This window comes from Dendrobates tinctorius, unplaced genomic scaffold (assembly GCF_039654945.1).
Source record: "Dendrobates tinctorius isolate UK_male_01 unplaced genomic scaffold, ASM3965494v1 ptg000156l, whole genome shotgun sequence".
In the NCBI taxonomy this organism is placed as follows: domain Eukaryota; kingdom Metazoa; phylum Chordata; class Amphibia; order Anura; family Dendrobatidae; genus Dendrobates; species Dendrobates tinctorius.
Genome location: NW_027361823.1, coordinates 3,206,588 through 3,350,766, shown reverse-complemented (window position 1 = coordinate 3,350,766; position 144,179 = coordinate 3,206,588). Strand labels below are relative to the sequence as shown.

General features: G+C 44.5%; 1 protein-coding gene across 1 annotated transcript; it reads right to left on the bottom strand.

Annotated features, from left to right (window-relative positions):
* Positions 1-54,692: 54,692 nt before the first annotated feature.
* Positions 54,693-88,135, bottom strand: SIRT1 (sirtuin 1). The gene is made up of 9 exons (XM_073548134.1): positions 87,558-88,135; positions 80,310-80,423; positions 79,008-79,249; positions 78,177-78,329; positions 76,344-76,491; positions 69,665-69,744; positions 68,987-69,173; positions 58,063-58,605; positions 54,693-56,098 (listed from the first exon to the last, which is right to left on the bottom strand). Exons 1-9 carry the CDS (start codon positions 87,874-87,876, stop codon positions 55,794-55,796), a joined length of 2,091 nt encoding a protein of 696 aa, XP_073404235.1. The 5' UTR covers positions 87,877-88,135; the 3' UTR covers positions 54,693-55,793.
* Positions 88,136-144,179: the final 56,044 nt, after the last annotated feature.

The window sequence follows — 144,179 nt, the reverse complement described above, 5'->3', positions numbered from 1 at the left end:
ACAATCTACAAGTGTCCAGTGTCCAAAAGTGTACGCAGAGATTCAAAATCTCCATTATCCTCTCGTCACTTTGGTCACAGGCAGCTGTGCCATCGAGCGTGTCACATAGCGCTCAGATATCAGTGGGCCTCACACAATCCAAAAGTGTCCACTGTCCACAAGTGTGTGCAGAAATTCTAAATCTCCCCTGTCCTATAGACACCTTTTACCTTGTTTTACATTACTATATAGTTTGTTGGATTTTGTCTACATTTCTACCAAAAATGAGGAAGGCTGGTGGAAGAGGCCGTGGAATTGGGCGTGGGTTGGCAGCTGGTAATGATGGTGTTGGTGGTGGATCTGATGGTAGTGGCAAGAGCAAAATAGGACCGAATGCAGGAGGTGCTGACCCTGCGTCATCGTCTGGCTACATAAGGCCTCGAACGCTTAGTTTTCTAGGAGTTGGCAAAACGCTTTTAAAGGCAGAGCATCAGGAAAAAGTTTTGTCTTACATTGCTGACTCAGCCTCCAGCTCTATCGCCTCCTCTTCTTCAGTTGTAAAAAGTAAAAGCACTGAGTCGTCATTGGAGGCTCATGTTCATGAACCACACCTTTCCTTGTGTCCTTCACCCCAACCAAGATTGAAGGATGACGCAGGCCATACTACTGATTACTCCATGGAGCTGTTTTCACATACCATGCCTGGATTATCAAGTCAAATGGTGAATTACCCAGGCCAAGATGAATCTGACATGGAGTGCACTGATGCACAGCCGCTGATGGATGATTCTGCTGGTACATTCACTCAGAGCACTACATTGTCCTCGCAGTGTACAGAGCCAGATTTTGACCCTGATGAGACTCAGGTGCCCCTTCCCGCACACTGTACCACCATACACGGTGACACAGAGGAAGGTGCACATGACATAGAAGAGGAGGTGATGGATGACCCAGTTGTTGACCCAGATTGGCATCCATTGGGGGAAGAGGGTGCTGCTTCCAATAGCTCAGATGAGGAGCATCCACAGCAGACATCGACATCGCAACAGCTGTTATCTGGCAGGCCCGGAGCACTCCAAAGACAGGTTCCAAACATCAAAAGAGTTGCTGGACAGCTTGTCCAGAGGGTCAAAAGATCACAGCGTGCTAGGCCGCAAAATGTCTGCCAAAGTAGGAAGAGTGCAGTGTGGCACTTTTTTGAACAAAATCCTCATGATCAGGCCAAGGTTATCTGTAAGAAGTGCGCAAAGACCTTTAGCCGAGGGAAAAATCTGAAAAATTTGAATACCAGTTGCATGCTTAGACATTTAACCAGCATGCACTTGCAAGCGTGGACACAACACCAAACCTCAAGTGCCACATGTGCAACTGATCACAACGAAGGTAGTCAGCAACGCTACATTGTTTCCCCCACTGTAAGCCCACCGGTTAGCACAGCAGCAAATGTTGAGGTGTCGTTGCAAGGCCACAGCAGTCAGGGAATCCCACTGTTATATCAACGAAAGACTGATTCTAGGCCATCAGAAAGAACACCAACTTCATCACCATCATCAACCCTCTCTCAGTCCGCCCTGTCCACCGCTACTTCCACCATATGCAGCTCACCCTCCCAGACACTATGAGTAGGTCAAGAAAGTACTCAGTCTCTCATCCGCGTACACTGGGTTTGAACGCCCACATTGCCAAACTAATCTCGTTTGAGATGATGCCCTTTCGGTTGGTGGAAAGCACAGCTTTCCGCGAACTCATGGCCTATGCAGTACCACGCTATGACCTACCCAGTCGCCACTTCTTCTCTCGCAAAGCCATCCCAGCCCTCCACCATCATGTGAAAGACCGCATTGTCCATGCACTCAAGCAGTCAGTGAGTGGAAAGGTGCACCTCACAACTGATGCATGGTCCAGTCGGCATGGCCAGGGCCGTTACGTGTCCATCACTGCACAGTGGGTTAATGTGGTGGAGGCAGGGTCCACAGGGGACAGCGGTGGTGGGAAAGTGCTGCCTAGCCCACGGTATAGGAAACAGTTGGCTGTAGGCGTTCGACCCTCCTCCTCCTCCTCCAGAAGCGAAAGCTCATCCACAGAGCGCAGTCGTACGAGCACTCCATCTGTAGCTGCCACTGTTGCACACGAGGTGTCCCCCTATCGAGCAGCTAGTGGAAAGCGTCAGCAGGCTGTGTTGCAGATGATGTGTTTGGGCGACAGACACACAGCCGAGGTGCTGGCCGAGTACTTGAAGCGACAAACTGAGTCATGGTTGGGCAGTGTACATCTTGAGGCAGGCAAGGTAGTTAGTGATAACGGCCGTAATTTTGTGGCAGCCATAGCCCTTTTAAAACTCAGCCACATACCTTGCTTGGCTCACACATTGAACCTGGTGGTGCAGTGCTTCCTCAAAAATTATCCGGAGTTAACAGCCCTGCTCCAGAAGGTGCGAAGACTGTGCGCGCACATCCGCCGGTCGCCTGTACACTCCGTTCGTATGCAGAAGCTGCAGCGATTGCTCCACCTTCCCAACCACCGCCTCATTATCGACATTGCAACAAGGTGGAACTCCACCCTGCACATGGTGGAGCGGCTGTGCGAGCAGAGGCAGGCCATAATGCATTTGTGGGAGGATACACGGCCAGGCACTTTGAGAGCAGACATGGAGTTGACAGGCGTGCAGTGGTCGAAGCTGAAAGACCTTTGTAAAGTCCTTCAGTGTTTTGAGGAATGCACACGGCTGGTAAGCGCAGACGACGCCATCCTAAGCATGAGCATCCCACTTATGCGTCTGCTCATGCAAACTTTGACGCACCTTAAGGAGCAGGCGTCTGCAGCCAATGTTGATGAGGAGGAAGAGGAGGAGGGAATCCTTGATGACATTCAGCCATTGTCTGCTCAGGGACCTCTCCTGGATGAAGTGGAGGAAGAAGAGGAGGAGGAGGAGGAGGATGATGGGGATGATTACTTAGGGGAGGAGGATGCATCTCGTGGGGCAAGTGAAAATGTTGGCGTGGCAAGGTCTGGTACAGGGTTTGTGTGTGACTGGAGGGATGTGGATTTGCCAGAAAGTGCTCCTCCAACCAGCACTCGCAGTGCATCATTGACACCGGGAACATTGGCCCACATGTCAGATTATGCCTTGCGGATCCTAAAAAGGGACCCCCGCATTGCCAAAATGATGAACGATGACGACTACTGGTTGGCCAGCATCATGGATCCACGCTATAAAGGCAAATTACAAAACATCATGCCACAGGAGAACCTTGACCTACTATTGGCTAATAAACAAGCCACTCTGGTAAATCGGTTGCTTGAGGCATTCCCAGCACACAGCAGCGGTGATGGTTCTCACACGAGCCGTACGGGCCGGGGGCAGCTTGGCAGAGGTGTTCGTGGTGCACACAGCAGAAGTGGCGTTGGAGACAGGGGTTTCATGACAATGTTGTGGACTGATTTTTCAAATACCGCTCACACAACTGGTAATACTGCATCGATGGAAAGTGACAGGAGACAGCAGTTGTCAACTATGGTTACAAACTACTTTTCCTCCCATATCGATGTTCTCCCACACAGGTCATTCCCCTTTGACTATTGGGCCGCTAAACTGGACACCTGGCCTGAATTGGCCCAATATGCCTTACAGGAGCTGGCTTGCCCAGCTGCAAGTGTGCTATCGGAAAGAGTCTTCAGTGCAGCTGGATCAATCCTGACAGAAAAAAGGACCCGTCTGTCAACCCAAAATGTGGATGATCTAACCTTCATTAAAATGAACCACGCATGGGTTTCCAAGGATTTTGTCCCACCTTCCCCTGATGACACATAGGGTGACAGAAAAATGGCTTGCTTTGGTCCACCTCTTCCTGGTACTTCACCTATTTCGCCTTTTGCATCAGCTGAATGTCCAACATCAACATATGCCACTTTCTAAAACTCCCTAACTGTGCTGCCTCCCCCCCATGGCCGGGGTCACCACCTACCGCACGACACCGTGCGAGTGCCGTTGCCCTGGACAGGTGGGTAGGCCGACTCTTGGGCGCGGGCACTGGCACAGGGTCCCTCATAGTGCAATCAAGTGTCTCTGATGGCGGTGGTGCACACCCGCCGTCAGACACACTGCTGTACTATGAGGGGCCCAGTGCCAGTACCGACGCCCACGAGTGGGCCCCCCTTGCTTGGGCAGGGCCCCAGCATTTGCAATCTTTACCTCTCCCTGCTCCTCCTCTGTGTAATCTGGGCCGTCAAATCCATACTGTGCCTGACACCGTCTGAGCCTGCCTCCTGATGCACAGACATATATTTTGAATGTGTACGCTATCCATACATGTTATCCGGGGATACGGTACCCTTTCTAACCTTTGTGCAATGACGTGCAATCCATACTGGGCCTAACACCGTCTGAGCCTGCCTCATGCTGTATAGACATATATTTTGAATGTGTACGCTATCCATACATGTTATCCGGGGATACGGTACCCTTTCTAACCTTTGTGCAATGACGTGCAATCCATACTGGGCCTAACACCGTCTGAGCCTGCCTCATGCTGTATAGACATATATTTTGAATGTGTACGCTATCCATACATGTTATCCGGGGATACGGTACCCTTTCTAACCTTTGTGCAATCACGTGCAATCCATACTGTGCCTGACACCGTCTGAGCCTGCCTCCTGAGACATATATTTTGAATGTGTACGCTATCCATACATGTTATCCAGGGATACGGTACCCTTTCTAACCTTTGTGCAATCACGTGCAATCCATACTGGGCCTAACACCGTCTGAGCCTGCCTCCTGAGACATATATTTTGAATGTGTACGCTATCCATACATGTTATCCAGGGATACGGTACCCTTTCTAACCTTTGTGCAATCACGTGCAATCCATACTGGGCCTGACACCGTCTGAGCCTGCCTCCTGAGACATATATTTTGAATGTGTACGCTATCCATACATGTTATCCAGGGATACGGTACCCTTTCTAACCTTTGTGCAATCACGTGCAATCCATACTGGGCGTGAGAACGGCTGGCGAGCTGTTAAGCAAGCTACAGCACCTGTCCAGACAAGTACAGGGATTCCCTAGCGAGGAGACTTATTTGATTGTTTTCAATGTTGGGACAGCAATTTTTGGGGAGCACTATACTCTGGAGAATGATAGATGGGGCCCACCATACACTGGAACATTCCAAAGGTGGACATCAGACACTGGAGCAGCATTTACAGGGCCCATTATACACTAGAGCATTAGAAATGGGGCCCATTATGTTTGGAGCATTATTTGGGCCCATAAGACAGTGGAGCTTCATCCATGGGGACCAACATATACTGTAGCATTATGTGGAGCTCATCATATACTGTTTCAAACATTATATGGGACCAATGATTCTGTATGGAGAAATAGATGGGCCTCGTCATGAGATGTAAAAAGTGAGGTATTTTTCATTGGACTATACCGCTATTTCTCTGCCGTATCGGAGCATGATGAGTTGTGGTATGTGTTAAAGGGGTGCTCTTTCGCCCAGGGCACATGAAAACCTGGAGCCAGCCCTCCCCCCCCACAGTTTGTAGCCAAATAACTTCCATTTTTCAGTGCGTAACTTGTAATATGAAGTTAATTAAGGTTGACAAGCTTAAGAAAGAAGAATTGATGCTTTTGGCATTCAAATGGGCACTGTAGGTGTGTTTCCTGTCCTCCTCTCACTGCCGACTTTTATTCCCCATTGACTTACATTGGGTTTCGTGTTTCGGGACGACCCCGACTTTTCCCTATAATCGGACGATCTTGCTCGACCCGACTTTTGGAAAAGTCGGGTTTCACGAAACGAAACGCGACCCTAAAAAATCAAAAGTCGCTCAACTCTACTCACAACTGATGCATGGTCCAGTCGGCATGGCCAGGGCCGTTACGTGTCCATCACTGCGCACTGGGTTAATGTGGTGGATGCAGGGTCCACAGGGGACAGCGGTGGTGGGACAGTGCTGCCTAGCCCACGGTATAGGAAACAGTTGGCTGTAGGCGTTCGACCCTCCTCCTCCTCCTCCTCTAGAAGCGAAAGCTCGTCCACAGAGCGCAGTCGTACGAGCACTCCATCTGCAGCTGCCACTGTTGCACACGATGTGTCCCCCTATCGAGCAGCTAGTGGAAAGCGTCAGCAGGCTGTGTTGCAGATGATGTGTTTGGGCAACAGACACACCGCCGAGGTGCTGGCCGAGTACTTGAAGCGACAAACTGAGTCATGGCTGGGCAGTGTACATCTTGAGGCAGGCAAGGTAGTTAGTGATAACGGGCGTAATTTTGTGGCAGCCATAGCCCTTTCAAAACTCAGCCACATACCTTGCTTGGCTCACACCTTGAACCTGGTGGTGCAGTGCTTCCTCAAAAATTATCCGGAGTTAACAGCCCTGCTCCAGAAGGTGCCGGTCGCCTGTACACTCCGTTCGTATGCAGAAGCTGCAGCGATTGCTCCACCTTCCCAACCACCGCCTCATTATCGACATTGCAACAAGGTGGAACTCCACCCTGCACATGGTGGAGCGGCTGTGCGAGCAGAGGCAGGCCATAATGCATTTGTGGGAGGATACACGGCCAGGCACTTTGAGAGCAGACATGGAGTTGACAGGTGTGCAGTGGTCGAAGCTGAAAGACCTCTGTAAAGTCCTTCAGTGTTTTGAGGAATGCACACTGCTGGTAAGCGCAGACGACGCCATCCTAAGCATGAGCATCCCACTTATGCGTCTGCTCATGCAAACTTTGACGCACCTTAAGGAGCAGGCGTCTGCAGCCAATGTTGATGAGGAGGAGGGAATCCTTGATGACATTCAGCCATTGTCTGCTCAGGGACCTCTCCTGGACGAGGTGGAGGAAGAAGAGGAGGAGGAGGAGGAGGATGATGGGGATGATTACTTAGGGGAGGAGGATGCATCTCGTGGGGCAAGTGAAAATGTTGTCGTGGCAAGGTCTGGTACAGGGTTTGTGCGTGACTGGAGGGATGTGGATTTGCCAGAAAGTGCTCCTCCAACCAGCTCTCGCAGTGCATCATTGACACCGGGAACATTGGCCCACATGTCAGATTATGCCTTGCAGATCCTAAAAAGGGACCCATGCTGTTAAGAAATATTTAACGAATTATTAATATTTATTACACCCAGTTCTGTAGAATGCTTTAGCTTACATGACATAGGCTATTTTTAAGCTTGGCTCATGGTAGAAATGTCAGCTCACTACATATTTAAGTTTAGCCTTGAGGTAAATGTCAAACTCCATATATACCGAGATCACGTGTTTCAAGAGACGTATATAATTCATGGCTAACTGTAGAGGTCGCTGTCTTCTTCCCTCACCATCATGAGACACAGACGCAAGATGACATAACTCAACAGCTGGTATGTTACTTTATTACGAAGAAGCCGAACTGAGAGACAGACGCCATTTGCCATGTGAGATCCCGGAGAGAAAGAAGAATACATGCTGCTTTGCTATGAACAATGGACAATATCTCTTTCACTTATTTTTATTCACCTGTTTTTCTGTAATAACCTTTCTTTGATGGAAGAATCCAAATAAACCACTATATTTTTATCTGGTAACTAGTCCTGAATATTTTACAGGATATGCATTATTTTACATTGGAGAGCCAGCCAGATCTGAATTTTTGTACTTTTTTGCGGATTTCCCTCAACTTGCCCACACGGGGGATTGGACTTTGCTAACGTCAAATCATATGTGCAAGTTATCGGGAATTCCACTACTTACAAGAATCACATAGAACCTAGAAGTAAGAATTGCCAGATAGATTGAGAAGTACTACAAGTGCCAAAGTGCCAGACGTGCTGAAACCAAGACAACAGGAACCCAGCGTTGTCCATCAAAGGAACAAGCTGAGACATTTCAAGGTAAGATAAAATGGATGTCATTAATTGTCTTGCTAAGCAGAGTAAATTGAAATTTAAGTCTGTAGACAATTCTAATTCAGAAGTTTTATGGTTAAGTTTATATGCCGAGTGTGAACTCGAGAATCAGAGGTTAGATTCTAAGTTTTTCAATAGAGAAAGAGAGAGATTAAAAAATATTCTACAGATGGTAGATATATTTCATAGATCTGTGTCAGAGAAATCCAAAAATGATTGTTGTGATGTTCTCGAGATTGGCTGTAAAGTTAGGGAGATTGACTGTAATCAAGTGTCTGTAGCAGCCATTGAAGGTGACCTTGCAGACGTGGAACAAGATGGAGAAGTAGGAGGAGACTTCAGAACTGACGTAGAGGACGTACAAGGGAAAGACGTACCACTAAAAATAGAAGACTCACAGGCCCAAATCCGAAGTAGCGTGAGGAAGGATTTGATAAAGATATGCCAAATAATTCCTGCTTATGACAACAAAATAGATGTTTGTAGGAACTCTGAGATTTTTGAAAGTTGTTCTGATAAATTTGATTTATCTAACGAGGAGAAGAATCAGTTGTTCAAAATGTGGATCCCTGTAAATTTTGCTAGGAGATTGTCTTTAAAGTTATCTGGTGAAACACATGAGAATTTAACTGATAAAGACAGATTAAAAATTCTCATTTTTTGTTCATCAAATGAAAATCATCCAGATATTGATATTCTTCAAAAATTAAGAATTGGTCGGAAGGAATGTATTTTTACGTTCATGTCCATATATGAACGTTTGTACAAAATGCTGAGTGAGAATGTCAAAACACAGTCCCTCATAAGGAGTTTTGTAAGCAAATTTTGGTTTCTAAATCCTGCATCTCGTGTTATTGCGTCACAAAAAGATTCTTTGTTTGAATGTGCGCAATCCCTTGATTTTGCCAGAAAACACGAGAATCGTGAAAGGAAAGTAAATTGTGCTAATTTTGTAAAGACAGGCAGAGTAAAATCTTATCAGAAGCCTGTATTAGCAAAACCTTCTAAAATGAGTTTTCCCCAAAATCAAATCTACGAAGAAAGAAAAAGAAAATCACATGTTTGTTATAAGCCATATGGAATGATGCAAAGGAACACCGAAAAGACACAAATGGAATTAAGAAAAATGATGAGTTCTGATTTTCTTTCTGTAACAAAGATGGCCGAATTTAACAGACAGAAACAGGTGGTGAGTGACATCATGGCCTGTAAACTGAATACTCTGCTCCAAGAATCTATCAGCTTTAAAATGGCAAGAACCTTTCAGGATATTTTTTGCAGAGAAATAAGTATGGGTGTAGGAATTGGCTAGGAAAAAAGTAATATATATTGTGTAACAGTGTTATACAATTAGTGAGTTATAGAGTATAATCCTGTAGTTTTATGGTTTGTGGATATATACATATTCATACAGTATATATAGAGTGTTTGTAGAAGTAGAAATAGTAGAACTGTATTTTTTAATGAAAATTAAAATCTACATCAGTAATAATATTTAAAATTATGAATATGATATTAACCTTATTTTTTATGTTTCCTTAGAATTTTCATTTCAAAGCAGGACTTAATCGAGAAAAATTCTCTTCCAAGGATTTATGCCTTTATTTACACAGGAAGTTGCAATATTGCATGATTTTATATATCTAACCCTTAAAAGGAAATAACTAATTGCTTTTAAAAATGTTCTGGGTGTGTGCTTTACTGCATGGTTTGAATGACAACCACAGCAGGGGAATTTGAACCTTGTTCTAATAATACAAGTATACCAGTATACTATGTCCCTGTTCCTTAGGAAAAGAATTTTTAAAGGGGGTCTCAACTTTTGCAAAGCAATGGAATTTTTTTTTCCAGGCCAAAATGTCAAGTATAGATATATATATATTTATGTCATGTGTATTTGGGGAATATTCAAAGAAATATTAAGAGACTAAATTGAAATAGTTTACAATGCATTGATAATTAGGATAATTTGGGTTAAAATACGTGTATTCATCACACCTTCGTATGTGAGGTATTTGGTTTAAAGTTAATATGTGACACAGTCTGAGTGACAGTGACTGAGTGTATGAGCAGCTGCTGAGCGAGTGATGTGATACGTTTGTAAGAGGCCTCAGGATTCTGAATGAGGAAAGAAAAAAAAAACCCCAAAGCTTTTATCTTTAGGAGAAATATGCAGATCAGTTAAATTATTAGAATATTAGGATATATAATGAAATATTATCTATACAACATATATTTCTGTATTTCTATAGTAATTATTTCTTGATTTAGTTAATTGTGGATAAGTGCAAAGTACAATCGCACATCAAAATGGTTTATGCAAATTAATTTTTCCAAAGGATAATTTTATGATATTCAAATTAATTTTAATGGTTACACATCTTCAGACAAATAATGGTATAAGCAAGTATAAATTCACATAATTTATACATTAATTATTTTTAATTTTGGTTTTGATAAATGAATTATTTCATAGAACAATATTTTTTGGTATTAAGGGGGAAAATATGTTTTTGATCCTGACTACATCATCACATTTGATTAATACCCTCTTCTTCACACATTTTAATAGGAAAAAATATTAATAAGGTGCAATGGTATAAGTATTGGGTATAATAACAAGTATTATAAGGATTCATTTCTTTACACTAAGAGGAATTACATGCAAAGTTGCATAATTTGAATATTTTGGTAACACAAGTTTATGACAATTATGAAATAATCCAGATCATGGAAATATTAAGGGTATATGTTACTGAAGACATAACTACTCTGCATCAACATAAAGGCCTTATTCTTATTTTTATTTTTATTCTTATTTTTCATTATTTTTAATTCTTTCACCAATATTTAGTAAAGTAATATCTACTGAGAATATTGCTTCATTAAATATAGCAATTATATGGTTCTATTACTAAGGAAAATGTTTCACTTCTGAGTTATATGCAACAATTCTTTTATTCATTCATTCGCTCACTCATATATTCTTATTTTGGTTCATGGCTTTACATTCCTACATATTATTAGTATAATGAATATATTCCTTATTAATAAAGATGATAACACTGGTTACATAAAACACAGTGACACCTATGGGTTGAAAAAGGTAATTACACCTATGACATAAAAAAAATGTTCTATCACATGAAAAATGCGGATAATAATGTATTATCGTTTATTATTTCAAATATTGAAATCCATATATGGTACAAATTCTGATAATAATTATATGGATATTACTGATTGCTATGGTACGCTGTGATATTATAGGATAGGAAATTACCAGATTTGGTATAGGATAGGGAATGAAGACTTCAAGCAAGATACTGAAATTATGTTAATAAAGACTTTTTACATTTCTAAACTTCATTGATTCTTATCAGTTGCAAGAAGAAGAATGCCGCGATCCAGAAGTCCCAGAAGGTAACAAAGCTATGACTTTTGAGAAATGAACTGTGTTAATTACAAATGCAGTATCCACCACTGACAGTCACAAGTGCAGTATCCACCACTGACAGTCACAAGTGCAGTATCCACCACTGACAGTCACAATTAAAGTGTCTAACCTGACAACCAGAGGACGATGCTCCTATGATGCTGATGTGAACTGTGTTATCACGTTCTTATCAAGTTCCAGAGGTTTTCAATCACCTGAAAAGCTTCGATGAAAGCTGGTGAACAATGAAGGTAATTATCAGGAAGCTACAACCCTGACATATGTCCTGTGCATTAGGACAAGGACTGGTTATGGTGCTATGTTTAGCAAGGAAGAGTCATATTAACCCTTGCTTTGCTGACCAAAGACGTCACACCTGTTCAAAGACCAGTACCGATGGAGGATTCCAGAATATCCAAGGCGAGCCAATGTAAGCCCAGGTTTTTAAAGATGACACTGCACAGATATTAAAGCTGCATTTCATCTATAGACTTTGTTTCTTATCAACATTTGAATTTATGGACTTTGATTTGATACACCACACAATTCCTACAACATCTATATGCTATAAGAAAACTGTATTTTTAAAAGAACCAAGAAGAAGACGGAAGACATCAAAATGAAGACCAGATGACATCAGATGATGATGACTGGACCTGAGATGCTTCAATTTAGACTTAGGGAAGTATAATTATACATATTTTATATGAATATTGTTCACAGCTTACCATAACATGAATTCACATCAATTATGTCATTGAGTACTTATAACGGTAATCTAATATTATTATTATTATTATTATTATTATTATTATTGATATTAAATTATTTTGTCAAAGAAGAAGAAAAGAAGAAAAAAAAGATCGTTATATTTGAGGGTTCCAATTAATGTCTGTCTCCCTCAAAAGGGGGAATTGTTAAATATTAATAATTCGTTAAATATTTCTTATTACACCCAGTTCTGTAGAATGCTTTAGCTTACATGACATAGGCTATTTTTAAGCTTGGCTCATGGTAGAAATGTCAGCTCACTACATATTTAAGTTTAGCCTTGAGGTAAATGTCAAACTCCATATATACCGAGATCACGTGTTTCAAGAGACGTATATAATTCATGGCTAACTGTAGAGGTCGCTGTCTTCTTCCCTCACCATCATGAGACACAGACGCAAGATGACATAACTCAACAGCTGGTATGTTACTTTATTACGAAGAAGCCGAACTGAGAGACAGACGCCATTTGCCATGTGAGATCCCGGAGAGAAAGAAGAATACATGCTGCTTTGCTATGAACAATGGACAATATCTCTTTCACTTATTTTTATTCACCTGTTTTTCTGTAATAACCTTTCTTTGATGGAAGAATCCAAATAAACCACTATATTTTTATCTGGTAACTAGTCCTGAATATTTTACAGGATATGCATTATTTTACACATGCATTGCCAAAATGATGAACGATGACGACTACTGGTTGGCCAGCATCCTGGATCCACGCTATAAAGGCAAATTACAAAACAACATGCCACAGGAGAACCTTGACCTAATATTGGCTAATAAACAAGCAACTCTGGTAAATCGGTTGCTTGAGGCATTCCCAGCACACAGCAGCGGTGATGGTTCTCACACGAGCCGTACGGGCCGGGGGCAGCTTGGCAGAGGTGTTCGTGGTGCACACAGCAGAAGTGGCGTTGGAGACAGGGGTTTCATGACAATGTTGTGGACTGATTTTTCAAATACCGCTCACACAACTGGTAATACTGCATCGATGGAAAGTGACAGGAGACAGCAGTTGTCAACTATGGTTACAAACTACTTTTCCTCCCATATCGATGTTCTCCCACACAGGTCATTCCCCTTTGACTATTGGGCCGCTAAACTGGACACCTGGCCTGAATTGGCCCAATATGCCTTACAGGAGCTGGCTTGCCCAGCTGCAAGTGTGCTATCGGAAAGAGTCTTCAGTGCAGCTGGATCAATCCTGACAGAAAAAAGGACCCGTCTGTCAACCCAAAATGTGGATGATCTAACCTTCATTAAAATGAACCATGCATGGGTTTCCAAGGATTTTGTCCCACCTTCCCCTGATGACACATAGGGTGACAGAAAAATGGCTTGCTTTGGTCCACCTCTTCCTGGGACTTCACCTATTTCGCCTTTTGCATCAGCTGAATGTCCAACATCAACATATGCCACTTTCTAAAACTCCCTAACTGTGCTGCCTCCCCCCCCCCATGGCCGGGGTCACCACCTAGCGCACGACACCGTGCGAGTGCCGTTGCCCTGGACAGGTGGGTAGGCCGACTCTTGGGTGCGGGCACTGGCACAGGGTCCCTCATAGTGCAATCAAGTGTCTCTGACGGTGGTGGTGCACACCCGCCGTCAGACACACCGCCGTACTATGAGGGGCCCAGTGCCAGTACCGACGCTCACGAGTGGGCCCCCCTTGCTTGGGCAGGGCCCCAGCATTTGCAATCTTTACCTCTCCCTGCTCCTCCGCTGTGTAATCTGGGCCGTCAAATCCATACTGTGCCTGACACCGTCTGAGCCTGCCTCCTGATGTACAGACATATATTTTGAATGTGTACGCTATCCATACATGTTATCCGGGGATACGGTACCCTTTCTAACCTTTGTGCAATCACGTGCAATCCATACTGGGCCTAACACCGTCTGAGCCTGCCTCCTGATGTACAGACATATATTTTGAATGTGTACGCTATCCATACATGTTATCCGGGGATACGGTACCCTTTCTAACCTTTGTGCAATCACGTGCAATCCATACTGGGCCTAACACCGTCTGAGCCTGCCTCCTGATCTATAGACATATATTTTGAATGTGTACGCTATCCATACATGTTATCCGGGGATACGGTACCCTTTCTAACCTTTGTGCAATCACGTGCAATCCATACTGGGCCTAACACCGTCTGAGCCTGCCTCCTGATGTACAGACATACATTTTGAATGTGTACGCTATCCATACATGTTATCCGGGGATACGGTACCCTTTCTAACCTTTGTGCAATCACGTGCAATCCATACTGGGCCTAACACCGTCTGAGCCTGCCTCCTGATGTATAGACATATATTTTGAATGTGTACGCTATCCATACATGTTATCCGGGGATACGGTACCCGTTCTAACCTTTGTGCAATCACGTGCAATCCATACTGGGCGTGAGAACGGCTGGCGAGCTGTTAAGCAAGCTACAGCACCTGTGGTTTGCACACGTAAGTTTTTCATTTTTTCAGGAATGACGGTTAGGCCTAATTCCGGAACTGCGGTTGACCTGCACTTACTGGGAAATCATTGTTCGCGGGTAATAATTGTCATCAGTGATCCCCATCACTAACATTGTTCAGCGGGTTATCTGCACCTGTAAGCGACAAACGCTGGCCTTTTCAGTGTAGCGCACATGCAGCCACGGACATGTAATGGCATGACACACCAGTTATTGGCCAATCTCATGTGCCAGAGCCTCACGTGTCCCTCTAGTAAGCCGGACTCGGACCGCGGGGCATGACGGAGTCTTGTTCGTTAACGGAATTAAGCTTGCAATGTGTGCATCTGTTCTGTAGCTGGCATGGTTGAGGATTCCCAGGTGGAGTCGAATTTAACCGTAGGCTCCACTCCTGGTGGTGCCCTTCTGGACATTCCTTTAAGGTTCAGCTTTGCAACCATACTGCCCACGTAAAACAAACACTTTGCCTTCATGAACGCTGTTTGGAGGGTCATGACTCGTGGGAATAATGCCGCCCAATCAGTTAACCTGCTAGAGAGATCGTTCGTTGCTCCCAAGCATGACATCACACTCCCTAGGAAGAAGGTAATGCCACTGTGGCGACCGTACTCCTGGGGGCGACACAAGTGCACTGATGCCCAGCCACTGCTCGATGAATCTGCTGGTACATTGACCCAGACCACTACATTCCCCTCGCATGCTACACGGCCTGAATCTGACCCTGATGAAACTCAGGTTACCCTTCCCATATACAGTTCCATCTTACACGGTGACAAAGGGGAAGCTGCAGATGAAAGTGCAGGTTCGGCCCACCCGCCATCAGACACACCACCGTACTATCAGGGGCCCTGTGCCGTCGCCAACGAGTGGGCCCCCCCTGCTTGCTCAGGATCACAGCACTTGCAAGGTTGAAATACTGTGCAGTGAGATGGAAGATGGGGACGACGAGGAAGTCCAGACAAGTACAGGGATTCCCTAGCGAGGAGACTTATTTGATTGTTTTCAATGTTGGGACAGCAATTTTTGGGGAGCACTATACTCTGGAGAATGATATATGGGGCCCACCATACACTGGAACATTCAAAAGGTGGACATCAGACACTGGAGCAGCATTTACAGGGCCCATTATACACTAGAGCATTAGAAATGGGGCCCATTATGTTTGGAGCATTATTTGGGCCCATAAGACAGTGGAGCTTCATCCATGGGGACCAACATATACTGTAGCATTATGTGGAGCTCATCATATACTATTTCAAACATTATATGGGACCAATGATTCTGTATGGAGAAATAGATGGGCCTCGTCATGAGATGTAAAAAGTGAAGTATTTTTCATTGTACTATACCGCTATTTCTCTGCCGTATCGGAGCATGATGAGTTGTGGTATGTGTTAAAGGGGCGCTCTTTCACCCAGGGCACATGAAAACCTGGAGCCAGCCCTACCCCCCCACAACTTTAGCCAAATAACCCCCATTTTTCAGTGCGTAACTTGTATTATGAAGTTAATTAAGGTTGACAAGCTTAAGTAAGAAGAATTGATGCTTTTGGCATTCAAATGGGCACTGTAGGTGTGTTTCCTGTCCTCCTCTCACTGCCGACTTTTATTCCCCATTGACTTACATTGGGTTTCGTGTTTCGGGACGACCCCGACTTTTCCCTATAATCGGACGATCTTGCTCGACCCGACTTTTGGAAAAGTCGGGTTTCACGAAACGAAACGCGACCCTAAAAAACCAAAAGTCGCTCAACTCTAGCCAGCAGCTCTTGTTTTGGCCAAAAGATTTTTTAAGCCGCCATCACAACACTGTAGACTCTTTTGGCCGAGCCCTACTCTACTGTAACCTATTAAATATTTGTTAAAATATGCAATACAATTTAGGTACAGTATATTTTTACTTTTTAATTTTTAAAATGACCAATAATATCAAATACAAGGGACAAATACCATCGCACCATGACCAGACCACATATTACCACCACATAGTGACCTATAATACCACATACAAGGAACAAATACCGCCACACCATGACCAGACCACATATTACTACCATAGTGACCGAATAATATCACATACAAGGAACAAATACCACCGCACCATGACCAGACCACATATTACCACCACAAAGTGACCAAATAATAGCACATACAAGGGACAAATACCACAACACCATGTCCACACCACATATTAAGACCACGTAGTGACTGAATACTACAATGCTGATCAGTAATAAAAAAACACAATACCATCACCATAAGTGCCATTATACAAAGGAGATCTGTACTTAGTATGCAGTGTCTGTGTACAGGTAATACAGTGATCAATGACATTATACACTGGAGCTCTGTATATAATGTACAGGTAATACAGTGATCACTGGTGACATTATACACAGGACCTCTGTATACAGTATATAGTGTCAGTTTATAGTTAACACACTAACTCACCAGTGATGTATCTAGGTGAAGTCCTTCATCTTTGCTTTTCATCTTTCATCCAGCACAGACCGCCATCACATCTTCCAGCCACTTCTTGTCTCTGCATGAAATAACACAGTTTTCTAGAGCTCCGCTTGCAGGACACATTACTTATTTTTTTCCCAACTTCTACATTACATCACATGAAGAAAAAAAGGCAACATAGTGTCACTCTACACAGTAACAGGACCATCCCCCCATTTAAAACAGTGCACTCAAAAAATAAAATAAAGACATCACTGCAGTAATAATATCCCTTAATTGGCCCCTATGGTAATAATATTCCCCATCCTGGCTCCCGTGTGTCTCATTCCTGGCTTCAGCCATATGTTCCTCCCTTCCTGCCCCCATGAGTATCCATTGTGCCCCATATGATCTATCCATCTGTCTCCATCGTATCCATCCTGCCCCATGATCCTGCACCCTTCCTGTGTCTTACTGCCACATTCTGCCCCCTCCTGTGTCTTACTGCCACATTCTGCCCCAGTGCTTCACATTCTGCCACCTCCTGTGTCTCATTGTCAAATTCTGTCCCATGTCCATTCTGCCCACTCCTGTGTCTCACTGTCACATTCTGCCCCCATCATGTCCAGCATTCTGCCCCCATCATGTCCAGCATTCTGCCCCCATCATGTCCAGCATTCTGCCCCCATCATGTCCAGCATTCTGCCCCATCGTGTCCAGCATTCTGCCCATTGTGGCCAGCAATCTGCCCCATCATGTCCAGCATTCTGCCGCCATTATGTCCAGCAATCTGCCCCATCATGTCCAGCAATCTGCCCCATCATGTCCAGCAATCTGCCCCATCGTGTCCAGCATTCTGCCCCATCGTGTCCAGCATTCTGCCCCATCGTGTCCAGCATTCTGCCCCATCGTGTCCAGCATTCTGCCCCATCGTGTCCAGCCATCTGCCCCATCGTGTCCAGCCATCTGCCCCATCGTGTCCAGCCATCTGCCCCATCGTGTCCAGCCATCTGCCCCATTGTGTCCAGCATTCTGCCCCATCATGTCCAGCATTCTGCCCCATCATGTCCAGCATTCTGCCCCATCATGTCCAGCATTCTGCCCCATCATGTCCAGCAATCTGCCCCATCATGTCCAGCATTCTACCCCATCATGTCCAGCATTCTGCCCCATCATGTCCAGCATTCTGCCCCCATCATGTCCAGCAATCTGCCCCCATCATGTCCAGCAATCTGCCCCCATCATGTCCAGCAATCTGCCCCCATCATGTCCAGCAATCTGCCCCCATCATGTCTGCAATCTGCCCCATCGTGTCCAGCATTCTGCCCCATCGTGTCCAGCATTCTGCCCCATCGTGTCCAGCAATCTGCCCCATCGTGTCCAGCAATCTGCCCCATCATGTACAGCAATCTGTCCCATCGTGTCCAGCAATGTTATGATGAGTCACCGAAGGAGGAAAAAACGAAATACCAGCTAAGTCCAGAAAAACCAGAGAGGTTGGCAGCTATCGGATTGCAGACCCCTGAACCTATCCACAACAACTAGCAGTAGCCGTGGGGGGTTCCTACGGTGCCCTAGACCCCTCGATCACAGCCGGAGAGCTACATAGCCTAAAGACAGAAAGGGGGAAAAACTAAACTGCCCCAGAGCAGACCCCAAAGCAATAGGCAGCCCCCAACATATAATGACTGTGAAGCAAGATGAAAACGCTAACACAGATAGAAAGATAGGTTGAGCAAATGATGGGGCCCAAGCTAACTACATAGGACAGGATAGGAAAGCTGCTGTCTGCCATCCGCAAAAACCCTATCAAAATGAGCCAACCGACTGATAGGAAAAACAGGCCCTGAAGTCGCTAGGCTTCAAAAGACTATATCAGCACTCAGGTATATTCTGAAGACAGAGCAAAAGATCAACAGATCAGAGACAAAAATGGAATTCAGCTCACCCCCGGCCGGGGATGGCAGAACTCCCAAAAAACAAGGCAAAACAAAAACAAAACTGAAGAGTACAAAGCAGAGCAGAAAAACTTAGCTTTGAGACGCAGGAATCAGACTGGTCTCCAAGAATCCAGCAGGAAAATCACCAGCCAGGAAGAAGGGCGTCGGCAGCCTTATATCCAGTCCTCAATTCCAGCGACCCAGTTATCAACTAGCTGCCCAGGTGGTTGGTAATCAGTCTCACTCTTTCCTTCACCATAGGAGGGAGTTCATCAGACCTCAATGGTGAAGGGAAAAATGAACTCACAACACAGCATTCTGCCCCATCGTGTCCAGCATTCTGCCCCATCGTTTCCAGCAATCTGCCGCCATTATGTCCAGCAATCTGCCGCCATTATGTCCAGCAATCTGCCCCATCATATCCAGCATTCTGTGCCCCATCATGTCCAGCATTCGGTGCCCCATCATGTCCAGCATTCTGCCACCATGTCCAGCATTCTGCCCCAGTCCAGCATTCTGCCCCATGTTCAGCATTCTGCCCCTGGGCCCACCGGGTTGTCGCTGTCGGAAAAAAAAAAAAAACAAGTTCTAATAATTACCTGGCCGCGGTCCAGCGGCGAAGCTCCAGGCGTCCCTCCATGCTGCAGCGCGCTCTAGCCAGCAACTGACACTGACGTCAAACGCCGGTGAGGTGCATGCTGTGGCTGACGTCAGCTGCCAGCCTCCGATTGGCTGGCGGCTTCCGTGGCTGTTAACTATTGATGTGCAGGCCGCCGGGCCCGCAAGTCAATAGTGCTTAACTGCCGCCGTGCCGAGGACCCGGTTTAGCTGCCAGTACCGGGTAGCGCCGATCGGAGCTGGGGACCCAGGCCTCTATATGGGCCGGGCCACAAAGCAACCGCTTCGGCTGCTACCCCGGTAGTTACTCCAGTGCTTTCAAGGCTGCGGTTATCTCGGTTGTTTGTGCACCTTTTTCTACCACACTTTTTCCTTCCACTCAACTTTCCATTAATATCCTTGGATACAGCACTCTGTGAGCAGCCAGCTTCATTAGCAATGACCTTTTGTGGCTTACCCTCCTTGTGGAGTGTCTCAATGACTGCCTTCTGGACATCTGTCAAGTCAGCAGTCTTCCCCATGATTGTGGAGCCTATGGAAACAGACTAAGGGACTTTTTTAAGAGCTAAGGAAGCCTGTTCAAAGCAGTTAAAACTGGTTTGAATCACTGACTGGTAACCAACTTACGATTTTACTTAAAAAAATGCTTTGCCCCAATTAATTTGCACAGCACTGTATTGTTATTTTAACACGTGTTTAACAGACAAATTAATAAGGGCGATATTTTCTGGTAATGGTGGTGGCAACAACACCAATAAGTCATGAACTACGCTTCTGAATTTACAAAAATGGCGCAAAATCTGTTATGTACCATCAGAAAAAACTCTGGATTAATATAAACACAGGTAAAGGGGTCTTCCACCCCAGGACAAATTTTCAGCAATCTGTAGCCTGCCGAATACTAACAGTGTGTAATATAAACTATGTTAGGACTCAGCTCTGCTAGTCAGTTTGACAGGTCATCACAGCGATTTGCATATTTGCTGTCACATGTCAGCTAGCTTTTCATTCACTTTTCATTAGCTTCCCTTCATGTTCTGTTGAGAGAGGCTGTTCTGCAGACTATTGCGCACTGTTACTATTTGGCTAGCTGCACTACTTGCTGAAAGTTTGCCCTAGGGTGCAAAACGCATTTAGAAAGTAGGATATCTGCTGCCTGCAATAAAATCAGTGATGACTAGCAGCGTCCTTGATCTGGATCTGCGGAAATAAGTAGCACTTCCTAAAGTGCTATTGTCCTGCCCTGTGCATTTTCTGTCTTCAGGGTCCAGTACAAATAAAATCACACTTCCCACCCATATACTGTCATACTCTGTACTGCCCAACATACTGACACAGGGAATTTGGAGGCCAGATAGAGTGCTTACAGATCTGCTCAACCCCAACCGACCGAGCACCTCCACCAATCAGCTTGAGTTTACGGAAGCCGTGGTCACCACTCATAATACTGTGGCCGGTGGATATAGGCACGCCCCGGAACTGTCACTGACTAGAAATCAATATGTGTATATGCACTTTATGTATTGCGTTCTGACCATAGGCAGCGCTGGCTTCTCTTTTTTATTTGATATTGGTTGTGGCTGACCACCACTGTTGGGTTATGCACGCCATTCTTTCTGTGTCTTTTTTGTGATTGATCTAGGCTGCTGTGCACACACACAGCAGCCCTGCCCTAGGCTCTATTTGATTTTTGCACCTGTATCTGGGCTTGTTTCACCCTTCATCTATGGTTGCTGGTTTGGCGCTGCGGAGGTTAGACCTGATATGTCCATGTCCGGACCTGGTCAGCCTTTATCTGCGCTTGCCCTTTCTGGCAAACGTAGAGTAGGACTACCCCATATGAGAATGCCTTGACATGGCGGGGTGGCTCAAAAAATTGATCAATTATTTGCTAAATGTCTCATTTTAAAGTACAGTTAGAAATTAATATGTGTATATGGACTTTATGTATTGCGTTCTAAGCTTAGGCAGCACTGGCTTCTCTCCCTTTTTTATTTGACTAAAGTTCATTTTCTCTCAAGTGCGGCACTTTCAGTACAATGGCCGGGCACTTTCATAACAGTATTAACCTGCAGATTAACCATTTATCTACAGGTTATGGGGATTCTTTCACCTCACTGGTTTCCTTTAAGGCTATGTGCACACGGTGCAGATTCACCTGCGTTTTTTTCTTCGCGGAACCGCAGGTAAAACCGCAGGTAAAGTGACCTGCGGTTTGGTCTGCGGTTTTGCCCTGTTAAAGGTGTGAAACCGCTGCGGAAACCGCCCAAACAATTGACATGCTGCGGTTTGTAAACCGCAGCAAAACCGCGTGGAAAAAAACGCACCGTCACCACAGCGTTCATTGCACTGTACTTGGTCTGCGGAACTGCTGCGTTTCCGCAGGGCCAAAACCGCTGTGGAAACGCAGCAGAATCCGCACCGTGTGCACATAGCCTAAGAGCTTCCCTGCCACCTGCTTGCTCACTAGAGCAGAACGCTACCTCTGCACAATCTGACTGATCCACATGGCTTGGCTTTCTTATGACTCACTCAGGGACCTTCCCTGAACTTGTGCTTTCTCAATACAGTGATGTAACTTGAAGCTCATGGGCCCCAATGCAAAAGCTCCAACGGGGCCCCCAATTATTGCAAGACTTTAATAGTATTGATCTTTTCTTACAAATCAAAGGGACTTTTTGGTCCCTCTAGGCTCCAGAGTCCGGGTGCGATTGCAACCCCTGCACCTACACTGTGTTCCAAATTATTATGCAAATGATATTTTTCTATGATTTTCCTAAATAGTCAGTACAAATGACAGTCAGTCTAATAAAAGTCATCACCCATTAGAGTATACATCAAATTTTATTGAAGAAACCTCCCAATGATAACAGTATAATCTCCAAAATGAATAAAAACTCAAAATGCACTGTTCCAAATTATTAGGCACAGTAGAATTTCTAAACATTTGATCTGTTTTAAAGAACTGAAAATGTTCATTTGTGGAATTTGCAGCATTAGGAGGTCACATTCACTGAACAAAAAGCTATTTAACTCCAAAACATCCTAACAGGCCAAGTTACATGCTATCATAGGAACCCTTCTGTGACATCACCTTCACAGTTCTTGCATCCATTGAAGGGAGTTTTTGGAGAGTTTCTGCTTGGATTTCTTTGCATGAAGTCGGTATAGCCTCCCAGAGTTGCTGTTTTGATGTGAACTGCCTCCCTCATAGATCTTTTGCTTGATGATACTCCAAAGGTTCTCAACAGGGTTGAGGTCAGGGGAAGATGGTGGCCACACCATGAGTTTATCTCCTTTTATGCCTATAGCAGCCAATGATCAGAGGTATTCTTTGCAGCATGAGATGGTGCATTGTCATGCATGAAGAGGATTTTGCTCCTGAAGGCACATTTCTGCTTTTTATACCATGGAAGACAGCTGTCAGTCAGAAACTCTATATACAGTACTTTGCAGAGGTCATTTTCACACCTTCAGGAACCTTAAAGAGCCCTACCAGCTGATTCCCCATGATTCCGGCCCAAAACATGACTCCTCCTCCTCCTTGCTGAAGTCGCAGCCTTGATGGGACATAGTGGCCATCCACCAACCATCCATCTGGACCATCCAGGGTTGCTTGACACTCTTCAGTAAACAAGACTGTATGAAAAATAGTCTTCATGTATGTCTGGACCCACTGCTACAATTTCTGCTTGTGAACACTTTTTAGGGGTGGCCGAATAGTAGGTTTATGCACCACAGCAAGCCTTTGAAGGATCCTACACCATGAGGTTCGAGGGACTCCAGAGGCACCAGCAGCATTAAATATCTGTTTGCTGGTTTGTAATGGCTTTTTAGCAGCTGCTCTCCTAATCCGATGAACTTGCCTGGCAGAAACCTTCCTCATTCTGCCTTTATCAGCACAAACATGTCTGTGCTCAGAATCAACCACAAATCTCTTAACAGTACGATGGTCACGTTTAAATTTTTGGGAAATATCTTTAATGTTTTCATCTCTTGACCAAGGCATTGCTCTATTTGATGCTTTTCAGCAGCAGAGAGGTCTTTTTTCTTTCCTAAATTCCTTGAAACCTGTGCCCTGCTTAATAATGTGGAACATCATTCTTAAGTAGTTTTCCTTTAATTGGGCTCACCTGGTAAACTAATTATCACAGGAATTTGAGATTGATTTCAGTGATCCAAAGAGCCCTGATACACAATACCATCTATGAGTTTATTTGAAAAACAAAAAATTACATCTTTATGATACTTAAATCCAATTTGCATAATAATTTGGAACGCAGTGTATAGTAGTTACACCCCTGCCTATAATTGCTGACCCTTCTTCAATAAGGATTCTTTCACATTAGCATTTTTTAGCCCTGTGCTTCGCGCGCAATAGAAACGCATGCAAAAAACGCATCATGCGTTTTGCATGCGTTTGCTTTTTTTAGGCGCATGTGTTTCTAGCCATCTTAACTCTTAAAATGCATGCGATTTTAAACGCAGGCGTGCGCATGTCCATGCGCATGCCTGCGTTCCCATAGACTGTAATGTGTTATTTTTGCGCATTCTGTGCTCATGCTTTTTTGCCACAGGTTGGATGGACCAAAAATGCAACAGGTTGCATCCGGCGCGCCTAGGCGGCGCACACTAGAAAAAACCGCATGCGCACAAAAATGCATACAAACGTGTGCAAATGCTAGACCATGCGCCCTCATGTTAAACATAGCGGCGCATGGCGCATGCGCATGGATGCGCACGATGCGCCGCTTTAAAAAACGCTAATTTGAAACCAGCCTAAGCCCCCTACTGACCTCGCTTGCCTTTGTCAGTAATCACATAGACCTGATTCATCATTGCAGTTTCTCCACTTTTCTGCAGTAATTTGCTCCTTTTAAGTAGTTTTAGTATTTGTACCTTTTTGCTGTACATTTTGTGGCACTTTTTTAGTTGTCATACTTTTTTTATTTTCATCGATTGTGACTTTTACCAAATATCCCATTCTTTGGGGGATCTCTGTCCAGTCCCTACTTGGAGTAAGATTTCTGGAGTAATTTTCAATGGCACATTTCTGACTTTTTTTTTTTTTTAAGATTTGCAAGTTTTGATGCTGAAAAGGTGAAAAACAATTAAAAACAACAATTAAAAAGCATTTTTACTTTTTCCAAAACATCATGGACCGTGTGTTGCTATTCTGAAGAATTAGATGCAAGAAATGCCAGTAAATGCCACAAGTCAAGAAAGAAAAGTGACTTCAATAAATCACAAATAATGAATCGTCCCACGTATTTAATGAATCTCCTGACTCTGCTATAAAAACAGGGAAACCTCCATCAGCTCAGTATAAGCCCAAGTTACTGCAGATGACCCAAAAAGACTCAGGAGCTCACGGAGGCACAATGTCTGGCCAATAAACCTCAGCCTAAGGCCCAGAAACCAGCAAAATCTTTCCTTGTAGGTTCCACATGTAAGAAATGAGCTGGATGCAGTGAGGAGGTCATGTTACTGCAGTGAGTGTTAGTTACTGGTTATCATTTGAATCTCAGGTGACAGTTGGGAGAGAGCGACGACAGCGACTTGTCTACAAGGAGCATCGGTAGAGATTTTAGCCTCAAAGACACCTTGTTTTGTATTTTTTTCCCTTTCCTTCCCATTTGTACCCTCCCCCCATTTCCCCTTTTTCTCATTTTTGCTGCATTTTCTGGATTTCATCATCTTTACTGGCCATTTTATGGCAAGTATCATTCTTTGTACCCTGTATACAGTTCCCAGAGCACAATACATTCACATTACACAGTGTACACAGAGAGAGGAGCAGAGCTGCGCACATTATGTGATCGGGAAGGAGCTCTATAACAGATTTATAGTTTGAGTATCTTAAAAGAAACCTCTCTGCCAAAAAATAGTCTGCAGATAAATACTGTTTCATGCAATGGGGACCACCTAATTGGAAGTGGGGAAATATGAAGTTGTGTTCTCCCTGCAGCCGCTTGCTTCCTGTGCTTGGGGCAGCACCAGGGCAGTGAACAGTCAGAGATCACTACATTGTGAGCTGTAATTGTAAAGGCTTGAATGTTTTACCCCTTTAAACTCCCTATGCCGCTAATTACTGTAAATATGCATGTATATTTTGTTGCTACGTAATTTCGTTATTATGCTGTGTTTAGGTTTAATATGTGTATACCAGGTTATTTAATGTAATATTGTTACTGGGTCTCTAGATGGGGGCACTGAGGTGTATATAGGACAATAAAGGGGTTTTGGGAATGTAATTAGTTAATATAGGAGGGGTCACTCAGTTTAATGGAAGGGAGCTTCCTGGTAAGGGACAGTAAATAGAGGAATGATGTTCTGTCCTACTTCAAACTTTGATAGCTTCATCGCAATAAAGGACGTACATCTTTTTGTGAGGAAGCTAGTATTCAAAAGATATTTTCATGATGGCGATCTCTTGAAATCTTTTCCAACAGAAGCGGAACAGGAGGCGATAGCGGATTTAGAACAACTAGCAATTGAACACAATACACCCATTGGAGGTAAGATTCCATCCACTATCAAGAAACGTTCCACCAAATTTCCTCCTCTGTCCATTTGTCCGACTATTGACGTTTTCGTCAAAACCGTAAGTAAAGAAATTGAAAGGATTCCTAGATTTCCTGTCAAGTATAACTTGAATCAGAAAGAAAAAAATGGTCTGAAAAAGCTTCAGGGGTTGCAGGATGTGATTTTTAAGCCAGCAGATAAGGGTGGGAATATAGTAGTCTGGCCAAAGACAATGTATGAGACAGAGGCATTTCATCAACTAAATGATTCAAAATGCTATAAAAAATTGACATTTAACCCTCTGAGCAAATATCAAATGGAGTTGAATAATATCCTTCGAAATGATGTAATTTCGAATGAATTGTTTATGGCACTCCAAGTCAAAGAACCTACTATTCCCACCTTTTATCTGCTACCAAAAGTTCACAAAAATATGGAAGTTCCACCTGGAAGGAATATAATATCGGGTTGTAATAACTATTTGGAAAATGTAAATAGATATGTGGACTCGATCCTGCAGCCGCTAGTTGTGTCACTTCCATCCTATACTAAGGACACCAGTGATTTTGTGAAAAAAGTCAATGGTATGTGTTAGGAACGACGGAACGCACTAAATAAAAATAATAATAAAGTACGTTCGCCGCTCGGGGTCCACCATGCAGTAGGTGATATAACCGCTGCTAAGTGGTGGCAGTAGCAATATGGCGGTATTGCGCACAGGGTTAAACGTCACCTAGGTGCGCAGAGCAATCTCTGTTAAGTCACAGAGATGCCAAATAAATACAAATACAAAGACTGAGCCTGTTGAGGTCACAGTACCCAGTATAAATACACACACGGTATCCGGTCACAGGAGTAGCCTAAGACGGTGGCACTACGTCCGTCTAGACCTACCGTGTGTGCGGTATCGCAGCTGCGGGTGGTAAGGAGAGCTGCTACTGCAGCACGGCGTGGACACTGCCGCCAAACGACAAAGCTATGACGCAAGCGCAATGTCGGACGCTAGCAGCTGTGGATGTGGCAGCAGAGGAGCACTGGCGCTGATTCTAAACTCAGTCCCTAACCACATACGTAATATCAGAGGGAAGGGGTTTTATAATGAGTCATTCACCAGAATCATACATCTGTCCTCATACACACAGCAGCAAGTAAGTCTATACTAGCGCATGGCGGAACAGCCATGTGCGCCTTTTATAGCAGCCGGGACCTTCCGCAAGCTTCCAGATCTCTGAGATGGACCAATGAGATCTGGAGCGGGACCTGAGTACATGACTCCCGATCTCCAATGGAAGATCGTCCCATGAGCATGCTCAGTAGGAAGACAGAAGGACTTGGCATCAGGAGAGATTTGCTGCAAGGCAATCTCCTCTGCAATCTCCTCTGTAGTAGATAAACAGCAGGAGACTGCAGAATGTGAGGGTCTGGATCCCTGCGGAGTAAACGCAGAAATCCGACGCCTAACAGGTATGTATTTTGATTCCAACTCAATTCTTGTCACTTGTGACATTGAATCTTTATATACAAGCATTCGTCATACTGATGGTGTGTCAGCAGTCAATTATTTTTTACGACACTCTACGTTGCCACCTAGTTTCACTAAATTCATTATTGATCTTTTACAATTTATTTTGACGCACATTTTTTTTATTTTTAAGGGGTCCTTCTACCTACAGCTCCAGGGAACAGCTATGGGGGCTTCCTTTGCGCCCTCATATGCCAACTTGTTCCTGGGGCTGTGGGAGAGGGACCTTTTTTTGTCCGATCACTTGCCACTAATGGAGCGTGTCCCATTTTGGATGCGCTACATTGACGATATTTTCTTTGTTTGGCAGGATTCTTTGGAATCATTACACATCTTTATTAATGAGTTAAATTCTAATAATTTGAACATACATTTGACATACCATCACCAATATGATACCGTCAAATTTTTGGATGTCAAAGTAGGGAGGGATGTGCACACCTGCCTTCAGACCGATTTATTTAGAAAGTCAACTGCGGTTAATTCCTTATTACAAGCTTCCTCTTCACATCCACCAGCGTTAATTCGTTCAATCCCGATAGGTCAGTTTTTACACCTACGGAGTAGTTGTTCAGATGATGTAGATTTTGAAAGACAGGCGGAGGAACTTAGAATTAGGTTCATGGAAAGGGGATACAGCAGACGCTCGGTAAAAGAGCATATAATAGAGCAAAATATACAACAAGACACAATGCTGTATACAATAATCAAGGTTCTAAATCGAACTTTGGGATGTAGATCTTGCGGACAATGTGTAGCTTGTCCGAATATTATTAATGCACAGAGTTTCAGTAACTCGAATAATTCCCAGGTTTTCAAGATTAAACATTCCACCAACTCCCTAACAAAGGCTGTCATATACTATGCTATATGTTCTTGCTCCCTTATTTATGTGGGTCTGACCACCCGACAGTAAGGCTGTGTTCACACACAGCGTTTTTTTAGCGGTTTTTACTATAAAACCGCTAAAAATAAGCTTCCCATTCATTTCTATGCATTTTGCACTTTTTGCACACATTGATGCGTTTTTTTTACCGTGAAAAAACCGCATCGCGGTAAAAAACGCAGCATGCACATTAATCTTGCGGATTTTTCCGTGGTTTTGGCTTATTCCATGAGTTTTGAAACCGATGCGGAAAAAAACGCATCAAAAACGCATCAAAACCGCGCAAAAACCGCTGAGGAAAAATAGGTGCGGTTTCTAGGAAGGGAGTCAGGTTTTCAAGCAGAAATTTGCTGCTACGTGTGCACTTAGCCTTAAAGGTCAGAGTACGAGAGCATGTACTTGGGATTATGGCAGCCAAAGAAATCCAAGATATTTCCATGTTAAAAACGTTACCTAAACATTTCAAATTTTAAAAGTGAGAGGGATTGACATGATTAAACCCACGATAAAAGGAGGTAACATTAGCACATCCTTGGCTAAGCTTGAGACTAAGTGGATTTGGACACTAAATACTGTGTCCCAATTTGGTCTCAATGAAAATGTATCCTTTGTCCCATTTTTATGATCGTATCCTGGTTTCTCTGTTTTTAGTATTTCTTATGGCACTTCTTTTATATATTTTATCTATTTTTTACATAATTTAGATTATTGGGATCATCAAGTCTTTTTATGGTGGATGAATGATGGCCATGAAGTAAGATGAGCCTTCTATGAAGAATTTAATTTAGAAGCAATCAATATGAAGACCGGTTTACAAGACTGTTTTGCAGATGGACTATTATACGTATTTATTATTGCGGAATTATGTATGACATATATATCCCTGTCATTCCATGATATATTTATATATATTTCTGATGTGTTTATAGTATATTTATTTATTATTATTTAATTTTTTTATTTTCATTAATTTTTATTATTATTAATTACTATTATTTATTTTTTGTATATTGATATATGTATTATTATATGTACATTATTATTTATTATACCTTATATTCAATATATGTAATAACTATATATGGTATGTATGTCACGTTATTTATGATGAATTATATATCATTATGTGTAATATATTATAAAGTTAGTGTATCACAGTATCTGTCATTTGTAGCAATATATATCATGGCTGGCACATCTTTTTATTATTTATTGATTTATTTATAATTAATTACACCTTTATTGTTTGGGTTGACTAGCTATTTAAACACATAATAATAAATTTTATTTTTTTTATAGCGCCGACATATTCCGCAGCACTTTACATTTCAGAGGGGATTTGTACAGACAATAGACATTTCAGCATAACAATAATCACATACAGTAGATTATAACAAATACCAAGAGGAATGAGGGCCCTGCTCGCAAGCTTACAGTCTATGAGGAAAGAGGTAGACAGAGGTAGACACGAAATGTGCTTTTTCATAAATTACTTATATAGTATATTAGTCTGTTTTCGTTTAAAATTATTTTTTTTTCCAATTATTTATTTATTTTTTTTTTATTATTTGCTTATTTAATTTATTTTTATTTGTTTTTTCTTTATTATTCTAATTATATATTTTTTTATTCTTATTATTTTTTATTTTACACTGATACACCTTATTCACCTTTTGTGTATTATTCATCACTGTATTCTACTATAATAAAATTCACAATTTTTTGGTTTTCACTTCTTTTATGGCACTAAATATTTATTCACATGCACGTTCATATAATTTTCACTATGTCATATTTTTATATCTATTCCCATTCCAATGTGGTCATGTTGCGTGCGTGTATACTATCTGAGGTTATGGTCATACATTGCCTGCAGCAGCACATATTATGATTGGACGTGTGCGCATGCGTGGTTTGTGCTTCGGGAGCCACATGTGGTGGGTGTCTTTATGTGTATGACGCGTGGGGTTAGTTTCCCTGACGCGTCTGATCACATGACGCTGCACAGTTGTGTGTTTCCAGGTTGTTTCCAGGTTGCCCTTACCGCGCATGCACCGCCTATCGTCCGGTCATCATTTTACAGCTGGTATATCCCTATTTAAATCGATCGATTTCGGAAGTGCGACACCACCCTGACGAAGGATGCTGGTTCCGAAACGCGCGTCGGGGAGTGCCTGGCACCGCCACTCGGGGACTTTTCACTATACCACCAACAGGTATTTTATTCATACATATATTGTAGCACATTTGGCTCTTTATTGCACATCACTGTGGATCTTTTTCTATTTCTATCAAATGCAAATTTGGTTGGCACTATAAATAACCTTTTTATGCATTAGCACTTTGCTATCCACTACACTATTTACACTTTATATATATATATGTATAAAAAATTATTTTTTTTTAATATATTATTTATATATTTCTATCAGATTTAATATATATGCATCAGATTAGTGTATCTTACAAATTTTAGTGATTTGACAGTGAGATCATGATATATTAAATCCTTTGTGCTATTTATAATTTATTTGTATATTTTTATGTTCACATATACAGTATATAATTTTTATTTATCATGTGATTGGTATAGTAATTGATTATTTATATACATATTAATTATATTGGATTATACTTGATTATTTATATGATTTAATTGTAGTCCCTGCATATTTATAATTTATTTTTATTGAGTTGGTGTCTTGCATAGGCACTTTTTTCTTACATCTGAATTTTTTGTTTGCCAATTGATTTCAATAAAGGCTTTTTAAATTTCTGAGCCATGCCTGCTTTATTATATTATCATCATTTTATTTTCTATCCAACATTGTGGTCATATATAGTATAATTAACCGAATGGTCTGCCATTCAACAATAGAGACACATTTGTGATACCTGCATTTGTAACACCATATTATTGGGTGTATATCTATTTTTATTATTTTTTTATGGAAATTTTTATACATATTTTTATACATCAGTTGTATTCACTAGGTGTGTCTTACTGCTACTAATCTAATTGGAAGTGGGGGAAATAGAGTGTCTTAAAAGAAACCTCTCTGCCAAAAAATAGTCTGCAGATAAATACTGTTTTATGCAATGGGGACCACCTAATTGGAAGTGGGGAAATATGAAGTTGTGTTCTCCCTGCAGCCGCTCGCTTCCTGTTCTTGGGGCAGCACCAGGGCAGTGAACAGTCAGCGATCACTACACTGTGAGCTGTAATTGTAAAGGGTTGAATGTTTTACCCCTTTAATCTCCCTATGCCGCTAATTACTGTAAATATGCATGTATATTTCGTTGCTACGTAATTTCGTTATTATGCTGTGTTTAGGTTTAGTATGTGTATACCAGGTTATTTAATGTAATATTGTTAATGGGTCACTAGATGGGGGCACGAGGTGTATATAGGACAATAAAGGGTATAGTGGGAATGTAGTTAGTTAATATAGGAGGGGTCACTCAGTTTAAAGGAAGGGAGCTTCCTGGTTAGGGACAGTGAGGGCAAGGATGCCCATACAGCTCAGGTGGCATCTGGTCCTGGCAAGTTAGATTCCCCACAACATTATGCTGAAGTGAGAGCCCAGTCATCCAGAACGTGGGGAGCAGCATCACTACATCCAGAGCAAGAAGCAGTAAAGTTACAGCTGAAGTGCAAGTAGCATAGCTATAGCTACAAATTTTTCTAGTGAAGAAACTACTTTGGAGTACCCGGCAGGAAAGACGGGCGGTTAACTCATCATGTGACAATTCCTAGCATGGGCAGATGCCCTCATGGCCAGGGCGAAAGGGCCAGGGGAGCTCTCAAAGGAAGAACAGTACGAACCGATCTCAAGCCATGTAACAGAGCAAATAAGGAAGGAAAGGAAGAATTGTTGTGTTATGTGAATACTGCTGTAAATGCTGTACTGGATCTGGATGTACTTCAACGTTCCAAGAGTAAAGTTTTGTATTTTGAATTATACTTTGGATGTGTCTCTGATCATTCATCCAAGGCCAAAGGCGACCCCACGAAAAGGAGGGTAGACCTCTTCAGTGCCAGGAATGTAGAAAAAAGTGAACTACAAGAGAAATGTAGTGTGTCTGTGAAGGGAGGCCAGGGCTCAGGTGCCCCGGTGTCCTTGGCCAGGACTATGGCCCTGGCCGATCTTTAAATAATCTCTATCACTGACATCCTGCTCTATGGATGTCAGAGCAGTGGGTGTGATTACACAGCGCTCAGTGTGTACAGATCACTGACTGTTCACTGTCCGAGCGCCGGTGACTGGAGCGAGCGACTGCAGGGAGAGTGTAACTTTATTTTCTCCCTGCAGCAGCTCTTCCAATTAAATGGTTGCACATGTTTAATATAGTATTTATCTAGAACGACTCCTCTGCCTGCAGGGTAATGCCGTCTGTCTGCAGACAGGTTCCTTCTACAGCAGGTAAACCCCTCATGTTTGAAGTTTCCCTGGGACTAGTAAGGCAATGTTCACATCATATATAGACATCTGTTAATGTATACACTAGTTATGTTTTATGTGTTTATGCTGAAAGGATGAATCTGACTGGTATATAATAATTCTATTAAAGTCATCAAATCTATGAACACAAAAAGTTCCAAAATAATTATGTAGGAAAAACTCAAATAGATATCCAAACACACAAGAACAATGGAGGAAAATAACCACCACCATAGAGTATAAACCTAAAATATTTTTATTAGTACAATCAAACAAAAGCTGCCGCGTGCCAGTAAGAGGGACAAGTCACCAGAGTCAAATACAAGTTTTACAAATAAATACAGCAGTCAAATTAACTATAGAGATAGATTAAATAAACATAATAAATTGCAACAGTGCATTAATAATCTCAGGCTATAACAGAATCATCATATTAAACATATGAAAAGTGCAAAGTGCAGCAAAGCCAAATTACTGATCTTACAATGATCATAGAGAGAGACCTATCTGAATGCAAAGTATAAATAGAACTAAACCGCTGTATTTAGGAAAAGATATCCCAATGCTCTGATTTATCAATGCTACAATATAAATTAATTGGTCACAAACAGACTTAAATATGAACAGAGCAAAGGGGAAAAAAAGGAATTAACTTGCATAGTGTATGTGTTGACCAGACCGTCCCTGACGCCCCTCTTACTGGCACGCGGCAGCTTTTGTTTGATTGTACTAATAAAAATATTTTAGGTTTATACTCTATGGTGGTGGTTATTTTCCTCCATTGTTCTTGTAAGTCATCAAATCTGCCTGCTCTCTCCCCTCCCTAATTTGTTTTTTAATATATTCCATTTTTTTGCTTTCTTTCTCCACCTCTTCCTGTTTATTGGGGGCGGGTGGGAAAAAGGATACATAAGTTTTGTAAAGTGCACATGTTTCTACAAAGGTCTTTTATTACCAATAAAATTACTATTAATAAAAACAATAAAATATCTCAATTGTATTGTAAAATATCTTAAAAGGACATCTGCAAGGAGTTTGTGTTTTGTCCCGTGTTTGCGTGGGAAAGTAGAAGTAGAAAGATGTAGTGGACATACAAAAAAACAGGAATAGGTCGCACATCACAAATATACATAGTAAAATAATGTATACAAAAGTGTAAAGGAGACTCGCTGTTAGTACAAAATCAGAAATATAGTATATTGGATGTAGACATTATCAGAAATATCTATGAGCAAATATGTATAAAAATACACATATAATATTGATGCAATCAGACTATACGGGGGGTACGGTGACTAAATAATGATCTAGTATACAAGGTTGGGGTAAATGGTAAATATATTCCTATATATGGAAAGGTCAAATAGCATACACTTAGGATGGATGGGAGAAAAATGGGTTCAGTGCAAACTTGATTCACAGCAGGACCTTCCTTGCAATGCGTCCACCCCAATGTATGTTTTGGCGATGTCTTCTTCAGGGAGTTAACGTCGATACAGAAAGAGGGAGTATAAAAATAAAAATGCAGCACTGGGCAATAGGAGAGGAGCATGTAGTGACACACGCAAAAACTAGTGGAGTCTGGAAGCTTTCCGCGATCCGCGTCATGTAACCGTCTGTGTCACAAGCTAGATTGCAACGCAGAAGGGCACGCAAGATATAGGATGAGCAGATGCGCATGCGTGATGCCGGGCCAATTTGCAAAAGTAGACTAGCATTCATAGTTGTGAGAAATCAACAATGTGCATAGTGAGAGTGCAATACTCGAAAAGAGGCAAAAGATGCATTGTATTAACTGTATACAGCACATATGTCAAACTCTGACCTGCAGGCCAAATCTGGCCTGCAGTGTGAATATATTTGGCCCACGATGCCGGGCAGGTCCCCAGAGTACATTTGGCCCCCGATGCCGGGCATTGCACTTTCAACTATATCTGCATCCTAGAGGCCGATACAGTTGTAAGCAATGATGGAGGAAGGAGCGTGAGCTGAAGCTCCCTCTCCCATGGTTCCCCCTTTGCGCCTGACATCTCAGCGCAGCGATGATATTTAGTTATTTATTTTTAATGTGCGGCCATTATACTGAATAGAGCATTACATGGGACCATTATATTGTATTAATCACTATGTGAGGCCATTACTCTCTATGGAGCATTATATGGGGCTCATTATATTGTATGGAGCACATCACTATGTAAGGCCATTATACTCTATGTAGCACTGCGTGGGCCTATTATATTGTATGGAGCACTATGTGGGGCTATTATACTGTGGTATAATATTCAATTGCTTTTGTGGTACAAGATATTTGATAAATTATGTTAAAAACAGCTGTCTTTGGATGGATACCATGTTTTGGTCTCCGTCATTGGAGACTGCCCTTCCCGTGGTTGTTCCTTCCCGGGGAAAGACCTGGCTAGTCATTACTTGCGTTGGAAACATGTGATGGTGTCTCCATGGCTTGTGTTTTGCATATTTTACATATTTCCCATAAGAGATGGGGGCTTTTCTCTAGAATCACTGCGTTGAGAAACATGTGATGGTGGCTCCGCAGTGTTGGATGTTGATCTCCATGAGTTCATTCATCCTCATTTTTCACAGTCTTCTACTAGGCATTGCACATCTACCCCATTATAAGGCATTCCTCACAGGGGCAGGAAAACATCAGCTCACACTGAGGCCGACTTCACAGAAGTGTGTGCAAAATGGTCCGGTCTACATCCAGAAGGAAATAATTACTTTTATATCTGTATGTCTATTTTTTTCACATCCATATACAAACATAATGATGGTAACTTGTATGTGATCCATCTTTTACACATTCATTGGCCTATAATGGCTGAGTCTGATCCAGAATAGGAATCACAGTAGCGCATGCTGCGATTCTCTGTATGGGATCCAATATTTTTGCATACCCATAGACTTAAATAGGCGAGTCTCATCCGACCTATAGAAGAAATTAATGCACGCCGAGATGATTTTCAAGTGTAGATTCTGTCCATGAAAAACACAAAGAAAAAAACGCTACTATGAACTTAATGAATCACATTGGTCCTAGTGCCGTCCGTGTGATGTCAGTTTCTTCATGGACAGCTCTCAGACCGAAAATAAAATGGTGTGAACTTGTCCTTACACTCAGAGGCGGTGTCTGTGTTGTCAGAGTGATCTGCTTTTTGCTGTGAAAATGGCAGAAACTCTGCAGATCTGAGCAAATCTTTAACATCAGTAATAAAAGCAGTAATTTTCCAGCTCCCACCACGATTGGTGAGGAAATAGGCCCAGATATATGATAGTGTATAGTGTACAGTGGGGGCAGATACATATATATAGAGTATGATCGGATTGGCTATTAATAAAAATGTTTGTAACAGAAACCACACGAGTCGCGTTCTATTAGATCTGTTACTAGAAAACAGATAAATTACTAATAAGGTTTTTTTTTCTAATTGCAACAGTTAAGACTAGAGATGAGCGACTTTGCCTTTTTTCGGGTCGAGTCGGGTTTCATGAAACCCGCCTTTCTCAAAAGTCGGGTCGAACGAAATCGGCCGATTATCGTGAAAAGTCGAAGGCCGACTAAAACACGAAACCCAATGCAAGTCAATGGGGAACCAAGGTCGGCAGGGAGTGGAGGACATTAAACACACCTACAGTGCCCATTTGAATGGAAAAAACATCAATTTTTATTACTGAAGCTTGTCAACCTTAATTTACTTCACAATAATAGTTACGCATTGAAAATTGGGGGTTATTTGGCTACAGTTGTGGGGGGGGTAGGGCTGGCTCCAGGTTTTCATGTGCCCTGGGCCAAAGAGCGCCCCTTTAACACATACCACAACTCATGATGTTCTGATACGGCAGAGAAATAGCGGTATAGTACAATGAAAAATACTTCACTTTTTACATCTCATAACTGATATCCATTTTAAATTCTCCAATAGCTCCAAAAACGGACAGTATATATCTCCATACAGTATTATGGGCACCGCATAGTGCGCTATACTGAGTAATGAGGCCCATATATTTCTCCATACAGAATCATTGGTCCCATATAATGTTTGAAACAGTATATGATGAGCTCCACATAATGCTACAGTATATGTTGGTCCCCATGGATGAAGCTCCACTGTCTTATGGCCCCAAATAATGCTCCATATATAATGGGCCCCATTTCTAATGCTCTAGTGTATAATGGGCCCTGTAAATGCTGCTCCAGTGTCTGATGTCCACCTTTGGAATGCTCCAGTCTATGGTGGGCCCCATATATCATTCTCCAGAGTATAGTGCTCCCCAAAAATTGCTGTCACAACATTGAAAACAATTAAATAAGTCTCCTCGCTAGGGAATCCCTGTACTAGTCTGGACTCCTCGTCATCCCCATCTTCCATCTCACTGCACTTGGCTGTTTAGGCAGAGGGCGTACAGACGTGATGTCATTGTGCTCTCTGATCAGAATATCACTGTCAGGACACGCGGAAGACATCATGGCGGTGGAGCAGGGAGAGGAAAGTATTTCAACTTTACAAGTGTTGTGATCCGGATCAAGCAGGGGGGGCCCACTCGTTGGCGACGGCACTGGCACAGGGCCCCTCATAGTACGGCGGTGTGTGAAGGTGTGTCTGACGGCGGGTGATTATATCTTGGACTTTATACGAATCATCGTTATCGTTCTATTGGAACCTCAACTCCACAGGACCTGGGCGGCTAAGTACTACTAGTTTAAAGCAGCTGACCTCAAGGTAACCTTTTTTCCTATGGACAGTTTCTTTTTTTAGTTCCATGGTGAACTTTGCACATGTGGTGTATACATATAATCTGAATTGTATCTTTTTATTCTTCTATTTTGAAGTTTATGACAAAGTGTCAAGTGGGCGTTGCCTGACTCTTAACGCCGTTTTCAGGTTTGCAACTCAGTTTTTCATCTCTACTGCAAGGGGGAGTCTAGTATCCATACAGTTCTATCTCTGAGCGCAAATATTACATTTTTATTTATTTACTTATTTGGATTAATTTTGTGGTATTATCCTAATATTTTGCTGCTGAGTAGACTGTAGCGCCAACGCTGTGGCTGAGACATTTATTGTATAATATATATGTGTATATATATTTTTTATTTTTGATTATATATTTTTTGTTTATATATAATATATATACTGTATATATGAATTTATTATGTCATATGCTATTATTTTTGAAATATTGATTTATAATATGTACCTCACTATCAGTCATTACTTATTACTTTTTTGTATATGTACTGTATATATATATATATATATATATATATAGTTTCATCATGAGTTCATATACTTTTTTCAGTTATCCATTCTGTTCTCAATCATATTTATTATCTTGGGCTAAGTCTCATGCATGTGGTGGTGCGCGTGCGCGGCCTTCTCGGCCACTGGTCTCATTCATTCCAGCATCTATAACCATGGCAGCGCACTCTCAGCCCTGTGCTTTGTTGGGCGTCGTCATGGTGACGCTGGGTGGATGCGGCTGGTGGTTCGGGTGGCCGCGCATGCACCCTTCATTCCATTGAGTGTGACAACCAGCGCTGCTATTGCGCTACAGCACTTTGTGTCCTCATTATATGTTTACAGCACTGCAAGCACTTCCGTATAGTATGCTGCAGCGCTGTGTGGCCACATTGAGCATATCTATTTTTAAAGCACCTTAAGCACTTTCAACAGATTTTTATACTGCACAATGCAGCGTTCTGTGGCTATATTTTGATCAAATTCTGCATAAATTTTGACAAATATTTGCACAATACAGTGCTTTGTGGCCATATATTTTGTTTAACTAGCACTGCAAGTAACAATTTTAGTAAGCTGCAGCGCTTTATAGCTATACATCAGGATCAACTCATTTTTTTGCACTATTTGCACTTTCATCTAAATCATTTAAGCACTTTTCTAGTGGCACATTGTCTAATATTTATTAAACACTATTTATTATTATTCCGGTGCACACTGTATCACAATTTTTAATTTTATTAGCACTGTGTTTTTCATGAACTATTTGGAGCTACTAAATAATTTATTCTACATTTTGTGCACTTAGTATGTATTTATAATATGCTGTTTCCTATGTATAAACAATTTTATAGCTTGGTAGTTTAATATTTATTTATCAATTTTTGGGTTTCTGTACCTTTGTGCTCATTTTCAGCTGTTTTGTAATTAATTATTAAATATAAAAATATTAATTTTAACAATTATTATATGGTAATATAATTTAATAAAAATTTGAATATTTAATATTACCTCAGTCTTGGGTGCACTTATTTTTAGGAGCATTCACTTGTTTTGTGCGAGACTCTGTTTTGGTTACAATTGTTTTTTTGTCTGATTTGATGCTCCTGCGCAGGTATACTTCTCTGCCCTATTGAGGTCAAAGTAAAGTACTGTGGTGCACAAGTGTCGGGGATCTCTGACCTTTCCCGACGCCTGTGCATTGCAATGCTTTGCGATCGCAAGAAGATGGGAGGCGCCAAACCAAGAAGAGCGACACCCCTTTGACCGGACTGCCCCTAAGGTGAGTATAATAAGTTATTTTTCCTCTCTTATAGGTCGGGTTGGGGGCCGATATACAGCATTATAAAATGCTGCATTTCAGCCCTAAAATGTGGTGGCCGTATCTCGACCAAACCTAGCGACAGGTTCCCTTTAGGTATAAAAAGGATAAGTATAGGAATAAAAGGATAAGCATAGGTAAGTATTGGTAAGAAGGCATAAGTATATATAAATATAGGTAAGTAAGGATAAATATAGGTAAGAAAGGATAAGTATATATAAGTAAGGATAGGTTTATTTAGCCGATCGTCAGTATTTGGGGTCAGGAAGGAATTTTTCCCCATACATGGGGTTGTTTCGCCTTCCTCTGGTTCACGTCCTTTTTATGCAGTAAATCCTATAAATGGTGCTGGATGATTAAATTAAACTAAAATTGAAGATAGGTAAAAATAAAAACTAATAATCTCAATTCATTGTGTCTGTGTCTTCTTTATATTCTGTTCATTCTGCTGAGATTATTTTAATTTTGGTCTGCCGCAGTGAATGTTACAAATGGACAAGGTATTAAGAGTTAATCCCATTTTTTGGTGGGGAGTTGGGTCACATGTTCTCGCTGCTGATTTCCCATTGTGACAGTGATGTAATGGCCGTCTGTAATATGGCTTTCCCAGACTAATGTCACTGCCCCAATGTAGACCATCAATCACATGTAGTACATGGGATCGGGCGAACATAATCAGCGACTGCTCTTTACCCCAAGTGTAGTCTCCTCCACTAAAGTCCCTGCACATCACAGATCATGTTGATGTAATGACCAGAGGTCCGAATAAGATCCAGTGAGTCACAAACTGAGACAGAGACAGAAATAACAACCCTTCCTTTACTGGAATAGGATTTGAAGTGAAATTCAATATTGTATGAAACAGCCTGAGGTTCCCCTATTATTTACACTCATTCAGCCAGGGCTGAAATCAATGTGCCACTCCCAAAGTTCCCGCTTTAAGTGTATTACACTGAGGGTTTAGAAGAAATTTACCTTAACAAAAGGTCAAACAAGGTACTAAGTGAAAAACATGTGTAAATCAGATGTAGTGGTCTTATGGGAACCCCCGGGATGGCACACTGAGAATAAACTTAATAAAATCCACCATAACAATATATATCAATATAACAGTAGATGTTCTTATACTGAATCTGGGAATACCCGGGTATCTATTGCTACGGTACCATTAACCTGTGGTAGATCCTCACACAGGCCTATGATTTGCATTGCCTGCAGCCAGTCCCAAAATTCTTCGGCGCAAAAAACTTCAACAAACACAAGGATCCGCATCTTGTCGGCTGATGCCCACACACTGTAGCCTCAGGGTCTGGTCCGAGATAGCACTTCAACGGGTCTTGTCGGGATCCCTCTCAATATGGATGGTACCGGATACTGTCTCTCCTCCAGCAGACACTCACAATTTCCCCGAGAGCAGACAACCTGAATCTGCACAGGAACGATGTCTTCTGTCGCTTTCCAGCCCAGTACAGCAGGGACTTCACAGAGCTCCAAAGTCACACATCTCTCAAAAATGCTCTATACTTGCTCCACAGCAGAACCACAGGTTCATAAGAGGAAGGAGTTAACACCCTCACAATCATACTGGCAGCAGTCTTTGCAGAGTCCAAACTTCTCACTTCTTGTCAGCTGCCTCACGCTGCATCTCACATGCCAGTCTCTCTGCTTCTCGTAGCATCAACCCTCAGCATCCTATACAGCAGACACTAGGCCCCACCCCCCAACACACACAGTTTCATGGGCTTTTGCTCTCAGCTCAGACATGCAAAATGAGCAGGGTCCTAATGCTCTCCTGATGCCATTACAGTTCACACTCTTACATAGAGGATGTTATATTCCATAGTCACTGTACTTACTTACCCCACAGGAGCTCCAGCCTATCACATATGGAAAGGTGACCTGGTGCAAGGGGTGTAATGGGAATATAATATATTAGAGTAGCAAGAGATGTATTGGGTGGATATAGATGGAAAAAGATGTCGCTGGCCTTACAGAACAAGGAGGTATAGTGGCAGGATAAAGATGGTGGGAATGGGACACTATAATGTAAGTTATAATTGCAGTAACATGAACTGGCACCACGACCATAAACCTGAAAGCAAATGAGTGAGTGGCATGTGCCCAGGATAATGGGACCAAAGACAAAAACACCAAAGGAAGAAAAAAATACATTGAAATTATTTTTACCACAAAAAAATTTCAGATTAAGAATTTTTCAACTCATAGAAAACCCTTTTAGACATTAATCAGTTTAATAAAAGGGTATTTCCACCATAAATAGTCATTGTCTATCCACAGGATATGTCATCACTGTCTGATAGATGCATTCTCATTTCCAATGAATACAGAGATGGCTGTGCATATTCGTGGTCCTCTTCATTGATTTCCACGGGAGTTATGGAAATAGACGTAAAAGCAGAATAGGGAACAGCCATTCTGAAGAAAGGTGTGGAGAACAACTGTGAGAACGGCATTTGTTAGACATTTATGGCATATTCTGTGGACACAAATGTCTAAGTTGGGAATACACCTAAGGGTATGTGTAGATGTTCAGTAATTAATAGCGCTTTGTATGCAGCACAAGTCCGCTGCATCCAAAACTCTGCTGGCTATTGAACACAGGTGAATCCGCATGTGTTCATTGAACCGTGCGGATTCACCGCGTCCAATACATTGTACAGGTGAAATTTATCTGGACCAGCGTCTTCGCAAGATAAATAAACATGCTACGGTCTGTCTCCACATGTGAGACTTATGCATCTATGTTTTCAAGGAGTTTTAAACTGAACCTGTCAGCAGGATTGTGCACAGTAACCTACAGACAGTGTCAGGTCGGCGCCGTTATACTGATTACAATGATACCTGGGTGATGAAATCCGTCTTGTGATTGTTGTTTAATCTGTATTTGTAGTTTTGAGTTAATGATATGCTCGTGCCCTGGGGCGGCCTGTGGGGGTGTTCATGTGGTGCTTATGACAGGTCACTGATCCCTCACTGACCTGCCCCCTGTTTTACATAATGAGTATAATGTATTGGAAATAAATCACATTCAGCAGGCAGGCGCCGGCGGCGACACCTACACTGTAGCATGATCTCATCTATAATATCCATTTAATGATTTAATTTAGTTATATAACTTTCTACAGAAAGAGAAATAATTTTTTTCTGAATAAATTATATCAATAAGTAAAATAACTAAATGGCTATTATAGATGCGATTCTGGCTACAACGCAGGCGCTGCCACCGGCACCTGCCTGCCTGCTAAATGTGAATTTTTTTTCAAAACATATTATACTTAGTATGTAAAATATGGGGCAGGTCAGTGAGCTGTCAAAAGCCATACAAATGAATAGGTAAGCAGAGCACCACATAAAGCCCCACCCAAAGGCCGCCCACAGCCCCACCCACAGGTCCTGAAGCACTAGAATCTCATTAACTGAAAACTATAAATAAAGATTAAATAACAACCACAAGATGGATTTCATCAACCAAGGTATCATTGTAATCAGTATAACGGCACCAATCTGACTCTTTCTGTAGGTTACGGAGCACAATCCTGCTGACAGGTTCCCTTTAAGCCAGAAAACTGGCAAATACTCATTGATGAATCGGAGCCACAGTATCTCTTTCCTTGAGCGTGAGCTACAGTGGTGTGAAGAGTGTTTGCCCTTCCTTATTTCCTGTTCTTTTGAAAGTTTGTAACACTTAAATGTTTCAGATCACCAAACAAAATGTAATTATTAGACAAAAATAACACAAGTAAACACAAAATACAGTTTTTAAATGAAGATCTTTATTATTAAGGGAAAAAGAAATCAAACCCAACAGGGCCCTTTGTGAAAAAGTGATTGCCCCCCTTCTTAAAACATAAATTAACTGTGGTTTATCACATCTTTGGGAAGCTGAGTTCAAATTCCCTAGCCACATCCAGTCCTGATTACTGTCACACACCTGTTCACAAGCAAGAAATCACTTAACTGGGGCCTGCCTGACAAAGTGAAATAGACCAATCCTGTATCCCAAGTGCCAGTGTCAATGTTCTGTACCCCTAGTGCCAGCATCATTATCCTGTATTCGAGGTACAGGAGTGTCAATGTCATTATCCTAAGTTATATATGATTACACTACATGGGGCCTCTATATATGATTGCATTATAGGGGGGCCTTTATTCGTGACGTGATCCCAGATCACCAATGATTGCCATTACAGCCGAGGGTCTGCTGAAGAACCCTGTGCTTGTCAATACGGAGCGTCTTTGACGCCCTAAAGGTGGCTGGGCTTCAAAGGAGGCCTCAAATTTTGCTATATGTAGCAATGTTATAGCATTCCTATATTCAGTATAGCAAAGGCGATCAGATGTTTGCACTTTCAAGTCCCCTAAGGGACTGTGAAAAGTAAAAAAAAAAAATTGTATGTAGAGAATAATTAAAATCCATAAAGAGATCACCAGAGAGGGGAATTTTCACCCTTATCACTCTCCCATTGAACATATTGGATTAATTATAACTGAGGAACTGAGAAATTAATTATAACTGAGGAAGTGTGAAAGGGCTGACAATTCAACCTTCATTGAATTGGGACTTCGCATTTAACACATAGGATTAATTATAACTAAGTAAATACTTACAACTCGGGAAGTGAAAAATAGCTGACACTTCAACCTCCATTGAAGTATAGACCACCTGCACTGAACAGGTAATTAGACCATGAGATCTGCCAAGGTTCATTTATTCAAAGGCGGAGAAGTACATTTGAGTAGTCCACAAATGTCAACCTGAAAGGCATAAAAAGAAAGAATTAAAGACATTGGTCACCAATTTATTGACCCCACAGCTCCGACGTAATCCACGGTGTTCCCACGACGATCTACCGATTCTGTAGTACAACCTATGGAGCTTCATTCTGTGAACGAGGCTTCATAGATCACTCCCAGTAAGGCTGCGCTGTTTGTGACTCGGCGAGAGCGGTGATGTCAGTAACATTACTGATATCATCACCCCTCTCGTCGGGTTTCATGGAGTGACCTATGAAGCTTCTTTCTCAGAAAGAGGGTCCATAGGTTGTACCACAGAATCGGTGGATGTCGTGGGAATGCAATGTATTACGTCAGAGCTGTGGAGTTCTTAAATTGGTGAACAAGGGACTGTTTCTTGTCTTTATTGCTCACTTTTTATGTCTTTCAAATTGCCATATGGACTACATCAGAATCCTTGGACTACTTTGGACCAGCATGGCTTTTTTTTTTTTTAGAAATTGGTGAAACAGGGAGTTGGGGAGTTTTTGGAAAATGAAATATTTTTTGTGTTTTTTTTCCTTTTAACTTACTGAGTTAGCAATGAGGGTGTCTGATTTACAGCTCTCCATTACTAACCCCTGAGATTAGTCATTTTTCCATTCATTTCTGTATTTATTAACTTGCTAATAAATAAGAAAAAAAATTAATGAATGAAAAAACGATGTGGTGTTCAATCATTTTTGATAACCAGCCAACGTAAAGCATACAGCTGGGGGCTGATATTGTCAGGCTGGGAAGGTCCATGGTTATTGCCCCCTTCCCAACCTTAAAATTTCAGCCAGCAGCAGCCAAAGAATTGGCGCATCCATTAAATATGTCAGTTCTGGCGTTTTGCCCTGCTCTTCCCGGTTGACCTGGTGTGGTGGCAATTGGAGTAATATTTTTTCGGTTGATGTCAGCTGGCATCAGGCCCAGGGGGCTAGTAATGGAGAGGTGTCCAGAAGACACCCTCATTATTAATCCAGTAATCCAAAACAAAACCACAAACACAGAAAATACTTTATTTGACTAAAGACTCCCCCACACTATCCTTTGTTCACCAATTTATCAAAAATGTTCCCACAAAGCTCCTCTGATGTAGGCCACATTCCTTGCATTCGGCTTCTTTGAATAGCAGTAATGTACTGCTATTCACAGGCGCCGGGTAATGACAACAACTCTCATCAGAGCCGCTGGATCTTGATGGGTGCAGCGTTGAAACAGCAGGGACACGGAAAATGGTCGGAGATGAGGGGAAGATGGATGGTGCAAAATACAGGCATAATCTTGAGCAAAATCTGTATCAGTCTGTCAGTGACTTGAAACTGGGACAGATGTTCAACTTCCAATAAGACAATGATGAAAAGCATACTGCCAAAGCAACACTCGAGGGGTTTAAGGCTGTGTGCACACGCTGCGGAAAAGGTGCGGATTCATCCGCGCAGATTTTGTACAATCCGCAGGTGAAACCGCAGGTCAAAAGACCTGCGGTTTTACCTGCGGATTGCTCTGCGGTTTTGCCCTGCGGTTTTTCATCTCCTCAATGGAGGAGATGGCAAACCGCAGGAGAATCCGCAGAAAGAATTGACATGTCAATTCTTTCTGCGGATTGAAAACCGCAGATAATCCGCGCGGAAAATTCCGCACCGTCTGCACTGCGGTTTTTGATTCCCATAGGGAATCATTGTACTGTACACCGCAGCAGAAACTGCTGCGGGTCCGCAGCGGCCGGAACCGCAGCAAAATCCGCAGCGTGTGCACACAGCCTAAGGGGAAATGTAAATATTTGAAGTGGCCCAGTCTAAAGCCCTTGTCACACATAGCGATCTCGCTAGCGAGATGGCTGCTGAGTCACAAGTTTTGTGATGTAACAGCGATCTCACCAGCGAGATCGCTGTGTGACACTGACCAGCGACCGCCCCCCCCTGCCGGTTATCGCTGATCATCCTGGAATAGCCAGGACATTTTTTTGATCGCTGGTCTCCCGCTGGCCAGCACGCATCGCTGCATGTGACAGGCGGAAGACCAGCAATCAGCGAGCTGGCGCTGGTAACTAAGATACACATCGGGTTTGTAAGTGCCCCGCGCCGCTTAGAAACCTGATGTGTACCTTGGTTACCAGCTCCCTGCACCAGCGCACTGGTAACTAAGGTACACAGTGGGGAACTAAGCGACGTGCGCGCTTGTTACCTCCGTGGCGCTGGTGCTGATCGCTGGTGAAGCTGCCTGTTTGGCAGCTCAACAGCAATCATGTAGCGACACACCAGCGATCCTGACAAGGTCATATTTCTGTCGGGATCGCTGGTGCATCGCTATGTGTGATGGGGCCCTAAGCCCAGACCTTAATCCAATTGATAATCTGTGATCAGACTTGAAGATTGCTGTTCACCAGAGGAAACCATCTAACTTGAAGGAGCTGGAGAAGTTTTGCCTTGAAGAACGGGCAAAAATCCCAGTGACAAGATGTGGAAAGCTCATAGAGACGTATCCAAAGTGACTTGCTGCTGTAATTGCTGCAAAAGAAGGCTCTACAAAGTACTGACTTTAGGTGGGTGAACAATTATGCACACTGAAGTTTTCAGTTATTTTGTTCTGTTTGCTTCACAAAAAAAAAGAAAACCAAATGTTCATAGTTGTAGGCATATTCTTTACATGAATTGATGAAAACCCTTAGAAAAAGTGAAATTCCAGGTTGGGAGGTAGCAAAACAGAAAATACCAAAGTGGGGGGAGGGGGAATACTTTTGCAAGCCATGGTATATACACATCACTGGAGAGGCTGGGGCATATACAGCACATCAGATAGGAGGGCTGCAGCTGCTGTTAGTGGGGGAGGGCAAAGTGCGGCAACTCCGCTCACAAAGTTTTCCAGAGCATGCTCGGGTGATCTCCGAGTATTTTGGCGTGCTGGGATATTTACTTTTCCTTGTCTTATCTGCATGATTTGCGACTTGCAGACAGGCTGAATACATGTGGGAATTCCCTAACAAACAGGCATTCCACACATGTATTCAGCCTGTCCAGCAGCCGCAATTCATGCAGATGAGACGACGAAAACTAAATCTCTGAGCACGCCAAAATACTCGGAAGACACCTGAGCAATGAGTATACTCGCTCATCACTAGTCAGAATGTAATCCTTCATGGTGTGTGCACCAGAGTTGTGACTGGAGCAATTAAAGAGCCAGCAAGATACGGTCGCTGTACCCGAGCACTGCGGTTCCCAAGAATTTGCACGGGGGCCGCAGAAAATAGAACATTCCCTGCTATAGGGGGATATGAAGTACGATAGTCATATCAGTCTTAATTTTTGGGAGAAAGTCTAGGACAAATCAGTTTTGTCTTGGTTGTGGAGTTAGATTATAGAATTTTGGGTGTTCTTCCATTTGTACTGTATCCAATATTAACATTTGGTCAAAATTGAGACCAGTAGTTTAAGCTAACTTTTTGTTACCTTATTAAAAAGACATACAGTAAGTCTGTATGTACCAGTTTAATTCAGTGACAAAGAAATGTCTTTCTTGGTTAGGTTTGGTGGACCTTAAAATTTTTCCACAGTCTTCTTGAATTGGAACAGCAACATGAGATGTACTGGGTTTCAATGAAGGAGTAATAAAGAGATTAGGACAATGGGAATTCTGCATATTTAACTTATATGTTAGACCCAATTTATTAACTGAAGATTATTCTTTTTATGATTACACTTGGTTATCTGAATAGCTTTTGAGGAGGATCTGAAGAGTTTCTGCTCCAAAAACGCCTTGAAAATCTGTGTGCATATAACCACTCAAGTGTTTTTGACCATTTCCTCAGGATCCGGTGGCAGCTGGTGATAGCGCTCCACTTCTGCTACACCCAGGTATTGTAACTTTGAACTCGCAAACTATTTTGCCAGCTATCCTTAGTATGCTTTTTGTTGTTTGAGGAAAAACAATGATATTGTCTATTGACAGTTGTACATCTCTCAACAACACAATAATATTAGTGAAAGGGAGGCCATTACTAATAATGATGGGGAGTAAGCCTATCACTTGTGGAAACAGATCTAGGTGTATTTGAAGATCTGACTTAATAACAGCATACAATGTTAGTGGCTTCTAATGTCAGTAAGGATATTGTAATGTATTAAAGAGGCATGGACTTGAGGAATAGGGACATAATATTAACACTTTACAAAGTGTTCGTTCGGCCTCCTCTGGAATACGCAGTTCAGTTGCAGGAAGGGAAAGGATGCCCTGGAGACAGAAAAGCCACAAAACAAATACACAAAAAAGTTACGTCTCACATACAGTCCATAATCTGAGTGAGATGCACGGACTGGCTGCGGGTCTCCAGACTCAAAGTCCACAGCCTCATAGGCCAATAAGTGAAGCTGTTGAGTTCAGCTCGTGAGAGCCCCAGCTGTTAATTCAAAATGCCCTGAGAAAATGAGTGTCATATAAAGTGACTGTACCTCTAGCTATGACTAGTCCTCTTTTTCAGCAGCGCCCAATGGTTCCTTGTTATTCTTCTACACCTTACGACATTTATTGAGCAGTTGCCATCGGGCTTAACTAGTACAAGAAGCACGACAGGTCCACTCTTCACAAGATTTCTGGCAAGCTTGGGCCTGTTATAAGCACCTCGCCAACGTAAGCAGTTCAACTTGCTCCCAGAGCTAACGTTATTTACCCAAAACCTCAACACTATGGAATGTCGCTTTTGTCTTTTTCCTTTAGACTCAAAATACTAGGTGGCACTCCTTGCGTCATAGGGGAGAGGGGGTGTCAAGGTTCAATCTGTTAGGGAGAAACGCTTTCAATTTGCTCTTACAGAGCAGATTGGTTCTCCCATTGCAGTTGTACCTATACCCCTTGCTTTTCTCCTTTCCTATCCCTTGGCTGAACGTGATGAATATTTGCCATCATTTTTTTTTTTTTTATACCATACTATTAACTATGAATTGGTCAAGATTCCTCAGACATGCTGCCAGCAGCTGGTGTCTGGTTATAAATCACATTTACAGCAGGTTATAACAGCCAAAGATGCTCCAAGTACTACAGACTCGTCATAACAAAGTTTAATAATTACGAGACTGCAGTAGGCCAAAAAAAATAATCACTTATGTAGAATTTGGAGAAACTACTTGTGTTACTTAAATTTTTCACATTTCATTGGTTTAGTGCAAATAGTAGAAGGTGTGTAAATGTTGCGAATAAGCCGGATTACTTACCGGTAATGCTCTTTTAATGAGTCCACGACAGCACCCACTGGAGGTATCGGATCCGCCCCATTTGGAACAGGAAACCCTACAGAAAGATAAAAGGGGACGGTTCGCCTTTCCTCCTCAGTTTTGCATTTCAGAGTACCAGGACGACCGCCAAGGGTTAGGCAATGTCTTTGCATTTCTAAACTTTACTTATTCATCTTTAGCAGATACACTTTATTATCGATATCTTTAGCAGGGAAGGAAATGAGCGGGTGCTGTCGTACACTCATTAAAAGAGCATTACCGGTAAGTAATCCGGCTTTTTACCCTTCGCCACGACAGCACCCACTGGAGAGATTCCAGAGACCATCACCTGGTTGGGACCACCGTGCTAAGGACAGTCCTGCCAAAGCTTAGGTCAGAAGTTGATGAAAGGTCAAGTCTATAGTGATTATAGAAGGTAGAAGGGGTTGACCAAATTGCTGCCTTACATATGGTTTCAATTGGAACGTCTCCCCTCTCGGCCCAGGAGGTTGCCACTGCTCTGGTGGAATGTGCTCTGATGCTCTCCGGAGGATCTTCGTTTTTCGCGGAGTAGGCAAAGCAAATGGCATCCCTGATGCATCGGGAAATTGTGCTCTTCATGACTCCGTACCCTTTTTTACAGCCCTGAAAAGATATGAACAGAGCCCTACACTGCCTCCAGCTCCTGGACCTCTCAATATATTTTAGGACAGTTCTTCTAACATCTAAGATGTGGAATTTCCGCTCCTCTGGAGTGGAGGGATCCCCAAAGAAGGTCGGGAGAAGTATTTCTTGAGATCTATGGAATTTTGTTGATACCTTAGGCAGGTATGATGGGTCTGGTTTTAATATTAACCTATCTTGGTATACCTGAAAAAAGGGTGGGTCTATGGATAGGGCCTGGATATCACCCACTCTCCTAGCAGACATCAGCGCTACTACGAGGGCCGTCTTGAGTGACAAGCATTTGAAGGATATCGTGTCTATCGGCTCAAAAGGGTTCTTCCGTCAGGGCGTCTAAGACCAGATTTAAGTCCCATGCAGGGATTGCAGGTATGTGAACCGGAGCTATCCATTCACAGGCTGTAATAAATCGTGATATCCACTTATTCCCCGCTATATTATGGCCGTACAGTGCCCCTAATGCGGATACCTGGACTTTCAGTGTGTTTACTGCCAGGCCCAAGTCCTTCCCTCTCTGTAGAAATTGTAAGATAGGAACTATCGGGACTTCTGTGGTATGAGGCGCTGTATGAAACAGCAGGAATTTTTTCCAAATCCTTGTATAAATCTGGGTAGTGGATGGCTTCCTGCTCTGCAGGAGTGTAGCAATTAATGTTTCAGAAAAGCCTCTTGATCTTAGTAGCTGCCTTTCAAATTCCATGCCGTCAAGTGTAAGCTGTCCACTTGGGGGTGGAAAAAAGGGCCTTGGGAGAGTAGGTTGGGAATCGAAGGGAGGACCCAAGGATCTGTCACCGACATAATTCGTAGCCATGAGAACCACGGTCTCTTGGGCCAGAATGGAGCTGATATGAAGGGCTGAGAGGGACAACAAATAACTTTCGGCTACGTTTAAGATTCTTGCCGCAGAAGACATCAGTCTCTGATCGAGTACCTCCCTGTCTGTTTATGTAGGCCACTGTAGTGGTGTTGTCCGACAAGATTCTGACATGTTTCTGTTGGAGCTGTGGAAGAAAATGGTGTAGAGCATAATATACCGCCGTCAGCTCTTTTAAATTAGACGAATAGCCCCCTTCATCTCAATTCCACCTTCCTTGACAAAAGCTATTCCCCATATGGGCTCCCCAGCCGTGGGGGCTAGCGTCGGTGGTTAGGATACAAGATGGTACTATAACCCATGGGACTCCTGAGGATAGATGGTTATCATCTAGCCTTCATTCTAGAGAAGTCAAGACCTCCTGTGATAAGGTTATCTTGCTTTCGATGTGACCACCATGTCGCCTGTCCTCTTGGAAGATCTGATGCTGTAGCGTGCGGATATGATAATGGGCCCACCGGACTGCCGGGGCACAAGAATTGAGCGACCCCAATAGTGACATTGCCCCTCTCAGAGACATGCGTGGTCTACTTATGGCTGCCTCCACTTTCTCTTTTGTGAGTGTAATCTTTACCTGAGGGAGTAGACATCTCTGGGTTGTGGAGTCTAACTGGAACCCTAAGAACATCTGCAGGGAAAGTGGAACAAGTCTGGACTTTTGGACGTTGATGATCCAGCCTAGATCCTGCAAAGATGAGATCGCGTCAGCCACACGTCTGGTACACTGGGTGACAGAGTTCCCGATAATTAGGAAGTCATCTAGGTAAGGCACGATTAGAGTGTCCTTCTGACGAAGATAGGCCATCACCTCTGCCATCACCTTGAAGATTCTTGGCGTCGTAGAGAGGCCGAAACGCATGGCTGTATACTGAAAATGACGGATCTTGCCTTCGAATACCACCGCGACACTTAGGTACTTTTGGTATCTGTCATGAATAGGGAGATGATAGTAAGCATCCTTCAAGTCAATCACCGCCATTACACAGTTTGGAAAGAGAAGTTTTATGGTGGATCTGATTGATTCCATCTCAAACTTATAATTTTTTATAAACGTATTAAGCTTCCTTAAATTTATAATTGTCCTAAACGTACCATCTGGTTTTTAAATTAAAAATAGAGAATAGAATCCTCTACCCTCCTGTCCCTCTGGGACCTCTACTAAAACCCCCCCTTGGATAGTAGGCTCTGAATTTCTTCTTCGAGGGCCTTTTGTTGAACTATAGAGTTAAGGCGGGTTATGATAAAGAAATCATAAGGGATTTGAAGGAATTCTATTTTCATTCCCTCTTTAATTATACCTGGGATCCATGGGCTTGAAGTTATTTGTTCCCATTTTGAATAAAAATTTTTTAACCTACCCCCTATTGGTGGGTCTGATTTTTTAATATTTATTTTCCTTCCGGAATGTTGAACCCCTAAACATGCTACCCTTTTGCTTTTCCTCCTTCGTGGGCCATCTATTTGACCTATCCGCTTGTCTCCTTCTTCCAAACGGTCGTCTTTTAAAGGTTTTCCTGTAGAAAGGGATAGAAGAATCAAGGAAGGCCTTCTTCCTTTCTTTTGCTTTGGCGAGCATGTCATCTAGGGCTTTCCCAAAGAGAAACTCACCCTCGCACAGGGTTGCGCAAATTTTAATTTTGATAGCGCGTCCCCCTTCCAGCTCCTCATCCACAGTGCCCGCCTGGCGTTGTTTACAAGAGCCGCCCACCTTGCTGCCAGTCGCAGTGTCTGCCGATGCATCGGCCATGAAGGCTGCCGCCCCTGATTAATGGAATAGCGGCCCGTAATTTTTCTCGACACCTTCTGCTCGATTTGTTGATCCAATTGGTTCAACCATGCAAGCATAGACCTGGCAGTGCATGTGCTGGCTACTGCTGGCTTAAAAATCCCTGTGGTAGACTCCCAAGACCTTTTTAATGACGATTCCGCCTTACGGTCTAGCGGGTCCGCCAACAAGCCTGCGTCCTCTACCGGAATATTAGATTGTTTTGAGGTAGATGCTACAACGGCATCGACCTTTGGAACTTTGGTCCATTTTAACAGCTCGTCATCGCTAAATGGATACTTCCTCTTTGAGGCCGATGGGAGAAAACTTCTTTGATCGTGTTTTTCCCACTCTCTCTTTATTAGGGCCTTAACTGCCGGTATTACTGGAAACGCTCTTTTTCTTTTCCGCCAACCCCGCAAACATTATTTCTTGTGCGGTTTGGGCGCCCCTTGTCTCCTCACACCCCATAGTGTTCCTCACGGATTTGACCAGGCTATCCACACTATCCAGGGGGAAAACATGACCGTCCCTCAATATCTGATGATGATGATGTGAGTGAAGAGTCGGAGATTAACCCGTTCTTCCTCTGAGGGTCACCTGTTTTTTGCTCCTAGCCTCTGAGGGAGTACTGGCACGGGTGATAGCCTGTATTTCCTCGCTAATTATGGTCCGAATGTCCTTTGATGATACTGTCTAGTCTCTCTGGTGCACTGTTTACAGAGCTTTTTGGGGTAGGAGTCGGAGAGGTTCAGGGCATAAAGCACATTCTTTATGCTTGGATTTTTGTTTTTTCTTCGCCTGGAGAGGGGAGACATGGCAAAAGGAGAGGGGGGGGAGGAGGAGGAGAGGTCAGCTTAATAGGCAGAGTATATACATTGCACACTCACCCAGTGAAGCTTTTATTACCGGGTCAGATGGCTGGGATCCTGTCCTAGGTCTTGATTCCTCCACCTCGCTCCTGCGGGCGGTGTCTGTCCTAGTAGTGCGGTCCCTGGAGGAGCTGCCCCCCGCAGAGTCTCCTGCTGGAGCGTGCACATCCGTTGGGGACGACATGGCTTCCTGTCGCTAAGCTGCAGCGTTTGTTTAAATAGATTTCCTTTTTTTTCCTCCCCAGAAGTCGCTCCTCCTCGGGGTCCACCGCACATGCGCCATCACGCTCCTCAGCCATCTGCACCTGAAGTTCACTCATTACTTCCGGGCTCAGGAGCCTCTGCGCCGGCCGGCTACCGCTCCACCGCTCCTGTATGCGGCCAGCGCTTCTCCCCACGCTGCCGCCACCGCTGCCTCCCTTTTTTTTTCTTCTTCGCGCCACTGGCGCACTTACCGCTCTGCAGCTGCGGCTTCTGCGCTCTTGGTGCCCCCTGGCGCGCTCTAGGCGAGACCGGGCGGCCTCTCCCGGACCCGGTCATCACCTCTTAGCCATCAGACGAGGGGGGAGCCGTCTAACAGAGTCTCCCCCGACGCTGCCTCCGGATCGCAGCCCCTGCCGTTCTCATGGACACCGCGCAGGCGGCGTGTAAATCCAGGTATGTCTTCCTGAAGGATTATCCTGAGGTTCCCTGGGAACAGGAAACCAAAACTGAGGAGGAAAGGCAGACCGCCCCCTTTTATCTTTCTGTAGGGCTTCCTGTTCCAAATGGGGCGGATCTGATACCTCCAGTGGGTGCTGTCGTGGCGAAGGGTAAAAAACGTTATTTGTAACAGGAGTTGAACAATTTTGATAACAGAGAATGACTGGGTGTATGGGGTTACCGCTCTTCTGCAACCAGAGTATATTAGAGCAATGCAATAAAATAAACAAACAAAAAAAAAAAAAGGTGTATATAAAGTGGGCGACGACAAAAAAATAACATGTAAATGGAATACGAGGAACACTCATTTTAATATGGAAGGAGAAACAAACGCACTTTTCAAGGTTTCACATAGGATTCAAATGCATAAAAAGTTACATTTCCTTCAAAAACTGTACAGTTACATTCCAGAGTATAAATACTGAAGTATCCTTATGTATCAAGATTACATACTACAGGAAATTTGCATATTAAGATTTATTGAAAGGACTCCGATACAAATTCTACCAGAGGGACACAGCTCTCCCCACCCAGAGACAACAGAAACCTAAGAAAATAAATTAGGCACAGTTTTAACACAAACAAAAAAAAAAAAATTCAGACATTTTAGATGACAAAAAAAACCTGTAAAACATGAATATCGCTGGAACAGCTGCTTTTACCCAGTCAGCCAACTATATATATATTTTTTTAAAGTGTTATGTAGAATTATACATACTCATTCATATATATTATGAAAAAAAAAATTATGCAAAGTTCAAAAGAAACTTCTCATTTACATTGGCTCATTTTAACTCAAAATATTTCAGTCCAAGTCTAAAATAAAAAAAAAAACAACTAAAATGCTGAAAAATAAGCCTTTCAGTTGAGGAATAAAACAAAAAAAAAAATAAGTTGACAGATAAACCGAAACAAAAGTAACCCCCCCCCCCCCCCCCAAAAAAAAAAAGGTGTGTTTTTAGTTGACAGCTTTGGATATTGTACTGCTACTTAAAAAAAGTAATGACAAAACCTTGTCTTTGGCCTATTTTAGCTGTTCCATTAACTTAAACCTTACATCTAAATGTTTCACAGGAATTTTACAGAAAAAAAAAAAAAAAAAAAAAGTATCTGAATGATACATAAAACCATTAACAACAATACTGCATAAGGAGTTCCACCACTACGCAGAGACAGAAAAAGCAAATTACAAAAATAATTACAGAATGGTCCAGAGTGAATAGAAAGGTTTTAAAAAATCCTCAAGACCATGTAGTTTTGTGGGTTCTGTTATACTTTTTTTGTATACCAATTTGTGTTTTGCATGCTTTCAAGTCCACATATTTCCATGCTTTTCATTGTCCGGTTCATATTCTTAATGCTGGTGCTTAGAAGATGTAAGGCATTGTCTATACTATAACTTTGTTGATGTGTCATTGGTACCTAAAACCCCATTGTCTTCATATATTACAACCCCATCAGACTCATCCTCGAGCCCAACTCTATGTTCTGTGTCAGAGTCATTGTCAAATTTCACAATGAAGAAGTCTTCGTTCTCACTGTCTTCGTCCACCGGTTCCTGTAAACTCGGACTTTGTAACGATTCACTGTCACTGTTGGTTCCACATGAGCTGGACGACAGGTCATCCTCGGAATCAGAAAACACCTCCGCACCATGGAAAATATAGCGATTTGGGGACACAAAAAGATATTGAGTGCCTAAAAGACAGAGGGAGAGAGAATTAACCCATACTCCTGCAACGAAGGAAAGCCTGCAGCATTAAAATTGTTGCCTCCTTAACGACTGGGAAGTTTTTGATTTTGTGCACATTCATTTTAATTCTCCTTTTATCATGAGCCATAGCCATTTTTACAGGCGAATTGTAGTTTTGAATCACACCGCTTTATCATGTAATGTATAGAGAAAAAATAGGTAAAAAAAAAAAAACGCCAAATTGTGTTAAAACTGTGAACCTCCCCCACAATTCCACCATTGCTTTTATGACATTTATAATGTGGTATGAATGACCTAGCATTATTATTCTTCAGGTCAATACAGGGGGTCAAAAATTTATCAGAACTTCTAATTGCAAAACGTGATTTTCCTCACCATTTTTGATACTTGTAATTTGTATTTCTGTTAGCGGAACCGTGTCAGGGCTTGTTAGTTGCACACCAAGTTGATATTTTTATTGATGCTATTTTGGCACGTACGACATATTGTTTGCTTTCCATTGCATTTTTTGTAGGGTGTTCAACAATAAAAAAAAAAAAAAAAAAAAAAAAGTGTCATTCAACTCTTTTTCAGAGTTCAACATGCTTAAAGCGAACCTGTCAGCAGAACTCTGGCAAGTAAACTACAGGCATTGTCATGTTGCCGCTAGTAAACTGATTAAAATGATAACTGGGGTGAAGAAATCCATCTTGTGTTTTTTTGTGTAATCAGTGTTAGACGTTTGCAGCTAACGATATGCCCGTGCTCTGTGGTGGGACTGTAGGCAGAGTTATCTTACTGCTCTAGGCCAGAGAAACCAAGGAGAGACCTGCCCACAGGCCGCCCCGAAGCACAAACATGTTCCCCATCACAGAAACAGACTGTGCTTCTATATATTTTCTTTTTTTATTATTTTTACTTTATTTTTTAGACCTCTAAGCCAACCCGCAATCACTTAATCGCTTATGATACATACTGCATTATTGCACTGTTCCAAATATAGCTAAACTGCGATTCTCCTATAGGAGGGCTAATATGGCAGCTTTGGGAGACTTCAGCAGAATCCCAGCTAGCATATAAACACATCTGTGGCCATTTATATTCCACTCAGTGATTAACAGTGGCATTTATTTTGTTTAACAGCAGCAAGTGGAGTTCGCTCTGGCCGCTGCTATAACATACAGATGCAGGCAGTTCCTAAGCCCAGTTCCATATACCTGCTGCATACAACCACTGCAAACATATGATGTAATATTACATGATGTGGACATGAAGAGCTAAAACTATAGAGATGCTTCGGCACTCCGGACTGATATATGACATATCCTAGTGATGGTTTACTCCTAAGAATAGGATATATACTAAATGTTAACTTGTACAGAAAGTCACGAGTGAAACTTAAATTGCCACTGCACAGCATAATTTGATAGCATTAATTTAAACTACCCTTTTAATCAAAAGCTTCAAATATTGCACCACTGGTCAACATGGGAAAGATATTTGTATATCTTGAGATAGGCTGAGGGGAGAACATTGGACTCATGCACAACTGGCAATATTTTAGCATTTGGCATATACACCTACTATGCAAACTAAAGTGTCCTCAGGACTATTAACTACAATCCATCAGTAATCTTTTACTACAAATTTGCGGTACATCACTACCACCATCTCTGTAACCCAAGAAGGGTTAGAATAAAGATTTTAAGCTTCTTATTTATAGTTTCATATGTTTTCCAGTGCAGGCTAGACTGGTATTAGATGACATCTGACTGTCAAAACCTCCCATGGCCATTGTGGCCCATCTGTAAATAATCCGATAAAAACGAGGACAAGATTAATTCCTGATCTTGTCATGTAACTATTTGTCTAAAAGGACAGCTTGGTGATACGCCGGAGCTTCGAAACACTTGACTGATTTACTGGCTTTTATCAACCTGTCATGAAAAATTCAGACCTGCGCACTTACCATCCAGACGCTTGCTTATCTGCTCCTTCGAAGCTTTACTGGTCAGAGCCGTCCTGGATGGATCAATACTGCTCTCTATAAGAAACTTTGTGGAATCTTCATCATTGCTCACTGGAGTCTCAATTGCAGGCTCCGACAACTCGAGTTGTGTGAGATCGCCTTTATCATCAGCACTACCTACACTTATTTGTCCTTTTCCACTTTGAGAAAGTTCAGATTCACTTTCTGAAGAGGGACAATCTTCTAGCGGTGGAGTCAGAGGCAGCTCTGGGTGCGCTAACACATCTTGTCCAGTGCCCACTACTGGTCTAGGGGGCATTATATCTGGAAAAACTGAAGGTATTTTGTTTGGTCGAGGAGGCTTGTCTGTGATTTGAGAAAGTTTCATGGGACTCGTACAAAGTTCTGTATACTTTCCAGCCAGACTCTGACACAATTCATTTATAATGACATCGCAGTCACCGAGTAGTTCAATATCAAAATGCAGATGAGGCAATGGCTCTCTGTTGATTAAAATTTGAGGCACTTCATGAGGGATTGAACCTTAAAAGAAATAAAGCATAATAAAAATCCAAGTACAAGATCAAGTTTAGAAAAAGCTTGAATTTGGGGTCAATAATTCTGGTACCATAAATCTGCATTTACAGAGATAATCCACAATTTTTCATTAAGCCCAGAACAGTAATATAAAACCTTAAAAGGTGCCCAAATGAACTTATCTGGTGCTTCTATTCCATCTTTTACTATTGCTGTTTTTTTTTTTTTTTTTTTTTTTTAAGAGGAGACTGGGCTGACCTATTTCAAAGACTATGAGACTGCCATAGCGGACTGAAAGCTACTAACAGAGCCAAGAATCATCCCGAGTCTATTCTATGTCATATGCATCCCCCTCTCCTCAGTCTCTCATACTTAGGTCATTTTTTCATTGGTAGATCAATTACAAGCTGAGCAACGTATGTAGAGAACAGCGCTGAGTAGTCGGTCATGCAGCAAGGACAGGCAAACCATGTGTGTGTGTGTGTGTGTGTGTGTGTGTGTGTGTGTGTGTGTGTGTGTGTGTATGTGCTGTTGGGGCGTGTGTGTACACTTACACACTATATACTCGAGTATAAGCCAAGTTTTTCAGCACATTTTTAATGCTGAAAAAGCCCCTCTCTGCTTATACTCGAGTCAGGGTCCCACAAGATTAAGGCGGTCACAGGAAGCAGGAGCCGGCTGCTGTGACTAAAGCCTGTGCTCGCTGCTAAAGAGAAATGAATATTCACTGCCAGCACAGTCAACATTCATTTCTCTTTAATAGAGTGCACAATAGTCGCAGCCGCCGAATTCCTGCAGCTGCGGCGTGATCACGTGTTCCTGCTACTTAAAGTAATGAATATTCACTGCCCTCCACTTCTATGCGTGTGGAGAACAGTGAATATTCAATTCCCTTTAGTCGCGGGCACACGTGAAAGCCTGGCAGCTGCAGGAAGCCGGCAGCTGCTGCTACTGTGCCCGCTACTAAACAGCAATGAATATTCACTGCCCTGCATACACATAGTCCTGGCATGGAGAGCAATGAGTATTCCGGCAGCTGTGCTCGGCTTCTAAGCAGCACATGATGTCACTGCCATGCACTGCTCACAAGCATAAATCAGCTGATGGCATCGGAACAAGATGCTGCAAGGGAACACGGGGAAGGTAAGTACCGTAGTATGTTTTTTTTTTATATTTTTTTTAATAGGGGCCATGCATACCAGGACAGGGATGAGGGGGTCATGCATACCAGGACAGGGATTAATGTATACCAGGCTTATACAGCACAGGTTTTCATAAGTAGTATTGCATTAACATTGACTGGGCTACCATTATTTATAGGATTAATATCATGAAAACACCACATTTTTGCAAACTATATTATAGTTAGAAATATTTTTTTCTTTTAATACAGTTACCTTAAAACAAATCTGTCTCCAGCTGTTCTCTATATCATATAAAAGCAGCATGATGTAGGGGGAAGAGACCCTGATTGCACAAATGTATCATTTCCTGGGCTGCTTGCTGCAGTTTTGATAAAATAAGAATTTTTGTGTACTCACCGTAAAATCCTTTTCTCCGAGCCATTCATTGGGGGACACAGAGACAGTGTGTGTGTGTGTGTGTATATAGACAGTGGGTGTTATGCTGCTGCCACTAGGAGGATACTAAGCAAACCAGAAAAAAAAAGGTAACTCCTCCCCTGCAGTATACACCCCGTAGCTGGATATCTCTAGTTCAGTGCTAAAAGCAGAAGGAGCTTAAACAGTCAACAATAACGAACTGTGTCAAAACCTAAGAATCCTACAAATGAGCCAGTAGGCTAAACAGGGCGGGTGCTGTGTCCCCCAATGAATGGCTCGGAGAAAAGGATTTTACAGTGAGTACACAAAAAAATCCCTATTTATCCTACGCCTCATTGGGGGACACAGACAGTGGGACATCCTAAAGCAGTCCCTGGGTGGGGAGCATACATCTGTTAATACCCCATGTACCTCTGAGTTAAGACTGAGGTACTGCCGATTGCAGGATGTGTCCGCCGAGAGCTGCATCTGCAGAGGCCTGAGAATGAATTTGGTAATGTTTTGAAAAGGTATGCAGACTGGACCAAATCGCAGCCTTGCAGACCTGTTCTGCCAAGGCCTGGTGCCGAATGGCCCAAGAAGCGCCCACTGACCGGGTAGAGTGCACCTTAATCCCCGCTGGGACAGGCGCATTCCAGACACGGTAGGATTCCTGAATAGCTGAGCGAATCCACCTGGCTAGCGTTGCTTTGGACGCGGCTAGGCCCTTCCTAAGCCCCTCAGGAAGTATGAACAGGGCATCTGACTTGCGGAAGGGAGCCGTCCGCGAGATGTACCGTCTTAGCGCCCTAACCACATCCAGGGTGTGGAGGGCCTCTCAATGCGATGTTCTGGCGCCCGACAAAAGGAAGGCAAAACAATTTCCTCGTTGAGATGCAAAGAGGAAACGACCTTGGGCAGGAAGGACGGGGACGTCCTGAGAACTACCTTGTCCTGATGAAAATTCAGGAACGGAGAACGGCAGGACAGAGCTGCCAATTCCGAAACTCGCCTGATTGACGTAATTGCTACGAGAAAGACCACTTTCCAAGAGAGGATGGTCAATGACACATCCTGCAGCGGTTAAAAAGGATGCTCTTGTAAGGCCCCGAGAACCAGGTTAAAGGGGTTGTCCGGGCTTTTCACATAATCTCAGTGCATATCTGGGCTGCAGAATGCTGACAAGTAATTTACCTTCTGTCGCCAGTTTGCAGAGTTTGCTAGATATCATCTCTTGCTTGTAAGAAAAACGTCCAGGGGGGTGTGTGTTCTGGCATTGAAATGAGAGCTGGTCGTTTCCTCCTCAGTAGTTTCACTTTCCATAGATCACTGTTCAGCGTGTGTCTGGGGGAGGAGCAGCTGCTCTCTGCACTGAGGATGCTAGAGGGGGAGGATTTGTTACTGTGTGAGGAGGGATAGGCTTCTTCATGTGGTCGGGGAGGGCCTGTTGCTATGGAGGGTGGGGTTGTTGCTATAGAGGGCATGTTTTTAGTAGAGCAGGGGGAAACGACCAGTTCTCATTTCAATGCCAGAACACACCCCCCCTGGACATTTTTCTTACAAGCAAGAGATGTTATCTAGCAAACCCTGCAAACTGGCCAAAGAAGGTAAATTACTTATTGTTAGCATTCTGCAGCCCAGGTATGCACTGAGATTATGTGAAAAGCCCGGACAACCGCTTTAAGGTCCAAAGGTTCTAATGGCTTTCTATAAGGAGGCGCCACATGGGAGACTCCTTGAATAAACATCTTGACCTGAGGTTTGGTGGCAATTCTTTGTTGGAAAAGCACTGACAAGGCCAAAATTTGGCCCTTGAGCGAGCTAAGTGCGAGGCCTGATTTTAGTCCGGATTGAAGAAACTCCAAAATGCCTGGAATGGAGAATACCAGAGGGGAACGACCATGATCCTTGCACCATGAAAATAAGATTTTCCAGGTGCGGTGATAGATACGTCTGGATACGGGCTTCCTAGCACTAATCATAGTGGAGATGACGTCGAGAGAGAATCCAGCCTGTGCTAAAATCCAGGATTCAACGGCCATGCCGTCAAAGACAGGGCCCCGGAGTTCTGGTGGTAAATCGGGCCCTGAGAAAGCAGATCCGAGCGATCTGGAAGTCGCCAGGGGACGTCGGCAACTAGCTGTATTAGTTCCGCATACCATGTTCGGCGCGGCCAATCTGGCGTGACTAGGATCACTGGTACCCCCTCCGCTCTGATCTTCTTGATGACCCTCGGAAGCAAGGGAAGAGGGGGAATGATCTACGGAAGCTGGAACCGGTCCATGGCAGAACTAGGGTGTCCGCTCCGATGGCGCATGGATCGCACGATCGGGCAATGAACCGAGACACCTTGTTGATTAGTCTGGAGGCCATGAGGTCCACATCCGGAGTCCCCCAATGAAGACAGATCTGGTGAAAGACTTCTGGATGAAGAGACCACTCTCCTGAGGCAATGCCTTGGCGACTGAGAAAATCTGCCGCCCAATTTTCTACACCGGGGATGTGAATTGCTGAGATGTATGAATGGCTGGTCTCGCCCCAATGGAGGATGTGACTCACTTCGTGCATGGCCATCCTGCTCCGGGTACCTCCCTGGCGATTGATATACGCTACAGCCGTGGCGTTGTCTGATTGGATCCTGATGGGGTGACCTGCGAGGAGATGGTGGAAACTCCGTAGAGCAAATCTGACGGCTCGTATTTCCAAAATGTTGATGGGGAGATGTGATTCTCAGGTTGACCAACGACCCTGTGCCGTGTGGTGACGAAAGACCGCACCCCAGCCGAGAAGACTTGCGTCGGTGGTTACTACCAATCATCTTACTGGGAGAAAAGATCTCCCTTGATTCAGGGAGGACCTCAGAGTCCACCACTTGAGGGCTTGCCTGACCCGCAGGGACAGAAGGATCCGACGGTCCTGTGCCAAGCTGACAGCAACCCGTGTTGTAAGGGACGGAGATGGAACTGTGCAAACGGAACTGCTTCCATGGCAGCCACCATTTTCCCGAGAACTCTCATGCTGAAACGAATGGAGTGAGAAGCTGGACGGGAAAGAGTCCGCACTGCCTGTTTTCCTTTTCCGGAGGGAGAATGAACAACACGCAGGAAGTGTCCAAGATCATTCCTAAAAAAGAGATTTGCTGAGCCTGTTTCGGGGAAGACTTTGCGAAGTTTATCTTCCACCTCAGGCGTGAAAGTGTATTTACTGTTATCTCCACAGATTCTGAAAGGGTCGTCGAGATACGGTAACACTACTACTCCCCGAGAGTGGAGAATGGCCATGACCTTGGTAAAGACCCTGGGGGCAGTAGCGAGTCCGAAGGGCAAGGCCACGAACTGGAAGTGTTCCTCGTAAATTGCAAAGCGCAGGAACTGCTGGTGAGACGGGCATATCGAAATGTGAAGGTAAGCGTCCTTGATGTCAATGGATGCTAGGAACTCTCCTTTTTCCATGGAAGCGACCACTGACTGGAGAGATTCCATTCGGAAATGCCGAACCGTGACAAACTGATTTAACAGTTTGAGATTCAGAATGGGTCGCATTGTGCCGTCTTTCTTTGGAACCACAAAAAGGTTTGAATAAAATCCTCTGAACCTCTCGTGATGACGGACCGGAATGATGACTCCGTCCCTTAAGAGGGCCTGAACAGCGAAAGGAAAAAGCGAGTTGGAGGGGGGAGCGGAGAACTCTCTTGTATCCGGAGGACACCAGCTCCCTAACCCACTTGTCGTGGACGACCGCGAGCCAGGAGTGGCTGAAGGAAAGTAGGCGGCTGCCTACTTTGTCGGCGTCCGCCGGATACCGCAACAAGTCATTGGGTAGATCTATGAGACCTAGCTCCCTTGAAACAAGAAGCCCTAGGTCTGTACGAGACCTGGGAGCCTCTGTCTCCACGCGGAGACGGACCTGATCCGGAAGAGAAGGTAGAGGATGACCAACCGAAGTTGTTGCGAAAGGAACGAAAACGCGTCGGCTGTTGGTTGCGAGACGACTGAGCAGCTTTTTGTTGAGGGAGGAATTTACTTTTCCCTCCGGTAGCATCAGAAATGAGCTGATCTAGTTTCTCTCCAAAAAGACGACCCGTTTGAAACGGGAGAGAAGTCAAGGATCTTTTAGATGCGGCATCCGCCCGCCAGTCGCGGAGCCATAGGGCTCTTCTAATGGAGATCGCATTAGCGGCAGTTTGAGTAGCGCAATTGGCGGCGTCAAAAGAGGCGTCCGCTGCGTGAATTATCTGCCTGGCGACCGTGGTTGCTTCCGGAGGAAGATTGGTGTCCTGGAAGTAGGTAATCAAGACCTCTGCCCAAGCGGCCATTGCTTGTGTGACCCAAATTGCCGCAAAAGATGGAAAAAGCGCTGCTCCTGAAGCTTCAAAAACTGAACGGGCCAGGTAGCCAATCTGACGATCGGAGGGGTTCCTGATCGAGGAACCCTCGGACACAGAAGCGTTTTTGAAGCCAGACGCGATACAGGCGGGTCCATCGGAGGGGACTGTAACCAATCTTTCATTAGGTCTGGGTCAAAAGGGTATTTAGCCTGAGTAGACTTGTGCCCTGTGAACCGCTTATGCGGATGATCCCTATGTTGCTGAACAACTTCCTTAAAGTCTGGATGGCTGGTAAATAACCTGCGCACACGCCTGGTTTTCTTAAGTGAAATAGGATGTGCTGGAGCAGGAACATTATCCGCATCCAACTTCAGAATCCTGTTAACTGATTCTATAAGAGAATCAAGCGACTCTTGATCAGTTGGGGGATTCTGAGGGGCAGAAGTGTCAGGATCAAATTCAGAGTCGTGCTCGCTGAGAACTCCAGGAGGGAGAGCGAGAGACAGGAGTCGCAGATGCAGAGGCGCGAACAGGGCTAGGGGAAACGTCATGGGTCCGCTTTCTAGAGCCCGACCATCCCTTGAACGAGTACGGCCTCTGCTGGTGGACGGTTCCCGTTCAACGCCAGAGCCTTCCTCAGGGGGTAAGGACGCCTTCTGGCTTAAAGAGCCCTCCCGGAGGGAGAATATAGCCTGGGTCAGAGACTCCACCGACCGTGACAGGGACGCAGCCCACTCAGGGGTACTACACGCAGGAGACCCGTCAGCAGCGGCAGCATGGGGCGATTGCGCCCCGACCTGCGCTCAGTCAGTGTATAACGGATTAGTCTGTGCACTAGGTAAGGCAGACTTGCAAGAGGTACACACGGTAAAAAACGCAGTGTGCTTTTTAGCAGCCCGTTTCGCTTCCTTAGCTTGAGACATAGCGTTCCTGAAAGGGTTAACGGCAGTCTGCTGCAGCTGAAGGGGTTAAGCTTTAATCTGAGGGCAGATGCAGCTTACCCGGTCCTATGCTGTGTCCCCCGGGAGGAATGGCGGTGGCCCTGCAGTGTCACCCAGTATCCGGCAAAATGCTCGCCTCACAGCTCGTATCCAGAGCAGGCTGAGGTAAAAGGATATGGCCCCCGAGACTAGGATTGCGCTTCTCGTCAGGATGAGAGGCGCCAAGGCGAGGGGGCGGCGCCAATAGCGCTGGCGGCGCAATTCAAAATTGCAGCCTAGTAGGCCGGAAAAGCCGGGGGCTAGATTTTTGAGCCTACCCGAGGTAGGCGCTGTTGGGCGGGCCGGCGCTATTTAAATTGTGGCCTAGCAGGCCGGAAAGCCGGGGACTAAATTTTTCGGGCTATCCGCGGTAGCGCCGAGGGAGGGGGGGCGTGCGATGGGGGGAGCTGGTGCACCGCCGCTGACGCTACATTACCGCTATCCCACCCAGGGGACAGGACACGACCCCATACCTCCACTCCAGTGCACAGCGCGGTCCGGCCATCCATGCAGGCTCTCATCCTCCAGGGCTGATGTAGCAGAGCTGGAGGAGTTCTTAAAAGGGGCCATGCTCAATCGATCCTCCCTATGATAGGGGGATGGAGAGCTATGGGGCCGATTCAGGTTCTACATAAGCGCTGTCCATTCTCCCGTTACATGCGCCTGCCCTCATATTCGTGATTACCGGACTCAAGCATCATCGCCAATGGTAGAGGAATCAGCCCCAAAACGTTGCAGGAAAGTGTACGTGAAGGGTTACTCCATGTGCTTGCCTGTTGTTGGTTCGGGGGAGAGCGGGCCGTAGAAAGGAACCGTCGCCCCCTTCACTCCGTTAATTGAAAAATAAAAATTTACAGAAAAATTCAAAAATAAAATAAAAGCAGTAGGGTCTGAAACCAGACCCAAGTGCCTCCTACAGACACTAAACATGAACTGGAGATATTTCATCCAGCTACGGGGTGTATACTGCAGGGGAGGAGTTACCTTTTTTCTGGTTTGTTTAGTGTCCTCCTAGTGGCAGCATCAGAACACCCACGGTCTACACACACACACACACACACACACACACACACTGTCTCTGTGTCCCCCAATGAGGCGTAGGAGAAAATCTGCTGTATCTGCTGCAGATCTCCCAGTTCGCTGAATGGTGAGCTCTGTATAACCCCTGCCCACACCACTGATCTGTCAGCTGTGTACACTGTATAGTGAGAACGCAAACAATGAGTGGTGTGGGCATGGTTATACAGAGCTCATGAATATGGAGGACTATATGGCAGCAGGTTTACTAGTCCTCTAGGGATAATCTCCTGCTGATAAAACAGATTTTTACCTAGACTACAGAAACAGCTCAGTAAGTAATACATCATTGGAAACATGGTCTCTGTCTCTACATTACGCTGCTCTCAGATGAGATAAAAACAAAAAAAACAAAAAAAAAACAAAAAAAAAAACTGATGACAGATTCCCTTTAAAGGGAATCTGTCACCCTTTTTTTCCCCTATTAGCTGCCGGCATAGACATCGGGGGCTTATCTACAGCATTCTGTAATGCTGTAGATAAGCCCCCGATGTAACCTGAAAGAGAAGAAAAACACGTTATAGTATACTCACCGAGGTGGGCGGTCCGGTCCAATGGGTGTTGCGGTCCGGCGCCTCCCTTCTTCATGTGATGACGTCCTCTTCTCCCGTCCTGAAATGGCTCTGACGCAGGCGCATTCTGCAGAATTCTGCAGTGCGCAGGCGCCAGACCTCTCCCGACGCCTGCGCACTGCAGGACTCGGCTCTGCCCTCAATAGGGCAGAGCAGTGCGCTTGCGCCGGAGCAATTACAGAACGGGAGAAGAGGACGTCATCGAACGAAGGGAAGCGCCGGACGGGACAGCGACACCCATCGGACCGGACCACCCACCTCGGTGAGTAAAATATAACGTGTTTTTCTTCTCTTTCAGGTTACATTGGAGGCTTATCTACAGCATTACAGAATGCTGTAGATAAGCCCCCGATGTCTATGCCGGCAGCTGAAAGGCCAAAAAAAGGGTGACAGATTCCTTTTAAATGAAATCTGTCAGTAGGAAAAAGACTCCCAAGCCACCTGTATGGGCATGTAGATCATAGGAACGAAATATGTGATCTTATGTCCTATTCCAGAATGTTTAGAATTGAGAGTCCTCAGTGGTTGATGCCATCTTTTCAGTTAGCCATTAAAAGGTAACAAATTGCAAATTAAAAGAACTGTTCCAATATTTATGTTTATCCCGCTCCCATAATGACAATTCTGCTTCACATCACTTGTCTTATCTATTGCATTATTTCTGTGCTGTGCATATATATGCGATTCTTCAGATCTTGTATTAGTCAATGCCTGATGAAAAGACCCGAGTAGTCTCGAAAGCTTGCAATGTGTTACCATCTTTTCAGTTATCCATTAAAAGGTATCAACCACCGAGGACTCTCAATTCTAAATATTCTTCTATCTACTGGCTAACACGGTACAAAGATATTTATCTTTCCTGTGTCCTATTCCAGAGAAATCCATGTTTTTCTTACATGTAAATGAGCTGTAATATGAGACGGACCACGATCTGCCTCCAGGATTATTTTACATGAAGGTGGAGTTACCAGTGTAATGTTTAATGGCCACTCTCCTGATCTCACTGCAGAGCAGTGTGTCATTATACCCGACACATCTGAAGGTTTCTCTCAGCTTCAGTTTCCATCTCCGAGGCCGCCAGTGTTGCAATATTGCTGCAATACAGCAGAGCTGTGAGAGCTGCAGTGAATGTGTTTGTAAGAAGACAAAGTTCAGTTATACTGTCCTGTGTTAGTTACATGTCACACTGATAACTCCCCCTTTTTGCTAAAATTAATCTCTGGAGGCAGATTCTCATGCACTGTCCAGCCCATAGATCTTAACAGCTTATTTACATATTTTTCTTATAAGAGTTTCTCTGGAATAAGACATCGGATTGCAGATATCAAGGTATTACTTTATTCAGCTCCCTTTCAGCATGTGCTCATAAAGATGATCTCCTATGACCTACATGCCCATACAGACAGCTTAGGAGAGTTTATCCTACTGACCGACTACCTTTAAAACCAAACGGACCATTAACAGGATAGTGGCAATGATGTCTTGAACCTGCTATGATTTTTTTTTCACTCACTTCTGAATGAGAATTGTTGTGAACGTTGCTCCCAATCATCGGAATCTACAAAATTCTGCCATGTCTGGACAAAACCCAAGTCTATGTTCCAGTATATAGCTATATAGATGCTTCACTGTAAAGGAACGACTGATCAAGAGAATATGAAATGCTGCAATCACAAGTATGGCACTTTCGGTAGACCACAAGTCGTTGGTGAGAGCTTAGGCGCTCGAACAAAGTGAAAATGACAAATTACAAAGAAGGATATATTCCACTTTGAGTGCGGCAAACACTTTATATGTCTAAGCACCTATATAAGTATATAACAGCAATGAGAGGCAGGCAGATACTGCAGACTAACTGGCTTCAATAATATTCACTAAACATACACTTACTTGGGATCAGAGCAACCGGCCTCACTTTCAAAGATGAGCCAATGACAATAAGAAGATCAACCTCATCCTTGTCATACTTCATCGCTCTGTGAAATTCAGCAGGTAAATTCTCCCCAAAGAAGACAATATCCGGTTTCATGATTGCAAGTGGCTCATCTGGTGGACACCTCGGACAGCGTGGCACAACCTACAAAGCAAGAATATTGAGGATATATTTTCTTCCTGAATTGTAAACCTGTGACTGACAACACATTTCTCAGCATACTTACAGAAATCAGTTTCTGACGTGAACTAAAGACATGAGATCACAGACAATCTGTGACTACAGATCTCTGCTACTGAAAATCTGACACAATATGCCAAGGAAAACATCCATTACAATCAAGAACACATTCAGTACCTTCATATACTATACATCAGAATTGAACTTCTCCATAACTTAGAGGGCTTCCCGAGCAGTCCCAAATGGGTTTCATGACTCTGAAGAGCCCTTACATAAAATAAATCTGTCATATATTGCAGCAATTCCCTATGTGATCTCATATCCCCTTGCACTTTTCTAAAACCTTTACAAGAATGCAAGGAAAAGTGAACTGTTAAAGTATCTACGACCAAGTCACATACTATAACAGTATGTCACCATTCACAATGCTATAAACAAAAACAAATGAATATTACCTGGTTAAATATGTCCTCCCTTACTGCCTCACAGTCCACTTTGTTTTTGCATATTAAACAGGAAGCCATGGCAAATGATCCTACGGGCAACAAAGACACAATCTTTATAAAAGGAAAGTCCCAAAGTGTTGGATTTACATACAGTGGGGCAAAAAAGTGTTTAGTCAGTCAGCAATAGTGCAAGTTCCACCACTTAAAAAGATGAGAGGCGTCTGTAATTTACATCATAGGTAGACCTCATCTATGGGAGACAAACTGAGAAAAAAAAAATCCAGAAAAACACATTGTTTTTTTTTTCATTTTATTTGCATATTATGGTGGAAAATAAGTATTTGGTCAGAAACAAGCAATCAAGATTTCTGGCTCTCACAGACCTGTAACTTCTTCTTTAAGAGTCTCCTCTTTCCTCCACTCATTACCTGTAGTAATGGCACCTGTTTAAACTTGTTATCAGTATAAAAAGACACCTGTGCACACCCTCAAACAGTCTGACTCCAAACTCCACTATGGTGAAGACCAAAGAGCTGTCAAAGGACACCAGAAACAAAATTGTAGCCCTGCACCAGGCTGGGAAGACTGAATCTGCAATAGCCAACCAGCTTGGAGTGAAGAAATCAACTGTGGGTGCAATAATTAGAAAATGGAAGACACACAAGACCACTGATAATCTCCCTCGATCTGGTGCTTCACGCAAAATCCCACCCCGTGGGGTCAGAATGATCACAAGAACGGTGAGCAAAAATCCCAGAACCACGCGGGGGGGACCTAGTGAATGAACTGCAGAGAGCTGGGACCAATGTAACAAGGCCTAGCATAAGTAACACACTACGCCACCATGGACTCAGATCCTGCAGTGCCAGACGTGTCCCACTGCTTAAGCCTGTACATGTCTGGGCCCGTCTGAAGTTTGCTAGAGAGCATTTAGATGATCCAGAGGAGTTTTGGGAGAATGTCCTATGGTCTGATGAAACCAAACTGGAACTGTTTGGTAGAAACACAACTTGTCGTATTTGGAGGAAAAAGAATACTGAGTTGCATCCATCAAACACCATACCTACTGTAAAGCATGGTGGTGGAAACATCATGCTTTGGGGCTGTTTCTCTGCAAAGGGGCCAGGACGACTGATCCGGGTACATGAAAGAATGAATGGGGCCATGTATTGGGAGATTTTGAGTGCAAACCTCCTTCCATCAGCAAGGGCATTGAAGATGAAACGTGGCTGGGTCTTTCAACATGACAATGATCCAAAGCACACCGCCAGGGCAACGAAGGAGTGGCTTCGTAAGAAGCATTTCAAGGTCCTGGAGTGGCCTAGCCAGTCTCCAGATCTCAACCCTATAGAAAACCTTTGGAGGGAGTTGAAAGTCCGTGTTGCCAAGCGAAAAGCCAAAAACATCACTGCTCTAGAGGAGATCTGCATGGAGGAATGGGCCAACATACCAACAACAGTGTGTGGCAACCTTGTGAAGACTTACAGAAAACGTTTGACCTCTGTCATTGCCAACAAAGGATATATCACAAAGTATTGAGATGAAATTTTGTTTCTGACCAAATACTTATTCTCCACCATAATATGCAAATAAAATGAAAAAAAACCAGACAGTGTGATTTTCTGGATTTTTTTTCCTCAGTTTGTCTCCCGTAGTTGAGGTCTACCTATGATGTAAATTACAGACGCCTCTCATCTTTTTAAGTGGTGGAACTTGCACTATTGCTGACTGACTAAATACTTTTTTGCCCCACTGTATAATGAATCTGACACGCAAATACTATGTGATCTGCATCAAAGATGCAAGACGACGCTGAGACTACTGCTGCTGATCTCCATGTGGATTAGCCTTATTGTCATACTTAGCTATGGGGTCTACGAAAAAAAGGTAGCATACTACTTTATTCCCACATCAGAATTTTTCTCCTTTCCTCTGTGGTGCAAACAGAAATCTTCCCCCAAATTTTCCATTGCATGTAAAGAGGGTTGCAGAGACCCAAATAACAATCACTGGATGTAAACGGTCATTAGATTTTACATGAGCTTTTTTCAGACTATTATTCGCACTTTTTATAAAAGGGAGGGGAAAACAAAAACAAAAAAACACCTTTCAAAACAGGCTGCACATATGGGTATGTCATCAATTGATTACTCTTTTTAAAAGGGTCATCCAGGAGTAATCACCGTTTAGTTTTTCTTTCCATAAAACACTAGTGCACGTGAAAATAAGAAACTTTGTAATATTTCCTATAAGAGAAATTCTTTCTATGCCTTTACTGATCAGTCATTCTCAATTCACGTGTAAAATATGTCTTCAATGAATACACTGAATGAATGTCATTACCCAGATAGATGGTTCCCAAAGTTCTATGGAGAACTGTTTGGCTATATTCATACGTTGCTTTTTCCTGTTTATGCAAATTAATAGCTGCTTTTTACAGTACTAGCAAAAGCTATGAGATTTCAGAAATCTCACACACTGTTTTTTTCCAGACTGAATTGGAAAACTGCTGCTTTTCTGAAAACTGCAGCATGTCACTTCTTTCAGCGTTTTCTCATTTATAGAAAACTATGAGTCAGTGCAAAAAAGCAGCAAAAACGTTGATATTTTTTTCTGTGTTTTCAGTGAAGGAAAAAAAAAAAAAAAAAAAAAAAATGTACAGAAGGATTTGAGACCTATTCATTTTTGTGATTTTCTCAAGTTTAAACCAATATAGCACATGCGCAGAATGATATCTCGTCTCCCGAGATCTCAAATCAGTACATGCACCACCTCCGGGCTTTCACAAAATGTCGGCGGAGCCCAAGCACCACCGAGTGTCGCCGAAACTGTCGTGCACCAGCCTGGCATATTTGGGGACTCCGGGCTTTCACAAAATGTCGGCGGAACCCCACCACCACTAGAGCATCTCCAAAACTGCTGCGCATCAGCCTGGGTACTCCTGGTAAGTACATCTGAACTACAAGACGCAACCCCATTTTCTACAAAATTTTTGGGGAAAATAAGTACGTATTATAGTCTGAAAAATATGGTAATTAAATTAGTGATGTGTTACAGTAAACAATTGCCTGAGTAATTAAATGGCCGACCAATGTGTAAAACTAAATATTGCCTGACCACTGTGCGAAATAGAACAATACCTGACCAACTCAAAGGCCCTGACCAATGTGTGAAACTAAACAGTGTCCGCCCTACGAAATGTACTGCCAGAGTCTTAAGGCCCCGTCTCACATAGCGAGATAGTTAGCGAGATCGCTGTTGCGTCACAGATTTTGTGACGCAACAGCGACCTCGCCAGCGATCTCACTACATGTGACACATAGTGGCGACCGGGTCCCCGTTGCGATCTTGCTCGAACGTCCTGGGTCATTTTTTGATCGCTGGTGTCCCGCTGGCCAGCATGCATCGCTGTGTTTGACGCCGACGAGCGAACTCGTTGGCGATTCAGAACTCAGGGACGCAGGTGTGAGTCGTCAGAATAGCTGCTGTGTGACAAGGTCCCCAACGACCGCCGAGGTAGTTATACGGATTACCGGATCGTTGCTGCGTCGTTGAGTAGATCTGCCTGTTTGACAGCTTACTAGCGACCATGTAGTGACGCACCAGCGATCCTTACAGGTCGTATCATTGTCAGGATCGCTGGTGCGCCGCCAAGTGTGACGGTACCCTTAGTTGCAATTCAACTACAGTCACTCAGAAAAAAATAAATAAAATGCAGCAAGAAAAGCGGCAAAACCTGCTTTTCTGGTCTGGATACAAATGGAGAATCAAAAGTGGCTACAGATGCTGGGAATAAAATTCCCAAAGCACATATAATTCAAGATCAAAAACCAATAATGAATATAAATTGCTATGGATTCATAATGGGTATAGATCATGTGCTCTGTGCCCACCAGGCTAATGATTATAGCATTATCTAATGATAATGTTTATTTCTATTACAAATCCACAGCATACTATCACCAATGAGAGTATTTTAATATTTTCCAAGTGGTTTAAATTTGATACATGGTGCTATAATCATTAGCCTGGTGGGCACAGAGCACATGATCTTTTCCTATTATGAATCCATAGCAATTTATATTCATTATTGGTTTTTGATCTTGAATTATATGTGCTTTGGGAATTTTATTACCAGCATCTGTAGCCACTTTTGATTCTCAATTTGTATTCAATTGTATCCAGACCAGGTTGCACTATGCTATAAGAATAAACGTGACAGATTTTTCCATTTATATCTAAACTGTGTTCCAAATTATTATGCAAAAAGAGTTTAGGAGTGATAAGGTTAGAATTTTTTTGTTTGTCATTTAAACTCATTGATGGTGATGTGTGTCAGGGCTCTTTATATCACTGAAAGCAATTGCAGATACCTGTGCAAATTAGTTTGGCAGGTGTGTCCAAATAAAGGCAAGACTACTTAAGAAGGCTGTTCCACATTATTAAGCAGCCTACATTTTTTGCCAAAATGGGAAAGAAAAAGGATGTTTCGGCTGCTGAGAAGCAACAAATTGTGGAGTATTTAGGTCAAGGCATGACTACAAACAACATTGCCAAGACACTTCATCGTGATCATCACACAATCAAGATGTATGTAGCCGATTCCCAGCACACACGTGTGCGTGCTGATAAGGAAAAATTGGGGACTCTTTCCAACAGGCAACTGCGTCAGGTTAAAAGAGCAGCTGCAAAAATGCCTTGTCATAGCAGCAGACAAGTTTTTGAAGCTGCTGGTGCCTCCAACGTCCCCAGAACAAGATGCAGGGTCCTTCAGAGGTTTGCAGCTGTGCATAAGCCATCCTGTCGACCACCTCTATCCACTGCACACAAGCAGAAGCGGCTCCAGTGGGCCAAACGATACATGAAGACTGACTTCCAAACTGTTTTGTTCACCGATGAGTGCCGTGCAACGCTCGATGGTCCAGATGGATGGAGTGGAAGATGGCTGGTTGATGGACACCCCATGAATACACAGCTAAGGCGCCAACAAGGAGGAGGTGGAGTAAAGTTTTGGGCTGGAATCATGGGGAGAGAGATTGTCAGCCCCTTTAGGATCCCTGAAGGGGTAAAGATGAACTCCATAATCTATGCGGGGTTTCTAAAACAGCACTTCCTGCCATGGTTCAAGATGAAGAACCGTGCTTTCCGCAGCAAGATCATTTTCATGCATGATAATGCACCGTCTCATGCTGCAAATAACACATCTGCATCTCTGGCTGCTATGGGAATAAAAGAGGACAAACTTATGGTGTGGCCACCAGCTTCCCCTGACCTCAACGCCATTGAGAACCTCTGGAGCATCATCAAAAGGAATGTTTGTGATGGCGGGAGGCAGTTCACATCTAAGCAACAGCTCTGGGAGGGTATTCTGTCCACATGCAAAACAACTGAAGCACAAACCATCCAAAAACTGACAAATTCAATGGACGAGAGAGTTCAGAAGCTTCTTTTGAACAAGGGGTCCTATGTGCAAATGTTACATCACCTAGAATAAAGTTTTGACTTGAAAACTGTTTTTTTTGTAATAAGCTGATAATGCTTATAATTTCACAATTGACCATTTTTTTGTTCAAAATAAAAAGGTTGAAAACTCTGCTGTGCATAATAATTTGGAACATGCATTTTGAGTGTTTATTATCTTTAAAAATATACTGTTTTCATAGGCAGTTTGTTCAAAAACATTGCAATTATACTAGAATAGTAGATGACTGGAAAATAACAATGACTGCAATTCATGTAGGTAATTTAGAGAAAATATGAGGAAATATTTTTTGCATAATAATTTGGAACACAGTGTAGTCTATGCGTACCTTCACAGTTCCTTCATACAGATAAGATCTGTGTATCTACCTGCAGCTTTTCCTATTCATTTCTTACACTAACCTATCTATCTCTGGGGCGCTTGTGTATCTATCCAATCCTTAAAACCTGCTTTTCGGATGTAGTTTTTTTGACTATAGAAAAAAAAAGCAACATTTGAACACAGCCTAACTGTTGTCAGGAGAACTTGTAGCAGAATGTGTCTGACTTCTACTTCTCTTCTATAGAATTTTACAAGCACCAAATGCCATCTCAGGAATGTGAATAACTGTCCTCACTGAATACAGATTTTCCAAATTTTACCTTTTCAGAGGGAAAGATCAATATAGGAGGAACAATTTTTGTGATAAAAGAGATTATTGTTTCTGGTGTTCATATGTACAACTGATTTATGAAATAAAACAAGAAATGGTTGCTCTTTAATTAGCGATTTAATTTGTAAGGAATATTTTTTTTTCCATTTTATTTTAAACTGTATTTTATAAAACAGATGAAAAATATATGTTTATATTTTTTTCTTTTACTATTTTATAGAAACAAAGAATGGGCCCGGATAAAAGACAACAGATAGTAGGTCAGGATATCGCAGTGCAAAATGGAGTAATAAGAAACATTATAATGTGCTATGGGACAAACGTCACCCTGTTGAGGGATCTCTGTACAGTGTTGTGTGTCGCTGTCTGGAGTATTGAGGCCATCAATGTATCCTACAACAGATTTCCTTCACACATTGACTATACATGTAGTATGGCAAACAACCAACAGTTTTCCTCTGCAGATTCACTGTCATTAGATAATTCTCATAGGACTCCACCAAACTGTACAACAAGCATATGACCCATTGGGCCAATGCATCACAAATCCTCACCATGACATTGTATAATCCGCTGAATGCCCGCAACTTGCTCCAGTGTATCTATATTCTGAGTATAATTTCTAAGCAGTTTTCCCTCTTTATCCAGCATAGCAATAAATTTGTGGCAGAGAGATGGTTGGAATTGGCCGGGAAAGATTTCCTGAAAATGAAAAAACAGAATAACATTATGTTAGAAAATAGTCAACTACACATTTACTGCTGTATAATCATTGCCGCTCAGCAAATACAATGAGTCATTTCTCATGTAAGACTCCTGTCATTATTGTTATGAATGGATCACCGAGGAGGCTAGCAGGCCCAGGCTAAGCCACAGAAAACCAGAGAGGTTGGTAACTAGCAGATTGCAGACCCCTGATCCTGTCCACACAACTAGCAGTAGCCGTGGAGCGTACCTACGATGATCCTAGACGCCTCGGCACAGCCGGAGAGCTAACTAAGCCTAAAGCAAGAAAGGGGAAATCTAAGCTGCCCTGGAGCAGACCCCTAAAGGAATAGATAGCCCCCCCAAACATATATTGTCGGTGAGACAAGATAAAAACACAAACGCAGGCAGAAAAATAGACTGAGCAAACGATGGGGCCCACAGTGACTAGACGGAAAGGAAAGACACTGTCTGCAATCACGCAAAAAACCCTGCAAAAAGTCTAACACGTCTGATGCACAAAAAACACTGAAGTCGCACGACTTCGCCCCACTATATCAGCACTCTGGTATATTCTGAAAGCAAAAAGAGACCAATATAACAGGGGACAAAACAAACTGGCACATGCAGTAACATATGGGCGGTGATTCAGCACAGCCCCAGCCGGAGCTGGCTGGCCCGCACAAAGCAGAGATAGACAAAACCAGATCAAATGTAAACAAAATAGCAAATGAACCACTTAGCTGAACCATGCAGGGAAAGAGCAGGAGACATCAGACCTCAGAAGGCACAGGAAGAAAATCACCAGCAGGGCTAGAGGGAGTCAGCTGTCTTAAATCCCAATCAGAAACCCCAGATCTCCAATCGTCTTCCTCATTATCAGGTGGCAAGCCTCTGTCAATCAGATCAGCTCCACTACCTCCAGTAACCACCAGAGGGAGTCCAGAAAGAGAACTCGCAACCCCTCTGTCAATCTGACCAGCTCCACTACCTTCAGTAATCAGAGGGAAGCCAGAGAGAGAATTCACAACACATTATATAACTACTGCAGACTTATTATTTTATGACTACCTCTGCACCACTCCATTGACTTTATGGGAGGGTAACTGTAAAGACACAGCCAATTCTATGCTAATAATAGAGATTGGTCACCAGCGTTCTTGGGATCGGTGGGTGATCATGTCAGATCCCCCACAGTTGCCAACAAGGCAAGATGTCCACTCCCTATTCCCAGAACAGAATCTCCCACCAAGACTATTAAGGAGTAGCATCAATGTGATTAGATTACAAGTATAGATTTTTTTGAACATCTCACCAAAGGCTTTTATAAAATTTCATCACTGTGGTCAGACAACCTGACCATATAGATGATGCTTCATAAAAGCTTTTGGTGAGAGAACATTTTTTTTTTTTTTTTTTTAAATTTCTTTCCTTATAGCTGAACAAAAAGATTAGCGCTTTCCTGGCATGGCGTCCAGTATGGCCCCTCTATGACAGTGGGACTTGTGCAGGCTTTACTTCTGGGCCAGCATACTGGGTATGTTAGGTATATAATGGCACAGAATTGACAACAGCACAGGAGGACTAGACTGAATGCTGGACCATGTAGCAGCAAATCATTTTGCTTAACTTCAATATTTTTTTTTCCAGAAAGGTAATACATTTTGGAGGTAAAATCCTACCTTAGCAAATTTAAAGAATGGTCGTGGATCCTTTCTAAAATACTCAATATCAAACATGGCTTGAGGATTTGGAAGGTCTGGAAAATCCACTGCAAGACGTGCATAAATGCCATCCCTTGATCTGAAGTCTGGTATGCCACATGATACCGAAACCTATATAGGGTGATAAGTGGAAAATGTGTAATGTTATCTTCAAATGAGCTGCAGGTATTAAAGACACTTGTCACAAAGACTGACACTGAATAGAGGTGTAAGGAGAAGAGATGGAATAAATGTCTCAGCCTATTGTGGTCAACTGGGTTCGGACTGGTGACCGTGGTACTAATGCGATACTGGAACTACCATTAAAGTTATCACCCCCTCTTCACCCCTAAGATGTGTTCTGTCATAGGTAGGGTTTGGCCACCAGCTGTCTTATGTGTATGATCAGCCAATGGGCTTATGCTCTCGGTAATGTGAAGCCATAATGTGAAAACTGTAAGTTACGACCCATAAATGTACTTCCCGTTGCCTCTAATTTCATATGGTCCCGAATCTAGTGGATGGTCCCAACCAGTGATTGACAGTCCTAACTATATGAGCATGCTACAGAAACAGCTATCAGTCAACATCTAGGACCTCCTACTGGACTTCCAAGCCAAGAATAAGCAGTGTTAAATAAATGAGAAATCATACTGATTCTTTCCTCGAAAAAAACCCAAAAACCTACATATCACTCTTCTCAGCTCTTCCACATTCAATGTGACCAATTTGCACACATAGGTCTATGTTTTATGTGAATGATTGCCAATTTATTTGTTCATACCTTTTTAAATCAATAAAGCTACTTACCCCAGCGCCAGTCAAAACCATTATTTTCTTGCTTTGTTGAAGTAACTTCAAAGTATCCTCCATAGTATTAATGTCCTTACGTTTTTTCCTTTTCGGAGGGTCCGAAAGTATATTGATAACAATCTGCCACAGGGTCATATCATCCAGATCTGGAGGGGCCACAGACTCAGGAAGCAGATCTCTCAGAATGGTCCTAGGATCTGTGCCCATCATAAGGTGATGCTGAACAAACGTGTATGGTCCTGCACATGGTTTCCAAAAAAGTACACTTATTGAGCAGTCATATCTTCACCACAATAATTAACTCAAACACACTTATCCCCTTAACAGTTTTTTGGGTCCTTAAGAACGAGTACTAATTATTTCTACAACCAGCACATTTCAAAAGATATAACTTTTTCAATCAACAAGTCACACAGAATGTGGTGTGAGCAGTAATTTCACAGTCACCATTTGAAAGTCAATATTTTAGATGGGATATTCCCATATTGCACATTTATGACATTCATGGCAAAGCCATGGGATACTCCGTAAATGTATAGTAGATGCAAATCCCACCAATAGGACCTGTGTGTATTTTGAGAATATAGCCCTCACGTATGCCGATATTACATGTCCGAGTGGACCAACCCCTTTAGTCACTGTAAATCACACTTACCACCATCCAGGCTAGGCGATTTACCATTTTGTTACCATTTTTTCCTCCCATAACTTTTATAATTTTTTTTTTTTTAAATTATTTCCAGCGACTTAACTGTATTTGGGCTTGGGTTTTTTTAACTCAAAAATTAGGAAATAAAAAATTAAACTGCACAGAAATGGTAAAAAAAAAAACAAGAACAAAAAACCTACATACTATTTGGTTTTGGGGCTAGTTATTAAAACCTTGAGAACCTTCATGTCTGGTTAAAGCTTGTGGTCCAGATTACCATTTAGAGCCCACTAAAGGGTATAGGGGCACGCTGCCCCGTGGGGTGTCATAGTCCCTTTATTTAAGTGATCAGTAGGGGATTAGGCATGAGAAGTGGTCTAAATCCACCTAAGCTTTGCACAAGGTACATCCAAAGAATAGGTCATATTTTACCTCATATATATATATATATATATAAAAAAAAAAAAAAAAAAAAGAAAAAAAAAAGCAGATTGCATAAATGGCCACCAGTAAGCTTGATGTACTACAGTGTATATCTGCCAGCCCCTTGGCTTACAGAACAGTCGTTAGGGGGCCACATTCTCCTAGGTCAGAGGCCTACAGGAACTAGAACGTAACAAATATCTGCACTCAGACATCAGAATCTGTACCTATACAGGGCTTGGGAGTCCAATCACTGGAACTGGCATGGGAAGCTCCATCATCTTCATCACTGTCACAGGAATGGAATCCACCAACAAGCTCATCATCTAGGTGAATACTTTCTGCAAAAAGGAAAATGAAGATATATGTACAATTAAAACACCCGTTGGAGTGATGCTTCCAATCTAAGGACCCTATCCGTAGTCTAAGGTCCCCGTCACACACAGCGATCTCTCTTTCGAGATCGCTGATTTTGTGACACATCAGCGATCTCGCCAGCGACATCGCTGTGCGACGGGGCTCAGTGACCGCCCCCCCACTGCGGGTTATCGCTGACCGTGCAGCATCGACCAGGGCCGTTTTTCAATCGCTGGTCTCTCGCTGGCCAGTGCGCATCGCTGCGTGTGGCCGCGAGAGACTAGCGATCAGCAACGCTGGTTTCTAATGTAAATATCAGGTATCCAGGAGCCGTGCGGCTCTTAAGATGCCCGATGTTTACCTTGGAAACCAGCGTGTACGCCGGTTTCCAAGGTAAACAGCGGGTATCCAGGAGCCACGGCTCCTGGATACCCGACGTTTACATTAGAAACCAGCGTCGCTGGTCCTGATCGCTGGAGGGGCTGTCTATGTGACAGCTCACCATCGATCAACCTAACGATGTCCCAGCGATCCCATCCATGTCGGATCGTTGGTGGGATCGCTGGGACATCATTATGTGTAACGGGGGCTTTATACTTACCCGCGGGCATCTTCACCTTTTATTGGTGCACAGCGGGTCCCGCAGCACTATCTTGTGACAACAATTTCTGACTGATCGGAAGTCAAGAGATAATGGGAGCAAGGTCTCAATCTAAGTCTATGAGAGCCAGAGCAAGGCTCTCAGATTTGCATTGAAAAGTGACCTCTTCCTCACCCAGCACACATTGGAGTGATCTAGCAGGTCACCAACTGATAAAGATTGGCCGAAGCAACGAAGATAGAAGGTGAAGGCAGAAGTAGGTAAATATGAGAGTAGGGGCAAAAAACCTTAGGAGCACCACTTGAAAGAAACAAAGGGACACCAATTTTCTCACGCTTTTTGGTATCTGATAAATACAACAGAAAAGCAGCACTCAACCAATCCTTAGGCTAAAAGGCCTTCATTGCATTCATGTGGACATCCTCTTAGTGGCGTGCACGTAAAAACAAGGAAATTAGGCAGGGGGGAGGAACATGGGGACTACTGCAATTTTGGAGTATGGACCTGTAGAAGTGTCAGCCAGACAAAACAGCCATGGTCAGTGTACCTCCCCCTTGCCTAATTCCCTTGTTTTTACCTGCACGCCGCTAAGAAGATGTCCACATGAATGCAATAAAGGCCTTTTGAGCCTAAGGCCCCCGTAACACATAGCGACGCACCAGGGATCCCGACCTTGTCAGGATTGCTGGTGTGTAGCTACATGATCGCTGGTGAGCTGCCAAACAGGCAGATCTCAGCAGCGATCAGGACAGCGACACGCGGGTAACAAGCGACACATGTCGCTCAGTTACCCGCAGTGTACCTTAGATACCAGCGTGCTGGTGCAGGGACCTGGTATCCAAGGTAAACAGTGGTTTTCCCGCCTGCCACACGCATCGCTGCTGGCCAGCGGGAGACTAACGATTAAAAAATGTCCAAGGCTTTCCAGAACGATCAGCGATACCCGGCGGGTGGGGGGGCGGTCGCTAATACCTGTCACACACAACGAGATCGCTGGTGCGTCACAAAACTTGTGACTCAGCAGCAATCTCGCTGTGTGTGACGGGGCTTAAGGATTGGGCGAGTGCTGCTTTTCTGTTGACACTTAAGGCCCCGTCACACATAGCGATCTTGCTAGCGAGATCGCTGCTGAGTCACAATTTTTGTGACGCAACAGCGATCTCACCAGCGAGATCGCTGTGTGTGACAGAGATCAGCCCCCCTGCCGGTATCGCTGCAGGAAAGGCCAGGACTTTTTTTTGGTCGCTGGTCTCCCACTGGCCACCACGCATCGCTGCGTGTGACAGGCGGGAGACCAGCAATCTGCTGGTAACTAATGTACACATCGGGTATCCAAGGGACGCACGTCCCTTGGATATCCGATGTGTACGTTAGTTACCAGCTTCCTGCATCAGCGCGCTGGTTACTAATGTGCACAGTGACACCGGGTGCTGGACGTCACTGTGCTGATCGCTGGTGAAGCTGTCTGTTTGACAGCTCACCAGCGATCCTGACACATTGATATCGTTGTCAGGATCGCTGGTGAGTCGCTATGTGTGACTCCAGCCTTAGATTAGACGCATCACTACAGTGGTAAATAAAAAAACAAAAAAAAGACCCAAAACCCCACACGGGAGTGGAGCTCTAAAGGGACTATCCACTACTGATACAACCCTTCTCAACCACCAAGTTTCCACCAAGTAACATAATACACCTGTACTAATCTCCGGTGCGGGCGCTGTTCCTCTGGTGTTGGCACTGGCTCTCCGGGGGCTCACGTGACATTTCACGGTCACATTCTTTGGATATAATTAATAACTGGAGGAAGTTAGACCTGCTGCTTTCTGACTTTTCAGATGTCTTACCATATTTTTTTTTTCCACCTTACAAAAAGGTGTGTGACAACTTTTTTTGGCTTAAAGTGAACCTGACAGCTAATATATACCGTCAATCCTAGGGCAGCAAGTTATCCGACACTGGCTGTATGATCTTAGCCAGGCTCGTTTGACTCTGAAATGCTGCGGCGATTCAGAGAAAAACATAACATACTTAACCCCTTAACTCCCAGAGCTTTTTTCGATTTTCGCTCCCCTTCTTTCCAGAGCCATAACTTTTTTATTTTTCCGTCAATATGGCCAGGTGAGGGCTTATTTTTTGCGGGATGAGTTGTACTTTTAAATGACACCATTGGTTTTACCATGTCGTGTACTCGAAAACGGGAAAAAAATTCCAAGTGCGGTGAAATTGCAAAAAAAGTGCAATCCCACACTTGTTTCTTGCTTGACTTTTTTGCTAGGTTCACTAATTGCTAAATCTAACCTGCCATTATGGTTCTCCAGGTTTTTATGAGTTCATAGATAAAAGAGAACATAGACATGTTTGGTGTCTAAGTGGTGAAAAAAAATTCCAAAGATTGCTAAACAAAAATAAAATAAAAATTACACTTTTATGCAAATATGTTCTTTTGGTCGCCTGTTACTGCATTTTAATGCAATGTCGCGGTGACCAAAAAAACGTAATTCTGGCTTTTTTAATTTTTTTCTCGCTACGCCGTATAGCGATCGGGTTAATACTTTTTTTATATTGATAGATCGGGCGATTCTGAACGCGGCGATACCTAATATGTGTTTTTTTTATTGTTCTATTTTGATTGGGGCGAAAGGGGGGTGATTTGAACTTTTTTTTTTTTTTTTTAAACTTTTGGCATGCTTCAATAGCCTCCATAGGAGGCTTGAAGCATGCACAACTTGATCAGCTCTGCTACATGTAGGCAATGAGCAGAGAGCCCATATGTAGCAGATTTACTGCAGTGCTTTGAGCGCCAGCCACCGGGCGGCGCTCAAAGCAATCTGCCTGCAACAACCATAGAGGCCTCTATGAGACCACTGGTTGTCAGGGCAACGCATCGCCGACCCCTGATCACGTGACGGGAGTCGGCGATGAGCTCATTTCCGGCCCGGAGACCGGAAGTGCTATTTAAATGCCCGCTGTTAGCATTGACAGCGGGATTTAACTAGTTAATAGGCGCGGGCGGATGGCGATACCGCTCGCGCCTTTTGCAGGCACATGTCAACTGTTTATAACAGCTGACATGTCGCGGGGATCCTTACCGATGACGTACTATTCCGTCATCGGTAAGGAAGTGGTTAAAAAGACGACTCAGACTGTGCTATAGAGTAGTCGGAAGGGCAGATCCATTGCCTATACAAGCATGAGAGCAGAGACCTGTCAATCCTGGGCAATGGGCGGGGAGAAGCCGTCATGGACCTCCGCTTGACTAGACTAGTCTCCTGTGCAACTTGGTCCCCAGTGGCTGTTGAAGTATGTTTCTCTCTAAAACACGGCAGCATTTCAGAGTCACACATATCTGGCTAACATTATGCAGTCAGTGCATGATACACGCTGCCCACGGATAGCATGTGTCTGCTGACAGGTTCACTTTAAGGCCGGGGTCACACTAACCGACGCAAAATACGGTCAGTATTTTACATGCGTAATACGGATGAATGGCCCCTAAACAGTGCTCCGTATGTCATCCATAATCAAGGTGTGGTCGCGTATTTTGCGCATGTCAGCATCCGTATGTAATCCGTATGGCGAGATTTTCTCGCAGGCTTGCAAAATGGACATATAATGGAGCCCTATGACAGGGTTTCTAACAGAAACCAAAGAATAGATATAGACACATAGAATGCATATATATATATATATATATGTGTATGTGTATATATCTATTCATTCGTTTCTTTATTAAAACTGTCAGTGTGAGTTTACTGTATAGCGCACTGAATTGCCGGCTTTGCTAAAAGACACCTGGTGCGTATTTCTCGCAAGTCACATGTGTGGTCCGTGTGTAATCCGTATTTTTTGCGCACCCATAGACTTGCATTGGCGTACTACGGCCGTAGTACGCTGACAATCGCAGCATGCTGCGATTGGAGCGGAGCGTAGAATACGGATGAGAAATATACGCCTGGTGCGAGTGACCCCATAGAGAATCATTTGTCTGTGTCTAATGCGTGCTTTTAGCGCCTCTCACTCGGCCGTGTTCCTCGCCAGTGTGACCCCGGCCTAAGGCTGAGTTTACACATCGCAGTTTTTTCGCGGCGGTTTTAAACGCACGATTTTGCCGCGAAAAATAAGCATCCCATGCCTTCCTATGGGATTCCGCAATGCTGTGTTTTTTTCCGTGGCGGAATCGCTTCGTGGTAAAAAACGCAGCATACTCATTAATTTTGCAGAGTCACGGCGATTCCACCCACATAGGAATGCATTGTTCTGCTTACTTCCCACATGTGGCTGTGCACACCATGCGAAAAGTAAGCAGAACATGTGCGGATGGTACCCACGGTCCGGAGGAGAGGAGACTGTCCTCCGGGCTCTGGGTACCATATCCCTGTAAAAATAAAAAAATATTGTTATTCTCACCTTCCGGCGTCCCATGCAGCCTTCCCGCCTCTCTCCACGCGTTTTTTACCGCGATGCGTTTTATTCGAGGTAAAAACGCATCAATGTGCACAAAAAGTGCGGAATTCATTAAAATGAATGGGATGCTTCTTGTATGCGATTTTGAAGCGCTTTTACCGGGAAAAACGCTTAAAAAAAGCGAAAAAAAAAAAAAACCGCTTATGTGAGTACACAGCCTTAAACAGGTTGTCCAGACCCTTGTAATTTTTTACCAAAACAATGGTGTAATATGAAAATCCCAGGCCCCAGAGATGACATTTTGAGGCAGACATGATTGGCTGAAGAGGTCACATGTCTACGTTCAAACATCATAGTAGGAGGTCATGATAGAGACCGGGCAAAAGAGAGAATTTGTAAACAGGATGGTAGAAAAGAACACTCAAAGCTATTTAAAATATCAGGAGTCTGGACACTCCCTTTAAGGGTATGTGCACACGTTGCGGATTCCATTGCGGATTTTGCTAAATCCGCAGGTAAAGTGACCTGTGTGTTACCTGCAGATTTTGTGCAGATTTCCCCTACATTTTTACACCTGCGGATTCCTATAATGGAGGAGGTGTAAAACGTTGCGGAATCCGCACAAAGAATTGACATGCTGCGGAAATGAACCTGCAGCGTATCTGCTGCGGATTTTTCTGCAGCATGTGCACAGCGTTTTTTATTTTACATAGAACAGAATGGTACTGTACACCGCAGGAGAATCTGCTGCGGATCCGCGGGGCCAAATGCGCAGCAGAATCCGCAATGAGTGCACAGGGCCTAAGGGCTTGCTAACATGAGCGTATAAATCAAACGAGTGCAATGCGATGAAAGATCTGATAGTACTTGGCCTCAGGGCTGTGGAGTCGGAGTCGGTGCTCATTTTGGTGGAGTCGGAGTCGGTATAAAATGGACCGACTCCTAAAATATATAATAAATTGGGTACAGTAATTCAATGCAGGATGTGCTGAATATTTTTTCATAGGAGTTTGGGAAAGTTATGAAATGTCCTATAAATGGCTGTTCTATTCCTGATCTAAGGCTACATTCACACACAGCGTTTTTCCTGTGTTTTTTGAGGATACGTTTTGCAGCTGCAAAAGCTGATCATCTTTTTAAAAAACTGCATCACCTGAAAGGTTTTTGAGCTCATAGATAATGTTTTCAATAGCAAAAGCAGATTAGAAATCTGCTCTATCTATCCATTTATCCATATCGTATCTGTACCAAAAAGAATGAAAACCGGGTAGTACACCAATATATATTCTGTTCTATCTAAATATCTTGATTATTGGATCATAAAAATGATTAAATGTCTGAGGTTCACATTGTACTACAATAAATTTTTCACTTAAATATAAGCAATATGTGTGGGAGTCGGAGTCGTGGAGTCGGTGTAAGGGAAATTGAGGAGTCGGAGTCGCAGGTTTGGCTTACCGACTCCACAGCCCTGCTTGGCCTAATGTTATACTATGGGGCAGTGCGGATCTGCAATTTTTTTTTTCTCATGCTAAATTGGCTTGAGTAAGGGAGAAAAAAAAATAAAAAAAAACTGCAGTATGCTGTGAGCGCATCGGATTGCTCCCACCCGTACAAATCCATGGGTGCGTGCAAAACATCGGACTGCACTCGGATGTCATCCATGTGCAGTCCGATTACCGTGGAATGGAGAAGGCGATGTTACTTTGTCTTCTCCACACCTGTGCTGCGGATCTCTCATGAGAGACACTCGGATCAGACTGACAGATTTTGCACCGAGTGTCGTTAGCATAATGAACCCGATTCTCTCGCAGGAGCGAATATATGGTCTGGCGTCTGAGTACAGCAGCAGCAGTCATCACCAGCGTCCTGGGGTGGAACCTGCTGAATTGCAGCAAGGGCAGTAAAAGGTGATCACTTTAGTTGCATGATCCCATATGAGAAAAACACTGAAATTGATGGTTCCCCAGGGCAGCACTGTATGGAGCATGAAGACTTGATACAAACATCCGTCCAACCACAGCAACGACAAAAACAATTAGACACAGTAGGCAGAAAATCGCATACGATCATATCGGCCGACAGGTGTCGGCGTCAGACTTCCGGCACGCACCTGCAGAGTGAGCGGTCTGCGCGGCCGCAGCGTTGCCTCCAATGTGCGCCTCCTCCGCTACGTCCATCCCCACCAGGCCAGGAAGCGCCGCGCTATTGTGCGCCTGCACCCAGGCCGCTCTCTCCGCGGAGGCCTCTCCGTCTTGGAGGCTGGAAGGCGCGGACGACAGTTCTAATCTCCATCCGCCCTCGCCCGGTACCGGCAGCCCGCCATTACCCGCTTCTGTTCGCGGCTTCTTGGCGACGGGCTCGCCATTTTCTATTGGCAGAGAGAAGAGAGAACCGGACTGGAGACAGCCCAGCTGAGCCGCGTCCGCCATCTTCCCGCAGCCCCAAGTAGGAGGCGCCCGGCGGGAGCTGAGGGAGACGGCCGACACACGTGACACGTCTTCTACCAATGGCAGCCGCTCCTCGTGACGTAAACAATAACAAACTTCATCACGTGGAAGATGTAACGGGGCAAGCGCCGGAGAGAGGAGGGCGGGGAGCGAGACGTGCAGGCCCCGGTACCGACAGCGCCTCACTGGTTGCAGCGCACTGGCCGCGCCTCACAGAAGCCCTGCTGTGCTGCCGCAATTACCGGGGCCGGGACACTCCTTGTATCACGTGACCACAGAGCGCAGAGAACCCGGATGGGAGGAAGGCAGAGCAAGTGTCACGTGATGCTGAAGATGGAGCTGAGGTGTTTTTTTATTCCTCAGTTCCTTATTACCAATTTTTTTTTACAAGTTTAACAACAATAGCAGTAATCACAAAAATATAATGGAGTGATGCGCCCTGAGGTGACCACACAAAACTGGGCGTCAAAGTGGGGGGCATGGAGGGGGGCTAACCAAAGTTATCTCGATTTTCCTCAATTGGGGGCAAAAAATGCACTTTAGTGCACTTCTCTTAAATGCCATGTGAAAAACTACAGCCCACGCTAGTCGTCACCTGGCCATAAGCATGAAAACTGCACACGAGTGGTCGTGGCGACCACCAGACGCGGCAAGCCCGATCCTGACAGGCGATTGTGTTGTTAGAGACAGGCGTGCTACGGTGTACAATGTTATCTCTGTTCCTAACATAACTGCAGATGTCGTCATCCTAAACTGGTCACATGGCACAACCAGCGAGGCCGACTTATTCTGTAAACTAGAGAAGATTATGAACCCCTAAACTACAATCCGGAGTTGCTGCATGTTTGTTGCGGTGTACTTGTGCAGCGTCCAACCCGCAGCGGCCAGATGTTACAGCATAGTGGCTGGGTTTCTAGAAGCGCCGTGTCCCCTATGTGTGCATAGTCGCCTGCGGGTCATCCACAGAGACTGACATGAGGCGCGTCTTTCCACACTGCAGCATCTCCATTTCTATTGTGGAGACACGAGTCTCTGAAAGAGAGACTGCCCCCATAGAATATACTGGACGCCGTAAATCCGCACGGTTCATTTACCTGCATTTAACAGACGGCAGCGCTCTGGATGCAACCAACGTGCTGCTGCGTCCGGATCGTGGGCACCCGGCCTTTATTTTACTAAGTTAAAAAATCTTTGTAAGGCTGGTTTCACATTTGCGTTTTTTTGCGCTGGAAAAAAACGCATACGTGCGCATGCGTTTTTTCCCCTATATTTAACATGGGTGCGCATACCTGCGCGCTGGCATGCGCACGTATGCGATTTTCATGCGCTGCGTTTTTTTGGGGTGTGCGTTGGTATTTTCCAGACGCAGCATGTTGCATTTTTTGGCCCTGCAAAAAAGCGCATGCGCACGTATGCGCACGTTTTGCGCTAAAAATGGCCATTATAGCCTATGGGAGCGCATATGTGCGCATTGGCATGCTTATGTATGCGTTTTTTTGCACATGCGTTTTTTTTTGTTAACCATGGAATTTAGGGGTTTGGGTTAGAGTTAGGGTTAGTTAAAGGGGTTTAGGGTTAGGGTCAGGGTTAGGGTTGGGGTTAGGGTCAGGGTTAGGGTTAAGTATGGTTTGGTTAAGGGTTAGGGTCAGGGTTAGGGTTAGAATTAGGGTCAGGGTTAGGGTTAAGTATGGTTTGGTTAAGGGTTAGGGTCAGGGTTAGGGTTAGTTAGGGTTTGGGTTAGGGTTAAGTATGGTTTGGTTAAGGGTTAGGGTCAGGGTTAGGGTTAGGGTTAGTTAGGGTTTGGGTTAGGGTTAAGTATGGTTTGGTTAAGGGTCAGGGTTAGGGTCAGGGTTAGGGTTAAGTATGGTTTGGTTAAGGGTTAGGGTCAGGGTTAGGGTCAGGGTTAGGGTCAGGGTTAGGGTTAGTTAGGGTTTGGGTTAGGGTTAAGTATGGTTTGGTTAAGGGTTAGGGTCAGGGTTAGGGTCAGGGTTAGGGTCGGTTAGGGTTAGTAAAGTCATGGTTTGGGTTAGTGTGAGGGGCCACCTAATGTTGGAAAAAAACGCAAACGCGGTAAAAACGCACTAAAAACGCATACAAACGCATAAAAACGCTGCGTTTTTTTCATGCATGCTCATAAAAATGCTTGAAAAAAACGCAGCAGTTGTATGCTTTTGTATGCGTTTTTTCAATGCGTTTTTTTGCGGGAAAAACGCGCTGCAAAAAAAAGCAAGTGTGAAACTAGCCTAAATTCTTGTTAAATCAACAATTAGTGGCTGTAAAAACGACATTAGGGCCCTGTGCTGCATCATGTTTATTATTGTGATTATTTATGCTTGATAAACTTGTTGATTCTTTTTAATTGCTGCATTTCAGAGAACATATGTATGTGATAAAGTAATTAATCAAATATTATGTGTTTTTTATGTTTAAACATTGTATTTTACTTTTACTACGGGGGGATTGCCCATCTTTGGGGACCATTATTTTTATTCCTTAAATGCATGTATTTGGGGCTAAAAATAATTTTTGCAATTGGTCTCTTACCTGCTCTTTCTTTCCCTGCACATTCAACTTTGATGTGGTCTGTAGCCATAAATCAGCTGAAAGGAGCTCAGCAAAAGATGGTTATAAGAGTTACAAACTATCCTGCCAAATAACAGATAAACAAAAAGGGTAGCTATCGAATGGTTGGTGCAAGCCTAACAATAATTTTAAATAACAAACATAATAAATATTTATAGAAGTAATAATAATACTAATAAAGGCACCAAACCCAAGTGTGATACAGGCTGAAAAACACCAGAGAAACAGAAAAAGTATACAAGAAATGATGCAGCCAAAGCGAGTACAAATCAATATAAATTTTATTAAGCAGATAATATAAAACTGATAAAATGGCAAGTGAATTAAAAGAGGGGAACACAAGAGGGCGACAAAACACAGCAAGTGGAATGAGGTCGCTAATAATAATAAATATCTAAAAGCATTTTATTTATAAATATAACAATGATATTGGGGTTAAAGTGATAAATAGGATCCAGGGTGGGAGTGAAACAACTGATGCCAGACAGCTCATATGCAGTGAATAATTAAATCGGACAAGTGTTCAATAAATTGAAGCCATATAATGGAGGCAATTGTATAATGACACCTTATCCATAGCTGCTGGAATGGCGCCAGCCCCAATGCGCGTTTCGGTGCAAGCTTTCATCAGGGGGTGGTGTTGAACCAGAGGAGAGAGCCTTTTAAACTCCTTACAGTCAATAGAAGGAATGCTGTCAGTAAATCACCACTGCTGATAGCGACGCAGGTAGTGGACATTGTCAGAGGCAATACATCACACGCCGCATCATCGGGGTGGGCGAGTCACGTGAAGGGAGTTCCAGTCTCATCAGAGAGGAGAGCAAGGAAAACCCACCACGTGAGTCGAGCCCCATCTGAACAGAGACTAGGCACGGGATGCGTGCGCTCGATGGGACCAGTGCATGCGCAACAGCAGGGAGAGGACAAGACAGATAGCATGAAAGGCTCAGAGGTGGGAAAGCAAAATTATATCAATAGAAGGAACTGGAGCAGGTTAATTGGGGGGAATGCCAATGGATACATATGGAACAAATGGATACATATGCACTTTAATACATAATATGCATATACAACACAAAAGCATAACTATATAAATCAAAGGAGAAAAATAATAAGATAAATATACATAACGCATATGTAATGCTGGTGGACCCACTGCGTATGGTACACAGGATGAATGGATGTTGTACAACTGATAAACACAACAGACACTAGAACATGTTCAGACAGGGTGGCTCCAGGAACACAGAACGGACTAAGGTAAAGGTTCAAATGTACTGATTCAGACTAGACTGGTAAAGGTAAAGACTCGGGCTCAGACAAGGTGGGATCAGGTTAAGACAAGGTAGAGGCAGGATAGGTTCAGGATTACTTTCAGACTGGAAGGATACAGGGATCTAACTACTAAGTAGCTAGCAAGAACTAAGAATCCACTAAAGTTGCTCATGCTCCTCCCTGCAGGGGAAGGTGCCTTAAATACTTAATGCCTCCCAGCTATTGCCAGGTGACACATCCAGAGTGTGAGCGCTACCCCTTTAGGAAGCCCTAAGCATGCTGCCAAGAGACCGGTTTGCTGTGAACAGAACCTTTGATGCAGGATCTGAGGCAGCAGCCGGAGCAGAGAATGCAACTGGGCGGACGAGGTGGTAAGCATGTCGGAGGTAAGCACGTCGGCGTCCCTGCTGGAAGGAGGGAGAAAAAACATGCAGGGATGCCAGCGTTATACCATATGAGGTAGTGATGATTTATGTAGATAAAAAAAGTGTTAAAGGTGATAAAAATGAAATATGGTAAAAAAGTGAGCAGTGAAAACGTGAATAAAAGAAAATGGAAGACATGGAGAACCATGTGAAAGACAGATCATTAGTGATGATGAGTGGTGAATATGAAAAAAGAAAATGACATATGAAGACATTTTAGAATTTGTATGTTTATAAATTGAAAAATAAACAAAAAAATAGAAAAATGTATATAAATGAGAAAAACAACAAATAAATGAAAAATAAGCTAAAATAACTAAAAAAAATTAAAAAATAATGAATAATAAAGAATAAAAGAAAGTTGAATATGAAATAAAAAATAAAAAATGCTACATATTACATTAGCGAATAATAAATGGGAAAAATGAAGAAAAAACAAAATTATATACAAGTATAAATACAGACATGGCTGAAAGTGTTGGCACCTTTGAAAATGTTCCAGAAAATGAAGCATTTCTCCCAGAAAATGATTGAAATTACACATAGGTACTGTGTTCTTTTCTTTGTAGGCCTCATCGGTAAACAGTAGAATGATGTGCTTTGCTAAGAAGTTCTATCTTGGCCTCATCTGTCCCACAAGGATTTTGGCTTATGTACATTTTGGAAAACTGCAGTCTAGCTTTTTTTATACCTCTGTGTCAGCAGTGGGGTCCTACTGGATCTCCTGCCTTAGCATTTCATTTCATTCAAATGTGGACAGATAGTTTATACCGACACTGATGCATCCTGAGACTGCAGGACAGCTTGAATTTATTTAGAGCTTGATTGGGGCTGCTTATCCACCATCCAGACCGTCCTGCGTTGTAACATTTCATCAATTTTTCTGTGCTGGTCACATCCAGGGAGATTAGCTACAGTGCCATGGGTTGTAAAATTTTTGATTATATTGCGCAATGTGGACAAAGGAACGTCAAGATCTCTGGAGATGGACTTGAAACCTTGAGATTGTTGACATTGTTCAACAATTTTGATTTTCAAGTCTCTTTCTGTTCTCCATGCTTAGTGTAGAACTTCCCTTTTTATCTGGTTTCAGGTCTGATTTTCATATTGCCGACACCTGTTACTTATCACTAGAGATGAGCGACTTTGCCTATTTAGGGTCGAGTCGGGTTTCATGAAACCCGACTTTCGCAAAAGTCGGGTCGAACGAAATCGGCCGACTATAAGGAAAAGTCTGAGGCCGACTGAAACACGAAACCCAATGCAAGTCAATGGGGAAGCAAAGTCGGCAGGGAGTGGAGGACAGTAAACACACCTACGGTGCCCATTTCAATGCCAAAACATCAATTCTTATTACTGAAGCTTGTCAACCTTTATTTACTTCATAATAATAGTTACGCATTGAAAACTGGGGGTTATTTGGCTAAAGTTGTGGGGGGGGTAGGGCTGGCTCCAGGTTTTCGTGTGCCCTGGGCCAAAGAGTGTCAGTGCGCCTCTTTAACACATACCACAATTCATGATGCTCCGATACGGCTCAGAAATATAGGTATAGTACAATGACAAATACTTCACTGCTTACATGACATGACATGACTGATCTATTTTAAATTGTACAATAGCTCAAAAAAAGGACAGTATATTACTCCATACAGTATTATGGCCACCACGTTGTGCACCATACAGAATAATGGGCCCCATATATTTCTCCATACAGAATAATTGGTCACATATAATGTTCCATACAGTATATGATGAACTCCACATAATGCTACAGTATACGATGGTCCCCATGGACGATGCTCCAGTGTGTTATGGGCCCAAATAATGCTCCATATATAATGGGCCCCATTTGTAATGCTCCAGTGTATAATGTGCCCCATAGATGCTGCTCCAGTGTCTGATTTGTCCCATTTAGAATGCTCCAGTATATGATGGGCCCCATGGATGATGCTCCAGTGTCTTATGGGCCCAAATAATGCTCCATATATAATGGGCTCCATTTCTAATGCTCCAGTGTATAATGTGCCCCATAGATGCTGCTCCAGTGTCTGATTTGTCCCATTTAGAATGCTCCAGTATATGATGGGCCCCATGGATGATGCTCCAGTGTCTTATGGGCCCAAATAATGCTCCATATATAATGGGCTCCATTTCTAATGCTCCAGTGGATAATGTGCCCCATAGATGCTGCTCCAGTGTATGATCTGCCCCATTTAGAATGCTCCAGTATATGATGGGCCCCATGGATGATGCTCCAGTGTCTTATGGGCCCAAATAATGCTCCACATATAATGGGCTTCATTTCTAATGCTCCAGTGTATAATGGGCCCTGTAAATGCTGCTCCAGTGTCTGATGTCCCCCATCTGGAATGCTCCAGTATATGATGGGCCTCATGGATGATGGTCCAGTGTATGATGGGCCCAAATAACGCTCCATATTTAATGGGCTCCATTTCTAATGCTCCAGTGTATAATGAGCCCCGTAAATGCTGCTCCAGTGTCTGATGTCCCCCATTTGGAATGCTCCAGTATATGATGGGCCCCATTTTTAATTAACCCAGGCATGGTATGTGAAAAGAGCTCCATGGAGTAATCTGAAGTGTGTGCTGCCGCATTCTTCACTTTTGGTGTGGGTGAAGGACACAAGGAAAGGGGTTGCTCCTGACCAGAAGCCTGCACTGACGACTCAGTGCTTGCATTTTTTTAAACTTCAGAAGAGGAGGCGATAGAGCTGGAGGCTGTTTCAGCAATGTAAGCCAAAAACAGTTCCTGATGCTCTGGCTTTAAAAGCAGTCTACCTACTCCCAGAAAAGGGAGCCTTCCAGGCCTTCCAGAGCTACACCATGATGCAGGCTCAACACCTCCTGCCTTAGCTGCTATTGTGTTTTTTGGCACTACCAGCAGATGCACCACCACCATCAGTACCAGGTGGCCCCCCACGTCCGCGTCCTCTTTCACCATACTTCCTCATGTTTTGGAAAATGGTACTGTATCAGAAGTGTACAGCTCTATACAGTCTAGGGATAACATTAAATCTCTGTATATATTTCATGAGTCATACACAGACGCTCACAGGCTCAGTATGGAGTACACAATAAAATAAAAAGTTGAAAAAGAGTACAGTATCACCAGAAACAAGGTTTATATAGTATAGTGTAAACATTAGGAATCTCCGTATATATTTCAGGAGGCAGACACAAACACTCTCAGGCCCAGTATGGATTACACAAGAATATGAAAAGCTGTAAATGGGTAATGTAACACAAGCGTACAGCTGTATACAGTGTTGGGGTAATCTTAAATCTCTAAATATACTTCTGGAGTAACAGACAGACGTTCACAGGCTCATTATGGATTACACCAGAATCTAAATAGCAAAAAAGGTTACTGTATCAGAAGCATACAGCTGTATACAGTGATGGCCAAATTTGAAATCTCTGTATATATTTCCGGAGTCACCCTCAGATGCTCACTCAGTCTGGGTTTGACCATAAAAAAAAATGTAAAAAATGTACTGGATAATAAGATAGCAAGTATATATATTATAGGGTACAATTGAAATCTCCGTATACATAGTCCCGTAGTCACTCTAAGACGCTAACTCAGTATGGATTTGACCGTAATACTAAATGACGAACAAAGGTACTGTATAACAAGATACAAGCTGTATCGAGTATAGGGTATATATATAGAAGGCGTAAACCACACACGCTCACTTCCAATGGATGATACCATAATAAAAAAATTTTGAACAAAAGTACTGTATCAGCACATACCAGGTGTATCCAGTCTAGGGGTAATTGTAAATTTCCATCTATACTTCCGGAGTCAGACACAGACACTCACAGGCTCACTATGTATTACACCAGAATTTAAAAAGTAGAAAAAGGGAAAGGTATTCGAAGCGTACAACAGTATACAGTGTTGTGGTACTTTTAAATCTTCATTTATATTTCAATCTCAGTAAGCCAGTCCAGACTCTCCGCTACTGGAAACTACATGGATACAAGTACAGATGGAAAGTTGAGTGTTAGCAGAAATTTGGGAATTACTCATCGCGGGAAAACCTCCCGGTAGATGTTGCAGAGGCGATGCAGACCCTCAATTACTGTGTCTGTGGAGACAGCAAAAACGGTTCTTTGTGAAGAAAGGATTGCTTTATCGCAGTAGCGTGGATCACATCACTGTTACTCGTCTCCATCAAATTGTGATCACAGGGAGAGATGTACACATGGTCCTCACTGCCTATCATGATGTGTCTGGTCATTTTGGAGTGCAAAAGACAGAAGCCACAGGCCGTAGGCGATTCTATTGGATTGGCATGAGAGGAGACATTGAAAAATGCTGGCAGGAATATCACACGTCTGTGACTATCACAACTGTGAAAGATGATCATAAAGCAACACTGCATCAGCTTGTAAGTTGACATCCATTACAAACGGTAGCCATTGATCATCTGAAGGTAGAGGCCAGCAGGACAGGCCATAGCTACATCTTAACCATCATCGATCAATGCACCAAAATTTCTAGTGGGCCGTCCCTGTGAAGGATTTAACTGCCCAAACTACACAGCGGTGGAGCAGGGAGAGGTAAGCATTGCAACTTGCAAGTTCTGTGGCCAGGACCAAGCCGGGGGGGCACACTCGTGGTCGACGGTACTGGCACAGGGTCCATCATAGTATGCTGGTGTGTCTGACGGGGAGTGGGCCCCCTCACCATCAGAGACACTGTATTGTACTATTAGGGGCCCTGTGCCATCAATGGGCCCATCCACCTGTTCAGAGCAACGGCACTTGCCCGGGTGCACCAGGTCTTGACCCCAGCCCTTGGGGGTGGTGGGCAGCCCAGTTAGGGAGGTTTAAAAAATGGCATATGTTGATGTCTAGGCTGGACATTCAGCTGCTGCAAATGGCGGAGTTGGGCAAGTCCGAGGAAGAGGACAAAAGCGAGGCAGTTTTCTGGCAACCTGTGTGTCATCAGGGGAAGGTGGGACAAAATCCTTTGAAACCCATGCATGGTTTATTTTAATGAAGACATCAACATTTTGGGTCGACAGACGAGTCCTTTTTTCTGTCAGGATTGATCCAGCAGCACTGAAGACTCTTTCAGATAACACACTAGCAGCAGGGCAAGCGAGCTCCTGTAAGGCATAGTGTGCCAATTCAGGCCAGGTGTCCAGTTTTGAGGCCCAATAGTCAAAGGGGAATGACCTGTGAGGGAGAACATCGATATGGGAGGAGAAGTAGTTTGTAACCATAGTTGACAACTGCTGTTTCCTGTCACTTTTAATCGATGCAGTATTATCAGTCGTGTGTGCGGTACTTGAGAAATCATTCCACAACATGGTCATTAAACCCCTGTCTCCAACGCCACTTCAGCTGTGTGCACCATGAACACCTCTTCCATTGTGCCCACTACGGCTCGTGGGAGACCCAGCACCGCTGCTGTGTGCTGGGAAAGCCTCAAACGGTTTACCAGAGTTGCTTGTTTGTTAGCCAATATTATCTCTAGGTTCCCAAGTTGCATGATGTTGTGTAATTTGCCATTGTAGCATGGATCGAGGATGCTGACCAGCCAGTAGTTGTCATCCCTCATCATTTTGGCAATGCGGGGGTCCCTTTTTAGGATCCGCAAGGCATAATCGCACACGTGGGCCAATGTTCCAGGTGTCAATAATGCACTGCCACTGCTGGGTGGAGGAGCACTTTCTGGCAAATCCACATCCCTACAGTCACGCACAAACACTTGACCTTACCTTGGAACGCCAACATTTTCTCTTGCCCCCTGAGAAGCATCCTCCTGACCAAAATAATCATCCCCCTCATTCTCCTCCTCCTCTTCCTCTTCTTCCTCCACCTCGTCCAGGACAGTTCCCTGACCAGACAATGGCTGACTGTCAGCAAGGCTTCACTCCTCCTCCTTCTCTTCCTGTTCCTCCTCCTCTGCTGCAGACGACAGATCCTTAATGTGCGTCAAACTTTGCATGAGCAGACGCATAAGTGGGATGCTCATGCTTATGATGGTGTCGTCTGCGCTTACCAGCCGTGTGCATTCCTCAAAACACTGAAGGACTTTACAGAGGTCTTTCAGCTTTGACCACTGCACACCCGACAATTGCATGTTTTCCTTCAAACTGCCTGCCCGTGTATCCTCCCACAAATGCATTACTGCCTGCCTCTGTTCGCACAGCCTCTCAACCATGTGCAGGGTGGAGTTCCACCTTGTTGCAACATCTATGATTAGGCGGTACTTGGGGAGGTGTTGCAATCGCTGCAGCTTCTGCACACGTCTGGAGTGCACGGCCGAGCGACGGATGTGCGAGCACAGTCTTCGCACCTTATGGAGCAGTGATGTTATCTCCGGATAATTATTAAGGAAGCACTACACCACCAGGTTCAAAGTGTGAGCCAGGCAAGGTATGTGTGTGAGTTTTGCACGGGCTATGGCTGCCACAAAATTATGGCCGTTATCACTGATTACCTTGCCTGGCTCAAGATGTTGACTGCCCAGCCATGACTCAGTTTGTCGCTGCAAGTAGTCGGCCAGTACCTCCGCGGTGTGTCTGTTGTCGCCCAGAGACATCATCTTTAACATAGCCTGCTGACGCTTACCACTAGCTGTACGATAGTGGGACACCTCGTGTGCAACACTGCCAGCTGCGGATGGAGTGCTCGTGCGACTGCGCTCTGTGGATGAGCTTTCGCTTATGGAGGAGGGTCGAAAGCCTACAACCAACTGTTTCCTATACCGTGGGCTAGGCAGCACTGTTCCACCGCCGATGTCCCCTATGGAGCCTGCATCCACCACATTAACCCAGTGCGCAGTGATGGACACGTAACGGCCCTGGCCATGGCTACTTGTCCATGCATCTGTTGTGAGGTGCATCTTCCCACTCACTGACTGTTTTAGTGCTTGGACAATGCGGTCTTTCACACGTCGGTGGAGGGCAGGGATGGCTTTTCGAGAAAAGAAGTGCCGACTGGGTAGGTCATAGCATGGTACTGCATAGGCCATGAGCTCGCAGAAAGCTTCACTTTCAACCAAACGGTAGGGCATCATCTCTAATGAGAATAGTTTGGTAATGTAGGCGTTCAAACACAGTGTACGCGGATGAGAGGATGAGTACTTTCTTGTCCTACTCAGAGTGTCTGGTAGGGTGAGCTGGACTGGAGAGCTGCATATGGGGGAAGTAGTGGTGGACCGGACGGAGTGAGGGGGTTGGTGATGGTATTGGTGTTGATGGAATAGATTCAGTGTTGTGTTGCAAAACCATTGTGATTCCCTGAGTGCTTTGGCCTTGCGATGACACCTCCACATTTAGTGCTGGTGGTGTGCTTAACGGCGGCGGTGGTCTTACAGTGGGGGAAGCGATGGAGCGTTGCTGGCTACCTTCAGTCGGAGCAGGTGCACATGTGCTACCTGAGGTTTTGTAGTCCGTCCACGCTTGCAAGTGCATGTTGATTAAATGTCTAAGCATGCAACTGGTATTCAAATTTCTGAGTTGTTTACCTCGGCTAAAGGTCCTTCCACACTTCTTACAGGTAACCTTTGCCTCATCAGTAGGATTTTGGACAAAGTGCCACACTGCACTCTTCCTACTATGGTATACATTTTCTGGCCTTTCACGCTGTGCTAAGTTGACCGTCTGGCCAAGCTGTCCTGCAACTCTTTTAGTTTTTGTTCCACATTTCTGGACAGCTACAGGCCTGCCAGATAACTGCTGCTGCGATGTCAATGCCTGCTGTGGATCCTTCTCCTTATCTGAAATATTGCCAGCGCCACTCTCCTCCCCCAATGAATGCCAATCCGGGTCAAGAACTGGGTCATCCATCACCTGCTCTTCAAAGTCATCTGCACCTTCCTCTTTACCTTCCTCTGTGTCACCGTGTAAGGTGGTATAGTATGCGGGAAGGGGCACTTGAGTTTCATCAGGGTCAGATTCTGACTCAGTAGACTGCAAGGGCAATGTAGTGCTCTGGGTCAATGTACCAGCAGAATCATCTAGCAGTGGCTGTGCATCAGTGCACTCCATGTCAGATTCATCTTGGACTGGGGAATTCAGGATCTGACTGGATAACCCAGACATGGTATGTGAAAAAAGCTCCATAGAGTAATCTAAAGTGTGGGCTGCCGCATCCTTAACTTTTGGTGAGGGTGAAGGACACAAAGAAAGGTGTTTTTCCTGACCAGAACCCTGCACTGACAACTCCGTGCTTGCAGGTTTCGAACGTTCAGAAGAGGAGGCAATAGAGCTGGTGGCTGTTTCGGCAATGTACGCCAAAACCTGTTCCTGATGCTCCCGCTTTAAAAGCGGTTTTCCTACTCCAAGAAAAGGGAACCTTACATGCCTTCTTGGGCCAGATGATGACGCAGGCTCAACACCTCCTGCCTTAGCTGCTATTGTGCCCATTTTTAGGGTTTTGTGTAAAATTATGTATTTTTTTCAGTTTTTTTTGTGTTCCAATACACACAAAGGGAAAAGACATGTGTATAACAAATCATGTGCCATTGCAATAATTTTCTTGGAGAAATACTTCATTTTCTGGAACAATTTCAAGGGTGCCAACACTTTTGGCCATGACTGTTTAAATACATAGAAAAAACACAAAAATTGAGCTTGGTTTGAGTTGGTACACATGCAGCATTTAAATGCATGTTCACATGGCCAAAAAGCATACAAAACCTACAAAAGACAAAATGAAAAAAACCCTGCTATAATTAAATAAGTAAAAATCAAAAGTGCATTTAAATCATACAGAGTTCTTAGTAATACTGTATTTGATCAAACATAGCATAAAAGCCATCCCACCATCGACAAGGTGACTCTGTGGTCGGGGCAGTCCTACACTGTCTAATATTAATAACCTTATCATGTGTCAAAGTTGACGTCTGTGTGAATAAGGGCAGACAAGGACCGGGTCCCAACCACTGGACACCGGTCAGGGGAAGCCTTTAAATACAATTTCCAGCTCAGGAGAGGGAGGCCACACCCCAGCTTGCACAGAATGCAAAAATACAAAGAAAAAACACAAAAAATAAATGCATGTTCACATGGCCAAAAAGCATACAAAACGTAGAAAAGACAAAATGCAAAAAACCCTGCTATAATTAAATAAGTAAAAAGCAAAAGTGCATCTGAATCATACAGAGTTCTTAGTAATACTGTATTTGATTAAACATATCATAAAAGCCGTCCCACCATTGACAAGGTGACTCTGTGGTCGGGGCGGTCCTACACTGTCTAGTATTAGTAACCTTATCATGTGTCAAAGTTGACGTCTGTGTGAATAAGGGCAGACAAGGACCGGGTCCCAACCACTGGACACCAGTCAGGGGAAGCCTTTAAATACAATTTCCAGCTTAGTAGAGGGAGGCCACACCCCAGCTTGCACAGAATGCAAAAATACAAAGAAAAAACACAAAAATTGAGCTTGGTTTGAGTTGGTACACATGCAGCATATAAATGCATGTTCACATGGCCAAAAAGCATACATGTATGTTAAGTACATGTGTGGTCAACATAAAGGACTTGCACATAAATTATTCCTTCCAAAGACCTTACTAAGGACCAGGGGGCACTCATTACAAATGGAAGATAGGCGATTCTGGAAGCTAACTAGGAAAGGATTCTTTACACTTAGAGCAGTCAGACTGTGGAATACTCTACCACAAGAGGTACTAATGGCAGACACTAACAGCTTTTAAAGAAGAGCTGGATGATTTCATCAGTACTCATAACATTGTGGGTTATAGTTAATTTGGTAATGAAAAGTATAATTGGTAGAGAAAGATTAAGCTTGATAAGACCTAGGTCTTTTTTCAACCTATGTAACTAAATGCATGATGGGCCCCAAGAATGATGTTCTTTGGTGGGCCCTGCGTTCTCCAGTCCAACACTAGATATCAGCAAATTTATGCTAAGTGGGATATTATTAATAATCAAATGTTTTCTTCTGACCCCTGCAGTAATCTAAATATATGTTGTCTACTATACATGTGAGATTACAATGTCTAAGAATTCTATCTGTTGAGATTTGTTGTTTAATGAGTGACACAATAGTTTTGTTGATGTCCCTTTTCCAAAAGATGAAGAAATCATCCATATAACTCTTATAAATAAAAAGTTCTCCCATTCTATCAATCCCAATCCCATACACTGATTTCCTACAAATACAAAGCTATGCTAAGTGCGGACTCCTGAAGCAGCTTGGGATGAAACATTCTAGAAGTGGCAGACCTCGCTTATATTAACCGAGGGCTTGACTTCTAATATTTGTTCCTCCATCCTCAGCTGAAATGTTGAGGAACAAATTTAGGTAACACAAAATGAGCAACATATAATTTCAACCTTACCCCCACAATATTTATAAATGCACTAACAAAACCATTAAATATGTGCTGTCTACTTACTACTGGTCAATTCAACTGCAGATCATACATAGGGGATATTTTAAAGCCCAAGGTAATTTCCTGGTGGGCAACATCACAAGTCTTACTTTTTGCAGGTGGAAGGACTTCGAGGTCCACCACCATAACTGCTCATGGCAGCATCTCCAGATACATTCTTTTTGGACACGATTGCACACTTTAACCAATATGCACACAACCTAAACTCTGACAGAGTTTGATCTACGCGACTTTGGCATAATCGCGTGAGAGAATCTACGACCGTGTGACCCCGGACTAAATGAGAACACTATGTATAGATCTGGACACTACTGGATATGTCAGCTGGAACCACAATCATCTACCGTAGCTGATATCCTCCTATATTCACCCTTTCCCTATTCTGCCCTTTGATTTTTCCTTTCATCCAACTTTCTATGTTTGAAAAATGTTCAATAAAAACATTTAAATATAAAAAGAGTCTCCCGTAGTGACCGGTTGAAGCGCTCGAGCAGCGCGAAACGGCCGTTGTCAGCCTTTCTTGCACTCTTTATGTCACTCCCCCGACTTGACATGTTTATGATATGTCAATAAATCAGTGAAACTTCCATCTCGATGAGTGCGACCTTTTCTCTTTGCATGGATTCCCAGGATTGACTGTTTCCAGGTCTGGCACCCGAGATTCCCAGCTGCTGGGCTTCTGTATGCCGCACATCATTTGAAGTCACACGGTAACAGCGGTGCCCTGCGCTTTTTATCTTGAGTTTTGTGATATACATATATATATTGTGTATTACATTGTCCTTATGCTTATGTATTGCAAATGTACTGTTGTTCATGTGTAGTATAGATATAGGGATAGTGTAGGACTTAGCCCAGTAGGGGGAGCACAATAGGAGAGAATAGAATAGGATAAGGGTTAAGTTAGACCAATAGGATTAGGTTAGTTATGAGGGGCTAAGGAAGACTAGTTGGTTGGAGCTTCCTGAAGTTAGTCAGTGTGTTGTGGCGAAGGAGTGTGGAGAAGGAGTGTGAGCCGGGAGTAAGGACAGGACAGTCGTGTCCAGGGGGGAACGTTTAAGTTGAGGAGCCCAGCAGTCCAGAGCCTTAGAGCTGACGGTCACACATTGTGGAGGAATATCTTGGCAGTATCAGAATGGTAGCTAGCAGCTAACTTCGTGGTAACAACCCTAAACGTCCGAGGCCCATGACCTGGTAAGGGATGGAAGAGCCATTTCTCAACTTGAACTTCGGAGAGGGAAGTGGGGGGGGGGGATGCCTGAAGCGGGTTAGTCTGACCAGTGAGGAAGCTGCAGGACCGGCGGATCCGGTGGATATTTTTGGAGGAGTGAGGGAGAGTACAGGGAATGGAATGGTGATATTCTGCGACGAATCTTGTGCTGTTTCTGTGGCTAAACTGGACAAGCTGAGTAAAATTGTTTTGTTAAAGATGAAGCAGGACTCTGGCTGTCATTGTGTGGTGTTAAAGGAAAAGGACTATCGGCCGTGTGGAATGGATCCTGACTTGCAAGTGAGTGAACTACTGTGTGTTCATAGAGCAGAGGGCCAGGGTGTGCCAGTACTGCCACCGTTAGCCACGACGACCCCCTGGCCTACGTTTCACATGTTCTGCTCCACTGGTCCTCATTGTGCCGTGTACTCACTGATGATCCTGCTCTGCTGCAACATCATCTCCGGTCTGTGCTGCTTGCTCTGACTTAGCACATAAACTTTCATCTTCACTTTATTTATTTGACCAAACCAGGACAATTGCTGCCAGCTGTATGATCTTGAATTGTGCTTTGTACTAATGATGATGCATATAAATCTTATATATCTGCTGAAATACAGATCCCTGGATATTTGATTGCTTTGGGTGCTATTTAATCAAGAATTATCTTTCAAGGCATTCAATTTTTTCCCTTTTTTAAGCCCCGATTTTGATATAACTCAAAATTCACTCAAATGCACTCAAATTCATTAATACAAACTAGAATAGATAGTCCAGGCTTAGTGATATAAAACGGTAGAGGAAATGGTCTCATATGCTGGGTACTAATAATATTAGTTAAAACACTGAGGACTGAACTCCCTCAGTAAGAACTAAAGACTGACCCTATGATCTAATGGAACCTGACTGCAGTTTACTGGTAGATCATTCTCAAGCCTGGGTTCTAGAGTTACTATCCATTGGCACAGTTAGTGATTCTGCTTTTTTCTTTTTGATTCATGGGATGTTGCGGCATGAGATCAGATATTCCAAGGTAAAGTAATAAAGGAGGCCAGAAACTCTGAAAGTGTCATCTGCAGGATGAAAAAGATGACGCTTGGATAAGAACCTACTCATTTGTAGTTATAATAAATACATTTTTTTACACTTATTCAACTAATTTTAGCCCTACACCTATAGTATCAAATGGCCAAAGGCTCATTTGGTTGACTGCTATTCCATGAGCCCTGGACTCAGCAGTGTGTGAATGTCTCTTTAATGGAAAAAAGGAAATCGGTCATCTCCATCACCTCTGGTGGCTGTCTAGCTCTCCTGAGCTTTAAATTTAAATGGCACCATAAAGAGTTTTCCTACTAAAGACATTCATTATTATCTATGTACGTTAGGTAATAAGTTTATGATTGCTAAAAGTCCCTCCGCCATAGAAATGTTGTGGAGGTCATGCTTGTGTAAGAGGGAGAAGCACAAGAAGACTCAGAGGGGGTTACCTTCTCCGCTCCTGATCTGGAACCACTTGGCCAGAGGCTTGCTAGGGGGAAGACTTTCTGCTCTGGACGTGCTGGGTCATGTAACTGCTGGGAGGAGAGAGGAACAGGAAGGAGGGCAGCCTGAGAGTGCGCGAAACTCAGAGCAGCGTGTGCAGGGGACAGGGTAGGTTGCAGCTGCACGCAGGGGAGAAGGGAGAACTCCCATTCAGAGGACAAATTCAGGGAGACTGTGCAGAGAGACTGCATCTTGTGAGTACGTGAGACCAGAGCCTGCAGTGACTGGAGAGGTGCGCTCTGACCCCCGTGCAGAGACAGTGACCCCCGTGCGTAGCCCCGGTACCTGCAGTGTTGGTGTAGAGCCCCTGACTCCTGTTCAGAGACTTATAGAGACACAGAGCACTTGATTCCTGCGGAGAGACTGTTTAGTTTTGGAGCATAGTCTCTGAGCAGGGGACACTGGAATGCCTTGTGTTCCTCCTGCCTTTCTTCATTAACCCCCAAGACCCCTGTTGTGGGTCCTTAGAGACTGCAGAGCCTACAGCGAATAGAGAGACGACAAGTGCCACTGCTGATGGCGCTGATGCGGGAAAAGACGACCCTACAAGCAAGTACTCAGCAGACTGATAAGTTCCTGTTTCTAACTGTTATTCTTTTTGACTGTTTGATATAATGCTTTAAAACCAGTTTAACCCCCACTGCTTTCTCCCTGCGAGAAGTATCATATCCCTGTAAATCAAACCCTTTAACTTTTGATCTGTCAGTTCCGTGGTGACATAACAGCACCTGCACGTTTACTACATTTGGCGTAGTCGGCAGGATATCACAAAGTAGCGCGGACGGGGCAGATCAAGCAGTTGGGGGAGGCCCCAGGTCTAGCATTTCCCTGAGAGTCATGTTGAATAATTTGCCAATGTTTACAGGGAGTAATGTGATGTGGAGTTGGACTGAGCGTATCCGGGGACTGATGCGGATGCATCCCATGACACCGGCCCTGGAGGCAGAGATTGCATTAATGGCCCTGGAGGGGGAGGCATGGGATTCTGTTATGCTTAGGTCCCCCCCGAGAAAGAGATACCCTGGACAAAGTGCTGTACATACTTGTGGAGACGCATGAGGATCCCACTGATGAAGGAGAAATGCGCATGTGACTGTTTCACCGGGTGCAAAGAGAGGGGGAGACTGTGACACAATTTATGAATGCCTTGCAGACTGTGACACAATTTAAGAATGCCTTGCAAGAGCTCCATATTGCCATCAAACGGAAGGACGGCGTAGGTGTAGGGTCAGTTGACTGTTGTGAACTCATTTTCTGGTCTGCCTCTGGTTTCTGATGAGGGAGCTGGTTGTGCTGACAGAGGAGTGGTGAGTTCTCTTTCCGGGCTCCCTCTGGTGGTGGCAGGAGGTAATGAAGATGATCTAATTGGCAGAGACCTGCCACCTGATAATGAGGAGGAGGAGGAGTGGACATCTGGAGTCTCAGACTGGATTTAAGACAGCCGACTCCCTATTCCCATGCTGGTGATTTTTTCCTGCCTCCTGAGGTCTTAGTTTCCAGCTCAGTTCCTGCCTTCTCAAGCTAAGTTGTTTTTGCTAATGTTCACATTTGATTTGGTTTGGTCTATTCAGTTTTTTGTGTGGTCAGCCAGCCCCGGCTGGGGCTGTGTTGAATTTCCACTCTTATGTCACTGTATGTGTCAGTTTGCTTTTTGTCCCTTATTAGATTGGCCTCTTTTTGCTCTGTTCTCAGAATATTCCAGAGTGCTGATATAGTGGGAGAAGTCTAGTGACTTCAGGGTATTTTTTGCTATCAGAAGTGTTGGACATTTTTGCAGGATTTTTTGGCGTGATTGCAGACAGTATCTTTCCTTTCCTGTCCTTTCTAGCTAGTGTGAGCCCCATCGTTTGCTCAGCCTATTTTCCTACCTGTGTTCGTGTTTTCATCTTGTCTCACCGTTAATACATGTGTGGGGGCTGTCTATTCCTTTGGGGTCTTCTCTGAGGCAGTTTAGATTTCCCCTTTTCTTGCTTTAGGCTTGTTTCATCCTCCAGCTGTGACGAGGCATCTAGAATCATCGTAGGTGCGCTCCATGGCTACTGTTAGTTGTGTGGTCAGGATCAGGGGTCTGGAATCCACGTAGTTACCAACCTCTCTGGTTTTCTGTGACTTTGCTTGGTCTTGTTTTCCTCCTCGGTGACCCATTCATAACAGTTGACGTTGTGCTCCGGGACCAGCTGGTGATGGGTTTGCACGACATATTGATGAAACAGGCCCTGCGAGAGCGCATGCTGACAAAGTCAGAAATAACTTTCTCTGAAATTGGCAGTGAGGCACGTGCGCGAGAGCAAGAGCAGGGAGTGTCAGGGACAGTGGAGAAGGTGCGGAGCGGTGAGGTAACCACCCCCACGGACACTATCCCTCAATAGGTGGAAGACCTGAAGATGGAAATTAGACAGGTCCGTGAAGAAATGGTGGCCTCAAAAAGAACTCAGGCAATAGAGCCCATCCCTATGGTACGGGACAGAGAAGCTGCCCCCCGACATGAGATTGATACTACCTGGAGAAGCCCTCTTATGTGTTATACCTGTGGAGAGCCCGACCACATCGCCCAATCGTGTCCCCAGCGGAGCCAACCATCCCAGTGCCATCCGTTAAACTAGGTGGCTCCGAGCCCGCGGGACGTCGCTTGGAGCGTGAAGATTGGAGGAAGAGTAGCAGAAGTCCCATCAGCCTTGTTTCCATGTGCCCCCTGGTCTGGGCAGAAATCAATGGAAAAGTAGTGCGGTGCCTGGTAGACACTGGCTCCAAAGTGACCACCATGCCTGAAGGATATTTCCTCCGTAACTTCACAGAGGCACTACAGCCAGAATGGGGCCCAGTGATCTAACTTATGTCGGCCAACCACTTACCCATCCCAGTCGCAGGGGTGGTATGGATGAACATAGAAGTATGCGGTAAAGATGTAGGAAGAATGGGCATAGTACTGGTGCATGGAGAAGCAGCTAAGGTCCATACTGTGACCCTGGACATGAATGTGCTTAAAGATCTCGGAAGCCTTCTGTTTAATGAGTCCCCGGAGCAGTTCCTGTAGCAATGGAGCGACCAAACCCCTCAGAGGAAGGTCTTTCAGCAATTGATACGGACAGCTCAGGTCCGGGAAGTATATAGTGACGGGAAGGAACTCAACAAAGTCATCGCGCCCACCTCCGTTAATCGTGTGCGCCATGTGCTGTGCTGCCCCTGCCTGTCTGAGCTGGAATTCCCCTGGAGGGGGTGGAGGTTCAAATTGAACCCAGTGGAGTCGACCAGTTGCCGTCGGGAGTAATGGTCGCACGGACCCTGGCTACCGTGCCGGATGGCACTGTCCTCGTACAATGTTTAAATTTCGGAGAAACTGATGTAACTTTACCCCCCAAGAGTGAAGTCGCCCACGTCCTGGGTCACCCAGATGAGCTGATCCCGACTGAGACAGTACAGCTGACTGCAAGGTCAGAAGATCCGTGGCTAGTGACTGTCAAGGCGGAGGCAGCCCCGGACCCCAGATTGCTGCAAAAGGGGCGATGGATACTGGAACACATGAGGGCAGAGCTCACAGAACTGACCCCTCAGCAGGTTCCTTAGGTGGAAGCCTTGTTGGGAAAATTCCAGGAAGTGTTCGTGAAGAATGAAGGCGACTTCGGGCGCACCACGGCCATCACCCATGAGATACCCACCTGGGAGCGGTACTGCCAGATATCTCCACAGATGTACCAAGAGGTAAAGGGGATGCTGTCGCAGATGTTATGGAGGGGATGATATGTGAGAGTCAAAGCCCGTGGGCTGCCCCCATAGTCTTGGTGAGGAAGAAGGACGGGTCCCTACGTTTCTGTGTGGACTACCGCCGGCTCAACGCTTGCACAGTGCAAGACTCGTATTCACTGCCGAGTATAGAGGAGTCCCTGTCGGCGCTAGGGAATGCCAGGTACTTTTCCACATTAGATCTGGACAGCGGTTACTGGCAAGTACCAATGTCCGAACGAGATCGAGCCAAGACAGCTTTCATCCTTCCAATGGGATTGTATGATTTCGCCCGCATGCCATCCTCTTCTGGAGCTGTTGAGGGGAGTACCCTTGTGTGGCAAAAACAGGAACATATAGTGGGGAAAGCATCAGGAAGAAGCATTCCTAGCCTTAAAGAAGGCTTTGATGGAGGCCCCTGTGCTGGCTTATGCTAACTTCTCCCAGCCATTCATCTTACACACTGATAGGAGTTTACAGGGGCTTGGAGCAGTGCTATCCCAGATGCAGGACGGAAAAGAGCATGTCATAGTCTACGCCAGTCGGTCTTTACATGACTCGGAGAAAAATCCAGAAAACCACAGTTCATTCAAGCTGGAACTGTTGGCGCTGGTGTGGGCGATAACTGAGAACTTTGCGGAGTATCTGGCTGGCTCAGAAGTTCATGTACGTATGGATAACAATCCGTTGGCTCATCTAGAGACCGTCAAGTTAGGGGCTCTAGAACAATGTTGGGTAGCCCGGATGGCCAAGTTCCGATACAGAATCTCCTACAAGAGAGGATCAGAGAATGTTCATGCTGATGCCCTTTCTCGAGTGAATTATCGCAAACTAGAGCCCAGTCGGGATGAAGAGCTGGAGGCTGTGGAAGTCCCGGATTTTGGAGAGACTGCCAGGAAGAATGGCAGAGGATCCCCAAATCCAGGTGTGAAAAACTTGTTGCATCATTCCCAAGAAGACTCATGGCTAGTGTTGAGCATTCCGATACCGCAAGTATCGGGTATCGGCCGATACTTGCTGTATCGGAATTCCGATACCGACTTCCGATATTTTTTCAATATCGGAAGTCGGCATCGGAATCGGAAGTTCCAAGTTGATTGACAGCCTGACGTCATCATGATGCGCGGTGTGTGCGAATCATGATGCGCCGTCATTTCGGGCCTTCCGGGGGTCTCTGCCGGCCTGCCGGGGGGCTGTGTGGACTGCCCGGGGTCTGTACCGGCCTGCCGGGGGGCTGTGCCGGCCTGCTGGTGGTCTGTGCACCCTGTGGGGGTCTGTACCGGCCTGCCGGGGGGCTGTGCCGGCCTGCCGGTGGTCTGTGCACCCTGTGGGGGTCTGTACCGGCCTGCCGGGGGGCTGTGCCGGCCTGCCGGGGGGCTGTGCTGATGTCCGGGGGTCTGTGCAAGCATCGTCCGATGGGACTACAAGTCCCATCGGGCGATGCCTGCTACCATGACAGTGATTGACACATTAGCCAATGATGGGACAATAGTAGTCCCATCATCCGGCTAATGTGTTAAATGTAAAAAAAAAAAAAAAAAAATACTACATACATACTACATGCTACATACATACTACATACATACCACATACATACCACATACATACTACATACATAACACATATATACTACATGCATGCTACATACATACTACATGCTACATATATACTACATACATACTACATACATACTACATATATACTACATACATGCTACATACATACTACATGCTACATACATACTACATATATACTACATGCATGCTACATACATACTACATACATGCTACATAAATGCTACATACATACATACTACATACATACCACATACATACTACATACATACTACATACATACCACATACATACCACATACATACCACATACATACTACATGCATGCTACATACATACTACATGCTACATACATACTACATATATACTACATGCATGCTACATACATACTACATGCTACATACATACTACATATATACTACATGCATGCTACATACATACTACTTGCTACATACATACTACATATATACTACATGCATGCTACATACATACTACATGCTACATACATACTACATATATACTACATGCATGCTACATACATACTACATGCTACACACATACTACATATATACTACATGCATGCTACATACATACTACATGCTACATACATACTACATATATACTACATGCATGCTACATACATACTACATGCTACATACATACTACATATTTACTACATACATACTACATACATGCTACATACATACTACATGCTACATACATACCACATACATGCTACATACACACCACATACATACTACATACATACTACATGCTACATACATACCACATATATACTACATACATACTACATACAATACATTCATACAATACATACATAGACATACAGTACATATAACATAGAGTAACATACTTACCAATACTTGTCACATTGTTCCCCGAAGCCATTGTCTTTTACGGAATAAATAGTAACATAGCAAACCACAAAAATACTCACCCACGATCCGAAGCAGTCCACGAGTGTGTCCCACGACGATCTTGGGTAGAGAACTGCAGCATCAGCTGTTGCTGCCGTTCTCTACGGGCTGCAGGAATCCAATGACGGAAGGTAGGTATCCTTCCGCACTGTATTCCTCCGCCACTTAAAAAAAAAAAGTCCCTAGTCTCACTTTATGCCATTGCTGTGTGGGAAATTCTTTCTGTTTTTATCAGTCAAGATGGGGTGTAGAGTGTACATTAATGAGAAAAGAATGAACTTTTTTGAATTTACCAAATGGCTGCAATGAAACAAAGACTGAAAAAATTTAAAGGGGTCTGAATACTTTCCATACCCAATCTATGTTCAGTAAATGCACTCAATACTTGGTCGGGGCTGCGTTGACATCAATTGCCGCATCAATGTGGCGTGGCATGGAGGCGATCAGCCTGTGGTACTGCTGAGGTGTTATGGAAGCCCAGGTTGCTTTGATAGCAGCCTTCACCTCATCTGAATTGTTGGGTCTGGTGTCTCTCATCTTCCTCTTGACATTACCCTATAGATTCTCTATGGGGTTAAGGTCAGGCGAGTTTGCTGGCCTATCAAGCACCGTGATACTGTTATTTTTAAACTAGGAATTGGTACTTTTGGCAGTGTGGACAGGTGTCAAGTCCTGCTGGAGAATGAAATTTCCATCTCCAAAAAGCTTGTTGCCAGAGGGAAGCATGAAGTGCTCTAAAATTTCCTGGTAGATGGCTGTGCTGACTTTGGTCTTGATAAAACACAATGGACCTACACCAGCAGATGACATGGCTCCCCAAACCATCATTGATTGTGGAAACTTCACACTAGACCTCAAACAGCTTGCATTGTGGCCTCTCCACTCTTCCTCCAGACTCTGGGACCTTGATTTCCAAATGAAATGCAAAATTTACTTTCATCTGAAAACAACACCTTGGACAACTGAGCAACAGTCCAGTTCTTTTTCTCCTTGGCCCAGGTAAGACACTTCTGGTGTTGTCTATTGGTGGCTTGGCACATGAACGCGACACTTGTAGCCCATGTCCTGGATACGTCTGTGTGTGGTGGCTCTTGAAGCAATGACTCCAGCAGCTGTCCACTCCTTGTGAATCTCCCCAAAATTTTTTAATTAGTTTTTCTTAACAATCCTTTCAAGGCTGCGGTTATCCCGGTTGCTTGTGGACCTTTTTCTACCGCACTTTTTACTTTAACTAAACTTTCCATTAATATGCTTGGATACAGCACTCTGAACTGCCAGCTTTTTTAGCAGTGACCTTTTATGGCTTACCCTCCTTCGGGAGTGTGTCAATGACTGCCTTCCGGACATCTGACAAGTCAGCAGTCTTCCCCATGATTGTGGAGCCTACTAAAACAGACTAAGGGACCTTTTTAAATGCTTAGAAAGCATTTGCAGGTGTTATTTGTTAATTATTCTAATTTACTGAGATAATGACTTTTGGGTTTTTATTGGTTGTAAGCCATAATCATCAACATTAACAGAAATAAACACGTGAAATAGATCACGCTGTAATAACTCTATATAATATATGAGTTTCACTTTTTATATTGAAGAACTGAAATTAATTAACTTTTTGATACTATTGTAATTTTGTATATATATATATATATATATATATATATACAGTATGTATATATATATATATATATATATACAGGGTGGGACCTAAATAAAATGGGAATGGTTGGTGATATCAACTTCCTGCTTGTGGTACATTAGTATATGGGAGTGGGAAAATTTTCAAGATGGGTGGTGACCATGGCGGACATTTTGAAGTCGGCCATTTTGGATCCAACTTTATTACTTTCAATGGGAAGAGGGTCATGTGACACATCAAACATGTTGAGAATTTCTCAAGAAAAACAATGGTGTGCTTGGTTTTAACGTAACTTTATACTTTCATGAGTTATTTACAAGTTTCTCTTTGTTTACAGCCATTGACATGTCGCAGAGGTTAACACGTGAGGAGCGAATAGAAATTGTGTTGATGATTGGTGAACGCAGTACCCGGGTCATTGCAGCAGATTTCAATGCAAGACACCTTACGCAAGAAAACTGTCACCATTCCTATTTTATTTAGGTGTATCCATATAAATGGCCCAGCCAAAAAAGTTTACCTCATCTCTGAACATAATGTTCTGTGTAAACTGAGGGTCCTGTTCCAATTTTTGTTTTGCCCATTCTGCAAATTCAGCATGCCGATCTGGGTCACCAACCATTCCCAGTTTATTTAGGTGTATCCATATAAATGTAGGTGTATCCATATAAATGGAAACACCTAACGTTTTGGCATCATAATCTTCGAACATGTTATAAACATGCAAACCGTGACATATGGTAATGATTTGCAGTTGATTATTTGTGTTATGTGATATGTGTATGTAAATTAACTGTTTGTTTTGCAGAATTGTAAGAACATAGATGAGAACCTGATACCAATGGCAGACCTCTCTGATTTTCAAAGAGGCCAAATTGTTGGAGCTCGAATGGCAGGCGCTGGTGTAACAGAAAGTGCTCGAATGCTTGGCGTGTCAAGCGGTACTATCTCCAAAGTAATGACTGCGTTTGAAAGAGAAGGAAAAACGTCCACAGCAAAGCACAGGTCCGGCCGAAAGTCGAAGTTGACTGAGAGAGACCGTCGGGCTCTAAAGCGAATTGTGAGAGAGGATCGCAAGACGACGGCTCCGAAAAACACTGCTGAGCTCAATGAACACCTACAGAACCCAGTTTCCACGAAAAATGTTCGTTGGGAGCTGCACAATACTGGATTCCACGGAAGAGCTGCAATTCGAAAACCGCTGCTCTCAATGACAAATGTTTCCAAGCATTTAGAGTGGTGTAGAAACTTCCAGAATTGGTCCCTCGAGCAGTGGAAACATGTGATATTCTCAGACGAATCATCGTTTACCCTATTTCCGACCTCCGGCCGAGTGTACGTTTGGAGACAGCCGAAAGAAGCATTCCATCCATACTGCCTTCTCCCAACCGTAAAACATGGCGGAGGTTCTGTGATGATCTGGGGTGCTATTTCGTGGAGATCCACCAGGCCAATGATATCCCTCCATGGAAGAATTAACAGCCGCGATTATTTAGGCATTTTGGGTGACCAAGTGCATCCTACGGTTCAAGCACTGTTCCCGGAGGGGAACGCCATCTTTCAGGATGATAATGCACCAATTCATACAGCTAGAATCGTTAAAGCATGGCACGAGGAACATTGTAATGAAGTTGAGCATCTCATCTGGCCCCCACAATCCCCAGACCTCAACATTATTGAGCATTTATGGTCGATTTTAGAGATTCAAGTTAGACGTCGATTTCCTCTGCCATCATCGCTCAAAGAGCTGGAGGGTGTTTTAACTGAAGAATTGGCTACAATTCCTTTGGAAACAATTCACACCTTGTATGAATCCATACCTCGGAGAATTGAGGCTGTAATCGCCGCAAAAGGTGGACCTACACCATATTAAACTAACTTTTGTTGATGTTTCCAGGTGTTTCATTATTTTGTCCAACCCCTGTATATATAATATATAAAATCATTTTTATTACTTTTTTTCTTCCAGGCATTTACTAATGGGTGGTTTCTGCCTTTGAGGTGTGGTCGCAGTCTCTCTGGCAGTGTATATGCAAATTGAATGTTCAGAATTGGTTAACTGCTATGTATTTTCGATTGGTTTCTGTTTTCTGTTATATGTGCTGTGCTTTCCATTTTCTTTATGCTATGATGAAGGACGGTTCTTCAGCTTGAAATGCGTAACAGTTTTTAAAATTTTCTTCACCAATTTTTTTCTTCTTCCAATTTTAATGGATTACTAATAAAATGGAATATTTTTTTTACCAATGGATGGATGTGCTGGACTTCCCTTCTTCTTACCTGTTTTTGCTGACTCTGCCAGCTGGTTACGGCACTCTCCGCTCGATAGATACAGTGCGGTCGGCAAACTATTGGCAGCACTGGTGAGCTTTTTACTTTTTCTATTACAACCCCCTTCAGTGGTCTAAAACCCCAAGCGATCACAAATTAATCATGTATCCTCTGGATAATTGATAAATAATTTTAATTGGATAACCCCCATTAACTTTTGAGCCTTGTCTAATTGTCTAATTTCCAAAACTGGCAAATTTCCTAACTTTTAGTTAGAAAAAGATTTGCAAAATAGTATTCTAAATGATAGCTTCTCTTTTTAGAAAACCTCATTCTTCTCTTGAATAGCTGCCAGAATCAAGGATAGCATTATCTTACCCTGTTTAAATCTCTGTATGGTAAAACAAAATAAATGTCAGTTCTTCAATCACATTGTGTCTAGACACGTATAATGTCATGTGTCAAAGCTGAGGAAAGAAGCAGTAACAAGCCTAGAATATCAATACCAATGGCGTGACTGGTGTAATTGCTATTTTAAAGAAAAATGACCAATTGTTTAAATGGGTGTATTTCTTAAAAATGCTATTTTAGATTTTCTATATCACTATCTAGGTTTAGAAAAAAAATCTGAAATCTTCCAATTTCTTATAACCCCGATGTTTACAGAAGACATTCCAGCAGTCTCATTATCTTCACAGACATGGATACAATGACAGGTTACACCTTCATATACAGTAGAAAACACAGGATCAACCATTTAAAATACTGTAGATGATATTACAGCTGCTGTCTTCCACATCCCTTCAAAATGATTTTTACCCAAATTAGAGCGTGATCAGATTAGGTGATAAGAAAGCTTCTATACAAAAGATAGGGTCTGAGTCAGTCTGTTGCTGCTAATGTTCATGTGCACAACAGGAAGTAGAAATCTTAAAGTAGGCCTAGTGGCCAGTGTGGGTTTTACATATTATTTTTATTTATTTTTTTCTCTATGGATCGCGATATGTAAAATAAATAAAATTATCAATAATTTGTAAAAATATATTAAATATAAAAACATGATTTATGCAATAGGTCATTTATTTTCTGATGTCACATTTTCTTTATGAAAATATTTTATGTATTAATTTGTGTTTTTCTTGATTATAATACTATTAATAATTACTTTCACTCAAACACATTGTAAAAACACTCAAACACCATCTCAACTGCCCTGGGATACAGCTCTGCCCGTGGAGAGCTTCATCATCTTGGCTGCTTTAACACCGGCCCAGAGGATCTGCATTGCAGCGTCAGCTACCCTAGCCGAGTACCATGGGTGGCGTCACGATCCACCTTTTCCAAATTAATTATCATACCATCTTCCCCCTCATCTGAACTGTCATCTTTATTGGACACCCAGGGCACGGACCGGTTCCCAATCACCACCGTGACATACTTCTCCCTTAAAAGAGCCCGGTACTGAGTAACCCCAGGCCCTGCGTGGCGTTTCATTTTAACACCAGATAACAGGGATATATTGTATAGTTTCAACATTATAAATCTACGTATGTATTTGAGGAGGCAGACACAGACACTGTCATGGCCAGTATGGATTCGACAACAATCTAAAAAGTAGAAAAAGGGTACAGTATCACCAGATACAAGGTATATATAGTATAGTTTCAACATCCAAAATCTCCATATTTATTTCAGGAGGCAGACACAGACGCTCTGAGGCCCAGTATGGATTACACAACAATATAAAAAGCAGTAAAAGGGGAATGGATCCCAAGCGTACTGCTGGATACAGTGTTGGGGTCATTGGGCAATCTACATATATATTTCAAGAGTAACACACAGCCTCTCACAGGCTCAGTATGGATCACACCATAATATAAAAAGAAGATCCGCAAGCAATAATCACACGTGGGCCAATGTTCCAGGTGTCAATGATGCACTTTGAGTGGTGGGTGGAGGATGAATTTCGGGCACAAAGGGTACTGGATCAACAGATACAAGGTATATATAGTATACTTAAAATACCAAAAATCTCCGTATGTATTTCAGGAGGCAGACACAAATGCTCACACGCTCAGTATCGATTTGACAATAATGTAAAAAGTTGAAAAAGGGTAGAGTATCACCAGATACAAGGTATATATAGTATAGTTTAAACATTCTAAATCTCCGTAGACATTTCATGAGGCAGACACAGACGCTCTCAGTCCCAGTATGCATTAGCCAAGAATATAAAAAGTATAAGAAGGTTACTGTATCACCAAATACAAGGTACATATAGTATTGTTTAAACATTATAAATCTCCTTATTTTTTCCAGGAGGCAGACACAGATGCTCTCAGGGTCAGTATGGATTACACAATATAAAAATCTACAAATATATTTCTGGAGTTACAGACAGATGTTCACAGGCTCAGTATGGATTACACCAAAATCTAAATAGCAAAAAAGGGTACTGTATCATTAGCTTACAGTTTTTTCCAGTGTTGGGCAAATTTTACATTTTGGGATCTATTTCCGTAGTCACCCTCAGACGCTCACTAACTATGGATTTGACCGTAATACAAAATGTCGATCAAAGGTACTGTATCAAAAGATTCGAGGTGTATATAGTATAGGGTAAACTTTTTATCTACGTATATATTGAAGGACTAAACCACACACGCTCACTCACTATGGATTATACCGTACTAAAAAATTTAGAACAAAGGTACTGTATCATCAGATACCAGGTGTATGTAGTATAAGTGAAAATGTAAATCGCCCTATATATTTCCGGAGTCACATACAGATAGTCAGCATGTATTTCTCCGTGATACCAGCCGGGACACGGTACTGTGTGAGGAGCGTACAGCTCTATACGGTGTGGGAAATAATGAACGTTCGTTCACTGTGCAGAAAAAAAGAATAAAAGTATTAGTGCTGTGTAAAAAGCTGTCTGCACAGCAGTGTACTCACAGCAATACTGCTATAAGGCAGGCTAATAATCGGCGCTGCTGCACACAAGAAAATTCTCCCATGTGACTGCACCATAACTGTACCCAACAATTGCGTTCAGCACAAGCACATAAGAACTCTGTTTACAGGCCTAAGTGTCTCCCTAAAGACAGGGGCCAGAGCGAGCCAAAACCCCCCTCTACCGGGGCGTAAGTGGAGGCCCACATGACAGTGGGTTGGAGGGAGGTGGTTAACTGTCCCTGGGGGTGGAGTATGGAAATAAGGGGGGGTATTTTAAGTCGGCTTATGGGGCGGTTACCACAGTTCCCGCTACAGAGCCGCAGAGACTGCCCAACGCCCAGACGGCATGGAGTCCATATCAGCTGGATTGGAGAGGCTGCGCGCTGCAGCGTAGTTGCAGCCTGCAGGCGTGGATCGTGGGGCAGGTCGCAGGGATCATCGGTGTAAGCAGCGGGTTGGCCGCTGGTGTCTCTTCCCGTGCGAGGCGGCGGTCAAGGGCAATGGAGCGTTTCTCCCCTGATCCAGATCCCAGGACCCTGTGCTGGCGACGGAGCCCCTTCCAGGGACCCTCCGGGTCGGGTGCCTGCTGGTAAGCGTGCGGGCAGGCCCCGGGCTGGGAGGAATCCATGAGCCGTGCTGGGTTCAGTGGCGGTTGCAAGTCCTTCTCCCTGAGCAGAGCGGGAGGCGGGGCCTGCACTCGCCGAGTCGGCGATGAACAATGACGTCATGGCAGGCCGTCATGGAGCCGGGCGATCTGCCTCCTCTTCTTGGGGCGGTGGTGGGAGTTACCCGGAGGGGGGGTCATCGGGCAGCAGCCCCCGTCGCCCGAGGCTGTCAGCTATGCCCAGTACCTCGGGCACCCTGGCCGGAACAACGGTGGTGGATCAGCATGGACGGTGCGTCAGACAGTGGGTGGGGGTTGCCTCATCGGGGGCCGGAGAAGCAAACAGCCCTGAACGTAGTTCCCCATGAGGGCGTTGGCGTCGAGAAAGCCTGTTTCACAAGGTGGCGGACCTCTGGGGACAGAGGGTCTGAGGGGAAGCTCCGTAGTCGACGCCCAGCGGGATACGGGATTGGCGGCAGGAGGACTCACAGCGTCATTGAAGCCCAGTGAATATGGCTCCATGTCTTGTTTGTCCTCATCTCTAGTGAGGTCCCATGCGGTCGGGAGTGGGTTGGGGTGCCGGCCGGTGGTAGGTCAGGGAGTTGTGGACCAAGTTCCTTCATGGATTGGGGGGCTGGGGGAGATGTTGACTTCCATGCGAGATTTGTTGTCTTGGATGGAGTGATTTGGAGTGCACCAGGCGCATTTAGCCACTTGGGTGGGGTTGCAGGAGCGAGGGACCAGTTTGTCGGGGGCGGTTACCAGGGTGTCAGTTGGCCGAGCTGACCCTATGTCTGTTTCGGTTCAGACTGAGAAGGAAAAGGAATGTCGGATCAATGTAGATGACAGGGCGCATGGGGAGGTATATGTATGCTTTGAGGGCCCACTGGGCGCTCATCGTAAGAAGGCGGTGCGGGAAAAGATATAGAAGGACGAATATGTCGCGATTTTGTCACTGCTTCCTTTGGTAAAGTTGAACTTGGACAAAGGGAAGAAGGATGATAGCCAAAAAGAGGAGGAGGAAAAACGGAGATGGCAATTGATTCCGCACAGATTATCTAATTGGCTACAGGCATTCGATATTTTGGCTAGCGTGTTTGGGAGAAGGCGCCTGAGAATTGTTCTCTTTTTTGTTTTTTGGATTCGATTGGGGAGGCTTATAGGGTGTAGGGGGTTCAGGCTTGGCTCCGTTACGACAAACAGTTTAGGCATAGGAAGGAGTTTCGTCCAGCAATTCGGTGGGCAAAGAAAGACATACGTCTGTGGTTGAAGGTTATGACGCCGACTATGTTAGGCCATTCCTTTCCTGGGGGTGCCGGTTCGTGAAATGCACAAAACAGTGGACAAGGGGGTCAGTCGGGGCAATCGGTCAGCCAGAAACAGGGTCACTGCTGGCAATTGAAGGATGGCCAGTGTAAATTTGGGGCTACATTGCTGCAAATTCAAGCACCTTTCATCCCATTGCAAAGGAACCTTGCATGGTGCTTCCAGATGCTTTAGGAAGCAGAAAGGAGAAGCAGAGTGAGAGTGCTAAATCAAAAGGGGTATCCGCCAATGAACCTGGCCGCGACGGTCCCTTATGTGAGTTGGTTTCTGGATGGGGTTAAGTCGGAACTGATGTTGTCCGTTTTCAGTGACGGGATTAACCTTCCCGCCCCTCCTTTTGAGATACCATGGGTGATTAACAATCTGAGGTCAGCTGACCAATATGCTGAGGTGGTGTCGTAACAGTTGGGGAAGGAGGTTAAGTTGGGAAGGAGGTCTGTGCCGTTTAGGGATCCTCCGTTTTATGATTTGGTAGTCTCGCCCCTGGGTGTAGTGCCTAAGAAACAGCAGCATAAGTTCAGGCTCATTCATCATCTGTCTTTCCCTCATGGTAGGTCGTTGACTGATGGAATTGACCCGGAGCTGTGCTCTTTGTTTTTTAAGTCATTTGAGGAGGCGGCAAAGTTTGTCGGAAAGGTTGGAAGGGGGCACTTTTGCCTAAAACGGATATTGAGTTGGCATTCATGTTGATCCCTGTTCATCCTGATAGTGTTAAGTTGTTGGTGTGTTACTGGGATGGTGTTTTTTGGGTTGATAGGTAGAGATGAGCGACTTTTTTCGGGTCGAGTCGGGTTTCATGAAACCCGACTTTCTGAAAAGTCGGGTCGAACGAAATCGTCCGATTATCGTGAAAAGTCGAAGGCCGACTGAAACACGAAACCCAATGCAAGTCAATGGGGAACCAAGGTCGGCAGGGAGTGGAGGACAGGAAACACACCTACGGTGCCCGTTTTAATGCCAAAAACATCAATTCTTGTCAACCTTAATTTACTTTATAATAATAGTTAGGCATTGAAAACTGGGGCTTATTTGGCTAAAGTTGTGGGGAGGTAGGGCTGGCTCCAGGTTTTCGTGTGCTTTGGGCCAAAGAGTGTCAGTGCGCCCCTTTAACACATACCACAACTCATGATGCTCCGATACGGCACTGAAATATAGGTATAGTACAATGACAAATACTTCACTGCTTACATGACATGACTGATCTATTTTAAATTGCACAATAGCTCAAAAAAAGGACAGTATATTACTCCATATTTTCATGGGCCCTGGGCCAAAAAGTGTCACTGGGCTCCTTTAGCACATGCCACAATTCATGATCCTCTGATACAGCAGAGAAATAGCGGTATAGTACAATGAAAAATACTTCACTTCTTACATCTCATGACTGATATCCATTTTAAATTCTCCAATAGCTCCAAAAACGGACAGTATATTACTCCATACAGTGTTATGGCCACCGCATAGTGCGCTATACAGAGTAATGAGGCCCATATATTTCTCCATACAGAATCATTGGTCCCATATAATGTTTGAAACAGTATATGATGAGCTCAACATAATGCTACAGTATATGTTGGTCCACATGGATGAAGCTCCACTGTATTATGGGCCCAAATAATGCTCCATATATAATGGGCCTCATTTCTAATGCTGCAGTGCATAATGGGCCCTGTAAATGCTGCTCCAGTGTCTGATGTCCACCTTTGGAATGCTCCAGTGTATGGTGGGCCTCATATATCATTCTCCAGAGTACAGTGCTCCCCAAAAATAGCTGTCCCAACATTGAAAACAATTAAATAAGTCTCCTCGCTAGGGAATCCCTGTACTAGTCTGGACTCCTCGTCGTCCCCATCTTCCATCTCACTGCACTTGGACTGTTTAGGCAGAGGGCGTACAGACGTAATGTCATTGCGCTCTCTGACCAGAATGTCACTGTCAGGAAATGTGGAAGATGTCACGGCGGTGGAGCAGGGAGAGGTAAGTACCGTATTTTTCAGACCATAAGACGCACTTTTTCCCCCAAAAATTTTTTGGGAAAGTGGGGGGTGCGTCTCATGATCGCAATGTTCCTACCTCCAAGGCTGGTGCGGGTGCCGCGGGGCTCTGTAGTGTGGTGGTGGCAGCGGGCTGTGCTCCGGTGCAGGGGTAGCGGCTCTCTGTGCTCCGGTGCAGGGGCGGCGGCTCCACCGGCATTTTCTCCAAGCCGCCACCATGTTGCGGTGGCCTCCGGGAGCATGGACGTCGGAAAGATGGCCGCCGGTCCGGGGATGGCGCATGCGCAGGTTCAGATCTCGTCCTGAGATCTTGGGAGACGAGATTCAAATCTTGGCAACGAGATCTCGTCCCCCGAGATCTCGGGACGAGATCTGAACCTGCGCATGCGCCGTCCCCGGACCGGCGGCCATCTTTCCGACGTCCATGCTCCCGGAGGCCACTGCAACATGGCGACGGCCAGCAAAGGATGTGCGGGGGCCTCCGGGCTTGGAGGAAATGCCAGCGGAGCCGCCGCCCTTGCACCAGAGCACAGAGAGCCGCCACCCTCACCCCACAAAGCCCAGCTGCCCCAGCACAGCCCTGCTGCCCCAGCCCAGCTGCCCCAGCACAGCTCAGCTGCCCCAGAAAAGTCCTGCTGCCCCTGCCCAGCTGCCCCAGCCCCAGCACAGCTGCCCCAGCACAGCCCACCTGCCCCAGCACAGCTGCCCCAGCACAGCCCAGGTGCCCCAGCCCCAGCACAGCTCCCCCAGCCCACCTGCCCCAGCCCACCTGCCCCAGCCTAGCTGCCCCAGCACAGCCCAGCTGCCCCAGCCCAGCTGCCCTAGCACAGCACAGCTGCCCCAGCACTGCCCACCTGCCCCAGCCCCAGCACAGCTGCCCCAGCACAGCCCAGCTGCCCCACCACAGCTGCCCCAGCCCCATCACAGCCCACTTGCCCCAGCCCCAGCACAGCACAGCTGCCCCAGCACAGCCCACCTGCCCCAGCACAGCCCAGCCCAGCTGCCCCAGTACAGCCCAGCTGCTCCAGCACAGAGCCGCCACCGCACGAGCCTGGACCACTGAATGACCCCTGTGACCACTCCTCCACCTGTGCCGGATCCCTTCCCAGGTAAGCTGAATTCAGACTGTAAGACGGACCCCCATTTGACACATTATTATTTTTTTCCCTATTTTCCTTCTGAAAATTGGGGTGCGTCTTATGGTCCGGTGCGTTTTATAGTCCGAAAATTACGGTATTTCAACTTTGCAAGTGCTGTGATCCCGAGCAAGCAGGTGGGGCTCACTCGTTGGCGACGGCACTGGCACAGGCCCCCTCATAGTACGGCGGTGTGTTTGATGGTGGGTCCCACGGCAGAGACACTTTTGCGTACTATGAGTGGCCCTGTGCCAGTGCCGTCGCCCATGAGTATGCCCCCCCACCTACTCAAGGAACCTGCACTTTCATCTGCACCTTCCTCTTTGTCACCGTGTAAAGTGGTATAGTATGCGGGAAGGGGAACCTGAGTTTCATCAGGGTCAGATTCTGGCTGTGTAGAGTGCGAGGGGAATGTAGTGGTCTGGGTCAATGTACCAGCAGAATCATCTAGCAGTGGCTGGGCATCAGTGCACTTGTGGCGCCCCCAGGAGTACGGTCGCCACAGTGGCATTACCTTCCTCCTAGGGAGTGTGATGTCATGCTTGGGAGCAACGAAGCATCTCTCTAGCAGTTAAACCAACACACAACACAATTCCCACTCCAGGCCAGCAGGGAGACCTCTGAACCTGACTGCTGAGGAGCTGCTCTCTGTGGTCAGCAGCAGGTAAGTTAGGGCAGTCTGTGAAGGGAAGGGGAAGTGTGTGGATGTGAGAAGGGGAGCTGGAGGATGAGTAGAGTTAAGGCTCACTCCTAGCTGGAGCGCATGGTCGGGATTCCGGCCTCCGAGTTTGTAGGGACACTGACGTTCCTGCAGCAGAAACCGGAGGAAGTAGCAGCTGTAAATGCTCTGTTCTCAACTAAGGCTCGGAGGCCCCAGCAGCGACGTGTGGGAGCCAGAAGGAAAAGGCTATGGCTGCCTGCCATACGAGAAAGTTTCAAAAGAGAGTCAACAGGGGGAACTTCAGTGAACTCAGTACTGTGAGTACCTCAGATAAGCGCTAGAACGGAGGCCACACTACCTATCTGCAGAGAGAGAATTCCAAATTTGCTTCCAGGCTGACCAACTCCTTCTCCATCTGTACTCTGGGTCCCGGACGGCACTTACCAAGTACAGGTAAAGGAACTGCACGACTGTGTCTGTCATCTTTCTCCTGCGCCTGGCGCACGATTCTGCTACATCCTGCACTGCACACCATCTACCAACTCTTTCATCTGCCCTGCGACTACGGCCCTACCTGTGCAGGGCTTCTACATCTTAGCTGCACCACAACATCTGTCCCAGAGAAGTGACACTGCAACGTGGGTCAATCTGATCAGAAACCACAGGTGGCATCACGTATCATTCACCTATAAACGTTATTCACCCCTTTGCATGGACGCCCAGGGCCACAGAACGGATCATTACCAAAAATGTGACACATCCCTCTGAGACACCGGCCCGGTACCGATTAACCCCACTGCCCTGGCTGGCCACCCACACTCCATGACAGATTCATCTTGGACTGGGGAATTCACGATTTGACTTGATAACCCAGGCATGGTATGATAGAAAGAGCTACATGGACTAATGTGAAGTGTGGCCTGCTGCATCATTCACTTTTGGTGGGGGTGAGGTACACAAGGAAAGGGGTTCTTCCTGACCAGGAGCCAGCACTTGACGACTCAGTGCTTGCATTTTTTGAAACTTCAGAAGAGGAGGGCATATTTGCTGGAGTCTTTTTCGGCAATGAAAGCCAAAACTAGTTCCTGATGCTCCGGCTTTAAAAGCGGTTAACCTACTCCCAGAAAAGGTAGATTTCCAGGCATTCCGGAGCCAGACCATGACGCAGGCTCAACACCTCCTGCCTTAGTTGCTATTGTGCTTTTGCCACTACCAGCAGATGCACCACCACCATCAGCACCAGCTGGCCCCCCCACGCCCACGTCCGCGGCCTCTTCCACCAAACTTCAAAATTTTGCAGAAAATGAACCCAAAATAACATCAGATATATGGTACTGTATCAGAAGCGTACAGCTCTATACAGTCAAAGGATGATTGTCAATCTCCCTATATATACCATCAGTCACACAGAGACGCTCACAGGCTCAGTATGGATTAGACAAGAATATAAAAAGTAGAAAAAGTGTACAGTATCATAAGATAGCAGGTATATATAGTATAGTTTAAACAGTCTAAATCTCCGTAGATATTTCAGGAGGCAGACACAGACGCTCTCAGGCTCAGTATGGATTACAACACAATATAAAAAGCCGTAAAACGGTAATAAATCTGAAGAGTACAGTTGTACACAGTGTAGGGGTCATTGTTGTCAATCTCAGTATTTATTTCCACAGTCAGAAAATAACTCTCATTTGGTCAGTTTGGATTAGACCAGAATATAAAAAGCAGTAAATTGGTAATGTATCACAAGCGTAGAGCTGTATACACTAGTGTTGGGGTAATTGCAGGAGTAACCCACAGACTGTCACACGCTCAGGATGGATCACACCACAATATAACAAGAAGATCCCCAAGAAATAGTCCCACATGTGGGACAATGTTCCAGGTGTCAATGATACACTTAGAGTGATGGGTGGAGGAGGACTTCCTGGCAGAAAGGGTACAGTATCACCAGATACCATGTATATATAGTATAGTTTAAACATTAAAAATGTACGTCTATATATTCAGGAGTAGTGTTGAGCCACCCCGCTAGTGTTCCAGTTCGTTTTGGTTCGTCGAACACGAGGCAAGTTCGTCGAATGTTTGTCGAACGTTCGACGAACAACGTCGAACACCATTGAAAACAATGGCAGGCAAACACAAACACATACAAACTGTGATAAAACACTCCGGGATCGCCTTTGCTGGGGTCAAAGGTCACGTGCATTCAGCATGAAACTCAGGCGCAGAGCTGGGAGTCGGGTATAACTGACCCTGGGTCAGGTTTATTAACGGTGAAAGCAATGCAAAAGGAAATAAAACATAAAACAAATCCTTGCCTGTCCGGCACTAACTAAACAATGGACAACCTAACTACCAACTGGCGGGCTTCTCCCGTCCAGCCAAACCACAGTTGCAGTGGGCACTGCTTCCACTCACGTGTGTCTCTCACACAGACAGGCTCTCTGTGTTCCCAGGCTGAGACACTCACACAACCACCTGGCATCCTTTTATATCCACCTCCCATTATCCATTAGTAAGCAGGTGCGATACTGACCAGACTAGGCCACATAGGAAAGGAATCTGGGCGAGATATACCTGCCCTCATCCACTATTCCCACATGATTCTCACATATCCCCCCCCTCTGCTCAGACCACTCCGGTCGAGCAATGACACCCGCCAAACAGTGCACTCGGGACAGGGCATCTGCATTTCCCATCTGTACTCCTGGGCGGTGCTCCACCGTAAAAGTGTAGGCCTGCAGGGCAAGGAACCACCGGGTCACCCGGCTATTCCGTTCCTTTTTCAAGTGCATCCACTTGAGAGGGGCATGGTCAGTGATCAGCCTGAACTTTCGGCCCACCAGGTAATATTTGAGGGCCTCTAGAGCCCACTTAATGGCGAGGCACTCTTTTTCTACGACTGCATACCTTTGCTCGTGTTTATTCAGCTTCCTGCTGAGATAGAGGACTGGGTGTTCCACTCCGTCCCTCACTTGTGAGAGTACGGCCCCGATACCGGTATCAGAGGCATCCGTTTGTACCACAAACTCACTGCGGAAGTCCGGAGTCACCAGTACGGGCTGAGAGCAAAGTGCCCGTTTTAGGCTATGGAAGGCTTCTGCAGCCACTAAACTCCATTTAATCATGACGGAGTCATTCCCTTTTGTAAGATCAGTCAGGGGGGTAGCGATGGCTGCAAAATTGGGTATGAACCGGCGATAATAACCGGCGATCCCCAGGAAGGCTTGCACCTGCTTCTTGTTGACAGGTTGTGGCCAGTCCTGAACCGCCTGAATCTTATCAACCTGGGGTTTAACAACACCCCTCCCAATTACATACCCCAAATACCGGGCTTCTTCTAGCCCGATGTGACATTTCTTGGGGTTCGCGGTTAGACCTGCCTCCCACAGGTAGTCAATCACACCTGTACTTTCTGGAGCTGAGTCTCCCAGTCCAAGCTGTAAATGACAATGTCGTCCAAATAGGCCGAAGCGTACTGCCTATGTGGCCTCAGGACTCGATCCATCAGTCTCTGGAAGGTCGCCGGTGCTCCGTGCAGTCCAAACGGCATATACACATACTGAAATAGACCTTCTGGGGTAGCAAATGCTGTCTTTTCTCTGGCAGCCTCCATCAGAGGGATCTGCCAATACCCCTTTGTTAGGTCTAGGGTCGTAATATACCGGGCTTTTCCTAACCGATCTATTAACTCGTCGACCCGGGGCATGGGGTAGGCATCAAATTTTGAGACCGCATTCAGTTTCCTGAAGTCATTGCAGAACCGGATGGTGCCGTCCGGTTTAGGAATTAGCACAATTGGGCTGGACCAAGCACTGTGCGATTCCTCAATGACACCTAACCCTAACATCGCCTTCACTTCTCGGGAAACGGCTTCACGGCGCGCTTCCGGGATTCGGTAGGGCTTTACGTGAACTGTGACACCAGGTTCCGTTACGATGTCATGTTTTATTAGCGTAGTCTGCCCGGGTTTTTCTGAGAAAAACTTTTGGTTGTGAAGTAGAAATTGCCTGACCTCAGTCTTTTGCCGCTCCGAGAGAGTCTCTGCAACCCGTACCTCCGGTATGGTATGCGAGCAGACAGGACGGGCCAGCTCCGCTGACAAGGCAGACCGATCCTTCCAGGGCTTTATCAGATTTACATGATAAATCTGTTCAGGTTTTCGTTGACCTGCCTGGTATACTTTGTAGTTTACTTCACCAACTCTTTCCTTGATCTCAAAGGGGCCCTGCCACTTTGCCAGGAACTTACTGTCCACCGTGGGGACCAGGATCAACACCCTATCTCCGGGTGCAAACGTACGGATCTTGGCGCCCCTATCATAGATTCTTTTTTGGGCTCCTTGAGCCTGTATCATGTGTTCTTTGACGATAGGCATAACAGCCGCAATACGGTCCTGCATTTGTGTGACGTGATCTATCACTGTTTTAAACGGAGTGACCTGACCCTCCCAGGTTTCCTTTGCAACGTCTAACAGTCCGCGAGGACGTCGGGCGTACAATAACTCGAAAGGCGAGAATCCCGTGGAAGACTGGGGTACTTTCCTGATGGCAAAAAGCAAATACGGAAGTAAATAGTCCCAGTTCTTCCCATCCTTGTCTATCACCTTTCTCAGCATCTGCTTCAGAGTTTTATTGAACCGTTCGACCAACCCGTCTGTTTGAGGGTGATACACGGATGTGTGTAACGGTTCGATTTGTAACAATCGGCAGAGCTCCTTCATTACCCTGGACATAAAGGGGGTCCCCTGGTCGGTGAGTATCTGTTTTGGTATACCGACCCGACTAAACACATGCACCAGTTCCTTGGCAATCGTCTTGGTGGCCGTGTTACGCAAAGGGATGGCCTCCGGGTAACGAGTGGCATAATCCAAGATGACCAGGATATGTTGGTGTCCACGTGCAGACCGTGGAAGGGGCCCAACTAAATCCATCCCAATCCTCTCAAACGGGACTTCAATAATAGGTAGGGGTACCAAAGGGCTACAGAACCGGGGCTTAGGTGCAGAGGCTTGGCAGTCAGGACAAGACTCACAATATACACGGATATCGTGATGCATGCCTGGCCAAACAAAACAGTGTAATATCCTTTCGGTGGTTTTCTGGACTCCCAGGTGACCTCCCATCACATGTCCGTGGGCCAGGTCCAGCACCTGCCGCCGGTAGGGTTTTGGCACGACTAATAGTTGCACCGTATCTTCCCCCTTTTTCTCTATCTGATAGAGTAAATCATTCTCCAGAACCATGTAAGGATATGCCAGCCTAGAGCCAGGTTCTACGGGTACCCCATTTATCACTTTTACATTTGTCCTAGCCTGAGAAAGGGTAGGATCCTTTATTTGCTCGCTTTGGAAGTCATCTTTCTGAACTTCTAAATCCGGCAAACGGGGAGGTGGACGGCTGTCTGCCTCCTCCTCTTCCCCGGTCTCCTCCGTATCACCCGCCATGACTGAAAACGGGAACTGCAGGTCATTTCCCGCAGACTCTTCCCCGAGTCTTCCGGGGAGACCTCTTCCCGGGGTTCGGGACCCACACGCGCCCTGGGAGAAGAATCATGTACACTATTACCCGAAGGCATCAACTGATTCTCCCACAATTGCCAGAAGTGGGGAAAATCCCGGCCCAGGATAACATCATGCAATAACGCCGGGACGAGTCCCACTTTATGTTGCACAGACCCATAGGAAGTTGTAATGCATATGACCGTGGTGAGGTACGAACAGGTGTCTCCATGCACACACGTTACAGAAAATTTGTCTGATGGTCCAGTCGGGGCTGACACCAGACTGGCCTTCACCAGAGTCACCACACTTCCCGAGTCTAACAATGCCACCACATTTTTGCCATCAACAGTTAAATCACACAAGTGTCTTTCCACATCCTTTTGACCGGCATTCACACTCACTACCCGTGCAACCATAGACATGCGGTTTTTAGAGTCTGTGACGTCGCACTGCATGGGTTCAGTAGTGACCGGACAGTTCGCAGCAATATGTCCCATCTCTTGGCAGCGGAAACACCTAACGGGCCCCTTGCTTAGACCATAGTTCGTTACTCTCGGCCTCGCAGTGCGGGCAGTCCCGTTTTCCTCCCCCACTGTCTTAGGGATTTTTCCATCTCCCCTACTCCCTGGAACAGTCTTACCGGTTCCACGTGGAGATGATGAAGAACGAGGTGGGGTAACGTCGTCTCGGAGTCCTTCCGCCACGGAGTAACGTTCAACCAGATCCACCAGTTGATCTGCTGTCGTAGGATTTCCATGGCTTACCCACTTCCTCAGGGCTGGCGGTAGAGCTCTCAGGTACTTGTCCATGATGACTCTCTGGATTATCTCTGGCGCTGTCAGCACCTCGGGTTGTAGCCACTTCTTCGTCACGTGGATCAGGTCGAACATCTGTGACCGCGGTGGTTTATCCGGCTGATAAGTCCATTGATGCACTCTCTGTGCACGGACAGCGGTCGTCACTCCCAGCCGGGCCAAGATCTCGGCTTTCAATTTGTCAAAGTCCTGCGCGGCTTCAGGCTCTAAGTCATAATAAGCCTTTTGGGCCTCACCGGAAAGAAACGGGGCAATCAGGCCGGCCCATCGTGCCTTCGGCCATTTTTCACGCACCGCCGTCCGTTCAAACGTGGTCAGGTATGCCTCGACGTCATCTTCGGTCGTCATTTTCTGCCAGTACCGACTCACGTGAATCACTCTCGACTCGGCTTCCAGGTTAGGCTCAGGTAAGCTTGCCAAGCGCTGCGCCACCTGCTGGAGAAGCGAACGATCGGTAACTGTCATGTCCACCAACTCCTTCAGCTGGGCCATCATCACCCGATTAGCTTCTTGCTGGACTGCGGTGGACTGTACCAGCGCTTTCACCACATCCTCCATGCTCATGCTTGCAACGTGATGCCCGCATTCTCCACCACAATGTGATAAAACACTCCGGGATCGCCTTTGCTGGGGTCAAAGGTCACGTGCATTCAGCATGAAACTCAGGCGCAGAGCTGGGAGTCGGGTATAACTGACCCTGGGTCAGGTTTATTAACGGTGAAAGCAATGCAAAAGGAAATAAAACATAAAACAAATCCTTGCCTGTCCGGCACTAACTAAACAATGGACAACCTAACTACCAACTGGCGGGCTTCTCCCGTCCAGCCAAACCACAGTTGCAGTGGGCACTGCTTCCACTCACGTGTGTCTCTCACACAGACAGGCTCTCTGTGTTCCCAGGCTGAGACACTCACACAACCACCTGGCATCCTTTTATATCCACCTCCCATTATCCATTAGTAAGCAGGTGCGATACTGACCAGACTAGGCCACATAGGAAAGGAATCTGGGTGAGATATACCTGCCCTCATCCACTATTCCCACATGATTCTCACAAAACACATAGAAAACAATTACAAAACGCCTTAAAAGGTGTCCCAAAGCAGACATAATGCTCTGAATACAAAAATAACATATGGAAAACGGCAACTACTTATAGAAAAGAGGTGGAGGAGTAAAAGGAGGAGGAGGAGACACAGATATAGGCATGTCATGCCCTTATGAAGTCAAGAAAGGTTGGAATAAAAATGTAAAATACCAAAAAACAGTAAAAATCTGAAATCGAAAACGATCATAACCCGTCGGACTTCCCACCATAAATTAGGCCAACTGCCGATCGGGCGGCGTTATTCCCACGAACCTCCGAACAGCGTCCATGAATGCAAAGTGTTTGGTTTCCGGGGGCAGTATGGTTGCAAAGCTGAACCTTAAAGGAATTTCCAGAAGGGCACCATCAGGAGTGGAGCCTGCGGCTTAATTCGACTCCACACGGGAAACCTCAACCATGCCAGCTACAGAAAAGATTGACAGATTGCAAGCTTTGTTGATTCTGTGGGTGGGGGTGGATGTCCGTTTTTAGTTGTGTTGGCGATTTGTCAGCTTAATTCCGTTAACGAACGAGACTCCGGCATGCCCCCGCGGTATGTGTCAAGCTTACTAGAGAGACACGCGAGGCTCTGGCACGCGAGATCGATCAATAACAGGTCTGTCATGCCCTTACATGTCCGGGGCTGCATGCGCGCTACACTGAAAGGTCCAGCGTGTGCCGCTTACAGGTGCAGATAACCCTCTGAACCCCATTAGTGATGGGGATCTGGGATTACAATTCTTCCCCGCGAACGAGGATTTCTCAGTAAGTGCAGGTCAACCGGAAATAGGCCTAACCGGCATTCCAGAAAAAATGAAAAAATTAAGTGTCCAAACCGCAGGTGCTGTAGGTTGCTTAACAGCTGGTCTCCTATGCTGAGTAGCACGCAGTTCTTACATAGGCAGGCGGCATAGCTTGGTTCACTGGTGGGCTCCTCTGCTGAGTAGCAGACAGTGCTACAAGGCCCAAAAGGATTTTCTGGACAAGATGTGGTAAAAAATAATTAGAAACACACACGATGTAGCTCTTTGACAGGTGTACTACACCACTTGCTACCACACACCGCTACTATGCCATGAAACTGTCTATTAACATTGAAAACCATTATTAACCCCTTCACCCCCAAGGGTGGTTTGCACGTTCATGACCGGGCCAATTTTTATAATTCTGACCACTGTACCTTTATGAGGTCATAACTCTGGAACGCTTCCATGGATCCCGGTGATTATGACATTGTTTTCTCGTGACATATTGTACTTCATGTTAGTGGTAAAATTTCATTCAAATAACTTGTGTTTATTTGTGAGAAAAACGGAAATTTGGCGAAAATTTAGAAAATGTCACAATTTTCCAACTTTGAATTTTTATGCCCTTAAATCACAGAGATACAGCACACAAAAAACTTGATAACTAACATTTCCCACATGTTTACTTTACATCAGCACAATTTTGGAACCAAAATTTTTTTTTGTTAGGAAGTTATAAGGGTTAAAAGTTGACCAGCGATTTCTCATTTTTACAACACCATTTTATTTTTACGGACCACATCACATTTGAAGCCACTTTGAGGGGTCTATATGATAGAAAATACCCAAAAGTGACACCATTCTAAAAACTGCACCCCTTAAGGTGCTCAAAACCACATTCAAGAAGTTTATTAACCCTTTAGGTGCGTCACAGGAATTTTTTTGAATATTTAAAAAAAAATGAACATCTAACTTTTTTTCACAAAAAAAGTACTTCAGGTTCAATTTTTTTTATTTTACCAAGGGTAACAGGAGAAATTGGACTGCAAAAGTTATTGTGCAATTTGTCCTGAGTACGCTGATACCTGATATGTGGGGGGAACGACTGTTTCGGCGCATGGCAGAGCTCAGAATGGAAGGAGCGCCGTTTGACTTTTTCAATGCAAAATTGTCTGGAATTCAGATCGGACGCCATGTCACGTTTGGAGAGTCCCTGATGTACCTAAACAGTGGAAACCCCCTACAAGTGACCCCATTTTGGAAACTAGACCCCCCAAGGAACTTATCTAGATATGTGGTGAGAACTTTGAACCCACAAGGGCTTTACAGAAGTTTATAACGTACAGCAGTACAATTAAAAAAATCATATTTTTTCCACAAAAATGATCTTTTCACCCCAATTATTATTTTCCCAAGGGTAACAGGACCCTAAAAGTTATTGTGCAATTTGTCCTGAGTACGCTGATACCCCACATGTGGGGGTAAACCACTATTTGGGCGCATGGCAGAGCTCGGAAGGGAAGCAGCGCCATTTGACGTCTTTGGCTGGAATTGAGATCGGACACCATGTCGCGATTGGAAAACCCCTGATGTACCAAAACAGTGGAAACCCCCCACAAATGACACCATTTTGGAAACTAGACCCCCTAAGGAACTTATCTAGATGTGTGGTGAAAACTTTGAACCCCCCAGTGCTTCACAGAAGTTTATAACGCCCGGGCGTGAAAATAAAAAAATCGTATTTTTTCCACAAACATGATCTTTTAGTCACCATTTTTTCATTTTCCCAAGGGTACCAGGAGAAATTAGACCCCAAAAGATGTTGTCCAATTTGTCCTGAGTATGCTGATACCCCATATGTGGGAGAAAACTACTGTATGGGCACACGTCGGGGCTCGGAAGGGAAGTAGTGACGTTTTGGAATGCAGACTTTGATGGAATGGTCTGCGGGTGTCATGTTGCCTTTGGAGAGCCCCTAATGTACCTAAACAGTGGAAACCCCCCACAAATGACCCCATTTTGAAAACTAGACCCCCTAAGGAACTTATCTAGATGTGAGGTGAGCACTTTGAACCCCCAAGGGCTTCACAGAAGTTTATAATGCCCGGGCATGAACATAAAAAAATCGTATTTTTTCCACAAACATGATCAATTAGTCCCCAATTTTTTTATTTTCCCAAGGGTAACAGGAGAAATTGAACCCCAAAAGTTGTTGTCCAATTTTTCCTGAGTACGCTGACACCCCATATGTGGGAGAAAACTACTGTATGGACACACGTCGGGGCTCGGAAGGGAAGTAGTGACGTTTTGGAATGTAGACTTTGAGGGAATGTTCTGCGGGTGTCATGTTGCATTTGGAGAGCCCCTAACGTACCTAAACAGTGGAAACCCCCCACAAATGACCCCATTTTGGAAACGAGACCCCCTAAGGAACTTATCTAGATGTGTGGTGAGCACTTTGAACCCCCAAGGGCTTCACAGAAGTTTATAATGCCCGGGCATGAAAATAAAAAAATCGTATTTTTTCCACAAACATGATCAATTAGTCCCCAATTTTTTCATTTTCCCAAGGGTAACAGGAGAAATTGGACCCCAAAAGTTGTTGTCCAATTTGTCATGAGTATGCTGAAACCCAATATGTGGGAGAAAACTACTGTATGGACACACGTCGGGGCTCGGAAGGGAAGTAGTGACGTTTTGGAATGCAGACTTTAATGGAATGGTCTGTGGGTGTCATGTGCATTTGGAGAGCCCCTGATGTACCTAAACTATTGAAACTCCCCACAAGTGACCCCATTTTGGACACTAGACCCCCCACGGAACTTATCTAGATGTGTGGTGAGCACTTTGAACCCCCAAGTGCTTCACAGAATTTTATAACGCTCGGACATGAAAATAAAAAAATCATTTTTTTCCACAAAAATGATATTTTTGCCCCCAATTTTTTATTTTCCTAAGGGTAACAGGAGAAATTGGACCCCAAAAATTGTTTTTCAATTTGTCCTGAGTAGGCTGATACCCTACATGTGGGGGTAAAACACTGTTTGGGCGCATGTCAGAGCTTGGAAGGGAAGGAGCACCATTTGACTTTTTCAACTCAGAATTGGCTGGAATTGAAATCAGACGCCATGTTGCATTTGGAGAGCCCCTGATGTGCCCAAACAGTGGAAACCCCCAATTCTAACTCCAACCCGAACCCCAACACACCCCTAACCCTAATCTCGGCCCTAACCCTAACCCTAGCCCTAACCCTAGCCCTAACCCTAACCCTAACCCTAGCCCTAACCCTAGCCCTAGCCCTAACCCTAACCCTACCCTAACCCTAACCCTGCCCTAACCCTAATGGAAAAATGGAAATAAATACATTTTTTTTATTTTATTATTTTTCCCTAACTAAGGGGGTGATAATGGGGGGTTTGATTTACTATTTATGGCGGTTTTTATGTTTGGCGGCTGTCGCACGCTAAAAGACGCTTTTTATTGTAAAAATAGTTTTTGCATCACCACATATTGAGAGCTATAATTTTTCCGTATTTTGATTCACCGAGTCATGTGAGGTCTTATTTTTTGCGGGACGAGTTGACGTTTTTATTGGTACCATTTTCGGGCACGTGACATTTTTTGATCGCTTTTTATTCCGATTTTTGGGACGCAGAATGAACAAAAACCAGCGTTTCATGAATTTCTTTTGGGGGAGTGCGTTTACACCGTTCCGCGTGCAGTAAAATTGATAAAACGGTTTTATTCTTTGGGTCAGTACGGTTACAGCGATACCTCATTTAGGTCTTTCTTTATGTTTTGTCGGTTTTATGCAATGAAAACTATTTTATATAAAAAATAATTATTTTTGCATCGCTTTATTCTGCGAGCTATAACTTTTTTATTTTTTCGCTGACGATGCTGTGTGGTGGCTCGTTTTTTGCGGGACAAGATGACGTTTTCAGTGGTACCATGGATATTTATATGCGTCTTTTTGATTGCGCGTTATTACACTTTTTGTTTGGCGGTATGATAATAAATCATTATTTTTTGCTTCGTTTTTTATTTTTATTTTTTAAGGGGTTAACTAATGGGACAGTTTTATAGAGCGGGGCGTTACGGACGCGGCGATACCTAATATGTGTAATTTTATTGTTTTTTTTGTATTATTTTCAAAAAATGGATTTATTTGGGGGAATATTTTTTTTTTTTGTAATTTATTTGGCGATTTTTTTAAAATTATTTTAACACTTTATTTTTATTTTTTTTTTTACTTTATTAAATAGTCCCAGGTGGGACATCACTGTTCTGTGACAGATCGCTGATCTGTCACATCACAGATCACTGTGACAGATCAGCAATCTGTCACAGGTAGTGCACAAGGCTTCCTCATGCCTGCGCTTTGCAGGCACTGAGGAAGCCAGCTTCCTGCAGGCCCCCGAAGGCCCCGTCGCCATCTTGGATTCGGGGGCCTGCAGGAAAGGAGCCCCCGGCAGCAGCGCTGCACATTGCGCTGCCGTGGGGGGCTCAGGGAAGCACGGAGGGAGCCCCCTCCCTGCCGATGCTTCTCTTTAAACCCCGGTACACCGCGATCATGTTTGATCGCGGTGTGCAAGGGGTTAACGTGTCAGGGGCAGTCCGTGACCGCCCCTGACACATTGTGCCGGGTGTCAGCTGTGATAATCAGCTGACACCCGGCTGCGATCAGCGGCGCTCACCACGTGGGCGCCGCTGATCGCGGTAGACGTACTATCCCGTCCATGGGCATAGGGGCCTGGGTCCAATGGACGGGATAGTACGTCGGATGTCAGGAAGGGGTTAATGTGAAAATGAAGTTACGCTTTTGGTGAACGAACCGTACTCGAACGGAACCTCGAACAGCCAAATTTTAAGCAAAGTGTTCGAGTTCGACGAACGGCTCGAACACCGCCCAAAACAGCTGGAATTTTAACTTGGCGAACAGGTCGACTCGAACACCGCTCATCTCTAATCAGGAGGCAGACTCAGACGTTCTCAGGCCCAGTATGGATTTGACAAGCTTGTAGAAAGTTGAGAAAGGGTACAGTATCACAGTATCACCGGATAACAGGTATATATGTAGCATAATGTACACCTGAAAAACCTATGTCTATATATCTGGAGGCAGACTAAGAGGGTCTCAGGCCCAGTATGGATTTGACGTGATTGTACAAAGTTGAGAAAGGGTACAGTATCACCAGATAACAGGTATATATAGCATAGTTTAAACATTAAAAACCTATGTCTATATATCAGGAGGCAGACTCAGAGGGTCTCAGGTCCAGTATGGATTTGACATGATTGTACAAAGTTGAGAAAGGGTACAGTATCACCAGATAACAGGTATATATAGCATAGTTTAAACATTAAAAACATATGTCTATATATCTGGAGGCAGACTAAGAGGGTCTCAGGCCCAGTATGGATTTGATGTGATTGTACAAAGTTGAGAAAGGGTACAGTATCACCGGATAACAGGTATATATAGCATAGTTTAAACATTAAAAACATATGTCTATATATCTGGAGGCAGACTAAGAGGGTCTCAGGCCCAGTATGGATTTGACGTGATTGTACAAAGTTGAGAAAGGGTACAGTATCACCAGATAACAGGTATATATAGCATAGTTTAAACATTAAAAACATATGTCTATATATCAGGAGGCAGTCTCAGAGGGTCTCAGGCCCAGTATGGATTTGACGTGATTGTACAAAGTTGAGAAAGGGTACAGTATCACCGGATAACAGGTATATAATGCATAGTTTAAACATTGAAAACCTATGTCTATATATCAGGAGGCAGACTCAGAGGGTCTCAGGCCCAGTATGGATTCGACATGATTGTAGAAAGTTGAGAAAGGGTACAGTATCACTGGATAGCAGGTATATATAGCATAGTTTAAACATTAAAAATCTGAGTGTATATTTCCGGAGTCCGACAAAGACACTCACAGCCTCAGTATGGATTAGACAAGAATCTAAAAAGTAGAAAAAGGGTTATGTATTCGAAGTGTACACCAGTATACACTGTTGGGGTATTTTTCAATCTTCATATATTTCAGTCTCAGTAAGACAGTCCAGACTCTCCGCAAGAGGAAACTAGATGGATACAAGTACAGACGGAAAGTCGACTGATTGCAGAAATTTTGGAATTACTAATCACGGTAAAAACTCCCGGGATAATTCTCAGAGGCGATGCTGACCCTCAATTACTTTGTCTGTGGAGACAGCGAAAACAGTTCTTGTGAAGAAAGGTTTGCTGTATCGCAGTACCGGAGAACCCATCACCGTTACTCATCTCCATCAAATTGTGATCACAGGGACAGATGTAGACATTGTCCTCACTGCCTATCATGCTCTGTCAGGTAACTTTGGAGTGCAAAAGACACAAGCCACAGGCCGTAGGGGATTCTATTGGACTGGCATGAGAGGACACATTTAAAAATGTGGGCAGGAAAGTCACACATCTGTGAGTCGGAAAACCGTGAAAGCTGATGATAAACCACCACTGCATCTCATTGTGAGTCGACGTCCATAACAAATGGAAGCCATTGATCATCTGAAGATAGAGCCCAGCAGGACAGGGCATAGCTACGTCTTAACCATCAACTATCATTTCACCAAATTTGTATTGGCAGTCCCAGTGAAGTATTTAACAGGCCAGACTACACAGTGGTGGAGCAGGGAGAGGTAAGTATTGCAAGTGATGGTGCCCTGAGCAAGCAGGGGGGGCCCACTCGTGGGCGGCGGTACTGGCACAGGGCCCCTCATAGTACGCCGGTGTGTCTGACGGCGGGTGTGCACCCCCACTGTCAGAGACACTTGATTCTACTATGAGGGACCTTGTGCCAGTGCCGTTGCCAAAGAGTGTGCCCACCCACCTGTCCAGGGCAACGGCACTCGCACGGCCCCCGGCCATGTGGGGGGAGGCAGCCCAGTTAGGGAGGTGGAAAAATTGGCATATGTTGATGTTGGACATTCAGCAGCTGCAAATGGAGTAATTGGAGAAGTCCGCGGAAGAGGAGGACAAAAGCAAGCCATTTTTCTGGCAACCTACGTGTCAGCAAGGGAGGGTAGGACAAAATCCTTTGAAACCAATGCATGGTTCATTTTAATGAAGGTTAGATAATCAACATTTTGGGTCAACAGACGGGTCCTTTTTTCTGTCAGGATTGATCCAGCAGCACTGAAGACTCGTTCAGATAACACACTAGCAGCAGGGCAAGCGAGCTCCTGTAAGGCATATTGTGCCAATTCAGGCCAGGTGTCTAGTTTACTGGCCCAATAGTCAAAGGGGAATGACCGGTGAGGGAGAACATCGATATGGGAGAAGTAGTTTGCTACCATAGTAGACAACTGCTGTCTCCTGTCACTTTCGATCGATGCAGTATTACCAGTCGTGTGAGCGGTACTTGAAAAATCAGTCCACAACATGATCATGAAACCCCTGTGTCCAACGCCACTTCGGCCGTGTGCACCAAGAACACCTCTTTCATGTTGCCCCCTATGGCTCGTTGTAAAAACATCACCACCGCTGTGTGCTGGGAATGCCTCAAACAAACGGTTTACCAGAGTTGCTTGTTTGTTATCCAATATTAGCTTTAGGTTCTCCTGTGGCATGATGTTTTGGAATTTGCTTTTATAGCGTGGATCCAGGATGCTGACCAACCAGTAGTCGTCATCATTCATCATTTTGGCAATGCGAGGGTCCCTTTTTAGGATCTGCAAGGCATAATCGCACATGTGGGCCAATGTTCCAGGTGTCAATGATGCACTGCGAGTGCTGGGTGGAGGAGCACTTTCTGGCAAATCAACATCGCTCCAGTCACGCACAAACCCTGTACCTGACCTTGCCACGCCAACATTTTTTCTTGCCCCCTGAGAAGCATCCTCCTCCCCAAAATAATCTCCATCCTCCTCCTCCTCCTCCTCTTCTTCCTCCACCTCGTCCACGAGGCTTCCCTGAGCAGACAATGGCTGACTGTCATCAAGGCTTCCCTCCTCCTCTTCCTCAGCTGCAGACGCCTGCTCCTTAATGTGCGTCAAAGTTTGCATGAGCAGACGCATAAGTGGGATGCTCATGCTTATGATGGCGTTGTCTGCGCTTATCAGCCGTGTGCATTCCTCAAAACACTGAAGGACTTTACAGAGGTCTTTCAGCTTCGACCACTGCACACCAGACAACTCCATGTCTGCCTGAAAACTGCCTGCCCATGTATCCTCCCACAAATGAATTACAGCCTGCCTCTGTTCGCACAGCCTCTGAACCATGTGCAGGGTGGAGTTCCACCTTGTTGCAATGTCGATAATTAGGCGGTGCTTGGGAAGGTGGAGCAATCGCTGCAGCTTCTGAATACGACTGGAGTGTACGGGCGACCGGCGGATGTGCGAGCACAGTCTTCGCACCTTATGGAGCAGGGGTGTTAACTCTGGATAATTATTGAGGAAGCACTGCACCACCAGGTTCAAGGTGTGAGCCAGGCAAGGTATGTGTCTGAGTTTTGAAAGGGCTATGGCTGCCACAAAATTCCGGCCGTTATCACTAACTACCTTGCCTGCCTCAAGATGTAGACTGCCCAGCCATGACTCAGTTTGTCGCTGCAAGTAGTCGGACAGTACCTCCGCGGTGTGTCTGTTGTCGCCCAAACACATCATCTTCAAAACAGCCTGCTGATGCTTACCACTAGCTGTTCGATAGTGGGACACCTCGTGTGCAACACTAGCAGCTGCGGATGGAGTGCTCGTGCGACTGCACTCTTTGGACGAGTTTTCGCTTCTGGAGGAGGAGGAGGAGGGTAGAACGCCTACAGCCGTTTCCTATACCGTGGGCTAGGCAGCACTGTCCCACCGCCGCTGTCCCCTGTGGACCCTGCATCCAACACATTAACCAGTGCGCAGTAATGGACATGTAACGGCCCTGGCCGTGCCTACTGGACCATGCATCTGTTGTGAGGTGCACCTTTCCACTCACTGATTGCTTGAGTGCATGGACAATGCGGTCTTTCACATGCACGTGGAGGGCTGGGATGGCTTTTTGCGAAAAGAAGTGCTGACTGGATAGGTCATAGCGTGGTACTGCGTAGGCCATGAGCTCGCGGAAAGCTTTGCTTTCAACCAACCGGTAGGGCGTCATCTCTAACGAGATTAGTTTGGCAATGTGGGCATTCAGAGCCAGTGTACGCAGATGAGAGGATGAGTACTTTCTTGTCCTACTCAGAGTCTCTGGTAGGGTGAGCTGGACTTGAGAGTTGCATATGGTGGAACTAGCGGTGGACATGGCGGACAGAGAGAGGGTTGGTGATGGTGATGGTGTTGGTGGTGTTGCTGATGGCCTGGATTCAGTCTTTCGTAGCAATAACATTGTGATTCCATGACTGCTTTGCCCTTGCGACGACACCTCGACATTTGCTGCTGGTGGTGTGCTAACCAGTGGGCTTACAGTGGGGGAAGCGATGTAGCGTTGCTGACTACCTTCATTCAGAGCAGGTGCACATGTGGTACGTGAGGTTTGGTAGTCCGTCCATGCTTGCAAGTGCATGGTGGTTAAATGTCTAAGCATGCAACTGGTATTCAAACTTCTCAGATTTTTCCCTCGGCTAAAGGTCTTTGCGCATTTCTTACAGATAACTTTTGCCTGATCTTTAGGATTTTGTTCAAAAAAGTGCCACACTGCACTCTTACTACTATGGAAGGCATTATGAGACCTTGCACGCTGTGCTAATTTGACCATCTGGCCAAGCAGTCCTGCAACTCTTTTGGTTTTTGTAACACGTTTTTGGACTGCTACGGTCATGCCAGATAACAGCTGTTGCGATGTCATTGCCTGCTGCGGATCCTCCTCCTCCTCTTCTGAGCTATTGGCAGCGGCACACTCTTCCCCCAACGGATGCCAATCTGGGTCAACAACTGGGTCCTCCATCACCTCCTCTTCAATTTCATATGCACCTTCCTCTGTGTCACCGTGTAACGTGGTATAGTATGCGGGAAGGGGCACCTGAGTTTCATCAGGGTCTGATTCTGCCTCAGTACACTGCGAGGACAATGTAGTGCTCTGAGTGAATGTACCAACAGAAAAATCTAGCAGTGTCTGTGCATCAGTGCACTCCATGTCAGATTCATCTTGGACTGGGGAATTCACGATTTGACTTGCTAACCCAGGCATGGTATGTGAAAAGAGCTCCATGGAGTAATTGGTAGTGTGGCCTGCCACATCCTTCACTTTTGGTAGGGGTGAAGGACACAAGGAAAAGTGTTGTCCCTGACCAGGAGCCTTCACTGATGACTCAATGCTTTTATTTTTTGAAACTTCAGAAGAGGAGGCGAGAGAGCTGGAGGCTGTGTCAGCAATGTAAGCCAAAACTTGTTCCTGAAGCTCCGGCTTTAAAAGTGGTTTACTTACTCCCAGAAAAGAGAGCCTTTGAGGCCTTGTGGAGCCAGACGATGAAACAGGCTCAACACCTCCTACCTTAGGTGCTATTGTGCTTTTCCACTACCAACAGATGCAACACCAACACCACCACCATCGGGACCAGCTGGCAACCCCCGCCCACTTCCATGGCGTCTTCCACCATACTTCCTCATTTTTGTGAAAATGTACCCAAAATACCACCAGCTATATGGTACTGTAAAACAAGGTAGAAGGTGTATCTACTATTGGTGAGAATTTGAATCTCACTATAGATTTGAGGACGCTGAACTATTGTCTCAGGCCCAGTAGAGATTACACCTCAATGTAACAGACTGAAATTGGATGGCGTATGACAAGGTGGAAGGTGTCTATAGGATTGGTGAGAATTTGAATCTCACTATAGATTTGAGGACGCAGAACTATTGTCTCAGACCCAGGACAGATTACACCTCAATGTAACAGGCTGAAATTGGATGGTATATGACAAGGTGGAGGGTGTCTATAGGATTGGTGAGAATTTGAATCTCACTATAGATTTGAAGACGCAGAACTATTGTCTCAGGCCCAGGAGAGATTACACCTCAATGTAACAGGCTGAAATTGGATGGTGTATGACAAGGTGGAGGGTGTCTATAGGATTGGTGAGATTTTGAATCTCACTATAGATTTGAGGACGCAGAACTATTGTCTCAGGCCCAGGAGAGATTACACCTCAATGTAACAGGCTGAAATTGGATGGTGTATGACAAGGTGGATGGTGTCTATAGGATTGGTGAGATTTTGAATCTCACCATAGATTTGAGGACGCAGAACTATTGTCTCAGGCCAAGGAGAGATTACACCTCAATGTAACAGGCTGAAATTGGTTGGTGTATGACAAGGTGGAGGGTGTCTATAGGATTGGTGAGAATTTGAATCTCACTATAGATTTGAGGACGCAGAACTATTGTCTCAGGCCCAGGAGAGATTACACCTCAATGTTACAGGCTGAAATTGGATGGTGTATGACAAGGTGGTGGGTGTCTATAAGATTGGTGAGATTTTGAATCTCACTATAGATTTGAGGACGCAGAACTATTGTCTCAGGCCCAGGAGAGATTACACCTCAATGTAACAGGCTGAAATTGGATGGTGTATGACAAGGTGGAGGGTGTCTATAGGATTGGTGAGAATTTGGATTTCACTAGGGATTTGAGGATTCTGAACTATTGTCTCAGGTCCAGTAGAGATTACACCTCAATGTAACAGGCTGAAATTGGATGGTGTATGACAAGGTGGAGGGCGTCTATAGGATTGGTGAGAATTTGGATCTCAGTAGAGATTTGAGGATGCTGACAATGATGCTCTCAGCCCAAGTATGGATGCAGGAAGCTTATAAGCAGGACTGCTGCACACACAAAAGGGTGGAAAAATGAACGCTTGGTAACTGTGCAGAAAAGAGGAAGAAAAGTATTTTTGCTTTTAAAA

Bases quoted from the DNA above. Each gene is read 5' to 3' on its own strand.
- SIRT1 (XM_073548134.1), bottom strand. From the start codon at position 87,876: ATGGCGGACGCGGCTCAGCTGGGCTGTCTCCAGTCCGGTTCTCTCTTC. The intron at 69,174-69,664 runs GTAATATTCATT...CTTGCTTTGTAG, and splicing joins GGGAGGACATATTTAACCAG to GTTGTGCCACGCTGTCCGAG. The intron at 56,099-58,062 runs GTAAGTGCGCAG...TCTGTCTTTTAG, and splicing joins GATAAGCAAGCGTCTGGATG to GCACTCAATATCTTTTTGTG.